The 144,179-nt window shown below is 42.1% G+C and overlaps 1 protein-coding gene across 1 annotated transcript; it reads left to right on the top strand.

Moving 5' to 3' along the window:
• The first annotated feature begins 46,654 nt into the window (after positions 1-46,654).
• Positions 46,655-111,911, top strand: LOC126088453 (odorant receptor 4-like). The gene is made up of 6 exons (XM_049906595.1): positions 46,655-46,993; positions 86,658-86,932; positions 93,795-93,801; positions 94,593-94,697; positions 100,037-100,192; positions 111,855-111,911. The coding sequence occupies exons 1-6, from the start codon at positions 46,655-46,657 to the stop codon at positions 111,909-111,911; spliced, it is 939 nt and encodes a 312-aa protein (XP_049762552.1).
• Positions 111,912-144,179: the final 32,268 nt, after the last annotated feature.

Genomic DNA, 144,179 nt, shown 5'->3' on the forward strand with positions numbered 1-144,179 from the left:
CAGAGGACAAGCCATGCGCGGCCCGCACATGGAAGGTCCTATCGGCAAGATAGGAATGGATGAGACGGACGTGCGACGTCGGGACCCCAAGTTCAAAAAGTTTGAATAAGAGGCGGCGGTGCCACACACTGTCGAAAGCACGCGACACATCCAGGAACACCGCGCCGAAGAACTCGCGCTGCTCGAGGGCGACGAACGCATCTTCCACTAGCCGAAGGAGTTGGTGAACGGCCGAGTGGCCCCTGCGAAATCCGAACTGCTCTTCGGGCAGGAGGCGTTCATCGTCAACGTGGCGCTGCAGCCGCCTGATGTACACCTCTCTCGTGCAACGTTCTTATATATAAAGCCGCGGTGCGGACGGCTAAGGGAACGCCTGATCAAATCGGCTCTCCCGACTAGCCGCTGGGCTAGTAATGCACCACTGTAAGTTATTGAATAAATCATCGCTTCCTTTGCTGATGGCAGATGAAGCTCTCAATTTAAATGCGCAATCTGCACACACGTAAGTAATCATAATAAAAGGCTGATGTGGCTTAGTCAATTATTTTAGGCGAGAGAATTAATTTAATTACACTACACGCAGTAGACGAGCTCTGAACTTGCCCTTTGGACATACGCTATCGATATAGTTTTATAGTTATTCAATTGAAACTTCTCACATCTTTATGATTATAGCGGATCTCCATTCTACTTAAATTTAAACATCCTAGCCTTATTTATTCGCCTACTTAATCTATCTTGCTTCCTTAATTTGTAAGACAAAAATCAGAAAATATTGAATTTCAACGAAAATCTTAATTTGTGAGATCCAAAGTACTGTCTCTATTAAATTATTATGAAAAGGAATCTAAATATAATTTTTTAAGTCTTTAGCTCTTTTCTGTTGCGCCAATGATTTTTACAGGAAAACGTCAAAATTTTGAAAATAGTTAAAGTTATTGAACTGACATTTGAAACGTCCCCTTAGAACAATTATACAAGACTGTGCTTAAACTGACATACAATATTTTTAGCGCAACGCAGTCTAACTTTCAGAAATCCCTACAAAGGAATGGCCCTGACTAACATTAGCCTGTACCTTTCACAAATCACTTACCTCACCAAAAATCTTCGTTACTCGAACTACTGCAATACAGCGAGCGCCACTACTGCCAGCTAAATAAAAGATTCAAACTACGGAAGGCACTAACTACTGATAGGCATAGTTAGTAAATGAAAGATTTTAATAGAGAACAGACAATGTATTTACCTTAATAGTGTTGAAAAAGCATAATATACATAGCAGTTCATAATATCCATTCTGTACTCAAAAATCCGCCATCTCATTTCCCACATCCACCACTGCTGGCGGCTCACCTCCAACTGCGCAACGCTACGCGCTGTTCACATCCAGCTGCCGCTGCCCAACACTACAATGGCAGACAACAATGCAAACCAGCCACAGACTGCACACAGCACAGCCAGTGATTTTCATATAGAGCGCTACGTAACGATGCCAATAAGGAAACCTAAACAGCCTACTTACACGTTCAACACACATTGATTTAGTACTACTCCTGACATGCTAGAAACGTTTCAGGTTATTTACTTGATTTTTAAAGTATTGCGCAACATTTATGACGTCAGAGCTAGGCTGGCACACAATGGAAAGACTGATGAGAATTTTATACGGCGTGAGTAGGCTGCTTCCCTACAATGGATGTTCACGCTTTATCTACTAGCTCATTTACGTATATTGTGTGGAGTATTTCTGCCATAACACTCCCCTGGGGTATTCCCAAAATCATTTTTAAACGTGAAGGCTTCTCTCCATTCACATGACACGCTGTGCTCTGTTTCTTAGACACTCTTCAGTCAACCCACTCAGATCATCTGATATTCCATACGCTCCTATTTTGTTCATTAGGTGGCAGTGTAGAGCTGCGTAAAATGCTTTTCGGAAGTCAGGGATCACGGTAACTACTTGGGCGCCTCAATTCTGTGTCTCGTGAACGGACAAAGCGAGCTAGATGTACAGTATCCATTTCAATTAACGGTTGTACTCCACCAGTTAGTTTTCGGAGAATATTACCGAATGCGAGAAAGAAATTCCTTTACGAACGTGATTCCGGCGAGGCGTCCTCTTTTGCCGCACCAGGGGACCGCTTTGGTGGGCACTCTGCAGGCAAGCGCTTCGCAACCTCACACTCGCACGAACTCCTGCCGGAGTCCACTTCGCGTACCGCCTTTGATCTTGCGCAATACGTGCCGCAGCACGCATACCACTACGCACAGAAAGAATGTCTTGCTTTGGCATGCGGAGACGACTATCGCGAGAATTTTTTACGGTGTGAACGGGCTGCCAGACTGCATTTGGTATCACGCTTGACAGAGTCTGGGATACGAAGGGAAAGAGGTCAACACAAATCCACTTTGAAAATTAAGTAGATACCTTGCAAACAATAGAAGACATTAGCTTTTTTTCTTGCGTTTATTTAATGTCTATGTGGTTTTATTATGCTGGTAAAAGGGTTGATTGTCCTCACTTGTCATTTCTTATGATGCTATTAGTGACTATGAAATCATTTGCTTCAGTTGAAAACGTAAGTTCTACCTATGTTGTCACACTCTTTTAAAGAATACATTTCTCTTTTTAACTCTGATATTACCACGTAACAGCCTTTTGGATGAAGGAATGCGCTATCAATATAAAATACTCCTATTTGAATTAAATATTTCTGAATGTACCTTTGTGAGATTGATGACTGATGTATTGCACCAGGAATTATAGGTAAGGTGACTGTTTATGTAGACAATATACCACTGGCAACTCCCACATGGGAAGAACTTACCGCTCTATTGGACAGGGTGCTATAGGAAAAGGAGGTATGAAATTAAAGTTAGAGAGGCCTGAGTGTGGTAGAGACAAAATAAAATTCTTAGCAGGGAAAGTATATTACCTGATCCTTCAAAATTATCAGTCATGGAAAAGTTTGAAGCACCCAGGAATAAAAAGCAGCTCAGGCCAATGAACGATTTATTGGGTTTTTAACGCCATTTTGTAAAGATCACTTGTTTAATACATCTTGTTAAAGACGAACTTTCCCCCTGAGTTCGGACTGAAGAGTGCCTGTCAGATTTTGAAGAATTAAAAAACTGGTTGATGAGTAGTCCGCTATTACATATTTCAAATTTTTCAAAACACTGTTTCATATCAGTTGACGCAAATGGTTACGGGTTTGCAGTAGAAGTGTTTCAGACTGAAACAAAAGGCGACCAAGAGGAACATAAAACAACTGCGTCTACGAATCGTTCACTCAAAATTACGCAATTTCTGTACCAGAGGCACTGACTATTGTGCTTAGTATACCGAAGCATTATTTGTTAGGTCACAATGTGATAATATATTGTGATCACAGGGTATCACATTCTTATTCATGATAGATTAAGTATCATTTGTACCTGGGAACTTCTAATAATAGAACTCAATTACATTCATGAAATAACACAGCTGTATCAAGTTTATAAATTGTATTGTAAAAAATAACGGTTACAAGGAATCTTAAAGAGGCACTTCAGTGGTCAAGTTCTACTGTTAGTCAAATTCTAAGATTTCTGGCCGAAAAAGTGTAAATGCAGTCGAGCTCAATTCTTTTGGCAACTGAACTCTATCTATGTAAAACTGAGAAGATTGTAAATTGATAAACAACAGGGCCATTAATTTTTACATGTCCGAAAAAGGAGCCATTTAAATACCTGTGCCTAGAGCGGTTGACGGCAGACGTTGTTTGGCGGTCCACTGCGCCCCTATGTAAATACAGCCAGAGAGACAGTGGTGGGACACACCTTGCGCTGGGATACCAAGCTACCCGCATCCGACAAACGCCCGCATGCGTTGTACCTTGGCTGACATCAGAGCTCGGCAGACAGGAATGCGTTTTCGTTAAAAGTAGAAGGTAAGCTCGCGAGAACTGTACACCGTCCTGGATCCCTTAGATTTCACGGAAGTAAGTGTTTGTGTGCCACTCGTAATGGTGGCAGGACCGAGTGGTCAGTGACTACATTATTAACGTTTGTTAATTAAAAATCATTTTACTTGGAAATTACCGTAGAAGTCGCCTCTGAACTTTTAATAGTGCTGTTTCTTGCTGGGATGTTAGTTACAATCCTTGGACCTACATCTTTAGTGTGTAAACTCTTGCAGTTTATGGCAATGAGTTAAAACCAAAACTTTTATTTACAGTCGTAGTTACGGACCTGCTGAGTAAGCAGCAAGTGGAAAGATTTTCCATAAGTGATCACAAAGAATAATGTGGACTTTTAGACTGGAAATTATGGTCAGTTTGCTATCTGGCTCTTGTAGGGTATAGAGGTTGGTGGAAAGGACGTACTGTCTTTTCATAATGGCGTAATGAAATAACGACCATATGATTATTACTCGCCATTCCACAATTTGGTCTGGCATTGCCTCCCCCTTATTATTTTTCTATTACCTACCCCTAACGATGGATTTGGCTGTTGAAATTCAACAGACCTCTGTCAGGGGCTGTTCAATCAAATAACAGGCGAACGAGTGGTTGAGCATAAGGAGCCATACCTGATAATACTAATGAGAGGATTTTCAGTTTCGATCTTTTTCTTGCAACGAATGAGCAGAGCATCTTCACTCTGGTACAGTGAGCGCTGTACTCATATCTGAGTCGACTGCAGAGAATATGAATGATGGCGACTGCTCCCCCTTCGCTGTGGATTATGCAACTTCGGGAGCTATCCATACATCATGTTGGCAATCTTCCATCCTTGGCAGCATATTAATGCCCATTCAGGGCCAGTTTTCATCAAACTGAGTGTCTCAGGCTTAATAGACGCCCACCAACACCTTGTAGTTTAATCTCCGAAATACAAAGCTCATATCAGTTATTTCTTTCAGGATCGTTTAGTGTCTGTACCAGTTTCTATAGGGAAGACATTATCACTAGCCCTTAAATATTTTGCGGTCAATGGTTCGTCAAAACATGCTAGGTATAAGCATTTCTTTGGGGCCTCGCACGTGATATGAGTCTACACTCGAAATTTCTAATGTCAACGTACATCATGAGTGATATCAGTCGACAGTTGTGGTAAAAAACTTACTTGTAAACATTTTGTGAAGAGGTAGACGAATGTGGGCAATGATCACGAAGATTGTCACTGAACGCATTACAGTTAATTTCTTATCTTTAGTCTTTTTATCTTGTGCCTTCTACTTTGTGATTCTTTATTGACATTCCAGCTGTCTCGCATCTGATGTGAATTACACTTAAGACCCAAAGAAATTGGTAAACCTGCCTAATGTCGTGTAGGGCGCTCGCGAGCACGCAGAAGTTCCACAACACGACGTGGCATGGACTCGACTAATGTCTGGAGTAGTGCTGGAGGGAACGGACACCATTAATCCTGCAGGGCTGTCCACAAATCCGTAAGAGTCTGAGAGGGTGGAGATCTCTTCTGAACAGCACGTTGAAAGGCATCCCTGACATGCTCAATAATGTTCGTGTCTGGGGAGTGTGGTGGCCAGCGTAAGTGTTTAAACTCGGAAGAGTGTTTCTGGAACCACTCTATAGCAATTCTGGATGTGTGGGGTGACGCAATGTCCTGCTAGAAATGCCCAAGTCCGTCGGAATGCACAGTAGGTATGAATGGCTGGAGGCGATCATTCAGGATGCTTACGTACGTCTCACCTGTAAGAGTCGTATCTAGACGTACCATGGGTCCCCTACCACTCCAACAGCACAGGCACCACTCCATTACAGAGCCTCCACCAGCTTGAACAGTCCCCTGCTGACATGCAGGGTTTATGGATTCATGAGGTGTCTCCGTATCCGTACACGTCCATCCGCTAAATACAATCTGAAATGAGAGTCGTCCGAACAGGCATGTTTCCAGTCATCAAGAGTCTAATGTCGGTCTTCACGGGCACAGGCGAGGCATAAGGCTTTGTGTCGTGCAGTCATAAAGGGAACAAGAGCGGGCCTTCGGCTCCGAAAGCCCATATCGATTATGTTTCTTTGAATGGTTCTCACGCTGACACTTGCTGATGGCCCAACATTGAAATCAGCAACAATTTGCGGAAGGAATGCACTTCTGTTATATTGAACGATTCCCTTCAGCCGTCGTTGGTCCCGTTCTTGCAGGATCTTTTTCCGACCACGGCGACGCCGGAGATTTTATGTTTCACCGGATTCCCATATTCACGGTACACCGGTGAAATGGTCGTACGGGAAAATCCCAACTTCATCGCTACCCCGGAGGAGATGCTGTGTCCCATAGCTCGTGCGCCAACAGTAATACCAAGTTCAAACTGACTTAAATCTTGATAACATGCCGTTGTAGCAGAAGTAACCGGTCTAACAACTGTTGCCTCATATACAGCAATGCCGTATTCCGGATGTTTACATATTTCTGTATTTGAATACACATGCCTATACGATTTTATTTGGTGTTTCAGTGTCGAAGTGAGATGGTCGTTACAGTAATTCCGTTGGTATTTGTTCGGCACGGTTTTGTACATACATTTGCTGTTATCATTGAACAAGTCATATAGAATCGCTTTCCTACACTCCGTTACCAACCCTACAGGTGAGGAAACAGCCATAGTTCTACGAAGGTAACATCTAGGTCACACGAGCATTAGAATACACGGAACCGCACGAAAATGTCAAAGAAAAAGTACAGTTTTTTACCACATGCTCTTTATTTTGAAGATAACACTCATAGAAAGAATGTAACGTTGCCATAAAATTATGCTACACATACCAGTACTTTGAGAGGATATGCACTTACATAATCTTTGCTTGTCTATTTTGCAAGAGGCCGAACTCTATTGTGAGCTGTTTATTGCCTTCTACAAAGCAGTGTTTTACTCGGTTTTGCTACGGACAGGAATCTGTTCTACCGTTTGTTACATTAAGCTGTTATGCCATTTCGTTAAATCTAACTACAAAATAACGCCGAGTGTCGTTAGTTCGAATATTCACGCTAATCGTCAAACAAAACGGGGAAAAGATTCGTAATTGCGGTGTACGATGGCTTGTCGGTAACAACAGCCTATCGTATTCTGGTTTTGTTTCACTGCCGTGGACTCGATAATAATGCTGCTTCAGTTATGATGGGCGTGTAGTGGTTGAGGAGCCATTCCTTGCCGACGTTACACGATAATCACGTACTGCTGGCAGCGCGGAAGACAGGCTGTAATTACACGTTTCTGCGGAATGTCAGCACGGAGAATACTTCTGAATATTCGCAGAGAGATGTGAGGCTACGCGTGCTGTAATTGGCATGTTATATCTAACACAGAACTCCGTGCCGTATTCCACTGACGGTAATTACCACGGATATGTTCGGCGCGGTTTCTAGGGCATATTTGCTGCCGTCATCGAACTGGCAGCATAGTAGCGCTGTATCGTAAGCTCCGTTAGCAACCTCCAAGGTAAGGAAGCAGCCATCTTTCTACCCATTTATGTGTCTGAACTATTCTGGAATCGTGGAGTAAATAGTTGATTGGAATGTAAATTCTTATCTAAAGCGTTTTCAGCCATTTCAATAGGAGCAATCTAGATATCATAAAACATAAAAATGGACGTAACAGACTGCTGATTTCGTCACTGGTGTAGCATTAAATCTGCTGTCCAAGTTTCACCATGCAGAGCATCAGTTTCTGGCCTCAATGAATTCAAACAAATGACAGAACGGCCAAGAATAATGTAAAACTCAACATCTACAGTTGTCTTGGCGTTAGTTTCGTCCGTAATGACGATGGGACGTTGAAAGAAATACCCACCCTTCTGGATACAGGGCGCTGACTACAAATTCAGGTTGACAGAGGGAAGTAGGTCTGTTATTGTGTTTGAAATGAAAAGTTTGTCGCACAGCAAATCTGAGACACTAACGAAAATATGTAGTCGAATGTTTCTTGCATTATAGAAAGGACAATTGACTACAATGTTTGCGTATTATGATACGTAATACAAAAGAGCTGGACATTGAAATTTTTTGTTTACTTAGAAAATTCAAATAGGTCAACCACCTACTACACATACTAAGTGATCAAAAGCATCCGGACACGTGGCAGAAAATGACTTACAAGTTCGTGGCGCCCTCCATTGGTAATGCTTTAATTCAGTGTGGTGTTGGCCCACCCTTAGCGGTGATGACAGTTCCACTCTCGCAGGCATACGTTCAGTCAGGTGCTCGAAGATTTCTTGCGGAATGGCAGCCCATTCTTCACGGAGTGCTGCACTGAGAAGAGGTATCGATGTCGGTCGGTGAGGCCAGGCACGAAGTCAGCATTCCAAAACATCCCAGAGGTGTTCTGTAGGATACTGGTCAGGACTCTGTGCAGGCCAGTCCGTTACATGGATGTTATTGCCGTGTAACCACTCCGCCATAGACTGTGCGTTATGAAGAGGTGCTCGATAGTGTTGAAAGATGCAATCGCAATATCCGCTTTGCTCTTCAACAGTGGTAAGCGAGAAGGGGCTTAAAACATCAATGTTTTCCTGTGCTGTGATAGTTTCACGCAAGAAAACAAGGGGGCGAGCCCCCTCCATGAAAAACACGACCACTCCATAACACCACCGCCTCCGAATTTTACTGTTGGCACAAAATACGCTGGCAGATGACGTTCACCAGGCATTCGCCATACCCACACCTTGTCATCGGATCGCCACATTGTGTACCGTGACTCGTCACTTCACCCAAAGTTTTTGCACTGTTCAATCGTCAAATGTTTACGCTCCTTACACCAAGCGAGTCGTCTTTTGGCATTTAGCAGCGTGATGGGTGGCTTATGAGCAGTCGATTGTCCATGAAATACAAGTTTTCTCACCTCTAGCCAAACTGTCATAGTATTGGCAGTGGATCCTGATGCAGCTTGGAATTCCTGTGTGATGATATTTCACATTTTCAAATAATATAATTTACACAATCATTCAATTACTAGTGAGTCTATGGGAAGGATCAAGTGTCTACGTAACCCCCTCCGATGGGCCATTCACCATCATGACGTGTCAGCCCTGCTTTTATGTACAGTGCAGTACGTACCTCTCGGATTTGCGATCGGAAAACTGCTTGGCGCGCAATATTTGAAGCGGCGCCAGTATAGTTGAGGAGACCCATCTTTTATTCAGAAATGCCTGGCTTACAATATGTGAAGCAGCGCCAGTATCCTTGAGCAGACCCATCTTGTATTCTTCAACTGCGTGAGCCGTTGAGGCTGCCAACCTCTGGGTGGCACCTGCATAAAAGCAATATGTTTATGTATTCGAGCTCAACCCTACAAACACCACCATCTGTAAACATTGACCTCATCTTTCATGAGACTGATAACGTTCTTGTTTTGTGGTGCAAATCCACAAGGATTACCGGACACATATCGGGTTGTGTGGAATTTTTCGTGATTGTACTTAATTACTCTGTAAACGTACAAATTAACCTGAGATCGGTGAACTTTCCTTTGCAGACTTCTACTTGAATATATACATATTGAGTGTGGAGAGGTTTGGAACATGTATACCAATACAGACAGGCTTCCTGAACTGTACTGAAATCTTGGCCGTCTCTACAGAGATCAGTCCTTCAATGAAGACGGTGGCCTTTTGTGAAATTTGGCCTTAACATGTAATCTTTTCCACGAACACCCCCAACCCCCCCCCCCCCCCAGTAAAGTAAAATAATTTTGTTACATTCTATAATCTCTTCCACGTTTTCTTCTGAATATTGAATTGTTCATTATATAGGAGAAATCTTTTTGATAGCCACATGTCGCAGGAGCTCTCTGTTTCGTGTTTATATTAATGTACTCCTTCAAACACTGACGCTGCTTGAAGAAGAAGCTGCTGGTAATTCTAACACGTTTCATCCGCGAACTCAGACACTACTGAAGATTTCTGTAATGCAGAATATATCGCAGCTTTTTTCCCGCTATTGTCATCAGCTTTGGATCAGAACCATTCCACAGGACTAGGCGCTACGAAAGCACTGAGACGTCACTGTGCGGGTCATGCAAATGGGCAGGCTATGCCAGCTCTCTCTCCAGAATTCATCACCAAACTCAGCAGCCACAGCATGGATCTTTCCCTTCAGTCCAATGATTTCCTTTTCGGACAACCATCGGAATACTCTCTAAATGACAGACTTCGCTCCATGGCATAGACATCCACATGGTGTTTACATCCAAGTGAAAGATATAACACAAATCGTCAGATGGCCTTTACTACTTCTCAGTTATTCACCTCAGCTTACCTGTGCACACACTGCCAAAGTCCTCCATGAACCCCTCATCAAAGAAAAGCAGAATGTCAACATTGGCTGAAACCTCCATATTCTTCTTAACACTGCGTCCCACCAAAGCCCTCTCATGCCGTAATATAAGGCATGATCTAGAGCATAAGTGCCAAGGCAAACATTGCAGAATTTCTCGAAACCGGCTGTGAGCAATCCCACATCGGTTATCATGGATAATCTTGCATATTCCGCAATATCAAGGATGTGTTACTTCAGCGAAACATTCACAACATGCTCAAACTGCACCTCAGTTACAGCAGTGCCTGCTAGATTAGAGGAGTATGTGGCTATGTCAAGTAATGTGGTTTCATGGAGTCACTCGATTGAATTCTAGTATTCATGTGGAAAGACACCTTTCTTTGTTACAAACATATTTTTCGAAAGTGGCGTGTGCAAGAAGCACAGTGAATCCCGGAATCAGATTGTTATGTTTGGCATGATTCACTTAGAAAATGAAATGTATATTCAAATAGTGTCAGGAATAAAACTGATCTTATCGTGTTTCAAGCCAAAATCTCTCAAAAGCTCTACGAGGACGTGGGCATCATACCTTCTCAAATTATGGAAGCTGATGGGTATGTGTTATAGTAGTTTGTACGAATATTGTAGTTGTGTGCATTGCGGACTGCACCACAGAACATGCCCATTAAATGAGAGTGGTCTATGCAAGGTGTTTCTGCTTTTCTGTTCGATGGCAGTACTCAAGTAAGACAATATACTACCTGTTCATGTAAGGCATCATTCTCCCACCACTCAGTTATGGCAGTATCGTTGCGATAAATGAAGTCACCTTCTCATACAAGTTTCTTGAATGCAGAGAACAGTCATTTCGCAGAAATATCGTTGATGAATGACTCGAATTTGTTGTGACTGGAGTCATACAAGCACACAAGTGGATGCCCTGCTGCACGCAGTACGTGCCTTTCCATAACAATGGTATGAGAGGCATTGTTGTTGCCTTCAAAACGCACCACAGGAATTATGAGGCACTCGAAATCAACATATATAACTAAGGGGCATCGTTTTCAAATGGCGGTGGAATTTAATTCAACACAGTTCAGCCAGTTTTCATGAATGATATGTAAGTTACGTACAAGAACCTTTCTCGTGAATGACTCTATTAATTAAAATCACATCAAAATACTTACATTACTTCTTGAGTTTACACTGAACGTGCAGACACAAACGAGAATGGAAGTTCAATTTATATATTGAGAGATGAGTCGAAAGTTTGCAGTTCCCTCTGCCAGCTGTTGGAATTTTCTGGTTAGAGTATGTTCTAGTTCTATAGCAATTGTTCGCCATTACCTACCTTACTGACCTGCATACATTGGTATGGGTACTCAGTTATGCTTCACATAGGTATCTCTTGATGTGTGTAGTTTATTTGTGTCTTCGAAATTCCTTCTCTCTCTCTCTCTCTCTCTCTCACACACACACTGTGTGTGTGTGTGTGTGTGTGTGTGTGTGTGTGTGTGTGTGTGGGTGTGTGTTCACTAGCACCTCACTTTAAGGATCACTATCACTGTTACTGCTGCCACTGCCACCACAGTAACCACTGCTACCACTGTCAGTGACATCAACCATCCATTGCCCATTAACTGCTCTCTCATCACTTCTGGCCCTCCGCCACAGTCTTCTCACCATCACAGTCTTTGTCACTATCGCTGTCATTTGTTTGCGATCAACACCACATCCGCTGTCTTCTCTGTTATCAGAGACATTTTGTTTCTGGCTTCCAACATCATCATCCAGGACTTCACCACAGCTTGTCACTGTCATTCTGAACGCCACTTTGGCACCCATCCATATACGTCAATTCCACCAGTTACAATCCACCATTATAGATCGGCCCAAAACATCTGTAATCTATACCTCCCCATCTCCTGCTATCACTGTCACAACATGGAGCACATGATCTTACCAACACCCCTACATCTATCTTCCTCTGCCTATAATATCCTCTCCCACCACAACAATAATATTTGAAACTCTCTCCCTATTTTACACCCCTACCTTTTTTCTTTCATCTACACTTCACGTGTCACCACATCTACCACTGCTGCCTATGTCATAACCCAGGAAGCAACAATAACAATACATGATGTGTCAGTCAACCTTTCCATCAGTCTCACTGCACCAACCGATGTAAGCTGTGCTGAAGGACGTGCATAACTCCCTGGTAACCTGCAACAGTGGCATATCACCTCACCCTCATCCAAAAACCAGCCTTCCCTCCAACAGCCATTAAGAAAACAACCATTAAGAAAACAACAAAATGATAATGTCATCTCCCCCACCCCCACACATAAGACATTGCAAACTATGCCAGATGACATTCAGCATATGGACACCAGACCACGCCTTCCTACATTTTCCCCTGCCATTCTTATCTTCATCCTCTCCAGGCCAGATATAACATTCCTCAAGCCAAAAGTCACTGTTCTCAAAATAAAGAAATGCCTTCCCTACCTCCATGACCAACAAATTACCCCAAAAGAAGATTCCATATTACTGAAGTTGCTGAAGTGTAATTTTTACCGTGACTAGTTCTCCAAAATTCCTAGTGTCTCTGAGCTTTCATAGTACCTCTCACCACCACACCCTGGGCCAAACAACCTCAGCCTCCCCTTTGCCCTCCCATCCTAACTGCATTGATAGGCAAGATCGACCTCAAGATCACAGATGAGGAAGTGGCATCTGAAATGGAAAACCACCTAGATATAGAAGTCCGGAAAGCCTCTCAGATCAATATCGACCTATGCCACATTTGCCTAATTCGTTTTTTCCCCTGGATGTGTCTCCATTATGGATTTTCTCCTTAAAGAGGGAATCCTTGTATGCCACCACTGCAATAAGATCAGGCATTCTAAATCCCATCTTGAGTCCTACCGCTGCCAGAAACGATTCCATTCAAATCGTTTTCCTTAACAAAGCCTTACCTTTGCTTCCCCCCTTACGTGCAGCATCTGTGAAAAATCCCACCCAAACTATTCTGTGAAACGCAAAATCAAGTCACAAACTACAAAACCAGATAAAGCCACTCACCCCATAAACTCCCTCCACCTACTTCCCACTTATAAAGATATCATAAAATTCATGAAAGTCACCCTCCAAAACATCCATCCAGTTTAACCTCCATACACATTCAAACAGGTATCCCTTCATGCCTGTTTCATCGTTCACCTCAACACACAAGCCACATACTGCAAGTATGAGGACCACTTCGTCTTCACCAGCCTCATCATCCTCGTCTAAGCCTTTAAACCCTCTGGAGTTTTCACCCACACATTCTTATGCCTTATAATGCAGATACAGCACTATAAATTCCAGTACCACAATGTCTGCTCCTTACCAACCTATAGACGTCTTTAAATGCATACCCCGTTCCAGCACAATTTCCATGATTTCATTCTTAATGAAACATTTCTCCAAAGCTGTGACGCCAATAGAAATTCTCCCTATATCCTAACTGGCAAAACTTGGGGACTACATACATTCACCATCCACCTCGTTATATTACCTTGATATTACCCATCATCTCCCATGCAAATGTTGCATAGATATCTGCACGAACTAAGGTTTATAAGTTCCTCCAAACCATGCATTCCATCTCGCTTTCCCCATCTGTCTATTCCCCCCCTCCCCCCTCCCCCCTCCCCCCCTCCACAAGGATTCTCCATCACTTCTTCAAATTCCCATCTCTCCCACACCAAGTCTCTTTCTATCTCCCGCATTATCCACAAACCAGATATGTGTGATGTCATTGTTTCACCTATCATCACCAACCCTTATATAGTGCCACACCTTTATTAACAAATCCCACCATTCCTACACATTCACACACTGCATAACCTATCCCAACAGAAATTTAATCGACTCCCTCTTGCATTCAGTTAATTTCAGTCCATTATTTATCTGTCCTACCAGCCATATCTTTCTCCACCTATTTCCACTTCACATGAGGCTCTCCCTTCTATCATCTCCTCTCCTGATATCTCGACCTGTCAACCGTTTAAACTCATCCTTCCTTTCCCTCTTTGCCAGTATCGTCTCTCATTCCAAAAGCGTTAAAAGTTTAAACCCTAAACTAACCTAACGTTCAATTACCCCACATCGTATTTACTCAGCGCAGCTCCTTCAGCTTTTTAGTGAAAGGGCAGCGCTTCTTTCTAATGAAGTTCGCCATTCTGTTAGTTTTTGAATGCCTGTTTTATCTTTTTTTCTTTACCTGCCACATGTTTTATTTCCTTTTTAAGTTTGAAATGAAGAAAACAGCATTGTATATTTGTAATCGCATCTACACTATATCTCAAACCCTATCGAATTTTGCTTGCATAAATATCACTTGTAATGTCTTCACCTACTTCCTGTAAATAGTCTAATTTTGAAGAGCGGGATGTTGTACTGCTGACAACCCAATCAAGGGCAAGACAGTCCATCATACAGACCATAGGTCCCACAGGTACCGATAAGACTACTGCCCGTAATCAGAAACCACAGGTATCCGTCCGTAGCGGTTGCACCAATGGTATCGCCCTCTGTGTTGTAAAGGTACATAAGCCACCCTACCTCGATAAGCTCCACAAATCAAGGGGGAATACCTATGTTACACGTCTAACTTATTTTGTTTCATCTGGTTCATGAGTAAATGTTTATGGTACACAAAGAAACGTATGGTCTCAGTTGGAGTAACTGTAAATTATCTGGTACCTCTTTTGTGTTCTTTCATGTGATAACAAGATTTTCCTCTCTTGGGGACTGCTAGCTGATTGTTGATGGCTATGTAAATAAATAAAGAGTCATATCAACCAAGATATTATAGACGTAAGAGTTACATTGAACAATAATTCTGTTGAAGGCTGTGGCACTCTACATATACAGGTTTCTGGAACGTAGAGCACTTAGCGTCATTTGGTAGTATTCAGCACCACCAGTTCGGCTATGTAAGAACATGAAATTTAATAGATCATGAGGATTTCCAGAAAAATGCAGAAAGCAGAAACCAATTATTTTTATCTGCTCACGAGTAATCTATTTACTGTAGCCGTAATCAGTGTCGAACGTCCATAAGTCAAACCCCTTTGGTAACTGAAGTGCCTATTGCAGGTATTGCATACTGACACGTACTTACAGAGTGTCTTGATGGTTAAAGATATCTGCCTCCCAGTTTGCAGTTAGTGCAGAGAGGAGAGGCACTAATCCTCACTTTCTGACTTATAAACGTATCACCACAGCATCCAGCGTTAGTACACCTCTCTGCGGTGTCTCATGGAGTAGGAGGATATGACAGTTTTGATTGTGGTAAGTTAGTCAAACAGGGACGTGAAGCTCGGGAATTTTGATGTTGTCAGAGAGAAGTAGGTGGTCTCTCCTCGTCATCAACAATTTAAACATGACTCTACCGGTTAAGCACCATAGGTATAAGTTCACAGTCATTAATAGTGGACAGAAACATTTGAGACACAACATTCCTTCTATGCAAAAGAAGGAGAAGAGGAGATGAAGGACGGGGAGACGAGGGGACTCGAGTCAAGGGGAGGGGAAGGGAATGATTAGAAGAGCAGGGAGAGGAGAGGAGAGAGAGAGAGAGGAGCTTGCAGAAAGTAGGTGGAAGAGGGCTTGGGAGGGAGCAGTGGGAGTAGACATGGGGGTGGGTGCAAGGGGAGTGTTGTGCAGGAGCTTGGGTGTATGGGAGGGGAGGCATAAATGAGCCAGCTGGATGGAGAAGGTAATGAGAGGGGGAATGGAGAAAACATGGGGAGGGGGAGGGATAGGGAGCAAGGAGGATGGGACATGGGGAGGTTCCAGGGGAGCAAGAAATGATGTGTAGTGGGGATGGTGAGGGTAAGATCTGTTGTGGAGCTGGAGGGATAGCTAGAGAGGAAGGTGGTGGGAAAGGTGTGAGGTAGAATGGAGGGGAAGGGGAGAGAGAATGGGGATAGGAGAGGAAATAGGGTATGAGAGAATAAAAGAAGACGGGAGAAAGCTTTTCCGAAGTAGGGTACATCCAGCCAACAATGCAATACACCTTTATCATCCTCTACAAATGTCAATTATTTCGAAGTTATTCTGATACTCGTTTTGTTTTTTATGAACATTATGTATTATGGAACTTTCGTAGACTCTGTTTGCGAAAATTAAATGCATGGTATCGTATTGCTCCAATTCCATTTGCTTGAAGATCACCCCAAACTTGTGTTCTTCCAGCATAGGTGAGCCATCATGAAGAGTGAACTAGAAGACAACAGGAATGTGGCGATGGACTTCTTGGTCACCCTGATGCACGCATGGGCCCTCGTATCACGATCGACCTCTGGGCCATGGCTGCTTGTTCATCACTTCTATAAGGCCATAGTATTCCTCTGTATGGGGTCGCTGCTCGTCTCTGAGCTCATCGCCATAGGAATCGGCGGCGACGACATGCTCACCCTGTCTCTGAACACCTGCGTCATGCTTTCTAACGCAGTCGCTATATACAAGGTAATATCACAGTAAAATGGTGAAATTAATCTTTTATTAGAGATACAATGGTGTGCAGCAAAAAAAACTGAGTCGTTTTCCGACCAGCCCATTTTGCTTTACATTTTAAATTTGTCCTACTATTATGCCATGTGGAACCACAAAAAATGGTATGCTTAGGATACATCTTTCTATGTCAAAACGAGAACGGTGACCAATGTATCACTGACAGCTGATATGTGCCTTACTCACTTTCCTACTTACATAAGTAGTCAATCGCTTTGTAACGAGGACAGATATGAAAATGAGTTTCTTTTAATCTGAAACGAGTAATATTCAAGTAGACGTTGCTTCAGCACACTGCTGAATAATAACAAACCAGCTGTATTAAGTACATATACGGGTCAGAATTTACGTTTAAGTGAAACTTACAACAGTACAAAGTACATCCTAAACAGAGAAAGAAAACCAGATAATTATAATTAAACTGGAGTGAAATTCAAACAGGGATATACTCTGTTAAGCCAAAACGTTATGGCTAGCGCCCGCTGCGAAAATGAATGTGGCCAAGTACTGTTGAGGGCATATGTTGCGATAAGGACAGTATATAACGGAGCAGAGGCGGGTGAGGAAACATCATGGCGACATTACGAGTTGCAGATTGGGGAAATGTATGGCGTCCGCGATTAAGACAAAGGGCAGACTGTTATGGCACAGCACATTGGAAATGAGCATTTTAGAAACGGCAGAGGTGGTCGGCTGTTCGCGTGCTGTGTAAGGTGGCTGAAGGACGGTAAAAATCTCGAGACTGTGACAAGTTGTTCGAGGTCCACGCCGCAGCAAAGAAGAGGAGATAGAAGAAATGCCCTCTCTTCAAAGAAGGCGATCAGTGGCATATCTGAAGACGGAGTATACTGGTGGTGCCGGCACATACGTTTCGCAGCACTCGGTTCAACGGACACTGCTGAACAAGGGTCTCCACAGGGAACAAAATCTACATGTTTCAATGTTAAGCCAACGGTATTTCATTAGATACGGCATCATCGAGATTGAAGGGAAGGTCAATGGAATCGTGTTTCCCGGGTGGGTGAATCACTTACCTCCTTACACTTGGTGGACTTTCGTGTCTGGTTCCGCCATAATACAGACCAACGGCTGCTCGAAACACATTCTGGACGCAACTCGGTGATGGCGGTAGAGGGCTGTGTAGGACATTTACCTGGGCTTCCGTGAGAGCTTGTGGCGGTACGCCACATAGCATGATAAAAATGATATTGAATAACCTCGCAAATATATCAAAACTGACGTCGTAACTCAGAAAAATAACAAATCAATCATTATGATCTGCAAACGTAAATACAATCTGTTTTCTTTTTTTTTTGTAAAAATATCGCTTGCCCTTCTTTTTTGTTTCTTCATAGTGTAAGAAGCAATTTTGTGAGTCACGAAAAAGTTAGTCTCATGTAATATGTAGCCTACATATAATCAAATATTACTTAAAATTGTTGCTAATGTTTATTTGCACCAGCTCCTATTACATAAAATGGTAAATTTAAATTCTTTATGCAAATTTTATAGGGTAACTTTGGTGCAGAGGGAGGGTCATTGATCTAAATAACGGCCCAAAGTCGTTATAAACATCTTAGTATTCGCTAATTTTGAAAGTAAAATCAAATGTGAATTTCTCTTGATAATCGGTTCTTCCTTCGAAACAATAACAGCGTTCGACATTTCTAAATTTGTAAAATATCCTCGGTCCCCACTTTCAGCCTTGCATTTCCGCAACAGTAAATATAATTAACAAAAATCAACTTTAACAACAATTACAGTAGTATGAGTGGAATTCAGATGGTTATTTCTTTTTTTTTTTTTTTTAGTCCGAGGTGATAGGTTACATTACAGCATCACCGGTCTGTTGCGGTCTAACTGTGTTGGTGGGCCAGTAAATTTCCACTGTGCAGTGACTTTGTCACTGCAATTCACTTTGGAGGTGTGGCGGTGGGACTTGTAGTCCCGTACCCCCCTCTTACGGTGATAGTACTACATGAGTCAGGCAGAATTTATTGCCTAACATGGGCAGGTGCAGGTGTTGGCGTGTGAGATGGACTTGTAGTCCGGGGTGATATGTTACAATACAGCATCACCGGTCAAATGCGGTCTAACTGTGTTGGTGAGGCGGTAAATGTCCACAGGGCAGTGATTGCGTCACTGCAATTCACTTTGGAGGTGTGGCGGTGGGACTTGTAGTCCCGTACCACCCTCTGACGGTGATAGTGTTACATGAGTCAGGCAGAAATTTTGCCTAACATGGGCAGGTGAAGGTGTGACGGTAGAACTAGGAGTCCCGTACCGTGAGAGATTTGTGACGTCTTAATATAAAAACACCGTATTGGGCAAACTAACTGCGAGACGTACCACAACTGAGTCACTTATGAAAATAATTTTCTACTTGTGAACTAGGCCCAATGACATTAACTCCAACTTTTCATAATATATAAATACCAATATATATGGTACCACCATAATCTGTGGCAATAGTCTGGCCCGCATGAGACTTGTGGACTACGTAAAATATTACTGCACTCCAACTGCGCTCCCGCAACCGGCGGAAACGTATTAAGGCAAGGACTTGTAGAATCCCTGGCAGGGAGAATCACTGATGTGTGGAATTCCGAAGATGGAGCAAATTGGTATTAAGAAAGGTCCAAATGTTCTTGCTTCACTTCTTCCTTGACGACGGTGGAATCTTTCAGTAGGATAACTCTTTGTGTTTCAGTGATGAAATCGTGGTGCATTGATTTAACGAACATGATAGTGAACGCAAGATGTGTGGGCGATACGGCCCACCCGCCGGAGGTTCGAGTGCTTCCTTGGGCATAGGTGTGTGTGATGTTCTTAGCATAGATTAGTTTAAGTTAATTTAAGTAATGTGTAAGTCTATGGACCGATGACCTAAGCAGTTTAATCCCTTAGCAATTCACACATATTTTTAACATATTTTTGTTGGCGACAAAATTCATGTGTCGCTTGATGTCAACCGTATAAAGCTAATCTGTCATACAGTCGGATCCCTTCTCTGAGCTTACAAATCACCGGACCACAACTACCTGTATGTGAACTGTTCTTCACACCGGCGGAAACGTATTAAGGCAACAGACTTGTAAAATCCCTGGCAGGGAGAAACACTGATGTGTGGAATTCCGAAGATGGAACAAATTGCTATTAAAAATGTCCCAATATTCTTGCTATTAGTGTATTTGCGTAACAACAAGAATTATGATGTGAGAGTTTCGTTATTTACGTTGACAATTTTCATGGTCGTCTAATAAAATATCGTGTATACAAGTTTTGGGCTAGCGTCTCGTATTTTGCATATTTTCAAAAAAATGGCTCTGAGCACTATGGGACTTAATGAGGTCATTAGTTCCCTAGAACTTAAAACTACTTAAACCTAACTAACCTAAGGAATTCACACACATCCATGCTCGAGGCAGGATTCGAACCTGCGGCCGTAGCGGTCGCGCGGTTGCAGAGTGAAGCGCCTAGAACCGCTCGGCTACAGCGGCCGGTCGCATATTTTCAAGAAAATAATGAAGTCAGTCCAGAATAACCGCAAGCAGGCCTTTCTAGGAAGCTGAAATGCATAGTATGAAAAACAGAAAAAAAACAATTATATTGGAATTCAAATACAAAATAGAGAAAAGATTAATTATATTTCGTAGTCATGTTTAAATACTGACATAATGAACAGATTCTTATTTAACAAATATGTCACTAATTCCCTCGGATAGTAACACAATTAAGAACAAAATTTTAGAGAAGTTGTACCGAACGACGCTGAGCAATCCTGAAACATTCGGCGTAGAATGACAGACACTACATCTAAAATACTATAAAAAATTGTCAAGTGTAACACAATGTAACATTCGCCACCACGTGAACTACTTAAACTGCAACCTAAAATTCATCGAGCAATGACTGCTGAAGTGCGTAGAGCTGTAGCCAGCCCGCGCCCCATCTTATTACTTAAATGTGTTTAAGAAGGGTAGTAGGAGTAATCCATCGAACTACAGACCTATATCTTTGACGTCGGTTTGCAGTAGGGTTTAGAAGCATATACTGTATTCAAACATTATGAATCACCTCGAAGGGAACGATCTACTGCTACGTAATCAGCATAGTTTCAGAAAACATCATTCTTGTGCAACGCAGCTAGCTCTTTATTCGCACGAAGTAATGGCCGCTATCGACAGGGGATCTCAAGTTGATTCCGTATTTCTAGATTTCCGGAAAGCTTTTGACACCGTTCCTCTCAAGCGACTTCTAATCAAGCTGCTGGCCTATGGGGTATCGTCTCAGTTGTGCGACTGGATTCGTAATTTCCTGTCAGGAAGGTCGCAGTTCGTAGTAATGGACGGCAAATCATGGAGTAAAACTGAAGAGATATCAGGTGTTCCGCAGGGAAGCGTCCTGGGACCTCTGCTGTTCCTGATCTATATAAATGACCTGGGTGACAATCTGAGCAGTTCTCTTAGGTTGTTCGCAGATGATGCTGTAATTTACCGCCTAGTAAGGTCATCCGAAGACCAGTATCAGTTGTAAAGCGATTTAGAAAAGATTGCTGTATGGCGTGGCAGGTGGCAGTTGACGCTAAATAACGAAAAGTGTGAGGTGATACACACGAGTTACAAAAGAAATCCGTTGGAATTCGATTTCTCAATAAATAGTACAATTCTCAAGGCTGTCAATTCAACTAAGTACTTGGGTGTTAAAATTACGAACAACTTCAGTTGGAAAGACCACAGATAATATTGTGGGGAAGGTGAGCCAAAGGTCGTGTTTCATTGGCAGGACACTTAAAAAGAAAATGCAACAAGTCCACTAAAGAGACAGCTTACACTACACTCGTTCGTCCTCTGTTAGAATATTGCTGCGCGGTGTGGGATCCTTACCAGGTGGGATTGACGGAGGACATCGAAAGGGTGCAAAAAAGGGCAGCTCGTTTTGTATTATCACGTAATAGGGAGAGAGTGTGGCAGATATGATACGCGAGTTGGGATTAAAGTCGTTAAAGCAAAGACGTTTTTCGTTGCGGCGAGATCTATTTACGAAATTTCAGTGACCAACTTTCTCATCCGAATGCGAAAATATTTTGTTGAGCCCAACCTACATAGGTAGAAATGATCATCAAAATAAAATAAGAGAAATCAGAGCTCAAACAGAAAGGTTTAGGTGTTCGTTTTTCCCGCGCGCTGTTCGGGAGTGGAACGGTAGAGAGTTAGTATGATTGTGGTTCGATGAACCCTGCCAAGCAGTTAAATGTGAATTGCAGAGTAGTCTTGTAGATGTAGAAAAGTAATATGATAGGCAGTTTTTGATTTCTAGAAAGTAATGTATACGTAATATAGGGCTAAATCTCAAAGTCATGTCCAGGCGAGGGCCAGGGATCGTTCAGCCATAGTCCTTTAGGCGAATTGTCCGTTTCTCTGTTAAAGAGGATTAGCGCTTCTTCGAACTGACGGCCCAGGGCCAGTGTGGTCTGTCAGCCATGCTCCGCACATTGGTGAGACAATTATGTTTTCAATAGAGTGTCTCAAATCTGCTATTGACCACCCGATTATTGGGCAGGGCCAACTAGTCGGCAGGCGGCGAATGTGTACGACTCGGTGCACCTTGGGAAGATAAGATCGCTCCGTAGCGTGAGAGAGGAAACTCCACCATTTCGACGAACTTTTCGTCTTGCCGACGTCTCGCGTGGGGGCACTGTTAGTAACAAAGTCCACGTTGAGTAGTGAAGGGAAAGGAAGTGAGTGGTGATTGATCGGCATTTGCAAACTATGGGAACGGTGGCTTACCATTCGTTGGCAATCGAAGATTACCGAAGATGATCGGACTGCTTGGCATAATGATCACAGCAATTTTTACACGAGAATTTACATAGCCAGCGTCTGAGTCGTTCGATTAGGTTGATATACCACGAACTTTGATTAATTTAGGAGGGTACGGGCAGAGAGAACTAGTTTATAGAGGGAATAGAGTGAGATTTTTTTGCACACAGTGGCTGAAGGGACACAAACTTGGCAGAGAATCATTCCCTGCCATTGCATTTCACCTCTGCACTCCTTAACTTGTTTACAGTTTACAAAGCAATGTGGTGAGCGAGCGACAATCTTCAGGGATTAAGCGCGCTCTGATATCACTTGATATTAATCGGTCACGCGTTTTGGCCATGACTTTGTTGTTGGGCTTCCTCGCATTCTTATCCTCTACTGTCACCAGATTGTGTCCGCCTGCTTAGCTGGGTGGTAACGTGCTCTCCTCCAATGCTAGCGGACCTGGGACCGATTCCCGGCCGCGTTGGAGATTTTCTCCGTTCGGGGACTGGTGTTGTCCTCATTATCCTTTCATCCTCATCACCGGAGCGCAAGTCGCCCAATGTGGCGTCGACCGAAGTAAATCTTGCTCTTGGCGGCCGAACATCCCCGTCTGGGGCCTCCAGGCCAACGATGTCGTACGCTCAATCATTTTTTCTTTTTTTTTTTACTAAATTGTGGCAATTACCACGATCAGTGCGACCCTGCAAATAAACCCGATTACACTCTGTGTGCAGCTGAGTTACCTGAGAAATTTCCCTTCCTTTATGACCTACACTGCTCACTCTAACAGATTATCGTACATATTGCCATCAACTCGGGTCTTACACTCGTTTCCCTTAAGAAAGAGAAAATGTTTACTTGTTTATGTCTGGTGATAATCTCCATTCAACTCAGTTCTGAATAAGTCATAAGATTTGTAAACTCCTACTTCATTACAGTAGACATTTATCCCCAATGCTGCTCTCATACTTATCATTTTCTTGTGAGACTCACCGCTATGGTTCATATGTCAGCATCATCTTTTTCTTCCGCTTCCTTGCTTTTACGACATTACCTTACATTTGCATCGTAGTGGGACGATTTGCATATCGAGTGGGGGTACTCGGTGCATATCAAAGGATCGTTTAGTACAACATAGCCCTAGCCACAGAGGCGGCTTTTACTGTCACCTGAAGAGTATTTCCTGCAAGTCAAAACGAAGTTGCGGCTCAGCATGTTATAGTCTTAGGTGGAGATTTCAATTTACCAGATATAGACTGAGACACTTGGATGTTTACGACGGGAGGTAGGGACAGAGCATCGAGTGACATTATACTGAGTGCACTATCCGAAAATTACCTCGAGCAATTAAACAGAGAACCGACTCGTCGAGATAACATCTCGGACCAACTGATAACAAACAGACCCGAACTTTTCGACTCGGTAAGCGCAGAACAGGGAATCAGTGATCATAAGGCCGTTGCAGCATCCCTGAATATGGAAGTAAAAAGGAATATTAAAAAAAGGAAGGAACGTTCATCTGTTTAGCAAGAGTAATAGAAGGCAGATTTCAGACTACCTAACAGATCAAAACGAAAATTTCTGTTCCGACACTGACAATGTTGAGTGCTTATGGAAAAAGTTCAAGGCAATCGTAAAATGCGTTTTAGACAGGTACTAGCCGAGTAAAACTGTAAGGGAGGGGAAAAACCCACCTTGGTTCAACAACAGATTTAGGAAACTACTGCGAAAGCAAAGAGAGCTTCAGTGCAAGTTTAAACGCAGCCAAAACCTCTCAGACAAACAGAAGCTAAACGATGTCAAAGTTAGCGTATGGAGGGCTATGCGTGAAGCGGTCAGTGAATTCGAAAGTAGAATTCTATGTACCGACTTCACAGAAAATCCTAGGAAGTTCTGGTCTTACGTTAAATCAGTAAGTGGCTCGAATCAGCATATACAGACACTCCACGATGATGATCGCACTGAAACAGAGGATGACACGCGTAAAGCTGAAATACTAAACACTTTTTCCAAAGCTGCTTCACAGAGGAAGAGCGCACTGCAGTTCCGTCTCTAAATCCTCGCACAAACGGAAAAATGGCTGACATCGAAATAATTGTCCAAGGAATAGAAAACCAACTGGAATCACTCAACAGAGGAAAGTCCACTCGACCTGACGGGATACCAATTCGATTCTACACAGAGTACGCGAAAGAACTTGCCCCCCTTCTAACAGCCGTGTACCGCAAGTCTCTAGAGGAACGGAAGGTTCCAAATGATTGGAAAAGAGAACAGGTAGTCCCAGTCTTCAAGAGGGATCGTTGAGCAGATGCGCAAAACTATAGACCTATATCTCTGACGTCGATTTGTTGTAGAATTTTAGAACATGTTTTTTGCTCGCGTATCATGTCGTTTCTGGAAACCCAGAATCTACTCTGTAGGAATCAACATGGATTCCGGCAACAGCGATCGTGTGAGACCCAACTCCCTTTATTTGTTCAAGAGACGCAGAAAATATTAGATACAGGCTCCCAGATGGATGCCATTTTCCTTGACTTCCGGAAGGCGTTCGAGACAGTTCCGCACGGTCGCCTGATAAACAAACTAAGAGCCTACGGAATATCCGACCAGCTGTGTGGCTGGATTGAAGAGTTTTTAGCAAACAGAACACAGCATCTTGTTCTCAATAGACGTCTTAGACGTTAAAGTAACCTCTGACGTGCCACAGGAGAGTATTATGGGAACATTGCTTTTCACAATATATATAAATGACCTAGTAGATAGTGTCGGAAGTTCCATGCGGCTTTTCGCGGATGATGCTGTAGTATACAGAGAGGTTACAGCATTAGAAAATAGCACCGAAATGCAGTAAGATCTGCAGCGGGATAGGCACTTGGTGCTGGGAGTGGCAACTGCCCCTTAACATAGACAAATGTAATGTATTGCAAATACGTAGAAAGAAGGATCCCTTATTGTGTGATTATATGATAGCGGAACAAACACTTGTAGCTGTTACTTCTGTAAAATATCTGGGAGTGTGCATGCGGAACGATTTGAAGTGGAATGATCATATAAAATTAATTGTTGGTAAGGCGGGTACCAGGTTGAGATTCATTGGGAGAGTCCTTAGGAAATGTAGTCCATCAACAAAGGAGGTGGCTTACAAAACACTCGTTCGACCTAAACTAGAGTATTGCGCATCAGTGTGGGATCCGTACCAGGCCGGGTTGACGGAGGAGGTAGAGAAGATCCAAAGAAGAGCGGCGCGTTTCGTCACAGGTAAGCATAATAGCGTTACGGAAATGTTTAGCAAACTCAAGTGGCAGACTCTGCAAGAGAGACGCTCTGCACCGTGGTGTAGCTTGCTGTCCAGGTTTCGAGGGGGTGCGTTTCTGGATGAGATATCGAATATAATGCTTACCCTTACTTATACCTCCCGTGGAGATAACGAATGTAAAATTAGAGAGATTCGAGCGCGCACGGAGGCTTTCCGGCAGTCGTTCCTCCCGCGAACCATACGCGACTGGAAGAGGAAAGGGAGGTAATCACAGTGGCACGTAAAGTGCCCTCCGCCACACACCGTTGGGTGGCTTGCGGACTATAAATGTAGATGATGATGTAGATGTATCGATCTTCATCTCGGTGAGTACTGTGTGAGGTTTAGTTTTATAACACCTGCAAGTTCAAAACAAATTTATTTTGACTAGAAGAACCGTGTTCTAGGTAGCCAGTTGACTCTGACATCTCAGTGATCCATTTTCGCATCTATTCCGCCCCTGGTAACCGCGTCAAGATACACATTGTTAGGATGTCTTTCAACCATCTTTTTTACCTTATTAATATGCATCCGCGCATAGTTTCAGAATAGTACAAATAATTTGTATTGACTTTCTTTGTATAAAATAAGACTTGATAATCTCATTTACACAGCTGGCCTTTAAAATTGCTACACCATGAAGATGACGTGCTACAGACGCGAAATTTAACCTACAGGAGGAAGATGCTGTGATATACAAATGATTAGCTTTTCAGAGCATTCACACAAGGTTGGCGCCGGTGGCGACACCTACAACGTGCTGACATGAGGAAAGTTTCCAACCGATTTCTCATACAGAAACAGCAGTTGACGGGCGTTGCCTGGTGAAACGTTGTTGTTATGCCTCGTGTAAGGAGGAGAAATGCGTACCATCACGTTTCCGACTTTCATAAATGTCGTATTGTAGCCTATCGCGATTGCGGTTTATCGTATCGCGAAATTGCTGCACGCGTTGGTCGAGATCCAAAGACTGCTAGCAGAATATGGAATCGGTGGGTTCAGGAGGGTAATACGGAACTCTGTGCTGGAACCCAACGGCGTCGTATCACTAGCAATCGAGATGACAGACATTTTATCTGCATGGCTGTAACGGTTCGTGCAGCCACGTCCCGATCCCTGAGTGAACAGATGGGGACGTTTGCAAGACAAAAACCATCTGCACGAACAGTTCGACGACGTTTGCAGCAGCATAAATTATCAACTAGGGGACCGTGGCTGCGGTTACCCAAGACGCTGCATCACAGACAGGAGTGCCTGCGATGGTGTACTCAACGACGAACCTGGGTGCACAAATGGTTAAACGTAATTTTTTCGGATGAATCCAGGTTCTGTTTACAGCATCATGATGGTCGCATCCGTGTTTGGCGACATCGCGGTGAACTCACATTGGAAGCGTGTATTCATCATCACCATACTGGCGTATCACCCGGCTGTGATGGTATGGGGTGCCATAGGTTACACGTCTCGGTCACCTCTTGTTCGCATCGACGGCAATTTGAACAGTGAACGTTACATTCCAGATGTGCTACGACCGGTGGCTCTACCCTTCATTCGATCCCTTCGAAACCCTACATTTCAGCAGGACAATGCACGACCGCATGTTGCAGGTCCTGTGTGGGCCTTTCTGGATACAGAAACTGTTCGACTGCTGCCCTGGCGGGCACATTCTCCAGATTCTCACCAGTTGAAAACATCTGGTCAACAGTGGCCGAGCAACTGGCTCATCACAATACGCCAGTCACTACTCTTGATAAACTGTGGTGTCGCGTTGAAGCTGCATGGGCAGCTGTACCTGTACACCCCCATCCAAGCTTTATTTGACTCAGGTCCCAGGCTTATCAAGGCCTTTATTACGGTCAAAGGTGGTTGTTTTGGGTACTGATTCCTCGGGATCTATGCACCCAAATTGCATGAAAATGTAATCACATGTCAGTTCCAGTATAATATATTTGTCCAATGAATACCCATTTATCTTCTGCATTTCTTCTTGGTGTATCAATGTTATTGGCCATTAGTGTAGTAACATAGTAATAGTAAAACAGTTTATGTAACAACATTAAAAATTTCAGGTTGAATTTGCCTCTTGTGATTTACGCCAATGACAGTCTTCTTCTCTGCTTCTCTGATATTAGTAAGGCTCGCCCCCCCCCCCCCCCCCATCATCTTTCCTTGCTGCCTAAGTATCGAAGCAGTCCACTGTCGCACCCTACAAGAGTACTACGGCATATGTGATAGCACTGAAGTGAAAGTATTTTTTAAGAATGTAGCTGAACCATTACAACAAGTATAAAGTTCGGATAACAAACAGTGAAATCTAACATGCATGCTATCACATCAGCCAAACATTTGGCGATATTGTGTCAGCTATCGATGTGTCGGTACCAAAGTATAATGTGTACACTGTTCATTATGTCTTTCAGATCAATGTCGTGTATCACTGAATCGAACTGGTACTGTATTTGTACTCTGGGCATCAATAATTGTTGGTGGAAAAAGTGTAACGAGCCTTAAAGGAAAATTAGAGCTTTACGTACCATCAACAAGACGGTTCACCATTGAATCTTAAATTGTTTGCCAATGATGCTGTCGATTACCATCTTATAAAGTCAACAGATGATCAATACAAATTGCAAACTATATGGTGCGATACACGGTAAATCACACAGAAATCTAAAGGCTGTAAATTCAACTACATACTTATGGATTACAATTACGAATAACTTAAGTTGGAACGATCACTTAGCTAATGTTATGGGTAAAGTAAACGAAGAACTACCAGCACTGAGAAAATCATGCAAGGGACGGCCTACATTTCGACTGTACGTCCCCTCCGATAGTACTGCTACGCGGTGTGTTTCAAATGGCTCTGAGCACTGTGGTTCTCAACTTCTGAGGTCATCAGTCCCCTAGAACTTAGAACTACGTAAACCTAGCTAACCTAAGCACATCACACACATCCATGCCCGAGGCAGGATTCGAACCTGCGACCATAGCGGTCGCGCGGATTCAGACTGTAGCGCCTAGAATCGCTCGGCCACTCCGGCCGGCGAGAGGTGTGGTGTGGGAACAGCATCGGATAGAATCGACAGAGGACATCGAAAAAGTTCAAAGAAGGGCACCTCGTTTTCTACTATCGGGATATAGGGGAGTGAACACGACCGGTATGAAACGAGAACTGGGGTGGCAATCTTTAAAACAAAGACGTTTCTCGTTGCGGCAGGCTGTGTCATGGAACTTCGTTCAGCAGCTTTCTCCTCACAGTGTGAATATATTTTGTTGGCGTCCACCTACGTAGGGAGGAATGACCATCATAATCAAATAAAAGAACTCAGAGCTCACATTAAGAGTTCGTTTTCCCCACCTATGTTCGACAGTGGGACGATAGAGAACCGATTTGAAGGTGGTCCGTCGATAGCTTCGCCAGGCACTTGATTTTGAATTGCAGAGTAATAATGTAGATGTAGAACGGTCACATCTATTACATGTTTGATAAGGTCGATATCAAATGAACGTACAGGCCAGGAAAACAGTGGTGTCAAAATTTCTATGACGAAGACTTTGACGTACTTCAACAAATGTGATTACTCTTTGTACGACATCAGTACCGCTAGAGGAACGGCGGTACCGTCGACTAAAGAACGTGGGTGAAAATGCATTATTGTCTGGATGAATTGTGATTCCGATTCGCTTATTTGTAAATTGATATCTCTTTTCTGGAGCAGAAATATTTCTGATGATCGTCTATTGCTCTTGCTTCACAGACAACGTTATTCATGAATTTGTTAGATAGTATGATTTTTCAATCATTTAGAGTCTCGTAATTTTAAAGAACTGCATTGAAGCCACACTGACTGTTAAACGATCATTAGTTTCGAAATGTGAAAAAGTTTCTCAGACCCCGTTACGATTCCCAAATTTGTTAATTACCTAAATTATTTAATTTTTCCACAAGTTTCGAAGTGTAAACTTCAGTCTGAGTGCACAAAGGCATTACAACAATATTTAACATAGGCACAGACAGATGTTACATTTATTCTCTACAGTCTTTTCATATGTAGTGGTCAACAATGTTCATATGAAATGGCTGTCTTCTTTTGGCGTGTTCAGTTGCCATCATTGCTATGAAGATAAGTGAACACCCCAAAAATAGGTGCCATTTCGTGTGAACAAGGGTGACCACAACACATGAAGCACAGCATAGAATAATTCAGTATCTACATGTACTTCTGTTAGAAGTTTTTATCTTGCTGTTGTAACCTTAAGATGAGGTTTATATGTCCAAACATGTTGCATCATTAGATAATTTATGTTGTTAAAAAAGTTCGCGACTTTGGATGACACCGAAAAACCTATTTACACTCCTGCGAATCCTGATTGGCTACAAGCGTACACTTAAGAAAAAATAAGAAATTCCTTGACCGTCTAAAATTCAGACGAAATTTATTTTTTTGTACAAATGTAAATGTCGTGTGACTAGGGCCTCCCGTCGGGTAGACCATTCGCCGTGTAGAAGTCTTTCGAGTTGACGCCACTTCGGCGACTTGGGCGTCCAGGGAGATGAAATGATAATGATTAGGGCAATGATGATGATTAGGGCAACACAACACCCAGTCCCTTAGCCGGGAATCGAACCCATGCCCTTATGGTTGACATTATGTCGCGCTGCCCACTCAGCTTTATTGCATATATCATGTGGTATAAAGTTCTTCCACCATTGTACTCGCATATAAAACTAAAAATCGTTGATTTCACTGTTTAAACTTTTGCAGTGCCACCAAGATTTTCCAGTGCTATCAAGATCCATTGTTGCATCATTAAAAAAAAGTCATGTGTTTTAGCAAGCAGCATATCAGTGGAGACAATATGATCTGAACGTCGATATTAAACTATTTGATATCCATTAAGCGAACGATTTGGAACTAGATTCCCACCATCATCTTAACTATATTGTGATGTGTTACCGATTTCTCCAATTATGAGAAGTAAAAAAACTTTTTTATAACACCGCATAGTGAAACAGCTGCTATTGGTTTTTAATTTTGTTTCCACGCTTCCTTTAGGCACTAATATGCTCTCTTCAGTTGGCGTCGTTTCATTCGTGTAAAAGTATGGTATAGGTTTTAATAATTTAAGACTGAATTTGAAATATCGTTCATCGTGTATGACTTGTATGTAACAAGATAACACTATGCACATTGTATGGCAGACGGCATGTCATGTGTAAAGTAAGGAGAAATAATCACTTTATTTAATCTAGCTCTGTGATTTATGCCAATGTTATATTCTACAGTGACATTGTAAGTTCATCTCCATTACTACATAGTGCTTCCTCGTAGTGTCGGTTGAGATGTTCCCACCATACGTTCGCAGCTAACTTGTTTCTTCTGTCTGTGAAACATACGGAATGGAAAAAATAGTCAAAGAGAGGTGTTATGCGACTGCTGCTCTTCACCTTCACATCATATTGCTCATGCCTTGTGTGAAATCAATTTGAATGTTAGTTTATGTGGGCATAGTAGGGAAAAGCAATAGTGATTTCCGATTTTGTTTGTTTGTGCACGCATGCATGTGTGTGTGTATGTGTGTGTGTGTGTGTGTGTGTGTGTGTGAGGGAGGGACGGAGGGGGTGGGGAGAGAAACAGTGAGAGAGAGAGAGAGAGAGACGGGGGGGGGGGGGGGCTTGTTTGTGTTGTTTGCGGAAGTGTCTTCCCGTAAATAGTTACGTATGGGAAATAAATATACAAACTGGTTTATATTCGCATACAAGTTTCCTCTGTTGATAGTTGTGGGTACACACTATTACTTTCTGTAAAGCCGTTCGTACCAGCCTCATTATTATTTGAACAGTCTTCTTCCTCCGCGAGAGGATCGCCAAAAGTAGAGTGGAATGTATTACGTTTTAATGCTCTGTACTGCACAATACAACTTTAAAATTTATAATCGTTTGACCTACTACGCAAGACAGACTCTCCGAAATGGCAGGTTAGCTAAGAGTTGTAACTTTCGTGGAATTAACCTCGAAAGATTTTGAATGTTGTGTTGTGTATTGTTCGTGGACGCGTTAAGTACTATATCTATATTGTCGCATCAGAGGCCGAGTAACATCGTGATGAAGTGGTTATGCTACTAAACTATTGAACAGACGGTCGGGAGTTCAAAACTTTTATTCCAGTATTCGGTTCGAGTACATTCTACGAGTGTCCTCAAATGTCGAGAATCGTTGTACTGGAATGTTCTGTATCTTTATATATACTGCATGTGCTCTAGCCGGACGCAGTTCGCTCCGCGCTCTTGTATGTACAAATGCTGAATAAACCTTCACTAAGAGAAGTCAGTGTTCGTCATTCATCAAATTACACCTTCTTCTACGTGACATTATTCTGGTGGAGGCGCCGAGTATTGGAACTTGTGATAGCGCACATTATCGACGACACAGTAGCTCCCATCAGGCCACTACAGAGCCGGCGTTTACGTGGCGAGAAACCCGAGTTCCAGCCATGTTCAACAGATCGCAACCTATCGGAGACAGAAGAAGAAGAGGACGTTGCGATGGTAGCTGCTGTGAGCCACTATATGAGACATCCTTCGAGGTACTCTGGTGACGATGGCCAAGATCCAAACAAGTGATTGAAGATATATGAGCCTACAGCCAAACATAACAAATGGGATGACACTGTGTGTTTGGCTAACGCATTTTTCTACTTGGAGTGCTGTGCCAAGCAATGGTATAAGAACAATGATTAGACGTTCACAAGCTGGGAAGTATTCCAGGCGCAACAGCGCAAGTATTTCGGCGACACACATCGACAGAAGTGCAAGGCTGAGGATAAACTAAAGTGCAGGGCACAGTGTCCAGGAGAAACTACAGCATCCTACATTCAAGACGTCTAGGAGCTGTGTAAAATAGTGGATCCTAGAACGAAGGAGGAAGATAAGGTTGCTCAGCCGTGCACGGCTCGTATTCGTGCCATTTATTGTTTCTTATTCCATTTACTGGCGTCATTACCTTCGTGCCTTACTTGCCCGTGAGCGGCAGCAGCAGCGCGTATCGATAAGTGCAGTGTGGTACCATCTCTGGAGCGACAGATAGTATTTCCCGGTCGTCGTGTGTCTGGCAGTCAGTTGGAGGCGGACTAGCGGTGCAGTCGGGACACAGCAGCATGAAGTCGGGGACGGAGCGCCGGTGAGGCGCGGACAGCCAGTGTTCGCCGACTGCTGGCGACACACATGAACTGTCCGACTGAGGGAGTTTGGAGCGGGATGACCGTTGGTTGGTCGTTCGGTTGGTCGTCTCATCGGCCGACGTATATTTGGTCCTTTCACTGTTTCCGGGCCTGGGCAGTCGGTCGGTTGGCGTGGAGCAGCAAGGAAGTCTCCATCGCTCTTACTTTGGCCGGGGCCGCTGGCGGTGTGCACGCGCGGTTGCAGTGTGGGGTGCTGCTTGCGAGTGCTACGAAGTTCGTCGCCCACCGATCTTGGGCATGAAAGTTGAGTCCTCACTTAACCTACTATCAAGCCTCAACTGTTCACATTTCTTCGTCTGATCCTCGTTGTCGCATTTTGGGACATTGCCGCGACCAGCGACGTGTGTGTATTCAAGTCGGCTAAGATTCCAGCCGTCATCCTGAGGAGTTTAACTTAATTTATTTCCCGTTATTGAAGTTGACCTGCGGTATACTCTGCCTTGTGGCCGTTGACGCTCCGGTTACCTGCGTGGGCGCTGACATAATTTTCGGCAGTGTATTTTCTTCGTAATGTTGTTGCTTTCTAGCGCGGCGTGTAGTTCGACAGCTGAGGTGTTGTTGGTCGTTGTGGGCGCCAATATTCTGTGTGTCGTTGTATTGAAATCCTGTGGTCGTTTTGCTGGTTGTGTGGAGCGGAACTGATCTTGTTGATTGGTCGGTCGGCTGTCTGTCGGTTGGGTTGTCTTCAGATTAAGAAGTCGTTGGACAGGCTGCCTGTCTCACCTAAACGGGCGTTAGTGTTACAACCCCAGGCCGACGCTTGGGAATTTCTGAGCACCGCTCCTTGTGTGTAACATAGTAATTTCCCACTTCGAGATTTAGCTATTTGGTTGATGTGTGGCCTTCAGCCGAGTATCAAGAACTCTTAAATTAATGTTCTTGTCTTGCCCTTAAGGCATGAGATGGTTATTCTTTGTAGAGGACTTCAGCCGAAATTTATATGAAATGTTTTAAGATACGGCCTTCTGCCTTTTAAATTAAAACTCTTCTTTCTAGGGCTTAAACCGTTAAATTATTTGCTGATGTATGGCCTTCAGCCGAGTTTTAATATCTCTTAAATTAATGTTCTTGTCTTGCTCTTAAGGCATAAGATTGTTATGCTTCTGTATGGGCCTTCAGCCGAATTTTGCGTGAAATATTTTAAGATATGGTCTTCTGCCTTTTGATTGAATAACTTATTACTGCTTAATAGGCGGCCTCCAGCCAAGTTCCATTAAAATTAAGTTGCTAAGGCCTTCAGCCTGATTAGATTGAATATTTTCAAAATATTTTTGGGTGAACCCTCCAGAACAACCTTGAATTTCAATTTCTTGCTTAGGCCTTGCGTTTTGAATTTTGAGTGTGGTTTTCCGCCGATCTAAAGTTAATCAAAGGAGGTCGATTAAAGTTTGGGGATTTTGCATCCTTATTGTAATATTGTGTGTTGATAAATAAAGTTTGTATGTTGAGTGCAACTGACAGAAAGTTATTTTGGCTCCTTTTCACAACCTAATCCGCTCTGTCCTGGCAGCCCAGGCATTTTAGTTACGACTTGTATCACGCCCTACTCCTGAAGGAGGTTTCGACAGCAGACGACTTCATAAAATGGTATATCGTGACAATGCATCAAAAAAGAATTACACGCAAAAAGTTTGAACGGATTCCAAACGTAGTATCGATGTCTGTGATGGAGGAAGCAACTGATTTCGCAAGTGGTATTCGTCAGATAGTGATAGATGAAGTTCAGAAGGCACTTGGATTGCACGGCGAGCAATAAACCGAGACGTTTGAAGAGGTCATAAGGGAAGAAGTGGAAAAGACATTGAACCCAATCTCTCGTCCTTCATTTCCCTTTAAAAAGGTGACGAAGTCGAGACCCAGGCGAAGTTAAGTCGCTGCTAGCCGCATGAGGAACCTGTTTGGCACCAAGGAAAAATAACGTCTGGAGGACCCAGGATTACCAACCAATATGTTTCCACTGCGGACGACCGGTGCGCTATTGTCGGGAAAGGCGGCGAATATTTGATGACGCCCGCGCCAGAAGACAGCAGACTGAACTTAGCCGACGCCAACTCCGGGACGACGAAGATGAACAAGAAGATGAGGGTGCAGGACGACGTAGGTCACCATCCCCGCATGCTAGCCGCTGGAGAGGACGCTCCCCAACACGCCCATCGAAGTGTCCATCGCTGTTTAAAAGCTCCAGCGATGACCTAGCCGCCAAAACCTGGAAAAATAAAGGGTGCGACCTTCCTTGGTGGCGAGGCCGCCAAAGAGAAAACTCCTCTGCCGTCGATCACTACTAAAATAATTGGAAACTACGTCGATATTCTCATGGGTAGCCGACCAGCCAAAGCTCTTGTGAACTCTGGAGTATCATATTCAGCCATTTCGGAGAAATACCGTCGCCAGTTGCAGAAAACCGTATTCGTCGACAGCAAAACATCTCTGCTTAAGGTGGCTAATGAGAAATAGGTAAAACTTACAGGAAGATGTACCATTCGTGTGGGTATAAGTGGCCATACACAGTTCTAAGAATTAATCATCTTACAAGAGTGCAGTCACGACGCCATTCTCCGATTGGACTTTTTGAAAGCTTCTCAGTCAATTATAGATTGTGGTGACTCGAAGATTATGCTAGACGAGATGAGGTACTGTGGACAGGATGATTCGCATCGGAGTGTGTGGAGATTATGTGTGCTGGATGAAGTGATCATTACTGTAGTCAGCCCAAGAGAGGTAGCTGTCACGTGTCATGTCATGCATCAATCCATGGATCTTGTAGTGGAATGAAAGAGGAGCATACCACTGGAGAATAACTTGGTCATCCCAGACTCTGTCGTCTCGTTTAAGAACGGATTCGGCGAATTGTGGATAGTTAACTGTCGCCGAGAACGACAGATCCTTCCAAGACGCATGTGAGTAGCAAACGCTGAGCCGTTAATTGCCGAACAGCTGAGCATCATAGAAACCTCCCATGCCGAGTCTGTGGGTGACATTAGCGCTACTACAACGAGATAAGATCTTCTAGGTCGACTATCACCAGATCTCACTAAGGAACAACAGAAGAAACTATTTTCCATTCTTCAAGAGTTATTTGAATGCTTCAATCCACAGATGAAGAGCAAATCAGACAAACCGACGGTGAAGCACCGGATTAGCAATGGAGACCATCAACCAATATACCAGAGAGCATACCGTGTGTCAGAAACGGAACGTCGAATAATGCGTGACGAGGTAGAGAAGATGATTTAGAATGACATCATTCAGCCTTCGCAGAGCCCATGGTCATCAAGAAGGATGGCAGTTGGTGCTTCTGTGTTGATTACCGGAAGCTTAATAAGATAACTAAAAAGGACATTTACCGTCTTCTACGAATTCACGATACACTAGATTGTCTGAAGTTGGCTAAGTGTTTCTCAACCATGGACATGTACTATGGATACTGGCAAATCGAAGTAGATGAGGCAGATCGTGTGAAGACTGCATTCATCACCTATGAGGGCCTGTATGAGTTTCGCGTAATGCCATTTGGTTTGTGTAATGCACCAGCAATTTTCGAGCGGATGATGGATAGTCTTCTAAGGTACCTGAAGTGGACGATGTGTCTTTGTTATTCAGATTACATTATACTGTTCTCAGAGACATTTGAAGAACATATAAAAAGAATGACGGCCGTTCTAAAGTGTCTCCAGCAAGGCGGACTGAAACTTAGTCCAAGAAAGTGTCTCTTTGGAGCAAATGAAATCAAAATACTTGGACACCTTGTGTCAAACGAACGTGTGCGGCCAGACCCAGAAAAGGTGAGATCTATAACGGAATTTCCTGTTCCAAAAAGTATTAGACATGTGAGAAACTTCCTCGGATTTGTTATTATTACCGTCGTTTTATCGAAGACTTTTGTTTCAAATACAGGCCACTGCAAGAGTGCAAGAGTTGATAAAAGCTGACGCTGAATTTACCTCAGGTGGTGCGCAACAAGATTCTTTCGAAGTGCTGCGAAAAGCCCAGTGCTTGGTCTGTGTGATGAGAGAGCACCTGCAGAACTACACACAGATGCCAGCGGGTGTCCAAATTTTGGACGGAAAAGATCAGATTATAGCCTATGCTTCTAGGGCACTTACAAAAGCCGAGAGAAAGTACTGAACTACAGAAAGAGAATGTCTTGCTGTGGTCTGGGCCATGTGCAAATTTCGATAGTGTCTCTGTGGAAGGCCATTCACGGTTGTCACAGACCATCATTCACTTTGTTGTTTGACAGGTCTTAAGGATCCAACAGGATGACTCGCCAGGTGGGCACTATGTCAAGAGTATGACATTAGTAGTGGACAAAAGTGGAAGAAAACACCAAGTTGCCCATTGTCTGTGCAATACCATCAAGACTTCGATGAACGTAGTGACTCTCTCGCTGCACTACAGGATCTCTCTGCTGAGCAGAAGAAGGACGCCAACATTCTCAAATTATGCTTACCTTTAATCTGTCAGAGGATGTGAAAGGACAATTTAAGGTAGTTAATGGATTACTTTGCAAGAAAAACTTTGATCCGTTTGGAAAGAGGTGGATACCAGTGATTCCTAAACACATGCGCTTAGATGTTCCACAGAAATTCCATGACACATCTGAGGCCCGATATTTAGGATTTATTAAGACGTATGATAGAATCCACAAGAGATTTTTCTGGCCGGGTTGATTTAGGAGAGTCCGTCACTATGCGACACAGTCGAGAGTGCCAGAGGAGAAAGGCAGTTCCTCAGAAACCACCTGGCCGAGTTACACCAATTCCACCGGCCGAAACGCCTTTCCAGCGTGTTGGGATTGACCTCCTCGGACGATTTTCAACGTCTGTTAGTGGCAATAGATGGATTACTGTTTGCACTGGTTAACTGACACGCTATGCCATTACAAAAGCCGTGAAAACAGTGAAAGCATCCGAGGTAGCCAAATTAATCGTGGAAGACATTGTATTAAAACGCGGTGCCCCAAGGTCATTAATTCCGGATCGAGCGAAAGTTTTTCAATCGAATCTTGTGACAGAGATAAATCGTCGGTGCAACAATACTCATCACATGACGACTGCCTACCATCCGCAAATTAACTGGATTACTGAACGCCTTAATAAGACCTTGGCCGACGTGCTGTCAATGTTCGTCAATGCTCAGCAGAGCAACTGGGATGAGGTGCTACCTTTCGCGACGTTTGCCTACAACACCGCCAAACAAGACACCGCAGGATTTACGCCATTTTTCCTGGTGCATGGGCGTGAGGCGACTGCGACGATGGGCACTGTGTTTCCGTTACATCCTGATGACGTGGACGACGACTATATCGTCCAGGTGTTAACCAGAGCTGAGGAAGCTAGGCAGTTAGCTCGACGCCGCACGCTGCAGGCTCAAGAAAACGATTGCAGAAGGTATGACGCGAACCACCGCCCTGTGGTCTACCAGCCTGGTGACCTCGTCGTGATTTTCAATCCTGTTCAGAAGGTTGGTCTCTCTGAGAAACTCCTCAGGCGCTACTTTAGATCTTATAAGGTTGTAAGACAGTTGTCTGATGTTACTTATGAAGTTGAAGATTGCAACCCTGACACAAGACGACGAAAGATCAGGGATACGGTCCACGTTCTACGAATGAATTCCTATAAGGATCCTGCAACCCTGGGTAAATTCGAAGCTCTAGTGACAGGCAACAAGCGGAAAGGTGACGAAGAGCGTAGCGGCAAAAGAAGTTTCTATGAAGATAACCGCCAGGGTGAGAGTCACTCATCGGGAGTCGGAGTATGCAAGGCCGATGACTCGTTCCCGGAGAAGGACGATGTAACACCGACATGCTGTTCTCTTAAGCAGGGAGCAATGTTGCAGGAGGAAATGAGCAGTACCGTGGTGCAGTGGTTATGATACCAACTGTGTAATGGAGGGTCGTGAGTTCAAGACTCACATGAACTACAAAATTTTAATTTATATATTCGTTTCGAGTACATTCTACAAGTATCAAGTATCCGCAACTGTAAAGATTCATTGTACTCGAACGTTGTGCTCGGAGGCAGTTCGCTCTTGTATGTGCAGGTGCATATATATATATATATATATATATATATATATATATATATATATATATATATATATATATATATATATACTCCTGGAAATTGAAATAAGAACACCGTGAATTCATTGTCCCACGAAGGGGAAACTTTATTGACACATTCCTGGGGTCAGATAGATCACATGATCACACTGACAGAACCACAGGCACATAGACACAGGCAACAGAGCATGCACAATGTCGGCACTAGTACAGTGTACATCCACCTTTCGCAGCAGGCTGCTATTCTCCCATGGAGACGATCGTAGAGATGCTGGATGTAGTCCTGTGGAACGGCTTGCCATGCCATTTCCACCTGGCGCCTCAGTTGGACCAGCGTTCGTGCTGGACGTGCAGACCACGTGAGACGACGCTTCATCCAGTCCCAAACATGCTCAATGGGGGACAGATCCGGAGATCTTGCTGGCCAGGGTAGTTGACTTACACCTTCTAGAGCACGTTGGGTGGCACGGGATACATGCGGACGTGCATTGTCCTGTTGGAACAGCAAGTTCCCTTGCCGGTCTAGAAATGGTAGAACGATGGGTTCGATGACGGTTTGGATGTACCGTGCACTATTCAGTGTCCCCTCGACGATCACCAGTGGGGTACGGCCAGTGTAGGAGATCGCTCCCCACACCATGATGCCGGGTGTTGGCCCTGTGTGCCTCGGTCGTATGCAGTCCTGATTGTGGCGCTCACCTGCACGGCGCCAAACACGCATACGACCATCATTGGCACCAAGGCAGAAGCGACTCTCATCGCTGAAGACGACACGTCTCCATTCGTCCCTCCATTCACGCCTGTCGCGACACCACTGGAGGCGGGCTGCACGATGTTGGGGCGTGAGCGGAAGACGGCCTAACGGTGTGCGGGACCGTAGCCCAGCTTCATGGAGACGGTTGCGAATGGTCCTCGCCGATACCCCAGGAGCAACAGTGTCCCTAATTTGCTGGGAAGTGGCGGTGCGGTCCCCTACGGCACTGCGTAGGATCCTACGGTCTTGGCATGCATCCGTGCGTCGCTGCGGTCCGGTCCCAGGTCGACGGGCACGTGCACCTTCCGCCGACCACTGGCGACAACATCGATGTTCTGTGGAGACCTCACGCCCCACGTGTTGAGCAATTCGGCGGTACGTCCACCCGGCCTCCCGCATGCCCACTATACGCCCTCGCTCAAAGTCCGTCAACTGCACATACGGTTCACGTCCACGCTGTCGCGGCATGCTACCAGTGTTAAAGACTACGATGGAGCTCCGTATGCCACGGCAAACTGGCTGACACTGACGGCGGCGGTGCACAAATGCTGCGCAGCTAGCGCCATTCGACGGCCAACACCGCGGTTCCTGGTGTGTCCGCTGTGCCGTGCGTGTGATCATTGCTTGTACAGCCCTCTCGCAGTGTCCGGAGCAAGTATGGTGGGTCTGACACACCGGTGTCAATGTGTTCTTTTTTCCATTTCCAGGAGTGTATATATATATATATATATATATATATATATGTATATATATGTTAGCGAAGGTTTATTCCGCATTTGCACATACAAGAGCTCGGAGCGACCTGCCTCCGGCCAGAACACACACACACACACACACACACACACACACACACACACACATATATATATATATATATATATATATATATATATATACAATATGTTCAGGCCGGAGGTAGTTCGCTCCGAGCTCTTGTATGTGCAAGTGCTGAATAAACCTTCGTTAAGTGAAGTTAGTGTTTGTCATTCATCTAATTACACCTACTTCTACGTGCCAAAATTATCTCTTCTGTGCGCCGCATCCTGTGGAAATTTTTGTAACTACAGTATAGTATTATCCCTGAGTTGCTTCTGTGTTTATCACAACGTCATTTCTATTTTTGTTAAGACTGATGTACGTGTAATGTAATGTTTCAAAATGGTTCAAATGGCTCTGAGCACTATGGGACTCAACTTCTGAGGTCATTAGTTCCCTAGAACTTAGAACTAGTTAAACCTAACTAACCTAAGGACATCACAAACATCCATGCCCGAGGCAGGATTCGAACCTGCGACCGTAGCGGTCTTGCGGTTCCAGACTGCAGCGCCTTTAACCGCACGGCCACTTCGGCCGGCAAAGTAATGTTTCCTCAGTGACTTATGTACTTCTTTTATCAAGCCGTTTTTTTGTTTGATGTGTTATGACCATTTTCCCTTGGTGTTTACGGTGTCACTTTTAGTTCTTGCATGTGTTTGATTTAGTACAGGGAGTTGTGGTAAGACTGTATGGCATGTACGTGAATTTTGAAACTCTAGGAAATGAAATACGCGAGGCAGTAGCAAATTAAGAAATCTTACTTATTCTGCGTCTGCAATATAACAGGAAAAATACATACTTATGTTAGTATGTATGTATAGGGTATATAATCTAGTACACAGAGTTACCGCATCTTTCAGCAACACTTGCTCCAATCTGGAGGAGGAGGAGATTAGCTTTTAACGTCCCGTCGACAACGAAATCATTAGAGATGGAGCACCAACTCAGATTATGGAATGATGGGGAAGGAAATCGGCAGTGCCCTTTCTCAGGAACCATCCCGGCATTTGCCTGAAGCGATTTAGGGAAATCACGGAAAACTTAATCTGGATGGCCGTACGTGTGTGTGAACCGTCGTCCTCCAGAACGCGAGTCCAGTGTGTTAACCACTGCGCCACTTCGCTCGGTGTTCCAATCTGGTTGGCCAACAAGTCAAACTGTGCTAGGATGACAGAAACGATCTAGGTCATGTTGGGCCCAATAGACGAGGTATTTAATGATTAATGATAATCACCGCATCTTGTAGCAACTCTTACCTGGGTGGGCAACGAGTCGAACTGAGCTTGGATGAAAGAAAAGATCTCGGTCAGGTGGAGCACTACAGCCGATGTATTTTAACCGACAGTAGTAACCATCTCAGCCGTATAATTGTTCCACTGAGGTGGTTTTCATTAATCATTAAAATGACAGAAGTGCTTATATCATTCGACGTTTCCACAACTCCATGTCAGAGTTCGTCACTTGCACCGGCTGGAAAGTGGTGGTGAGAAAGTCTCTCTACAGCTCAAGAGTAGACGTTTCCAAGTGGAGATATAGGATATCCGGAAGACGTGCTGCCGATGCTAACAGTCGAACACCTCTGTATCGAGACAGGGCAGTTAATCTTGGACAACATACGGTCTACCGTTATCTTGTGGAAAGACAATGTCGCGGAGAAACCTCAACCATAAATGCGGCGACTGTTGTCTACGTTAACCAGACGTGAAAGTGATGTGTAGTCAGCGGCATCCCATATTCTTTCATGGGGTCCTGCTTCCAAATGAGGATGAAGCATGCGATCTTACAACGTCCACTCTCCTTGGAACTTCCACAGACAGTTACATCTATTGCGACGCTGTATCGGAACAGATTCTCGTCTGTAAGAACGATATTCTGCCTCTCCTGTATCCATTGTCTTTGTTGCTCCCATCATAGTAGGTGCGCTTCGCGAGACGAAAAGCCACAGCAATTGTCCCCCTCCTGATAAACTATAGAACACCAAAAACCGCCACGCTGCCAGTGATCATATCGTCTTTGTGTAAACGACGCCATTTCGTGACTCAGGGTACAGGTGGTGGACAAAAGTATGAAAACATGGGAAGAAACGGATGCTTGAACATGGATGCAGATGGTGGCAAGAACAACGGGCTGCGCTGATGCATTTGATTGCGAGCGGCACACGTATAATGTCGCCTATATGTTGTGAGCGTCAGTAGTGGCCAGTGTTCTGTGTAGTTGTGAGTGACGTTGGAGCTAAGTGAATTCCAATGCCGACAAATTGTTGCCGCTCATTCCGTGGGTGCTTCCATAAGCAAAGTAGACGATGTGTTTGGTGTTTGAAGAGGCGCTCTGTGTAAGATATACGCCGTATACAAGGAAGGAGGAGAAAAATCATTCAGTAAGTCACAACGGGGGAGAAAGTGTGTGTTCACTGTATTAAACATGGTTCAAAATGGTTGAAATGGCTCTGAGCACCATGGGGGTGAACGTCTGAGGTCATCAGTCCCCTAGACTTAGAATTACGTAAACCTAACTAACCTAAGGACTTCACACACACCCATGCCCGAGGCAGGATTGGAACCTGCGACCGTAGCAGTAGCTCCGGACTGAAGTGCCTAGAACCGCTCGGCCACAACGGCCGGCATTAAACATGGGCTGTGGAGCAATGGAAGAAAGTAATTTTGTCGGATGAATCTTGTTTCACACTGTATACAACTTCTTGCAGATTTTACTTTGGAAGAGTGAAACACGGAGAGGGTTTAGTGATTATTTCAACAGCCATATCGTGGTGTTCCATTGTTACTCTTGGAGGTCGGAGTACTGTCAAGACTTATGTGAGCCTTTCGACTGATCAGATCCACTCCATGGTATAGTGGTTGTTACGCAATGGTAATGCTGTGTTCCAAGAAGCCAGGGCCCCTGTTCACATAGCTCGCATCGCCCAGGGAGGGTTTTTCGAACACAAGAATGAGTTTTCAGATTTTATCTGCCCACCACAGCCACCAGATCTCCGTATCATTGAGTCTTTGTTGTCTAGTCTGGAGTGAACGAGAAGTGATGGCTATCTACGTAGATTATCGTTACCTGTACTTTCCAATAACTTGCGGGAAGAATGGTATAAAAATAAGATTCCCTTGAAAACCATACAGGACGTGTATTGCCAAATGGTTCAAATGGCTCTAAGCACTATGCGACTTAACTACTGAGGTCATCAGTCCCTAGAACATAGAACTACTTAAACCTAACTAACCTAAGGACATCACACACATCCATGCCCGAGGCAGGATTCGAACCTGCGACCGTAGCAGTATCGCGGTTCCGGACTGAAGCCCCTAGAAACGCTCGCCACAGCGGCCGGTCGTGTAGTACCTATTCTGAAACGACTGAAAGCTGTTTTGAATGCCAGCGGTTATCCCAGACCGTATTAGGCATGGTAATTCGTTGTGTTTCTGGTGTTTCCATAATTCGGCCCCCTCCTTCCCACTGTACGTGAAGCGTCTGTAAGACCCCGCACGGTTAAGGAAATCTGGAGCCCGTCGCACGGTGCCGTTGGAGGTCTGCAAGTCCTTGAGTTTGGCTATCCTGAACAAATCTATTCCATATTCATCAGCGTCATGGGACGCTACTAATGTGAGCAACGATATCGTGAAGCGATTACTTGTATTTTCCACAGCACACCACCTTGCCATGTCCGAAGTAAAATGGCAGAGAGTGCCTGGCCTTTGATGAGGCGGAACACGATCTTCTCACAGACAAGCAACATTCAAAGACGATTTCAGAATGAGGAACACGGATTGTAATAATTCGGCATATACGTATTGTTTATGGCTTTACTCATACGTACGTTATGCTTATGTGTTGTAATGCTAATTACTTACTGATACTAAGGCATGCTGAAAAGTAATATCTCCAAATCTTTAGTTCTGTTGTCTATATCGCTTGAGCTATCACATCTCATGAAGACAGATCGGTCGGCTTTCTCGCGTCACTGATGCAAGCTGTAACCATCTACCACTAGAGTCAGTGCTTGAGAAACATGTTGTAGCCAAGTTTCCAAATCAAAGAGTTCGTCCTCTCATCGAAAACTCTCTCTTTCAGCATGACAGTACCAGACCACACACAACTGCCGGATCTGACGCCTTTGAGTCACCCTAATCTGTCACCCTCCATACAGCCCCCACGTGGCCCAGTCCAATTTTCGGATGAGTACAAAGCTTAGTGATGAAACGACGCAAGCAAAGGTGAGACTGTGGCTCCATCAACAAAGTCATACATTCTACAAAACAGAATCAACAAATTGGTCTCTCGCTGGTAGCAGTGTGATCGTCGCCACAGTGACTATGTTGGGAAATAAGTATGTACACTTATGCTCATAAATTAAGGACAATTGCAGGATGTGCCACACGACGTGACACTACATAAAACTGGCGCTAATAGCATAGGCACATAGGGAACAAACACGAAGCAGATCTGTATGTCCACGGTATTGGTGATAAGTTGAGAAAACCGACACGAAACACATGTGCTACAAAACCCCACTGTTTCGTGCGTATGTACCCCTATATCAATATGGGATTTGATCACCATGCATACGTACACAGGCCACATAACGGGTTGGCATACTCTGCATCAGGTGTTCGAGCAGGTGGGGTATAGCCCCCCATTCTTGCACCAGTGCCTATCGGAGCTCCTGAAGTGTCCTCTCTACCGAGAGAATCTCAGACGTGCTCGATGGGGTTTAGGTCTGGAGAACAGGCAGGCGACTCCATTCGCCTGATAGCTTCTGTTTCAAGGTACTCCACAATCGCAGCTCGGTGGGGCCGTGCGTTGTCATCCATCAGAAGGAAGGTAGGACCCACTGCACCCCTGAAAAGGCGTACATACTGGTGCAAAATGACGTCCCGATACACCTGACCTGTTGCAGTTCCTCTGTCAAAGACAAGCAGGGGTGTACGTGCACCGATCATAATCCCGCCTCACACCATCGAACCACAACCTCCATACACGTCCCTTTCAAGGACATTAAGTGGTTGGTATCTGGTTCCTGGTTCACGTCAGATGAAATCCCGGCGATAATCACTGTTCAGACTATACCTGGACTCGTCCGTGAGCACTGTCCCAGTGACCATGTACTGTGTTCTTGACACCAGGCTTTACGGGCTCTCCCGTCACCAAGAGACAGTGGAATGTACCTTGCAGGTTTCCGGGTGAATAAACCACGTCTGTTCAGACGTCTGTAGACTGTGTGTCTGGACAGAACTGTTCCAGTGGCTGCGGTAAGGTCACGAGCAAGGCTAGCTACAGTACTCCGTGGCCGTCTGCGGGCACTGATGGTGAGATATCGGTCTTCTTGTGGTAGTGTACACTGTGGACGTTCCGTGCAGTAGCGCCTGGACACGTTTCCTGTCAGCTGGAATCGTTGCCATTATTTGACCACCTCCAGTCGCCCTAGTATTCTACCCCACATAACGTCATCAATATGTGTTCTTTGAGCCATATTCAACACACAGTCCCCACTAGGACGTCTGGAAACGTCTGCATACTTACTAGCTGCACCGTAGACTGACATGCACCTCTGCGTTTGTGGACTGCTGCCAGCGTCACCGTGCGACGACCGAAGGTCAAATGCAGCGCGTGGTCATACCCCAAGGTGATTTCAACCTGCAAACCACACATAAGAGTGTTTTTTCGCCATGTATCAGCATTATACTTAGTTTATGAGCACTAGTGTAGACATGAAGAATAAGGATGATGGATGTTAATAAAATTAGATTTATTTATAAAACTTTAGGAGTTTCACTTAAGAAATTCTGAGGAATTAACTACCAGCATGCCCTCATAGGCACAGGTTGCGTTTGTGGCATGCCGCGTTCAGGAATCTGCTGTTGGACTTCACGGCTTCTCTTCTCGCTCTCCGCGCAGCTGGTGCTGTCGACAGTGTGGCCGGGGCGCTACCGCAGTCTGGTGGCGCACGTGGTGCGCGACCTGCCCGACCACCTGAGCCACGATGGAGAGGGGCGCCGCCGCCTGGGGGCAGACTCCCGCACCGCCTACACGTTCACCATGGGCTTCGTCGTCTGCGGGCACGTCACGGTCGCCTCCTGGTCCCTGCTGCCGCTACTGCTCAAGCCCGTGGAGAAGCTTCGCCTGCCTCTCGTCGCCTGGACGCCGTTCGATTCCAGCTGCGGCCTAGGATTTCTGGTCAGTAATGTACACTCTGCAGTCAACATCTATACCTACATCCATACTTCGCAAGCCACCTGACGGTCTGTGGGGGAGGGTACCTTGAGTACCTCTATCGGTTCTCCCTTCCTCGTATTGTTCGTGGAAAGAAAGATTGTCGGTATGCCTCTGTGTGGGCTCTAATCTCTATGATTTTATCCTCATGGTCTCTTCGCGAGATATAAGTAGGAGGGAGCAACATACTACTTAACTCCTCGGTGATGGTATGTTCTCGACACTTCAACAAAAGCCCGTACCGAGCTACCGAGCGTCTCTCTTGCAGAGTCTTCCACTCGAGTTTATCTATCATCTCCGTAACGCTTTTGCGATTACTAAATGATCCTGTAACAAAGCGCGCTGCTCTCCGTTGGATCTTCTCTATCTCTTCTATCAACCCTATCTGGTACGGATCCCATACTGCTGAGCAGTATTCAAGCAGTGGCCGAACAAGCATACTGTAACCTACTTCCTTTATTTTCGGATTGCATTTCCTTAGGATTCTTCCAATGAATCACAGTCTGGCATCTGCTTTACCGACGATCAACTTTATACGATCATTCTATTTTAAATCACTCCTAATGCGTATTGCGAGAGAATTATGGGAATAAACTGCTTCCAGTTGCGGACCTCCTATATTGCAGCTAAATGATAAAGGATGTTTCTGTGTATTCGCAGCACATTACACTTGTCTACATTCAGATTCATTTGCCATTCCATGCACCATGCGTCAATTCATTGCAGATCCTCCTGCATTTCAGTACAATTTTCCACTGTTACAACCTTTCAATATACCACAGCATCATCCACAAAAAGCCTCAGTGAACTTCCGATGTCATTCACAACGTCATTTATGTATATTGTGAAAAGCAACGGTCCTACGACACTCCCCTGCGGCATACCTGAATTCACTCTTACTTCGGAAGACTTCTCTCCATTGAGAATGACATGCTGCGTTCCGTTATCTAGAAACTCTTCAATCCAACCACACAATTGGTCTGAAAGTCCATATGCTCTTACTTTGTTCATTAAACGACTGTGTGGAACTGTATCAAACGCCTTGCGGAAGTCAAGAAATACGGCATCCACCTGGGACCCGTGTCTATGGCCCTCTGAGTGTCGTGGACGAATAGCGCGAGCTGGGTTACACACGATCGTCTTTTTCGAAACCCATGCTGATTTCTACAGAGTAGATTTCTAGTCTCCAGAAAAGTCATTGTACTCGAACATAATACGTGTCCCAAAATTCTACAACTGATCGCCGTTAGAGATATAGGTCTATAGTTCTGCACATCTGTTTGACGCCCCTTCTTGAAAACGGGGATGATCTGTACCCTTTTCGAATCTTTTGGAACGCTACGCTCTTCTAGAGACCTACGGTACACCGCTCCAAGAATGGGGGCAAGTTCCTTCACGTACTCTGTGTAAAATCGAACTGGTATCCCATCAGGTCCAGCGGCCTTTCCTCTTTTGAGCGATTTTAATTGTTTTTCTATCCCTCTGCCATCTATTTCGATATCTACGTCTGCGTTAGGTTCGCTTCAAACTTGTCCAGAAGTCGACTAAACGCTTAGCTTCCCAGGTCGTTTTATGGTCACGCACTGTCCCCAGTGCGGTCTGATTTACTGCTAACATGTAAGTAGCCATAAAATTTTATTTGGCAATTTCAGTGCAACAGTTCTAGCCTTATGTAAAAGGTTACACTAACGCCACACAAAATATATATTCAAATAATTTTAAAGTTTACCTTTACGAAAAAAGGCATTTAAACTGAAAACAAAACAAAATGAACATAATATTATGTGCTAATGTTGTTGCTATGGAAACTCAAAACCCTGCACTCCAGATTTTACTTTCTGCTATACTTTTATTGTTCATAACACATGTAATAATAAAAACATAGAAGGCTTGGACGAGCAGCCATATTTTTTTTTTCGACTTTCCGGTAGAACCTCTTTCTAAAGATTCAGTCTCCGCACATCTGTCTTTATCAATTTTGTCACTTGTTCCATTCTAGGAATTCACAGTTGGTAAAGTAAATTCGTCTTGACTTTCTCGCTGTTTATATACTGTATTACGTTCGTTTTCAATTTCGTTGTCACTATATGACCCAACTTCGCTTCCTCAATTGCTATCAGACCATTTTAAAACAGTATCCTCAAAGTCAGGGTCCATTAAACATGAACAGTAGACGAAGATCTGGCTACTGAATCCATAACGCAAAGTCAAGTTGCGGTCTTAGAGACTGCTAGCATCAAATGAGCAGTAATACTCTAGGTCCAAGCGGCTACTGGCTAACGAAACCACGGCACTTTTGGGAAAGAACAACTAGACAAACGCTGTAATCTCCTACTCCAACGTTACGTGTTAGCAACAGAGTAACAATAAACTCTGGCGGTCTGTGACACCGCACCTGGCACGTTATGGTTTAAACGGCGCTGGGTGTACGGTTGCCGGCTAACCACTTTCTCTATCAACACGGCTGCCGTGTAAACGGTGCGGTAGCTTGTGGCGAGAGAACACAGCAGTCTCTTACGACGGTAGAACACTTCTTACACCTATTCCTCAAGTCTGGCGGAGAATTAAGCAAATGGAGCAGACTAAATTACTAGTTTTTCTGGTGTTTTATATTGATCCCAGAAGACAAGAAAAAGAAATAGGGCGTAATTGGTTCAAGACTTGTACCAGGCGACAGGTCTATCCAAGTAGAGGCCCTAGCCACATGACATTTCATTTTCATCCGCTAAACATGAGAAGAGACGATGATGAGACATTTTTCACACTTAAAAAATGGTGATAAATTTTTCAGCTATCATCTGAAGCCAAAAAGACGACGCATCACGAAGAAATTATCCGAATGGGATGAAAATCGGTAAATGAGATATACGTGTATAGACAAGCTGTTGATTACAGTTTTTGAAGATAATGGATGATATTCAAGAGGAAGCGTTTCACAAATTGCAGAAGTCAATGCGTTGGTCCAGCTCTGGCTCTTACGCAAGCAGTTCCTCGGCTTGGCATTGATGGACAGAGTTGCTGGATGTTCTCCTCAGGGATATCATGCCAAATTCGATACACTGAAAGGTGGCTACACTGAGCCACAGCGCCAAAAATCGCGCCAGAGAGTATTGTTCCGCCGCCTCCACTGGCGGTGATTATTGAGACGTAGCGGCAAGCAGTTCTTGCCGAGAAGTTGTGGTGGACACTGCTTGTCGCTGAAGTTGGAGTGAGATGGGGTAGTAGTGAGTGTTTGTTCCATGTTTTATGCAGCTATTTGATGGGAGAGATAGCAGATGTTATTCTAATGGAGACATTGTAATGATTAGAGTGCATTTCCTTAATATAAATTAAGGTAACAAACTACTTTTATTTTTCTCTCTCATTATTTCAGTGACCTAAATAATGCATCATTACAGGTTCAGTCAACAAAGTATCTGGCGTGTGTTCTTGTATTAGAGTGTAATTTTGATTTTCTTGCGCAATTATAGTATTTCTAATTTTCTTTTATCACGTCAGTATAATTGGTATTTAAAAATTCTTGTCTTGTTGAAGATGAACCGTGCCAGATGTGCGTTGAGTCATACTACCACATACAGAACAGCTACACTTGTGTTTGTTGTTTCGTAGGTTTTATAGTTGCTGGGGACTTAATTAATTAATTGTGCTAACAGAAATTTTCTTACATTCTTTGTTGTCATTCTAAGCAGTCAGATTGCGTACTAAAACTAGTCAGGGCCAGCCGTTTACGAGACTTGCGTAATCGGACTTACAGCTACCAAAAATATTTGCATTCTTATTATATATATAAAAATAAAGCCCCCATGCACGTGGCGACCGCTGCTTAGGATCGTCCCTTGGAATTCTTCTGATTGTAAAAATAGTAGACAGTAGTATTGTTGTAGTAATTTGTAGTTTAGTAATTGTAGTCTATTTTGCATGTGTAGATTTGGTAATTGACATTCTTCTAATGGTATTTTTCAAAATTTAAATTTTATTGTCTTGTATATGCGTTTGACGATTTAGTGCAATTATTTCAATTGTTCGTCAATCGTGTTTGAGGGAAACATTTCGAGTGAATGGTATTGTTGGACATAAGGAGACATTGTGTGTAATTTTCGTACAGTGACGAGTTTTGTATGTTTTGTAAATGATTACGCGATCAATGAAAAAGGCAAAAATGATGAATAGTGAGAATGACGATATTGTTGACATGGCGAACTCGCCAACACAGGAGAACAGTGTAATAAATAATGAGAGAGAAAAATAAAAGTAGTTTGTTACCTTAATTTATATTGACGAAATGCACTCTGATCATTACAATGTCTCCATTAGAATAACATCTGCTATCTCTCCCATCAAATAGCTGCATAAAACATGGAACAAACACTCAATACTACCCCATCTCACTCCAACTTCAGCGACAAGCAGTGTCCACCACAACTTCTCGGCAAGAACTGCTTGCCGCTACGTCTCAATAAGCACTGCCAGTGGAGGCGGCGGAACAATACTCTCTGGCGCGATCTTTGCCGCTGTGGCTCAGTGTAGCCACCTTTCATATCACCACCAATGCTGGCAAAAATACCATCAAATTCTAGCCCGTGGAGGAAGGGCATATGAAAGGTGGCTACACTGAGCCACAACGCCAAAGATCGCGCCAGAGAGTATTGTTCTGCCGCCTCCACTGGCAGTGCTTATTGAGACGTAGCGGCAAGCAGTTCTTGCCGAGAAGTTGTGGTGGACACTGCTTGTCGCTGAAGTTGGAGTGAGATGGGGTAGTAGTGAGTGTTTGTTCCATGTTTTATGCAGCTATTTGATGGGAGAGATAGCAGATGTTATTCTAATGGAGACATTGTAATGATCAGAGTGCATTTCGTCAGTATAAATTAAGGTAACAAACTACTTTTATTTTTCTCTCTCATTATTTCAGTGACCTAAATAATACATCATTACAGGTTCAGTCAACAAAGTATCTGTCGTGTGTTCTTGTATCAGAGTGTAATTTTGATTATCTTGCGCAATTATAGTATTTCTAATTTTCTTTTATCACGTCAGTATAATTGGTATTTAAAAATTCTTGTCTTGTTGAAGAAGAACCGTGCCAGATGTGCGTTGAGTCATACTACCACATACAGAACAGCTACACAGGAGTTTGTTGTTTCGTAGGTTTTATAGTTGCTGGGGACTTAATTAATTGTGCTAACAGAAATTTTCTTACATTCTTTGTTGTCATTCTAAGCAGTCAGATTGCGTACTAAAACTAGTCAGGGCCAGCCGTTTACGAGACTTGCGTAATCGGACTTACAGCTACCAAAAATATTTGCATTCTTATTATATATATAAAAATAAAGCCCCCATGCAACACCTCGCGCCTTAGATAGTCAGAATACCGAGATGACAGGAGGGCCCTGCCCATAATGCTCCAAATGTTCTCTATTGGGGAGAGATACAGCGAGCTCGTTGGCCAAACCAGGATATGGCAAGCATGAAGACAAGCGGTAGTAACTCTCATGGCGCGAGGATGGGCATTATGGTGCTTAAATGCGAGCCCAGGGTGGCTTTACATGATGGGCAGCAAAACGGAGCGTATAACATCGTCGACGTACTGCTGTGCCGCGGCTTACAACCAAAGGGGTCCTACTATGAAAAAAAGAAATTGCACCCCAGACCATAATTCCTGGTTATCGGGCCATACAATCAGGCGAAAATCAGGTTGGTATCCCACCAATGGACCTGGGCGCCTCCTGTCAAGCTGTCACTTGTCATCGGGTTCATTTCGAAGTGGGACTTATTGCTGAAGGCAATTACACTCCAGGCCAAACATGTGAAACAGTTTTTAAAATCTATTTTAGTATGAATATTCAAACTTTTGAAGATCTATTTATAAGCATAAAGCCTTCAACCCAACGTCGCAACAAATACTTCAGGCAATGAACCCTATCAGTACACATGTTGATACCCAAGCCACGTGACTGAAAGAAAATTAAAGGTCTCAAATATGACTGTAACTTTTATTCCTTTTCCAAAGGGTTGCAACAAAATTGTTAAGGCTTTCGTGGTCACTTGCTGACTTACAAACCAAAGGTGTGGTATAGATACGTCGATGATACTTTCGTTGTGTGGAGCCATGGTGAAGAACAGCTCGGTGACTTCCTAAGACACTTGAACAGCCTCCATGCCAACATAAAATTTACCGTGGAAGTAGAAAAGGACAAAAAACTGCCATTTCTAAATGTGCTGATCACAAGGGATGACGAAAACCTGGGACACAGCGTGTATCGAAAACCGACACACACGGACCGATACCTGCACAAACTATCAAACCACTACCCGAGCCAGAAAAGAGCCATGATTAATACGCTCGTAACGCGAGCAGGACGAATATGTGAGCCGCAGCACCTCAGACGCGAACTGCAACACCTGGAAAGTGTTCTGAGGAGCAATGGGTACTCCACAAATGATATTAGAACTGTAACAGAGTCAAACACTCGGCGAAGTAAGGAACCAGAAAAAATACATTCCCAGAGTGACAGATAGAAGCGGCCGTATACTACGCAAACATGGCGTAAAGACGATTTTCAAACCGACAAGATCAATGAGTGTCTTAGATCGGCAAAGGAGAAAAGGGACCCACTTGCAATGTCGGGAATATGCCGTATACCATGCAAATGCGGTTTATGTCGGAATGACTGGACGATCAATCAGCACCAGGATCAAAATACATAAGCGATATTGCAGGTTGGGGCAGGTGGAGAAATCTGCCGTGGCAGAGCACGTACTGAGTGAGACCGACCACGTATTAAAATTCGCCGACACGGAAGTTCTGGCTGTAGAGAAACACTATCACACGCGCTTGTTCAGAGAAGCTGTAGAAATACCAAAAAAAAGCAAACAGCTTCAACAAGAAAGAGGAAAGCCTTAAGGTAAACGGATCCTGACTTCCCGTACTGCAACAAACGGCCGTCGCAGGTACCAAGAGGAGAACCGCACCGGAAATGACCGCGGAGAAGCCCTCGGACGTTGGCGCGCCAGGTATACAGGGTGTTACAAAAAGGTACGGCCAAACTTTCTGGAAACATTCCTCACACACAAATAAAGAAAACATGTTATGTGGACATGTGTCCGTAAACGCTTAATTTCCATGTTAGAGCTCATTTTAGTTTCGTCAGTATGTACTGTACTTCCTCGATTCACCGCCAGTTGGTCCAATTGAAGGAAGGTAATGTTAACTTTAGTGCTTGTGTTGACATTCGACTCATTGCTCTACAGTACTAGCATCAAGCACATCAGTACGTAACATCAACAGGTTAGTGTTCATCACGAACGTGGTTTTGCAGTCAGTGCAATGTTTACAAATGCGGAGTTGGCAGATGCCCATTTGATGTATGGATTAGCACGCGGCAGTAGCAGTGGCGCGGTACGTTTGTCTCGAGACAGATTTCCAGAACGAAGGTGTCCCGACAGGAAGACGTTCGAAGCAATTGATCGGTGTCTTAGGGAGCACGGAACATTCCAGCCTATGACTCGCGACTGGGGAAGACCTAGAACGACGAGGACACCTGCAATGGACGAGGCAATTCTTCGTGCATTTGACGATAACCCTAATGTCAGCGTCAGAGAAGTTGCTGTTGTACAAGGTAACGTTGACCACGTCACTGTATGGAGAGTGCTACAGGAGAACCAGTTGTTTCCGTACCATGTAAAGCGTGTGCAGGCACTGTCAGCAGCTGATTGGCCTCCACGGGTACACTTCTGCGAATGGTTCATCCAACAATGTGTCAATCCTCATTTCAGTGCAAATGTTCTCTTTACGGATGAGGCTTCATTCCAACGTGATAAAATTGTAAATTTTCACAATCAACATGTGTGGGCTGACGAGAATCCGCACGCAATTGTGCAATCACGTCATCGACACAGATTTTCTCTTATCGTTTGGGCAGGCATTGTTGGTGATGTCTTGATTGGGCCCCATGTTCTTCCACCTACGCTCAATGGAGCACGTGATCATGATTTCATACGGTATACTCTACCTGTGCTGCTAGAACATATGCCTTTACAAGTACGAAACAACATGTGGTTCATGCACGATGGAGCTCCTGCACATTTCAGTCGAAGTGTTCGTACGCTTCTTAAGAACAGATTCGGTGACCGATGGATTGGTAGAGGCGGACCAATTCCATGGCCTCCACGCTCTCCTGACCCCAACCCTCTTGACTTTCATTTATGGGGGCATTTGAAAGCTCTTGTCTATGGAAACCCGGTACCAAATGTAGAGACTCTTCGTGCTCGTATTGCGGACGGCTGTGAAACAATACGCAATTCTCCGGCTGCATCAGCGCATCAGGGATTCCATGCGACGGAGGATGGATGCATGTATCCTCGCTAGCGGAGGAAATTTTGAACATTTCCTGTAACAAAGTGTTTGAAGTCACGCTGGTACGTTCTGTTGCTGTGTGTTTCCATTCCATGATTAATGTGATTTTAGAGAAGTAATAAAATGAGCTCTAACATGGAAAGTAAGCGTTTCCCGACCCATGTCCACATTACATATTTTCTTTCTTTTTGTGTGAGGAATGTTTCCTGAAAATTTGGCAGTACCTTTTTGTAACACCCTGTATATAGTCTGCGGCCGCGAGCTCAGCTCCAGTTCACCACCAGCAATGGAGGGTGAAGTTTTGACAATGCCAGCCACTCGTGCTGGCGAAACGTCAGTAAAATCATTAGATGAACGTCGGCCCAAGAACCCGAGACAGGTTCCAATAACATCATTTACCTGAAAGATATTTAACAAAAAAATGGTTCAAATGGCTCTGAACACTATGGGACTTAACTGCTGAGGTCATCAGTCCCCTAGAACGTAGAACTACTTAAACCTAACTAACCTAAGGACATCACACACATCCATGCCTGAGGCAGGATTGGAACCTGCGACCGTAACGGTCGCGAGGTTCCAGACTGTAGCGCCTAGAACCGCTCGGCCGGCAATATTTAACAGACCTATATATTAAAAGAAAATGTTATAATAGACAAAAATCACAAATGCAAAACGATGTTTAAGGAAAAATCAATTTACTTAATTCAGAAATTGAATGAATCAAGTTAATAGGTTTCGGAGTGGTATAAGACAGCTGCGATGTGCAAAATATCTCCGCGGAGTCTTGGTGATGCCTGTCTTGTGATGAAATGAAATGGTCTTATCGTATTGATGGCTGGGATTCCCCACATGGGGATGTTCGGCCGACGAGTTGCAAGTCTTTTTCTCGACACCGCATTGGACGCCTTGCATGTCGATGGTGATGAAATGGTGATGACAACACAACACCCAATCCCCGAGCACTGATAATCTCCAACCCGGCCTTGTGATGTAAGCTACCCATACGATATGTTAGGATCAGCACTCATACTTGGATTTACAGATGCTTTTTTGCGCTTTTCTTAATTGCACAAATGAACCACAACATTCTCAGTTGGAATTCCATTATTTCATCGTCGCTACAACTATCTAAGGAAGTAATTATACAAGTAAAATGAGAGAAAAACGTGAGATCAAATATAATTTCGCCGGCCGGTGTGGCCGAGCGGTTCTAGGCACTTCAGTCTGGAACCGCGCTGCTGCTGCGGTCGCAGGTTCGAATCCAGCCTCGGGCATGGACGTGTGTGATGTCCTTAGGTTAGGTTTAAGTAGTTCTAAGGTCTAGGGGACTGATTACCTCCGATTTTAAATCCCATAGTGCTTAGAGGCATTTGAACCAAATATAATTTCACGCCAAAGGACACACAAGGATTTAAAAATAAAACTGGAGTCAAATACCGCCAGATGTGAATGCCAACCGTAGCCCCTATTCCATTGGGCGCCCCTATACCACATAGTCCACTGCTTTTGAATAGCAGCAATGGGCCACCGTGCTCAACATAAACATCCGATGGACACATCACTATCACAAGTATTACGTTCCTTAGCTTCATGAAACGCTGCGGGCAGGTTTGGAATTAAATCATGGATAAAGACGCAAATACCGATGGTCAGGAAATTTTCGCCATCATCCGTCTTCTCCTCCTGCTACAACCCGACAGTGTAAATATTTGTCCACCAGTATCGTAAGTGGCTTACCTACTAGTTGAGCACCAACAATCAACCGTGCGTTACCGTGTGTGTTTGTATTCCTAAGTAAGGAAATTGCTGATGTCATCGGTCTCTAGACTTACACACTACTTAAACTAACTTATGCTAAGAAAAACATACACACCCATGCCCGAGGGAGGACTCGAACATCCGGCAGGACTCTCTCTCTTACTCTCTCCGTCCGAAAAGGTGTTGGAGGCCCCTACGGTACCGACCGGTCGCCGTGTCATCCTCAGCAACAGGCTTCACTGGAGCGGCCGCGTAATCCGTGACATGGCGTCTCAAACCGCTCGGTCACTCCGCTCTGCGTTCGTTAGCGACTTCGGCTTTCGAGGCGTGGCCAGTTTCGAATACAAAACCTAACGCAAAATGACGGAATAGAGCTTTTAGCCACGTTCCTTTGAGCTAAAAATGCTGTACTTTAACCAGTAACTCTTCTCACTATCTTTATTAATTTTAATATATTATGTTGGCGATGATGAACAGATTTTTGTAAGGTTAAATACTGCATTATAAAATGCACTGCTGTACAGTTAATTTTTTATTGAACAGAATAGATTTCGGCGCGAGTTGCAAGCACCACCTGTGAAATTCTGAGATCTCGAGTAGTCGATTGTTGGACCGAAATCGATTTTCTTCTAAAAAAATAGTAGTACAGCTATTATTTTTGTAATGAAATTCATTGATTGTTACAGAATTTATATAACAGCTGTGCTAAACGTGCATACGCACTGAACAGCACGCCATTCAGAAACTGTTGCTGTGTATCTGCACTGCAAACACTTACCATTTTTTTTTCTTTGTTACGTTAACCTCTAAGTTGCATAACACTTAAAAGTACGTTCAGATTCGTCTGTTCCCTAGTTCAACATGTTATTTCTGTACGAAATGAAAATCTAAAAGCACATCAAATAACACCGTATTTGGTATTATTCAGTGCTACAAATAATAATGGTGGCATTATATCGCTCCTAGTCTTTGTTGTTATACCTCTAAAGCTTGTCAGTAAAGGTTTCCTCTAATCCATTACCATGCAGCTGTCTCTAAATTTGTCATTCTGATTCTACAGTTGTCATACTTCCTTGTCTTGTAAATCAGTTTAACTGTTTACTTTAATAAAAATGCAAATTTCATCAGTGAAAAATACTGCCTCTTCAGTTGACAAGCGGTACAAATCATTTATATATCTCAAGCATTACAGAGGGCCTAACACAGAGATTAGAAGCACCTCATCAATAACTTTCCTGTATCATGTAAAGCAACTATTGTTTTGATGATATGTTTCTCCCCTCTGTTATTCAGTTACTTGCAGAATGTTGCAGGCAACTCTGCGTCTCTATTTCAGTTGACAATAGTACATGTTAATGTGGTACACACTGACAGAAAAAATCGATATAATTAATGTCACGTAGTGAAATTTCGGGAATACATTTGTTTGTGTAGCATATTTAAGTGATTTACATCGCAAGATGACAGGGTAATGTAAGCGCGAGGAAAGCCATTACCAATGTGAAATGCTGGCGCATTAATATCCAGCATAACTATCAGAGTGTTGAATGCAAACATGCAAATGTGCGTACTTTGTGCTCTATAGACTCCGGACGTCAGTTTGTAGGCTGGAGTTCCGTGCCTGTTGCACTTGATCGTTCAATACAGGTACGGTTAATGTTGCTTGCAGATGACGCTGGAATTTTCGTCCGATGATGTTCCATATGTGCTCGACTGGAGACAGATCCGCTGATAGAGCTTGTCCAGACCACACCTCGACACTCTGTGGTTCATACTGGGTTACAACAACAGTCTGAAGGCGAGTCTTAACCTGTTGCAAAACTGTCCCTGGAGTGCTGTTCATGAATGGCAGCACAATAGGTAGAATCACCATACTTACATACAAATATGCAATCAGGATGCGTGAGGCAACCACGAGAATGTTCCTTTCGTCCTATAAAATCTCACCTCAGACCATAACTCCATCTGTAGGTCCATTGAGTCTAGCAGACAGATTGGCTGGATGCAGGTCCTCATTTGGCCTCCTTCTAACCAACACTAGGCCATCACTGACACTGGGGCAGAACCATCTTCCATCAGACAACACAGCAGACCTCCAAGACTCTCTGCAGTATCACAGAAGCAGCATCCAGCTTCTCGTGCCGCTAGTACACGGCATCGTTTAAACTCAGTGATGCGCTGACAGCGGAGTCTTAGTCGCCTTAAAGGCTTTTCTGAAGAACATCAACTCACCTCATGCAATCTCTAACGTAACTACCGCTCACGACCGTTACGGCGTGTATGTAAGACAAACCTGATTTGCACTCTCATTGTGACGCTACTAATGCCGCTCCCTTACGACTGGCGCGAACTTTCAATACGCATCACATTCCACATCTGGAAACACACCTACCAACATTCGTTTATGCCGCCAAGCTCCATGTTGGACCGAGCGAGGTGGCGCAGTGGTTAGACACTGGACTTGCATTCGGGAGGACGACGGTTCAATCCCGCGTCCGGCCATCCTGATTTAGGTTTTCCGTGATTTCCCTAAATCACACCAGGCAAATGCCGGGATGGTTCCTCTGAAAGGGCACGGCCGACTTCCTTCCCTAATCCGATGAGACCGATGACCACGCTGTCTGGTCTCCTTCCCCAAACAACCAACCAACCAACCTCCATGTTGGAGTTGCGATTTTTTTCTCCGTCAGTGTGTATTTCTGGTCTTGTGTTTCCTGTTTGTAACATTATTAAAGCCTGTGCGTAATGGAAAAATTTTGTGGGATGATGTTACCACCTTTCATCTACGTGAGTTCTTTTTCCATCCCTGAATTTGTCATCCTCCTGTGGCGTTCGCTGTGTTATTCAGTGGTTTGGTATTTAACTAATTTGTCAATAAATATGATGACGTTATTTCATTACAGTGAGTAATTAAAAAATAATTTATTTCCCGGCTAAAGGTTTGGTAAAGTTGCTAAAGAAATCCAAGTGTTGTCTGTAAGTTGTGTAAGTGTCACTAAATCACAGTTCATACAACAGATTCCATACTACTATCTATTATTTAAACTAGTTGTCACTGGACAGGCAACGGGCTGCAGGGCTCCCGCCACCAATAAACCAATGGCAGCCGGCGCTGTCGGCTGCCACTACGTTGCCACTTCGCTCTGCTGAGCTGACTAAGGCATTGTGCCAGCCAGTCCTCAGCGAGCCGTTGTAGACGGGCGGGTGAGAGATTTGTAGCTTAGCGTGTTTACAATGTCTGATGAAAGCAGTCGCAAGAGTGGGAGGCCGAGAGGCTGCACACTTCCCCGAAACCTCCAAAAAGTGGCGGACATTGCGTCGTTATACGCAGTCAGGTGCGTTAATATGTGTGTTCCTTAAGGGAGTATTTTGAGAGAGAGAGGGATGCAGGAGGGCCTCTCGTTCCTTTGGATAAGGTGGTGGAGCGAACTGCAGCTACTCTGCAAGTTAGCGAACGATCAGTAATAAGAATCTGCAAGGAGAAATTCACGAAAGATGGCTCAAGTGAATCATCTAAATCGGAGACACCTGGGAAAAAGAGGCGACTAGAGAAGAGGGTCATAAAGCTTGACTCCTTTCAGGAAGATGCCATTCGTCCTCAAATATACGCATTTTATTCGGGGAAGGAGTATCCAACACTCAAAAAACTACATGCTACCTTCACAGCGGCTGACCTGTTTCAGGGTAGTAAATCATCTTTGTTACGAGTCGTGAAAACGTTAGGATTCCATCTCTGGCAGAAAGTTACTAATAGAACGCCAAGATATTGCAGCCTGGCGATGCCGGTTTCTTAGAGAATTGGTGGAGACAAATTTTGATGATATCGTTTGGCTTGATGAAACGTGGGTGAATGCAGGACACAGTTAAAATAAAGGCTGGACAGACGGTACCATCAGCAGTAGTATGGTAGCTCCGATCGGCAGAGGAAAAAGGATAATTGTAGCACATGCCGGAAATTCAAAAGGTTTCATTCTAAATTGTCTGCTGCTATTCTGTTGAAATAAGACGTCCGACTACCACGAAGAGATGAACCACAATACTTTTGTGAAATGGTTTGAAGACTGTGTGCTCCAAAACTTAACAATAAACTCTGTCATTATTATGGATAACGCTCCTTATCACTCAGCAATACAAGATAAAGCACCCACAAAGGCAACGAGGAAAAACGACATTGTTAGCTGGTTACAGAAACATAAGGTACAGTTCGACAGTAATTTGACAAGGGCAGAATTATTAGAAGTTGTATCGCAACACACTCCAAAGAACCCGATTTACATTGTGGATGAAGTAGCAAAAAAATAGGAACATAAAGTGCTCCGATTGCCTCCTTACCATTGCCTTTTCAACGCTATAGAGCTGATTTGGGCTCACGTTAAACGGCATATTGCTGCAGAAAATAAGAAATTCACATTAATCGAAGTGGAACGCCTTTTGGAAGAGGCAGTTAAAATTGTGACATCGGAAGACTGGCAGAAGGTAGTGCATCACGTGAAAGGAGTGATACAGGATGCATCGAACAATGAAGGTATCTTACAACAAAGTGTCGAAGACGTGATTAAATCTGTCAATACGAGCAGCGACACGGATAATTCCACTGACTCTGGCTCTAAATTAAGCGGTGTTTTCGCATTGTCTGACTAGTGTGTAGTGTACTTACTTCCATTAAATATTGTGTTTGTGAATTTATTTCGATTACTTCTCATTCTTGTTGTCAGACTAAGAAATACTGGTCGGCCGTTGTGGCCGTGCGGTTCTAGGCGCTACAGTCTGGAGCCGAGCGACCGCTACGGTCGCAGGTTCGAATCCTGCCTCGGGCATGGATGTGTGTGATGTCCTTAGGTTAGTTAGGTTTAATTAGTTCTAAGTTCTAGGCGACTGATGACCTCAGAAGTGAATTCGCATAGTGCTCAGAGCCATTTGAACCATTTTTTTAAAGAAATACTGTTTGTCCAGTCTCGTCATCTCCTTACGGTAAGTTAGACTGAATTTTAATTCTATTTCATTTTGTATGCACACCAAGATGTTATTCAATGTGTGTAATAGTTTTCGCAATTTGCAATCTAAAGAAGAAAGACGCAAAAATTTCTCACACTTCAGCAGTTAATGTAACAACGGCCCTAATTAAAATTAAGAAAAGATATTTGATATGCCTATAGATACCACTGAGAACGATACTGTACGTAAATGTCAAAATATTTACATAATATTTATAGGAGATAGAGATTTTAAACGTCATACTTGTTTCCAGTTCAGTATTGTAGGGTTGCTTAAAAACGCTGTTTTCAGAAATTTATATACAGGAAACGTAATGAACTACGAAAACTTTTAAGGATTCTTTGCCGAGTGCATTATTGTGGTAATGATTGGAGAAAAATACGTGGCTGTGACACCAATAGTTTTTCAGTAATGACGTGGTAAGTTAGAAGCTGTTTGCGAAATCGAGAATTTAAATGGTTTCAGAACAAATTAACGTCACTCTAGTCCTAATTGAAATTAAGAATAAATATTTGTCAGATTGAGAGACATTGTAGGGATATACATCATATGTGGGTTTGAAATTTTTTACTTACTTTTTGTAGAAGATACAGGCTTTAAAACTATTTTCAATCGCCGGGGGTAGCGATACGCTGAGGCGGCTGCCTCCAGCTAGTGTTTGACGTGAAAACGCCGCTACCTCGCAGCGCAAACGTGACAACTTCTTTAAATCAGACTGTTCAGATTGATTATGATGGAAACAGTTATCTTCAGCAAAATGATCATTAAAACCACCGAATATCAGCCACGCACAACACTGACGTATGTTACCTGAAACAACATTCTTCGCAACTCGTGCGTAATTAATTTCGGCTCCATACATCAGCAAGAAAAACGTTTGTTATATGGATCGTGCTATGAGCACTGTTTTTAAAGAACCAATCTGATTCGAATTATTTTAATTAAATGAGTTAGGGACCACCGGTGCACATTTATTTTTACACATTATTGTTACCTTCGGCATTTATGTCAGCAGGGTTGCGTAATTTGAATTTGCCGCTGAGATAATTGTTAAGATGACGGCAGACAATTGACAGAGACTTTCTATTGTTAGAGCAAATTTCCTTTTAACAGCATAATCATCTGAACTAATGCTGATCAGACTTTACTTTTATACTGTGCACTATTTAGACTACTTTTCATCAAGCGAACCTTTGATACTTTCGTAAGAAACACAGATAAAAATGCGATCCAAATCACTATCATCAATGGCTTCGCTCCTTGCCGCGTAAAGAAATAATTTACACAGATAATGCTTATTGGGAGAGGAATTAAAGTTAGAAATAATTATTCACTCATATTTATTATAATAATGAACTCTATTCTCCAGTAATAATTAACAAATAATTACAATTTCTTAACAGACCTCAGTTTGATATGCGTATTGCGTCCACAACCTACAAAAGCCAACCAAGAGAAGGATACACATCGACGTGTCCAATTACATCAAAAAATACTATATAAATAGTTAATATTTATCATCGTTTTGTTTTATTTCACTGTTTTTCTATATGTGGGATAGATAATGTTTATAACTGTTAGTGGCATATTTTCCTCTCGTCGCGCTGTAGCTAAAATTTATCTCGTGGATGTTTCACTCCACATTTCCAAATCTGTATGCTCTCATTACTACCAAATTTTGCGACTAGGCTCTCCGCTTCTTCCGCTGCCGCTGTCCACGTTTTATTGTTTTCATATTTTCATTACCGTTTCACTGGAAATTATATTTGTTGGTACATCTCCTGTTTCCGAGGACGGTTTCCTATGTATTGTCATTGCCCTTCCACTACTTGGAGCCGGCTGTGAGATTTCTGTGCCCCTCTTTCGTAAATCTCTTTTTGGCCGTCTCTGCGATTTGTTGCCCTATCAGAATCCATCTCTGTTCCTTTTCACATTTATTCCTTCGATTTCTTGAACGACAGTTTTTATTATTCCATGGACGAAAATTCACTTGCTGCTAGGCGAAACGACTTTCCGGTGCCGGCAGTTGTGCCCGAGCGGTTCTAGGCGCTTCAGTCCGGAACCGCGCAGCTGCTACGGTCGCAAGTTCGAAGCGTGCCTCGGGCATGAATGTGTGTGCTGTCCTTACCTTAGTTACGTTTAAGTAGTTCTAAGTCTAGGGGACTGATAACCTCACATGTTGAGTCCCATAGTGCTCAGAGCCATTTGAATTTTTTTGACTTTCCGGTGTAAACAATTCACTTTTATTATTGCAATTCGTGACCCTCTAACAACTATCAACTAATTCTTGTAGAGTCAGTATGAACTAGGACCGTTAGTAGTTTGCTGGAGACGATTGCAAGATAATTAATGAATTTTAATAAGGGTGATTACTGGAGTAGGCAAATTCTCCGTTGCCTGCATGCGGTGAGATCTGTACTCCATTTACCCGTCGGCTGCTGTCCCGACCTTGGCTGGCATCGAACTTGTTTTCTTCTAGGACAGGTTCATTTGACAGTTACTTGAACTAATGAACATCCCAACAGGCGAACCCAGATTAGAAAAGATGCATCTGTTGTGGTAAAATCATAGTATATTGCACTTCCAGTAGCACACAACAGGAAGATAAGGTAGCCAGAGTTACAAGTACGACGGTAAATTTATGAAAAAAGAATTTCCTGACTCTTCTTGCTGCAGGTCAACAATACTACAAAGAAAACATTTAATCCATAGTAAAACACTGAATTAGCTTGGTCCAGCCCCTGAACTATGCAAGAGTGTGAGGAGAGAAAGCACGGAGACCGTTGATTATCGTCAAGAAAGGTAATGGAAGTCCGGGCAGGGCACTTCGTACAATTACTCATTAATTATTTTAAATACCGCCCAGTCTATGGCTTGCCAAACGATAATCAGGATAACAGCCAACGCCGCTGAATGTAGATAACGATAGAACTTAGTTACTGTCATCTCGGCAGTGGCACGACCACGACGGGGAACGGTGTACTAAATTTGATCGCCGATGCCAAGATGGCAGTTGGCGCCGGAAAAAACGACCGTTGTAGTTGTTCTTATCCATTTCACTCAGTCCACTAGTAAAAACTGCCTCTTCGTGGCATCTCTCACGAGGTAGCCCTCAGCACAACACGATTGCCTTGACTAGATGATGGGCGTACAGCCATCCTAACCAGCATGGCTGCTACCTTCAGCACCCCTGCGTAGTTGTCAGAGAACCCAACTCAAAGGTTTGTTCTCATACTTTGGCGGAAATTCACCTGAAACGGTGGGCCCTCTTCTTTCCTTCCGTGGCGAGTAGCCATGGACTGAGTTTGAAGCTAATGGTTGACGAGCGTGCGCCGATATTCGCCTTCTTGCAGTATCACAGAATTAACTAAATTTCGAGCCTAATAATTTATTCACTCCACGAGCCCTATTCCAAGGTTAGTGAAGCCAACGGTTGTCTAGAAATGGTTTGGTGATATTAGTATGAAATAGCATGATTTAATTTAATCTTTGCAATCCCCCTTTGTCACTGAGCCGGACCATGCTTCAGTGTAGGCTGGTCATAGGCTTTGTGACCAGTCCACGAAAAGTCTTCAATCTACAAACTGAAATGTGGTAGGAATCTGGTGTTGAGTTTAAAGGTTCTCAGCCACAATGAATTTAATAACGTTTCTAAAAACACTAATGAATTTATTTTTTAAATGCAAACATCCAAGAACACCGTTAACTGAACAGACTAAATTTCAATAACCAACTGATGGCAAACTCCTCAAAAGGGCAACAGTATAAAATCCCTTCCTTTTTGTAAAGAATATTAAATGAAATAAAAGAAAAATACATACACATTACCAACAGCAAAACATATGATCAAATGGTTATATCACAAATATCGACCATCGGCTTTTGCCCGTAATATAACAAAACCCATTGCCATTTGAGCAGCCAGAATGACTGACAAAGGTGGTTTAAATTTATCATTGTAGAGGCTGTGGCAGATGCGACGCCAGTAGTCTTCAGTTCTGAGACTGGTTTGATGCAGCTCTCCATGCTACAACATCCTGTCCAAGCTTCTTCATCTCCCAGTACTTACTGCAACCTACATCCATCTGAATCTGCTTAGTGTATTCATCTCTTGGTCTCCCTCTACGATTTTTATCCTCCACTCTGCCCTCCAATGCTAAAATTTGTGATACCCTGATGCCTCAGAACATGTCCTACCAACCGAACCCTTCTTCTTGTCAACTTGTGCCACAAACTCCACTTCTCCCCAATTCTATTCAATACCTCCTCATTAGTTATGTGATCTAACCATCTAATCTTCAGCATTCTTCTGTAGCACCACGTTTCGAAAGCTTCTATTCTCTTCTTGTCCAAACTAATTATCGTCCATGTTTCACATCCATACATGGCTGCACTCCATACAAATACTTTAAGACACGACTTCCTGACGCTTAAATCTATACTCGATGTTAACAAATTTCTCTTCTTCAGAAACGCTTTCCTGGCCACTGCCAGTCTACATTTTATATCCTCCGTACTTCGACCATCATCAGTTATTTTGCTCCCCAAATAGCAACACTCCTTTACTACTTTAAGTGTCTTATTTCATAATCTAATTCCATCAGCATCACCCGACTTACTTCGACTACATTCCATTATCTTCGTTTTGCTTTTGTTGCTGTTCATCTTATATCCTCCTTTCAAGACACTGACCATTCCGTTCAACTGCTCTTCCAAGTCCTATGCTGTCTCAGACAGAATTACAATGTCATCGGCGAACCTCAAAGTTTTTATTTCTTCTCAATGGATTTTAATACCTACTCCGAATTTTTCTTTTGTTTCCTTTACTGCTTGCTCAATACACAGATTGAATGACATCGGTGAGAGGCTACAACCCTGTCTCACTCCCATCCCAACCACTGCTTCCCTTTCGTACCCCTCTACTCTTATAACTGCCATCTTGTTTCTGTACAAATTGTAAATAGCCTTTCGCTCCCTGTATTTTACCCCTGTCACCTCTAGAATTTGAAAGAGAGTATTCCAGTCAACGTTGTCAAAAGCTTTCTCTAAGTCTACAAATGCTAGAAACCTTGGCTTGCCTTTCCTTACTCTTTCTTCTAAGATAAGTCGTAAGGTCAGTATTGCCTCACGTGTTCCTACATTTCTACGGAATCCAAACTGATGTTCCCCGAGGTCGGCTTCTACCAGTTTTTCCATTCGTCTATAAAGAATTCGCGTTAGCATTTTGCAGCTGTGACTTACTAAAATTGTAGTTCGGTAATTTTCACATCTATCAACACCTGCTGTCTTTGGGATTGGAATCATTATATTCTTCTTGAAGTCTGTGGGTATTTCGCCTGTCTAATACATCTTGCTCACCAGATGGTAGAGTTTTGTCAGGACTGGCTCTTCCAATGCCGTCAGTAGTTCTAATGGAATGTTGTCTACTCCCGGGGCCTTGTTTCGACTCAGGTCTTTCAGTGCTCTGTCAAACTCTTCACACAGTATCGTATCTCCCATTTCATCTCCATCTGCATCCTCTTCCATTTCCATAATACTGTCCTCAAGTACATCGCCCTTGTATAGACCCTCTATACAGTCCTTCCACCTTTCTGCTTTCCCTTCTTTGCTTAGAACTGGGTTTCCATCTGAGCTCTTGATATTCATACAAGTGGCTCTCTTTTCTCCAAAGGTCTCTTTAATTTTCCTGTAGGCAGTATCTATCTTGCCCCTAGTGAGATAAGCCTGTACACCCTTACACGTGTCCTCTAGTCATCCTTGCTTGGCCATTTTGCACTTCCTGTCAATCTCATTTTTGAGACGTTTGTATTCCCTTTTGCCTACTTCATTTACTGCATTTTTATATTTTCTCCATGCATCAATTAAATTCAATATTTCTTCTGTTACCCAAAGATTTCTACTAGCCCTTGTCTTTTACCTACTTGATCCTCTGTTGCCTTCACTACTTCATCCCTCAGAGCTACCCATTCTTCCTCTACTGCATTTCTTTCCCCCATTCCTGTCAGTTGTCCCCATATGCTCACGTTTATCCAGGCCCCATCTCCTTAAATTCCCACCTTCTTGCAGTTTCTTCAGTTTTAATCTACAATTCATAACAAATAGATTGTGGTCAGAGTCCACGTCTGCCCCTGGAAATGTCTTACAATTTAAAACCTAGTTCCTAAATCTCTGTCTTACCATCATATAATCTGTCTGATACCTTCTAGTATATCCAGTATTCTTCCATATATACAACCTTCTTTTATGGTTCTTGAACCAAGTGTTAGCTATGATTAAGTTATGCTGTGTGCAAAATTCTACCAGACGGCTTCCTCTTTCATTTCTTACCCCCAATCCATATTCACTTACTATGTTTCCTTCTCTCCCTTTTCCTACTCTCGAATTCCAGTCACCCATGACTATTAAATTTTCGTCTCCCTTCACTAAATGAATAATTTCTTTTATTTCATCATACAGTTCTTCAATATCTTCGTCATCTGCAGAGCTAGTTGGCATATAAACTTGTACTACTGTAGTAGGTGTGGGCTTTGTATCTATCTTGGCCACAATAATGCGTTCACTATGCTGTTTGTAGTAGCTTACCCGCATTCCTATTTTCCTATTCATTATTAAATTTACTCCTGCATTACACCTATTTGATTTTGTGTTTATAACCCTGTATTCACCTGACCAGAAGTCTTGTTCCTCCTGCCACCGAACTTCACTAATTCCCACTATATCTAACTTTAACCTATCCATTTCCCTTTTTAAATTTTCTAACCAACCTGCCCGATTAAGGGATCTGACATTCTACGCTCCGATCCGTAGAACGCCAGTTTTCTTTCTCCTGATAACGACATCCTCTTGAGTAGTCCCCGCCCGGAGATCCGACTCGGGGACTATTTTACCTCCGGAATATTTTACCCAAGAGACGCCATCATCATTTAATCATACAGTAAAGCTGCATGCCCTCGGGAAAAATTACGGCCGTGGTTTCGCCTTGCTTTCAGCCGTTCGCAGTACCAGCACAGCAAGGCCGTTTTGGTTATTGTTACAAGGCCAGATCAGTCAATCAACCAGACTGTTGCCCTTGCAACTACTGAAAAGGCTTATGCCCCTCTTCAGGAACCACACGTTTGTCTGGCCTCTCAAGAGATACTCCTGCGTTGTGGTTGCACCTACGGTACGGCCATCTGTACCGCTGAGGCACGCAAGCCTCCCCACCAACGGCAAGGACCATGGTTTATTGGGAGGGGGGGGGGGGGGCAGTAGGAATGATTATTCCAGTAGGAATAATCCCTCCTTTTCTACTAAAGTATGACGGCGGTTGCCGCTACCACAGTACTAGAAACATTTATTAAAAATTTCAGTCATGATACTCAGGCATCTTTAAAAAGATCATGGTTAACAAGAGATACAATCACCGATCCTGTAACACAGAGAGAACTGGTCAGGGAATGCTGTACAACAATTCAAGCAAATAACATGAGTAGCTTTATTCCTATAAAGCAGATTGACAATTCTTAACTTTGGAGTTACATCGGTGTCGCAAGTGACATGCAAACAGTAATAATCTTCGCTGTATACAAATCCCAGTAAGCACTTGATACGGATCGGTACAATCTGTTCTGCGAGTGCCGGTCTACAACAGTCGACTAATGTCAGGCCGAGGTTGGCAGGAGCGGCGCTTATATTCACTTCTTGCAGAGGCCGTTCCAGGCGCGGCACGGTCGTTGTCATCGGGACATTGACTGACGTTTTCTAACCGCCATCTCTGGTCCTGCGTTATTCCTCTTCGTTCCGTCGCTTGTGGTTACGCCAGAACAGAAATTACACTCCTTTCTACATCATCCGTGATCACATCGTCACCTCCACTATTCATTTTATGTCTTTTCTGATTGTCCTTCGTATTTACGCCAGCCACGATTTTGGTATCAACATGTGCGAAGTGCAATTCTCGAAGTTTTCTCCTCAAAATTTATCTTGACGCTCGGTTAATTATTTTAAGTTTTCCTTCTCATCCATCACCACCTTCTGTAACATATTTTTTTTCTATTTCTCTTTACGTATCTCTCAATCTTTTACTCTGCTGTCATTTTGCGTCTTGCAAAGTTCCACTATGACTTTTAACTTCGTAATATATCCCTCATCGCTGTTAAATCTTTTATTCTGTTCCTATTGCTTGCCTGTTATTTCCTCAAAAGTTTTTTCAGTATTATTCATCACTGAGTTTTTGCTCTCTAGCAAATTATTCGCTTTTTCTCCTTACGTACTCCCTCTGGTACCCGCCCATTTTTATTATTATTTGTTTTTGGTCTTCACCCTGTTTGATACTCGTCGTTATTTGGAACAGTAAATGTAAATGGTCTGGCTGTACTCGGGTATTCGTCGTGCAGCTCCTGTGCGTGTCTCCAGCTGGCTCTGTAGGTCAGAGCATCGTAAAAATAAGGACTGGAGGCCGTCTTCTGCGTGTTCACCGCGGCCGGTCTCATGTTGGGTTAACTGCGTGTGCGCCCGCTCCGCCACCTGCGTACCTCGCATCGTATCACCTCCTTCAGTACTCTCTCTCTCTCTCTCTCTCTCTCTCTCTCTCTCTTTCTCTTTTCCGCTTCTGCGACCTATCCACTTGTACCGTCGCCTGTGTTTCGTGTGTAACGCCTCCTGCTAGCATTTCGCGTGAGTCATCACTCCCCCGCAATATCGAAAGGCCACAGTCCTCCGCTTCCGCTTTCGTTGTACTTCTCCGCCCCGTCCTTGCCACTGTCTCTGGCATTCGTTCTGGCGGCTACATTTGTTTTTTCTCTCCATTTTCTGTTGCGCCTAATGGGTGATTTTTTGTGCGCGCCCGAGCCGAGGCCGTCGCTCGATTCGAATATACGCTGCCCTGTTGATATGTTACACGAAACTTGTGCTGTCCTTTCATCCTGTCCGCGTGTTCCTCCACGTGTCGTGTTCTGTGTGCCGCGATGGCTTTGCCACGTCACGCTTACCTGTTTCGTCGAATTCCGGTCCTACATTTCTCGAGAACTACAGTAGCTTTTTCTTAATATTCCGTTCTTCTAAACGTACCTCATCATCGTCATTCTTTTTCCTGTCATTTAATTTACTGTCTCGTTCTCATAACTGTTAATTTGAATGTCCCGCAAACAAACGAAAGTATCTCCACATAATTAGTCCCATAAACATTCTTTAAATATTACACTATATAATTACGCACACTTCTAAATGCAGTTCATTCCAGTTCAACCCTGTTCAGCGCCGTTTACGTGACCAGAACGCGTATCTCATTTATGATCTCATCACACAAAACTCATTGTTTATATTTTCAAACCGTACTGGAACAGTTAGTATCCTCGTATCCTTGATACTGTACTAAATGCCTGCATGTGTAATTTCTCGGTGTACCTCACTGTTCAAATCAAGGAAATTTAATAAGAAGTTTTACTGTTCTGCTTCCTGTCGATTTATTCAGAATTTTCCACCTTTCTGACTCATAGCATGGTTACCAAGTATAAATACCGACACCTGTTTGGCTCTGAGCACTATGGAACTTAACATCTGAGGTCATCAGTCCCATAGAACTTTGAACTACTTAAACCTAACTAACCTACGGACATCACACACCTCCATGCCCGAGGCAGGATTCGAAGCTGCGACCGTAGCGGTCGCGCGGTTCCAGACTGAAGCGCTTAGAACCGCTCGGCCATCCCGGCCGGCGACACCTGTTTCTTCATTCTTAAGATACTAGTAGTTCTAACGTCGCTGTATGATAAGTTGTTAAGAGCTGTTTTATTGGCTGGTCTGACAGTGATTTTGATGACATCTGACAACTGTTCTGAACTGCATTTACTTGCCCCTGAAGGTTGATTATCGTCACGGCGTCACGATAAAAATTTATGTATATTAGTTATACAAAACGACACCCTCTTCGTCTTGGGCAATGTGTTGTATAGTAAGAAGTTTCCATTTGCTGACACGGTGTGCCCGTGAGCTGCGTTATTCCTATCCACACTGAAATAACTATCATAGGATTCGATTAAAAAATATAAGATCTATTGGCGGTCACTTCATTTCTCTTTCTAATTTCACTTTAGTTACTACATCAACTGTTCTTGAGGTAATTATTACCACATTTCATAGGCTTTACTTCCCTTATTCAAAAATATACTTGTTCACGACACTAGAATCGCACATTATTCCACTCCTGTTGTCTCTATATTATTCTTCCGTGTTAATCATTCTTAATCTGCCTCCTCTATCATATCTGTTTACCTGGTAAGTCTGTGGCTTCCTCCCCTATACGTTGTCATCCGCTCTCTGTTTCTTTTTCGCCGTCTACCTCAAGCTTACGTTGCCCATCGACATACAGGATGGTCAGAAACGGTCTAAAAAGCTTTCAAACGTGCTGAAGGGTAGGTTGTACTGGGAAATAGCTGCTAAGAAAAAAAAATTGGTATGTTGCGCCTTTTCAGAGTTGATTACCATTGACGTTAGCCAATCAGGACGTTTAGCACCAGAGATCAACAGATCCATCAGATGCAATTAGATTCAGTAGTTCTTACAGCATAGATGATGCCGCAGGAGACTTTTCAGCCTTTGGATCAAGTTCAGTGCTTACTACTGTCCCATGTCCACTTTTTTGGTCGCTGCCTTGTTCGGTTTTAGGAATCAAGATGGAGAACACGTTTGGCGACGCAACGGCCTTATTGGCTAACTTCAATGCTCGGAAACGGCGCAATGTACCGAAATTTTTTCTTAACGATTATTTCTCATCACAATCTACCCTGCAACACTCTTACAAGGCTTTTCAGACTATTGATAACCATCTCACTTAATTGGTGTCTGAAAAGATACGGTGTAACTTTAATGTTATGTAGCTTCCAGACTTGGCCTATTTGAGACAGTGTATCACATAGGTTTTATGCCATTCAGTCAATTTCTACATGTGCGTCTTTGGTGACTCGCTTATAATCAAGTCTGTATTCGAGCTCTACCCACCCTCGACGTTACATGTTCGCATTAACCGTGGCAACGGCAACAACGATTCGGTTCTTTAAATCATTGATTTTGCTGACAGACGTCTGACAAGTTCTGTCCTTGAAACACTTCCATAAAAAGCAGTCCACGCGAGCAAAGTCAGGCGACCTAGGGAATTAGACCACAACTGCCGATCCAGCTATCTGGAAACATCTGGTCTAGAACGTCGCCCAAATTCTGAGGTCAATGTAGCGGTGCACCAAATTGCTGGAAAACGACTGTGTATTCCCAGCCAGCCAGTTGTGGTACCGGAAATACCTCACATCAACGTAGATGTTACAATTAACCTCTTTTCCGCGACAGTACGCGGTTTGGTCGTGCCCCAGATGCGAACATAGTCTTTGGTTACCTTGCAAGGGCGCCTATAACTGTGGGCAAGGGGAGCCGAATACCCCCTCTCACCTCTCCCCCCCCCCCCCCACCCGAGCCCGTCCCTAACTCTCAGGGAAAGGAGAAAAAATAGCGTATTCAGATGTTTCTATTTCAAGACAATGATTTAAAAGCCAGTATTACACAGGTTTTCGACATGAGCAGATCTGAAATTTTTATGACAATTTAAAAGTCGGCGTTGGTCTTCCAAAATATTAAAAATGTACCAATTCCCAGGTCTGGAGCCACCCCCCTCCCTCTTCTACAAATTACTGTAGCGATGCCCTTAATACCTTACCACACACGTGAAATTTTGCTTCGTCAGTAAATGCTAGGTTGTTAAGGTAATATGCATTCTTCTCAAAACGGTGAGGATGTCCACAGCGCATTGCATACATTGTGGGTTGTCTTCTGATATCAATGTGTGCAACAGTTGACATCGACGTGGATACGTCTGCAAATGTTTCGGAGGGACCCAGTACCAGATATGCAAAGGGTATTGGAGAGCCATCCCTATCCGTTCTGCGTCGGCTACATCGTTAAAAGTCGCCCAGAATGATATTTCATAACAACGCTTCCTGTCTACATGAAATTCCTGTACCACAGGCGTATCGATGTCCGTGACGACAGATACTTCCCCATCGTGTTTCGAAGTAGCTTTGTACTCGCGTGTCCAATCTGGTCTGAATAAACCGTTCCACACAGCGAGCTTTTCTTGAACAGTTGCCGTTATACTCCCCTCACACGATAACCAGAAACGCATACAAACAAAATGTTGTAAATTTTCTGTCAGATAAGCTGATTTGGTGTGAAAATCTTAAATAGTTTTTGTGCTATAAGACACACAAGCAGTAGCGTACTTTTGAACACACGCGGTACATTTTCAAAGGACTCTCCGGTGGCATCGTACCACTGACCCCACCACTTGCTACGTCATTCACAACGCGTACCCACATCGCGCAACGGTGCCTTCAACATTTGAAGGGCTTATTTCAATAGTGGTACAAGTCCATCACCGCTACGTTTCTGCCTATAATGCTTCTGAAATTAATGATCCAAACAAACAAAGAGAAAGGTTCATCTCTAGCAAGAAGCCATATGCTTGAATATTTCTGGCATCTCAATTGAGATTATTCAGCGTTCATTTAACTTTAGGTCACTGTATCTCAAAATAAACAAAAATTGACTTGTGCCACTAGCCCTTCATTTGATGTCTACACTAAGGAACTGTCTGTAATAAAGAAAAATTAAGATACGTTCATAGGATTTTCCGACCTGGAAAAAGCGTTCGATAATGTAAAATGGTGAAAGATGTTCGAAATTCTCAGAAAAATAGGAGTAAGCTATAGAGGCAGACAGGTAATATACAATAAGTACAAGACTGAACTACCAAGAACGAAGTGCTCGGATTAAAAATGGTGTAATAGAGGGATGTAGTCTTCCGCCCCAACTGTTTAGTCTGTATATCAAAGAAGCAATGATGACAATAAAAGGAGAGTTCAGGAGTGTGAAACGCCGGAAATGCATATCCTCCTATTTCCATCTATTGTACTATAATTGTTTTTCCTTGCTTTGTTACCTAAAGATATGACATTTCTGTCTCTTTATATATTGTAATTGTTTTACTGGTTGTATATATATATTTGTGCATTTATGTTTGTTTGTTTTGTGAATATTATTTGTATTTATACTGGGTCTGGCCTAGGGAAAACTATGCTGTCGAACGGATACATCGATAGGTCGTGTGGAGAACCAAAGTGTTGAGGATCTTCGGTAGTGTTAACTCTGTCGCGTGGAGCGCGGGCAGAGAGGGAGTCCGGCTGGAAGAGCGAGTGGGGCAGGTGTGTTGTGTGAAGCTCCCGCGAGTTGCCGCGCTTTCGGGGTTTGGCAGCATCTAATTGCGATCGGATTGCTATGATAGTTTCTGACACGGTGTCGCGGACGGGAAGCATTAGCTGGTGCACATCAAGAGCCCGTTTCGCCTGGTGACCGTGTCGAGAAGAAGGCGCGCCAACTTCCAGCTTCTGCAACAGCGACGGCCGACAATGAGTGACTGTCGCCACCTCCTCGATCGACTGCTTCAAACCTTCAATCAACCAACAAGGAAGACTGGAAGCACGTAAAGTTTTAGAACTGTATGGCAGACCTCAGCTTTTCAAACTGTTCAATTTTCATAACAAAATTACAGCAACGTAGCATGAACTTTTGTTGCTCATTGTCTCAATTGCATTACCAAGCAGGGTCCCTTCCTTTTCCGGAATGAACCCGAGTGTCGTTGAAATTCAAACGCCAGCATCATTCGATTTCACTGCTTTAATTTCAAAGTTCAGTTAAAGTATTCATAGCTGGCTACCATATTTAGATTACACAAGCACAAATTAAGTGTGGCCACGTCATGGAGTGCCCATCTGAACCAAAAAAATAAAAAAAAGATGGAACACCTATGCACCTAATTACAAGTGTACTTACAACATTAAAGCATGGTACATAATAAGGAGTAGAATACAGACGGGGCAACCACTTAGTTAAAACCATAATGTCCATAGGGCTGGCAGAATCTTTCCCTCACCTAGCTGGTTATTAATTGTCTGTGCTACAGACATAGTTTCATCTGAGAGAATCGGCGCTTCGATATTCTGCACCATGTTGTTCACCGTGTTTTAATGTTTGTAACCTCATTATTGTTTTTGTCTATTCTTATAATTAGGTGCTTATTACTCTGGTACTATGCTGATGTGAGCACACGACTGCCCATTAACCTCCTCAACTTGACGCAATTTCTGTTGAATTTACTCAATCCAAAACCAACATTTTTTTTGTATAAATAAGAAGAAGCACAAGACTTACGACGTCTCTATAGTCCATTTTATCTATTTCAACGAAAAAAGACGCGTTTAGCTTTACCTTAAGAAAGAACACAACTCCACTGATTTAGCTGGTACTCGATTTACGTTACTGTTCTACATGGAAACACACAATGTCTCTGACATGCAAAGAACATATAATATTGGCCTCGTAATACTACATGGCTACTACTCTGTTTAACTTCCCGTAAATGAACAGGAAAAAACGTAGTCCGTCTGTCCGCCAGTGTGTCCAATATTTTCTCAGGAAGAGGCAAACATATAAAGCTGATATATATGTCACACACTGAGGTGTACTTACCCTTAGTGGTGTACGGATTTGAAGCTTCTAAGGCAATCCTGTCAAAAGATACGACTTTTTATGTCACGTACACTAAGTGATCCAAAGTATCGGGTCATCCCCAAAAGTATACGTGCTGCCACCTACTGCTAGGTACTCTACATCAGCGACCTCAGTAGTCATTAGACATCTTGAGAGAGCAGAATGGTGCGCTCCGCGGAACTCACGGACTTCGAACGTATTCAGGTCATTGGGTGCCACTTGTGTCATACGTCTGTACGCGAGATTTCCACACTCCTAAACCTCCCTAGGTCCACTGTTTCCGACGCGATAGTGAAGCAGAAACGTGAAGGGACACGTACTGCACAAAAGCGTATAGGCCGACCTCGTCTGTGGACTGACAGAGACCGCCGACAGTTGAAGAGGGTCGTAATATGTAGCAGGCAGACACCTATCCAGACCATCACACAGGAAATCCAGACTTCATCAGGATCCACTGCGAGTACTACGACAGTTAGGCGGGAGGTGAGATAATTTGGTTTTCACGGTCGAGCGGCTGATCATAAGCTACACATCACGCCGGTAAATGCCAAATGACGTCTCGTTTGGTGTAAGGAGCGTAAACATTTTACGATTGAACAGTGGAAAACGTTGTGTGAAGTGACGAATCACGGTACACAATGTGGCGATCCGATGGCAGGTTGCGGGTAACGCGAATGTCCGGTGAACGTCATCTGTCACCGTGTGTAGTGCCAACAGTAAAATTCAGAGGCGGTGGTGTTATAGTGTGGTCGTGTTTTTCATGGAGAGGGCCTGCACCCCTTGTTGTTTAGCGTGGCACTATCACAGCACAGGCGGTTGCATCTTTCCACACGATAGAACACCTGTTCATAATGCACGGCCTGTTGTGGAGTGGTTACACGCCAATTACATCCCTGTAATAGACTGGCGTGAACAGAGTCCTGACCTGAATCCTATAGAACACCTATGGGATGTTTTGGAACGCCGATTCGTGCCAGGCCTCACCTATCGACAGCGATTCCTCTCCTCAGTGCAGCACTCCGTGAAGAATGGGCTGATATTCTCCAAGAAACATTCCAGCACTCGATTGAACGTATGACTGCTAGAGAGGAAGCTGCCGTCAAGGGTTCCACCATTACCAATGGAGGGCGCCAGGAACATACACTACTGCCCATTAAAATTGCTACAACAAGAAGATATGCAGATGATAAACGGGTATTCAATGGACAAATATGTTATACTAGAACTGACATGTGATTACATTTTCACGCAATGTGGATGCATAGATGATGAGAAATCAGTACCCACAACAACCACCTCTGGCCGTAATAACGGCCTTGATACGTCTGGGCATGGAGTCAAACAGAACTTGGATGGCGTGTACAGGTACAGCTGCCCATGCAGCTTCAACACGATATCACAGTTCATCAGAGCAGTGACTGGCATATTGTGACGATACAGTTGCTCGGCCATCATTGACCAAAAGTTTTCAATTTTTGAGAGATCTGGAGAATGTGCTGGCCAGGGCAGTAGTCAAACATTTTCAGTATCTAGAAAGGCCCGTACTGGACCTGCAACATGCGGTCGTGCATTATCCTGCTGAAATGTAGGGTTTCGCAGGGATCGAATGAAGGGTAGAGCCACGGGTCGTAACATATCCGAAATGTAACGTCCGCTATTGAAAGCGCCGTCAATGCGAACAAGAGGTGACCGAGACATGTAACCAATGGAACCCCATACCATCACGCCGGGTAATACGCCAGTATGGCGATGACGAATACACGCTTCCAATGTGCGTTCACAGCGATGTCGCCAAACACGGATGCGACCATCATGATACTGTAAACGGAACCTGGATTCATCCGAAAAATGACGTTTTGACATATCCAGGTTCGTCGTTGAGTACACCATCGCAGGCGCTCCTGTCTGTGATGCAGCGTCAAGGGTAACCGCAGCCATGGACTCCGGGCTGCTGCAAATGTCGTCTTACTGTTCGTGCAGATGGTTGTTGTCTTGCAAACGTCCCCTTCTGTTGACTCAGGGATCGAGACGTGGCTGAACGATCCGTTACAGCCATGCAGATAAGTTGCCTGTCATCTCGACTGCTAGTGATACGAGGCCGTTGGGATCCAGCACGGCGTTCCGTATTACCCTCCTGAACCCACCGATTCCATATTCTGCTAACAGTCATTGGTTGTTACCCAACGCGAGCAGCAATATCGCGATACGATAAACGGGCAATCGTGATAGGCTACAATCCGACCTTCATCAAAGTCGGAAACGTGATGGTACGCATGTGTGTATGAGAAATCAGTTGGATACTTTCCTCTTGTCAGCACGTTGTAGGTGTCGCCACAGGCGCCAACCTTGTGTGAATGCTCTGAAAAGCTAACAATTTTCATATCACAGCATCTTCTTCCTGTCGGTTAAATTTCGCGTCTGTAGGACGTCATCTTCATGGTGTAGCAATTTTAATGGCCCGTAGTGTAAAAGTCATTTTCAGCTAGGTGTCCGGATATCTTTGATCACATAGTGTATTATTTTGACAAGCGCCAATTCAGTCATTCAAACCTGTCGGCTGCTGCCCGTCTACCTAGAATCATGAAATATGGCAAGAAGCAAGGTTTCACAGGAAAATCAAAGGAAAGAAACCGAAAATTGTGAATTTGTAATTGTATAACACGAAAAAACGTTTTGTTCTTTGTTATCGCAATGTCTGTCTCTCTGTCCGTCTGCTACAGTGCCTCCTTTTTCAATAACGGATACATGTATCAAGTTGAAATCTATGTCAGATACTAAGGTCTATGGCCCTTTAGCGGTATAATAAACGTTAGCTTCTGAGATAGTGCCGTCAAAAGATACGGCCATTTAGGTTACAAATTTTGATGATAACAAACACAGTCGTTAACATCTATAGCATGACCGACCATGGGGTTCCGGACTTCATGCTGCAGTGTGTGCGGGTCGCAAGTACGCCATTCCCGACATATCTCTTGGTTTCGCTCGGTGCTTCTCGAAATTACCTGGAACAAAGCGACCTATCATTCAACATACAGTCGCGGCATTTTCGTTCGGCACAACTCGCTGAGTTAGTCGGAATGGGGCTGTTAACGATCTGTACAGGTGTGAAGAACATTCACAGATCCAGTGGCTTTTTGCACAAAAGGAGGCAGACTAGCAATCTATCGCCGCAGTCCTTTAAATCGAGCGGGAATGACGGAAGGGAGGGATGATACATCTCAGTTCGCATAAGCGACAGGTACTGCGTATCTGCTATAAAACGACATTACAGTACCATGCAGGAATAATTTAAACATTTAGTTGATAAAGAAAGAGCAAAAAAAATTACGACGACGAGTGACGGGAATCAATGTTCCGTAAATCAAGCATTAATTTGTGCTAAATTAGCACGCCTCGGGCATGGGAAGAAATTCTTAGCACGATTAGTAAGATTTCTGAGGTCTCGCGCACTATTACTTTGTCAGTTGCAACAGTTTTCAGTGAAACTGATAGAAGAGTAAGAGAGTTCATACGTTACTGCAAAGTACGTTGTTCAAGGGGCACGCCTGGAACGATTTCTTATATTTAAATCTCGCTCTGTTGAATTTATTAAGGAAAAAGGAGTGCAGGAACGAATATTAGAGCATTCAGAATATAAAGCGGACTCCGAATTTTAAATGTGTCTGACTGCACGATGCCCACAGCAAAATTTTTCCAGGTAGCTTCTTTCTTGATATGGATGCGATTAAAATGAAAATAGCGTTTCAGAATGGACGCTTTCTGATAAAAGCAGTCCAGTTCCTTAAGCTAAATGGCGTTCAAGGAAACGCGAGGATTTAAAAATTCTTTGCGTCCTTGAAAGAATTAAAATGGTATTATATAAAGATTTTGTGGCCACTATCAAACTAATATCTGTTCCTGGGGTGTTTTCAAGACAGTTTGTCTCTTCAGTTGAAAGCTCCCCAGTGTATGTGCGGTTGTACCTGATTGACCTGCCAAATAATTCCAGTTTGAATGGCAAATCTTTTTTTACGTTAAAACTGCCCAGGATATCTACACTGCTTTTTTGAGGTTCGTCTCCATAATGAGGTGTCAAAAGCACTACAATATTTCGATCGATATGTTTGTGTGAAATAATTTCTTTTCGATTATGAAACTAAATGAGCGACGATTACATGGATAACTTCAATGCGAAACTATGTGATCATATGCTGTCCGTATGCCGCCAGCTAATACCAGGTGAAGATCATATTATGTCTTCTGAGAACATAAAATAATTTAACACTACTCGGACATTTTTTGATTGTGACCTGTAGTAATGATAAATGTGAACTATAAAACTACATTGTATGTACTGCGAGTGCACTGTCATTTAAATGCTGCGCGTTCGCAGTTTTCCCCTCTTCTCCGTCCTTGCACTCAGAGTGGCGTGGTGGTGAGGGAAGTGTAAAGCGAGGGTGAGCGCTTTGGCACTGGTGCCCTGGCGCGGCTCGCGACCCAAAAATTGGCCACCCCTGACCTATAGCATACTTCCTTTTGAAGAATAGTGAAATCTGCAAAAAGCAAGGTTTCACAGTACAAGTAAGGGAAAAAGAGCAAAAAATTGTTAATTTGTAACTGTGTCATACGAAAACATATACATATTCATCATGTGTGTGACCATAGTGCTCGTAGTTGCTTCACAATTTTTGAAGGTATTTCTGTTCTCTCATCGCAACTACAAAATATGCGTGATTTATTCACCATACGCGTTTCGCTTTATTGAGGTAATGAACCATCAGTGGTCTGTAATTAAATTACTTAGCTTTTCAATTGCCTTTAAATCGAAAAACAGTTTGTTAAGAATACGTTGATTTGTACTTACGGTGACTTTCTCCTGATTTCTCGCTTACATCGGGAAATGGTGTCTACTACCACGTCGTTGCTTTTCTGCGTTAGACACTGATAATTTTGGTCTAAAAATTAGTTGTTCAGCAGCACTATGCATTTCTTATGTTTTTCACAACACAGTTTTGTGCACATCACTGTAGTCTGCTTGCTTTAGTACATCCAAGTATGTGTTGCAGTTTGTGTTTTGTAATGTCGCCAACATAATCTAACCACTTCTTTGTCTTTCACCTCCAGCCTTTTTTATTTATTTATTGATGTATGTGTGTAATTTTATATAATTGTCTTTCTTTGTATTTAAATACTGTGTAAGAGTAGGGAAGGAGTAGTGATGCAGGAATTTTTTTTCAGTATAGGGGAGGGCGAAACCACGAACCCAGGATGAATGGACATAAGAGTATAGCAGTGTGAGCTACGGGGAAAGGTGTGGGCAAGACGTAAAATGGAATTCTGAGGGGAGTGGGGGGGGAGGACGGGTGTTGGAGAGTGGGATGGGATGAAGGATGGAAGAGGCTCTTTTTTTTCTCATGTAATTTCAACAATTATTTTATACAGAGTCTGGTTTTCAATATTTATTTGGTCATTGATCCACTGTATATTTTGTGTTAATGCTTTTTGTATGTGAGAATTTTCTTAGAAATGGAGGAGATGTCTATCTTTACTGATTTTTATGATATTCATATCTGTCTCAATATTGCTTGGTATATGGTGTTCTTTTTTCAGATGATCTGCAAATGTTGAATGGTTTGTATTGTATTTAAATGCTCTGATGTTTTCTTTATGTCTTTTGCCGAATGTCAAGCCTGTCATTCCAGTGTACAGCTTTCCACGATCTCTGCAACTGACCTGATGGATACCAGATCGTTGGTATCTGTCTGGTTTTGATTTCGGTTTCGGAATGTGCTTCTGCCTTGAGTTGTTGGTTTTGTAAGCAATGTTTACGTCTTGTTGTCTGAATGTGCTACCTATTTTATGTGTGAATTTGTTGTGGCAGGTCGTTTTAAGCAATTTTTTGTTTTAGTGCAAGTTGTATGACTTGGTCTGCATTTCTTGTTTTTTTTCATTTTTCTCTTTATTATTTTGTTTTGTTTGTCTACCATTGTTTCTTTGTGTCAATTTCTTAATGCTATTTGTTTTAGAGTTTCTGTTCAGCGTGTATAACATGTACCTGATTTCTGATTGTTTGTGGCTCTACAGGTGATTTGAGATTGCATTTAAGATAATGTCACCTGTTTTGTGTTTTCTGTATATGTTGAACGTGTTTTTATTATTCTCTTCCCTTATGGATATGTCCAGAAAGTAGAGTGAGTTATCTTCTTGTACTGTGAACTTCATGCTTTTGTTTATAGTATTTCTGACTTTGTGTAGTTGTTGCATCCCGTGTTTAGGTTCATCTACCATGCTTATTATGTTATCCGTGTATCTGTACCGGTAGATGACGTTGTAGTTTTTCTTTGTTATTATGACTTCAAATATTAATTTTTCAATATGACTCATGATAATGTTGGCTAATGTTCCTGAAATAGGTGAACCCATGGTAAACCTTTTTCTTGTATGTAATATTCTTGATTGAATTAAAAGTAACTTTGTTGCATTAATAACTACAGTAATTTTATAGCCTCATCTGTGTGTTCACGAGTTTGCTGTTTATGTGTGTTATCAGGTTTTCTTCAATTATTTTGTAGTCTCAGTAGCGGGGATGCAACTGTACTTATTTCTACATCAAAGAAGAGCAGTGCTGCTGCGATAGAGATTTTAGTGTCTATTATATTTTCTACCAGTTAAGAGGTTTTTCTGACTATTCTATCATTTTTTAGTTTATAATACTGGGTGAGCTGTGACTGCATTTGTCTGCTAGTAGGTATGGAGGAGCTGCTCTGAAATTTATTATTAGACAGACTGTATAATATCCTGTATGGAGCTTTGGTTGACATCTCATGTTGGGGCTTGAGTGTTTTTTTGTTCAAGTCTCTGTTTCTCTCTCTCTGCAAATGTATACTCTGCGTTTCTGAGTGTGTTTTTAACATGTATTTGAAATCTGTAAGTTGGGTTTGATTCTAACTCTTTATGTAGTTTTTGCTGACGAATTCTTCTCTTGTTCTTCTATATATTCCTTTGCTTTCATGAAGACAACACTATTACCTTTGTCAGATTTTGTTATAATGATTTTTTCTGCTTGCAATTTCTTCGTTAGAATTGTAAGCTTTGTTTCATCCCAATTATATTTGAATTGATTAGTTTCATTTTTAATCTGTGGTTTTTATGTTTTCAATTTCTTCTCTTATTAACTCCATAGTGTGTTTACACTTTTGTTTTCATTTTTTCTTCTGTAATGAGGATATGTTCACATTCTATAATAAGATCTTCTATCCGCTGTTCATTTGCTGGTGAGTCAACATCGTGTTTCAGACCATTCTCTAAGAACTTTTTTCCGCTTTTATCTAGTGTTATATCTTTAATATTGACCACCCTGGGCTAGAAATGATATATGTGAATGTGTCTCTTGATATACGATTTGTGTGGTGCAAATTGATATTTTCAATTTTCTTGTTATGCTTTAGTCGCGCTTTGTTTATGACTCTGCATGTGCAGCTTTCTACTTTTTCCACAATGGAAGCAGAAATTGCTGGATTATTCAATTTTTGTGGTAGCTGAAAATGAAATTCGAGTAATTCTTGGTATAATGTTTGCTTCTTTATATACAGAGCTTTACTTTCGTGTTTCAGCCAGTCATTATAGCGGCCTGTTTAGAAACTTTTGCTGCTTTCGAACTGTCTTTGATCGTTACACTTATATATTTTGGTTCAAAATGGTTCAAATGGCTCTAACCACTAAGGGAATTGACATCTGAGGTGATCAGTCCCATAGACGTAGAACAACTTAAACCCAACTAACCTAAGAACATCACACACATCCGTGCATGGGGCAGGATTCGAAACTGCAACTGTAGCAGCAGCATGGTCCAGGAATATATTTTGGTATAAGATAATTATGTATACAATAGTTCTTGATTCTGATGGTTTGAACTGTCTTACACAGATTAAAATGAAATTTCTTACACCAGTATTACAGGCAAACCTGAAATGCTTAGGAAGGCGACATTAAATTATTCATTTGTGTGGCCATAATTTGTATTCCATCAACAATATTACATATAAAAAGAAGGTTCTCCCATTGAAACATTAGGCAACATTTTCATGAGGCATGGACAAAAACTGATTTTTGAAGACATAATAACAAAGGGAAGCTACAACATCATCTACTGGTACAGTTACATGGGTGACATAATAGGCATGGTAGATGAACCTAAAAACCGAATACAGCACCTACAGGAAGACTACTACTGTACACAAAAACATAAAGTTCGCAATAGAAGAAGAACAAGAAAACTCGCTCAACTTTTTGGACATATCCATAAGGAAAGACAATAATAAACAAACGTTTACATATATAGAAAACCCTAAACAATTGACATAATCTTAAATGCAATCTGAAAGCACCTGCAGAGCTACAAACAAGCAGCAGTCAGGTACATGTTAAACAGGCTGAACATAATCCCCCTGTACACTTCTGATCACCAGAAAGCGCTAGCTATTGTAAAACAAATAGAATTAAAAATGGACACAAAGAAACAGTGGTAGACAAATTAAAAAACAAAATAAATAAAAAAGTAGAAAAAACAACAAAACCACACCAATACATACTACTTGCACTAAAACAAAACATTGCATAAAACTACCTACCACGGCAAATTGAAGCATAAAATAGGTAATACATTCAAAAAACAAGGCATAAACATTGCTTACAGAAAAAACAACTTAATACAGAAGCACATCCCAAAACGGAAATCAAAACCAGACAGATAGTAACAATCAGGTATCTATCAGCTCAGTTCTAAAGATTGTGGCAAGCTGTACACTCTAATGACAGGCTGGACATTCGGCGCAAGATATAAAGAACACATCAGAACATTTAAATACGGTAAAAAACATTCAATATTTGCAGATCAGCTGTAAAAATAACACCATAGGCCAAGCAATATTGAAACAGACATGAGTATCATAAAAATCAGTAAAGATTGACATCTCCAACATTTCCAAGAAAATTCTCACATACAATAAGCATTAACACAAAATATACAGTGGATTAATGACCAAATAAATATTGAAAACCAGACTCTATATAAAATAATTGATGAAATTAAATGAGAAAGAAAGAGCCTCTTCCATCCTTCACCCCATCCCACTCGCCAAGCCCCCCCCCCCCCCCTCCAAGAATATTTCATTTTACGTCTTGCCCACACCTTTTCCCGTAGCTCACACTGCTATACTCTTATGTCCATTCATCCTGGTTTCGTAGTTTCTCCCTCCCCTATATCAACAAAAAATTCCTGCATCACTACTCCTTCGCTACTCTTACACAGCATTTAAATACACAGAAATATAATTAAATAGAGTTACACACATACATAACAAATAAATAAAAAAACGTTCGAGGTGAATGGCAAGAAGTGGAAAGATTATGTTGGCAACACAACAAAACGCACAACCGTAGCACATACTTGGAAGTATGAAAACAAACAGAATACTGTGGTGTGAATAAAACTGTGTTGTGAATATCACCGTAAGTACATATGAACATATTCTTAAAGAAATGTTTTTCGATCTAAAAAGAAATCGAATTGTAAATAATTTAATTATGGACCACTGATGATGCTTTACGTCACTAATGTGAAACGCGTCTTGTGAAAAAAATTACACATTTTTTGTAGTTGTGATGACAGAACAAAAATACCCTCAAAAATATATATATATTTTCCCTTTTTGTTATCTAGCATCAAACTTGAAATTAAAACATTCTTGTAAGTCTTGGAATCCCTGAGACCGATGTGTTGCCTGTATCATCGTCGACAACAGGCAAAACCCTTCAAGATTCTCGTTTGCTGGATCGTATGAACTGTCTTTACACATAATTAGATTTGTACGGAAACCTCCGTTGTGTGACTTCTAACTGTACTTAGTCATTTTCTTTTGAATAGTTTTCTACTGCTGTAACTGAATCTCGTCTAGGGATTTGCTGTTGCAGGTGACGTACGTGTACCAGTTTACGTGCACCCTGTTCATGGCGTGGACGTCTGGAGCGACAGATCTCATCTGCGTGAACGTCGTCATGCAGCTGTGCAGCCACCTGGAGATCCTGTGCGGTCACCTGCAGCGCGTCGGCGCCCAGTGCTGCGGCGACGCGGGCAGCAGCTGCGGCCACGGGTACCCCGGTAAGAGCGCCGAGAAGCCCACTCCAGATAAAGACGACCTCCGCGATCAGCTGCGACGCTGCATTCGGTACCACCAGGAGATCATTAGGTATAATCACTAATGTCTGTAAATGGAGATACTTTTAAAATATTCGTTTTGCTTTTATTGTGTGATCTGATATACTCCCATACTGGGAGCGGAATCACAAGTATTCGTACATACTTTGTAATGATATAAATGCAAATTTTACTTAGTGGACAGAGGTCCACCTGTTATGAAAAGCACTGTCTTTTTTCCTTACGACACAAACATATTTCAGCACTTACGCCCCATCATCAGTTTGTTCTCTTTATTCAAACATGTAAAATGTGAATGTGTGTAAAGTCATAATTGACCTACGAAAACTAGACGTAATAACAGTTTTTGTTGGTCGCTGTCATTAACTTAGTTTTACATTATAGGTTTATTCAGGACCCTCTCTACATCATCTGATACTGGTACTTGTCACCTGTAGCTTGATGCATTTAATGTGAATTTCGTTGCCGGTTTAATACATCGCATTATATCCAAAAGAAATTTGGTTGTAGGGAGGGACTTAGCGACTAAATTTACGATTACTTAAATTTAGCTTTACCAATCCCTTTTTCATCTGCACTTCTGTGAGGTGCAGAGAAGCACACACAAACGCTATACATATGAGGCAGAAATTCGTTTATAAAGAAACACTTACTTGTGCTGCCAAAACACAGTGCAAATATTGATAGCATGTGCCCAGTTCCAATTGGCGTTCACTTGATCTCACGTGAGTTTGGATCGGAATTTGATATTTGATAACTTTCATTCACACCATCCCTTCCTCTTTCCCTCTCTTCCTCTCTTTCTGTGTGTCCGTGTGTATACGTGTTTTTTTATTTGCTATTTATGTTGACAGCGTTTCTTTAACGCGTCAAATATTGTGCCATTGCCCACTGTAGTGTAATAGATTTAATCTGTTTTCCCTCTGCTAGTGCCTTCTGTATGTGCAAGTTTTCTTCTATTATAAGATTCTCTTTCAGATGAGTACTGGTTTTGGGTGTTCATAAAGTATGCATTGGGAGCTGATACTTTTTAATGCTCTTACGTGTCTCGAATATCTTCTTTTAAGGACGATATGAGTTTGATCTATGTATACTTACTGACAAGTGTTGCTTGTAAGTTTATATATGTGTGAGCTGATGAATGTAACTCTGGGCGTTTGCTGTATTCCGTAAATATTGTTTGACTATGATCATTATCGACTTAAAATGTAATTCTGTGTGTGTATACCGTAATAACATGAATGAGAAAATTAACTACCAGACAGTCACATCTTTTAGACCCAAGCTAAGTAAATGTACGCAAATGGAATACTTGGTGCAGTTAAACGTAAGGCCCTATCTGTGAAGAGATCGGCCTAATACCAAAAATGGAAACAATTAAGGTGCTAACACAAAAAAGATTTGAATGGCCACATAAATTCATTCGAACAAGGCGCATATACAGAAATGCATATGATTATCTGACAAAGTTAAGTACGAAAAAGTGAACCATGAGTTTCAAATGAAGTGAATCTTCAGGTTGCTGAAGTTACTTCGACAGACTGAAAGGAGCACATATAACCCCACCTCACGCTCCGAAATAACGTATGATTTTCCTATTACTTGATTAAAGGGAGGAATGTTAACCTATAAGTAACATGCGACCAAAGCACAGATGAACATGAACAATTTACTTCCAATGCTCAGATTTGAGACAAGGGATAGTCCCAGTGTGCCGTGCTGCTAATACTATTCTCCCTGATTTATCTGAATAACGTTAGGAGAGTGCTCCCTCCATCTATAGCTCTCTGATGTGTAATGGTAGGACTCCACTGTTGCAGACTCGAATTTACGTCTTCAGGTCGGTTGCTATAGGCGAGACCGAACCCAGACGAAATGAGCTCAGCACCACAACCTGCGCTGAAGTTCCCACTTGTCTGTCTGTCTCCAGCAGCCTGCTCTTTCCTTCCCTCAAAGAAAACATCATTTTACAAGTACTCTCTGTCCACCAATTGCATAACTGTTTGTTCAGCAGTACACCTTACCAAGGACGTTTACTGTTTCATTTGATTAAACCACCTATGCCTGGGTTTCAGGCAGGATCTGTTTCATTTGATACTCAGGTGCTAATGTAATAGAGTTGCAGAGGCTCTGCAATGCTATTAGAGTTTAGGGGGGACCAAATGGACTGGTTCCGGAACAGGGATTTGGATTGAGGAGGGAGGTGTGCTAGGGTAGTCCATACAGTTGTGCAAAGCCACACAGCTAGTGAGGCTTAGTGGTTTGTGTATCATGTCACACTCGAAGAAAAACTCAGGTCTTATGGAATTGAAGGCTATACACACAGCTGGTTTGAATCATACTTAATGGACAGAAAGCAAAAAGTTGTGCTGAGTAACACAAATAATATTGGGAGGGGGTACATTCTAGTGAATGGGGAGATATCACAAAGGGAGTCCCACAGGGTTCAATTTTAGGTCCTCTTCTGTTCCTTATTCATGTGAATGACCTCTCACTGAACGTTTAGCAAGCAGAACTATTACTTTTTGCAGATGACACGAGTTTTATGATATATTCCATTCCAGAAAAAGCAGCTGAAGATATTTTAAGGATGTCTTTCAAAGAATTATTAAGTGGTTCTCAGAAAATGGACTGTCCCTTAATTTTGAAGAAAGTCACTATATCCATTTCTGTACATAGTCAGACCGACAATTGGTGTAGCTTATGAACAGGGTTTAGGTAACTGGGTAGATTTCTCAAAGTTTTTGTGTCTTCACATTGACGACAACTTGATCTGGATGAAGCATATTACTGAGCTTCTCAAGCAATAAAGTTCAGCTTCTTTCGCTCTTCGTGTAATCGCTGGGCTTGGTAAAACAGATCAGCCTCCTAATGTACTTTGCATATTTCCACTCAATAATGGGTTGTGGAATACTTTTCTGGGGTAACTCACCACTTACACATAATGTATTGATTGCACAACAGAGAGCAGTGAGAGTAATTAGTGGTGTTCACCCAAGGACGTCATGTAGCCACCTATTCAAGGAGCTGCAGCATCTGAATACATTATTCGCTAATGAAATTCGTTACAAATAATCCATCTCACTTCTCGAAGAACAGTGATGTTCATGTGTACAACACTAGAGGGAAAAATGACGTTTCCTATCCGTTATTGAAGCTGTCAGTTGCTCAAAAAGGAGTACATTATCCAGGAACAAAAATCTTTGATCATTTTCCCAACAACATAAAGTGTCTGGGATGTAGCAGATCAAGTTTTTAATCTAGCTTAAAATCATTTCTATTGTGCAACTGATTCTATTACATGGACGAGTTTCTGTTTCGGAAATAGTAAAAAAATAATTCTACCTCTAAATACAATTGCATGTGAATAACTAAAAATTTCAGTAATATTAATATAAGCACTATATACAGCTGTCTTGTCATGTGACTTGTTCCACGTCATATCGATAAAATAATCGTAAAAATGATCTACGGAACGTGATATAACTAAACTAAACCACCTAGTGATCAGGAGACGCAGACTGGAATCTTGGCATTGGTACAAATTTTCGTTCGTCGCTTCGGGATATATATATGTTTTATAAATTGAAGTTGGTATATAGAACAGTACCGAAAGTGGTGCCTGACCGCAGATGCGGTGTTCTTACAAGGAGAACAAAAATATGGTAATCAGCAGAGTCCGTTTTAGCACAGTACTGCGTTGAGGTACAGGCTGTCTACAGTGTAAACCTTTCATAAGTAAGGAATGTGTGTCTGCATCGATGTAATGCAGGGAGGGGGTCCTTTATGTGATAACTGCTGTAGGCAAAAATGATCATTGCATGTGGCATAGCACGAATACGACCAATAATGAGGACACTGGCACTAACATCCACTGTAGAAATCAACAGTTCTGTTGTCCCTGCTTCTAGTACGATCTCGATTTGAGTGGAAGCCATACTTTTTTGTCCTTCCCCTCTCTTCCCCTGGGAGACCCCAGTTGGATCTCTTCCTATCAAGTGGTCCTTAATTAATTCCCCTGTCAACAGTGAAAGCGATTTGCCCACTGTAACTCGATGATCTTGGCCATTTACAACTCCAGTGGTGTGCCCACCCACAGCTCGTCCTCCTCGTCTCCCATCACAGCCCGTTCCCTCTCCTCGTTCGAGAACCTCCACAGTCCTTGACAACACATTCAGAACAAAATCGTATCCTACTACAATATTAAACATTACGCAAATACCGTAATAGCTTCTTCAGTAAAATGTTAAAACAGTCCAATGATTTCTCGATCCACCACTCTTTTCCTAGAAAATTTACCTGTATGTTATCTGATCTCAAGATGTCACACGAATTTTATCATTTTGCAGTTTCACCATAGCTAGCCTCACTTCTCAGGTCTCGGGGCAGTTAAACATGTGTGCCGAAGAATAGACACTAATTCCGTAGCATCTTCATGTTCTTTGGACAACTGAAGGCACTATTCTTAGTAAAGGCAGTGCTCCACCCTCACGCTGACACGTTCTTTCTTCCTAAATACAGCTGTCGGCTAGGCTGGACAGACTGGAAACATCCCATAAAATGAAACAATAGATGCGGGTTGCCAGAGAGGCGCCTGGGTACGGAACTTGTAGCCTGACGATGCTTCGCTCTACACCTATGATATGGCTGGCACTGGTTCCACGAGTGCCTGTGTTCTAGTTGCATAAAAGGGCCCACATTTTTCTGCCGCGCCCTAAATCACCTTTGATGAGACCATTATGTATGCAATTCTCAAGCTCTCTCAGAAAAGCTACTAATATACCTACCATCAGGTTACATGTAATAATTCTACTTAAGATAATAAGTCAGTACATGCAGTCTATTCCAGTCACATATTTACTTTCTGAAGCTTGTATTGCTAGATCCTGCCTCCTTTTAGTTGAATTAATTATCATGTAGGATGAATAGAGACAAGCCGAATCGCTTGCTGCTGTTCAGCAGAAAAAATATAATGAGAAATAACGGAGATCCTTTTGATAAAACTTAACACAGTTTACCAAAATGTTTCTGATGTTCCTGAAAAGGAAAGTCTGCAGCGTGTGTGGAGCTATGTCACTGAGACATAAGCTATTGTTAAAAAAGTCTTTTAAAACCTAATGGTGCCCCGGAGAGCAAAGGAAAATTCATACTACGAATTGCAAGGAAAAACTGGAAAAGAAAGGAATTTAATGAGCTACATGTTCGAGAGTAATGCGTAATAATTACTGTAATTAGCGTTAAATATATATACGACTGGCATTTTTAAGGAAGTGACTTCAAGGTCTGCACGCGACGAGGAAAGACACAATGACCTAACGGAAGATGCACAGGTTGCATCTTAATGCACGCAGCGTCACAATGTAAGCCTTTCACCAAAGATGGTAACGCAAAGGCGTAGGAACGACATTTACCCAGCTGTAGAGACCATGTGCCTGACACAGACAGTTATGCTGTTTGTTAAGGTGCTTACTGAACGAGTTTGCATCGTTTTCCATGGTTCAAATACGAGGATGAGTCAAATGAAAACCTTAAATTTGTAATAACAAATCGAAATTTCCTGTAAGTTGGTAAGCGTGCTACAAACAGCGTGCCGAATGGCCTGTAGGTGGCAGCATAGTGCAGATGCACAGATACCGTCGCAATATCAGTATAAAGATGGCCGCCCCAGTTGCAACTTGCACCAGGGAAGAACAGAGTTCTGTTATTCGGTTTTTCCGTAGTTAAGGTGTGAAACCTATTGAAATTCATCGACGTATGATGGTTCATTACTGTGGTGCATGTTTGACACAGCAGCAAGTCTATGAATGGAACAGGAAGTTCGCAAATGGTATGACTTCAGTGGAAGATGCTCCTCGTCCAGGCATGGCACAACAAGTTCTGACTCCACAGAAAATTGCAGCAGTTGAAGCCACAGTGAAGGAAAACCGCCGAGTGACACTCAATGGCATTGCAGCATGTTTACAGATTTGTCATGGGTCATACACCACATAGTGCATGAGGTGCTCCAGTTACACAAAGTTTCTGCAAGATGGGTGCCACGGCAGCTGACTCCTGAAATGAGAGAACGACTTATTGATGCTTGTGAAGATCTTCCTTGGCGTTTTGAACGAGAAGGTGATGTCTTCCTTGCTACAATCGTTACTGGGGACGAAACCTGGGTTCACTTCTACCAACCGGAAACGAAGAGAGCGAGCAACCCAGACCTTGCCCCCAAGTGATTTCCATATGTTTGGACCACTCAAAGACGCAGTGGGAGGAAAGAAGTTCCGTTCTGATGAAGAGGTACGCCACGCGGTGCATGAGTGGTTGCGCAGACTACCAAAAGAATTTTTTTCTAAAGTAATTTAAGCACTTTGTAAGCGCTGGAGGACTTGCATTGAGCGTGGGGGAGGTTATGTTGAAAAGTGATACAGCTTTGTACCACTTCTGCACAATAAATAATATTTTAAAAAATATTTAAAGTTTTCATTTGAATCACCCTCGTAACTTTAAGCTTCGTGTAATAAGGAGACCTAAGTAACAAATACATCAATGCAGTTCTGTAATTCATATGGTGGATGGACGGTTGCATGAAGTGAATCTGTCTGGCATATAATGCAGGCAGAGCCATAAAAAGATGCGCTTCCAATTCTGTTTTATTTATGATTCATAAATTTTAGAACATAAGAGTGCTTTTTTTTTATTCAAGATAAGTAGTGTTGGTACAATTTGCTTTCTAGGTTCAGAAAACGTCCGCAACGTGGTATTAATGAGCACAGTTCCTCTCAGATGACATGTGTTAAAACGTTATTAAGACTTAGTCATACTTCTGCCGTTACAATCTGTAGACGGGAATAGTTTTACAGTAAACTATATTACTTTGATCGATTCAATATTTTTTAATTTTCCAATAGTGTATCGGTAAGATGTTTTTTTGTTTGCTCATGGCTCAGTGTGGCTCGTGAAATGGACAGCCTGCTGTGGTCGATTGTGTTGAGCCAATGCCTTTGCGGAATGTCAGTCTTGTGTCTGCTGTTATTTCAGATGGCTATGGTGAGTACCACTCAATTAAAATACCGAACAATAAGAACAACATTCTTCTGATTTCTTACTTGATAACAGGAAACTCCCTTTAGTGTTATATACCCATCATTCATTTGCAATAAGTTCGAAGTTGGACAAACTATAAAAAACATGAGTCGACCTGCATGTCATCCAAAGAATCAATTGTCAGTATCTGATTTTATTTATCGGTTTTGCCATTATGAATAAATATTCACAGTCGCCACCATGGTGTTAACTTGCTATATAATTTGTTTAAAAAAACTTAATTTGTGGGATGAACAGCGTGAATGGTTGAGCTCGAGTCCCGTCAAGTCGTATATGGGGTACAGTCCACATGACACACGTAAACAGGTGTGAGCTCGTTGAAAGAACCATCCTGGCATTTAGTTTAACCCACTTTAAGGAAATATCAAAATGTTAGTGTGTAAGATTGAGATAATATCAAGAAAGGAAACCTCCTAAAAATTTGCAATTGTGACGTAGGTAGTAAATTAAAGAACAAAGAACTAAATAAGAACTCTGTTTAAGAATTAAAAGCAAAACATGTATATTCATGCTGCATGTATGATGTAAACACACAATGGCACTCCTGTAAAGAATATCGTTCAAACCTTATGTGATTTTTTATATTATGTTTGTTTGGACAGTATACGTTGACTATCGAGACAATTGCCAAGTACCTGAGCTACATGGCGTCGATACTTCTTCAGATCTTCTGCTACTGCTGGTTCGGAGACAATCTAAGTTCAAAGGTAAGTAATAATAATATCCTCTTTTATATCCAAGCCACTTGATAATCACGTATTTTCCCTATTCTTTATTTATGCAGCTCATCCATTACAGAGAAGAGTAGTCAAATATATCAAGAAATCCTATCTACACGTGTTATAGGTGTGAGAATTGTGCACAAATTGCAATGTAAATACTTCAGATATACCTTACATGATGTATTAAACTCAAATCTTGTTTATAGGAAATATTTTTAGTTTCCCTGTAAGAGCAAGACTGATTTGTACGTGAATCTACTCTGCATCAAGTAATACAAAATAGGTTGTGAGGGATGTACGGTTCTCTGCCCCAGTAACATTGCTTAACAGATTGCTGTGTGAGCTATTGGTCACAATGCGGAAGTCCTACAGGAAATTTCAATACTGTAAAGAATGACGGATGCCGTCTTTATGTCTTTCTTTTGAATTAAAGCTTCTGGCAGCATCTAGACACGTGTTGTTGTAACACTTCACAGTTTTAGCGATACAAGGTACATACAGATTAAAATAATGTGAAACCACATTTTAAACAAAATAGGTCGTGGTAGCAACTTAGTTCAATATGAGAAGCTGGCTTCTTTCAGAAAAGTGGATCTATTTGGTACGTTTATACCTTCCAACTGAACAACTATATCTGTGAGTTAAATGTCTATTTGGGATATACGTCTACTTAATCGGTTTATCAGTGCTCTGTGCTACTTTCAAGGTATCTAATACTTCGTTTCGTTTTAGCTCCTAGTAGTACACGTCAGAAAAACAGAAACATTCTCAACATAGATATCCATTGCTTCTATCTGACTCTGCGACAGGCTACCACACACTCAGCGTTACTGTAACATTTTGTTGCATACAAGAAAAATGTGAAGCACTTCCTCAGATCCCGGCGGTATCTTTACCGTAAAAATTAACATATATGACAATTTACCACTGTAAAACAATGAAGCGGAGCAAATTCCTGCTTCTATTAATCTTCCTATCTTTTCGTAGCCGTAATATAATATTTTCTTATTAAGTAGTGCTACAATATAATACATTTGCGCTATTTGTGACGTTGCTTGCTCAGAACGGCCACGAGACCCGGAAGACAGCAGACACAACCGACCAAGTTGATACTGTGTTCTTTGTTATATGGAAGGGGATCGATATCGTTTAGACGTGTTACCTAGTGAATATTAGTGATTAAAGGTGTTGTAAACCACCTACTTCGTTGATGAAATACATTTCTCCTAGCCCAGAATATATGACCAGTTCAGATGATAGAGTTCCCAGCAAGCAAAGCACAACATATGGCTCTTATCAGTGCAGAGCCTTCAGATTTAAACGTAAGTTAAAGTGTATGCCAGTGGGGTGAGTTAACCATGCATATATTAGCAAATAAACTAACGGATAATATCGGAATCTCGAGGATACTGTTCCCAATTAACACAGTAGTTACAAAGCCAGAAAACTGAAGCGAAATTTAGGAAGACCTGCACGAGTCCGTTGCTTGCAGGTATTCTCAATGTAACCAAATGTAATTGACTGTACGTAATTGGACAGTATAGTTGCCGAATAATCACTGGAAACAACTGCATCCATAAAATATCTAGGAGACCAGAAACAAACCGAAATAACCACATAAAATCAGTCACGGGAGAAGCAAATACCAGACTCAATTTCATTGGAAGAATGCTCAGGTAATGTATCCCAGACATGAAAAGTGTCGATTACAAAACTAGCGTTCACCGGATATTTAAAAACTGTCACTCAATCTGGGGAGCTGTTACACATTATTTTGTTATTCATGCAGCCACCTCATTTTTACACAATTATTAAAGCTGTTTAACGCATATATTGACAAAAGTTTCACATTGTGAGAGCACTCTTTCCCACAAAGCCACTTACAAATTTTGTCACATCCGAACACTTAATGTAGCATTTCTTACATTAATGATATTACGTTCTTTTGCAATGCTTCATTGTCATATATCCACACCTTTAGCAGTAACCAAGCTTTGTAACAGTTTGAAGGTTCTTCTGTCGATGGTGGAGAGAAACGGTTGTGCTGCAACGATGTACCATGCATCCCACGTTCAGTAATTTAAGAAGTAGGATATTCCATCACCAAAGGTATTAATGTCTTTTTGCTTTCCTACACACAGTTGGACGAGTTCATCTTCCCAATTTGATATGGATGTTGCTTAATGCGTCCATGTTTGAATTATAAGTGTACCAGTGTTAAGTATTCTCTCCATATCTGGGTTCGTTACTTATACCAGGGGAATGCAGCTGTACATATACGTACTTCATTGTAGCGGCGTCATCTAGCAGTACGAGGTATTTCCCATTCCAGACCCCTTTCTACTGACGCTTCCTTGAAATGGATTACGAAATCTGAATAAAGTGTACTATCGTACTCCTGCCTGACTGTAGAATTTGTTTCTTTCACTAGCATGCCAGCCAATTCATCCTCGAAAGCTACAGTCAGCTTAGTAACTTCTGTTCCTCTCCTGTTAGTATCAGACCTGCCGGATTATCATGTGGTATTATTTATGATAGTTTAATACTTCTAGTATTGCTAAAAGGTTTGCAATAGGTTTGTTTATAAATAAATAAATCTTCTGCTACCAAACACGATTTTTCTATTTTTACTTTTCGCACGACGCGTTCCGAGAAATAATTCCCATTTTCAAGTGAGTTTTTTGTGGTATTAAGCCATTTCTTTTGATGTTGTCAGTGTGTGTGAGTCTGCTACATTTCGTTGACTTTTACGGCAATACATGAGAAACACGCTAATTTTTAGTTGGGTATCAATTCTTTTTGTGAAGTTAGTGGCGAAATTTAGAAGAATTTGTACTTACAGTTTTCTAATGGTCAATCTGTACAGAGTCTCACACGCACTTAACATCACACACATCGTAAATATCTTCTATAAACAAAACAGTTACAAAGATAGTCTTAGAGGTAGTCCACAGAGATAACATTATAGGTCTTCCACAGATTATGATATGCTTTAGTACAGAGGTCATTTATCTTAAGAATTCAGCACATTGAAAAGGACCCAACCAAACAATTTCAAAATTAAATTAAGGAACAATTAAAGAACACACATTTCCTGTTGACAGAAACTGAAAAGTAATACCTGACATGTATGAATCCAAAAGCACCACACCTAAGAGCACAGCCAAAAATTCACAAAAATGGAAACCCGATTTATCCCGTGGTCAACTCTATGAATAGCCTAGCGTACAACCTGTCACAAAAACTCAATAACATACAGATGAAAAAGTATACATATGAGCAACTTATCCCATAAGAAACAGCATCATTCTAGCTAAAGATCTAGGAACCAGAAAGCCCCCCAAGATGCACAGTTTATATCACCTGACATCACCAACCTATACTGAAACATACCCATACAAGAAGCTCTAACAGTAATAGAAAAGAACCTTATTCAGCACAAGGAACTTTCATACACAGAGATTGTCGAATTTAAGGAACTCCTCCAGTTAACCCTAAGTTACAACTATTGTACCTTTAGTAACAACATTTATAAACAACCAGATGGCCTAGCAATGGGATCATGTATATACGGTACCATAGCTGACATATACATAAATCACTTAGAACAAAAGTTATTTGACAGCCAAGAACCTTGCCTAAAGATGATAGAATTTTATAGGAGATATGTAGATGACACACTACTGTTAGTGAAAGGGGATACCAAACACATCACAGACATTCTAAATCATTTTAATAATCGAAATGAGAAAATCAAATTTACAGTGGAAAATGAGGAAAATAAAAGTATCAACATTTTAGACCTAAATATTACAAGACAAAACAACACATGCATTTTCAAAATTTATAGGAAAAACACAATGACTGACCCCCACAATCCCTGCAGCCTCATATCCATAAACAGACAAAATAAAATTATTTAAAATAGATCAAAGCAAAAAGGTTTGCAAATCAGTTAATAGGATGTGTACTTCAGGCCAGCCAAAACTACTGACAATCCTGCTGTCATAATTCTATTTTCTGGAAGAAATTTAGATCACCCATACCCTATTTGGAGGATATGATGAGCAATAAAAAGAAGAACGGTCTTTTGATTCGTCTGTATACAGGATGAAGAGAAATTCGCGCACTCGCAGCCCAATTATTCACAAACTAGCAATACAAAGACACCTGTCACAAAATTTCGGCTTGCCCATGTTTCCGGCAGTAAGTGGACGTTAAAGATAGGCAATATGGCAACGTTGTAATCACATTTACGGTAACTGTCTCTGCCACATATAGCAGTAGTGCAGTGCTGCTGGTGCAGTGGATAGCTTTTGGATTAGTATCGAGGAGCTTGAGGATTCGATTCTGGGTCGAGGTGTATTCGCTTTCATTTGCCAATTTCAGTTTTCCATATAGTACTACAGTATACACCGTTTCTTAAGCTACATGCTTCCGACTTTTACTTAGTATACTTTTATAAATTATGTGTAAGGCACGTTGCTAGCCCTGCTGGCGATTTAAGGTCACTAGGAAATGTAATGGACCTGTGCGTGTCTAGACTAATAATAATCGGTACCAATCGATCGAACTAGTCGGGGACGCTACACAGAAAACGGGTTTGGAATTTAGCATATGCATGGTGTGGAACAATTTGCGTCCACAATGAGCAATGGGCTTGTTTAAAAGTTGACCAGTGAAAACGATTGTACTTTCATTTCAGTGTACATAATATGTAAGCGTAAATGTTTTGTAGAAGATCCGCCGTAATCATTGTATGACGATTAAGATACAAAACACGGTACCACGTAGACTACATGTAGCAAATAAAAGCAAATATGTCTCGACGGAGAATCGAACCCTCGACCTCCTGCATGCTAACCCAAAACGCTATCCACCTCGCCAACAGCACAGTTGTACGCCGCTACTTACCGTACATGTGATTACAGTATCGTCAGACGGCCAATCTTTAAAGTTCATTTACTACCGGAATTATGCACAGGATGAAATTTTGTGATAGACATTTTTGTATTGCTGGTAAGTGGGGAATTTCACTGCGAAGTCTGAGTGCGCGAATTTTCTTCACACTGTACATAAATGTTCCTACACCTCGGTGACTCTCAGCCAACAATACCCCGCTTTCCTTTCCTTTAGCGAAGTACTCGGGAATAGTGCAGTTAAGTTATACTTCGAAAGAGTATATGCGGAAGAAAGTAAGATCTGATACAATACTGTCAGAATGCAGGTAGTTCCTGGAGCACCTGGTTGGACCCCCGCACTACTAAGGCGTTACGGCTGCACAGATGCCTGTGATTGTTGTGTGCTGTCTACTGTGCGGGCAGAGCAATGAGGTGGCGCGGGTCGCCTACAGCTGCGCCTGGACCAGGGGCTCAGCAGGGTTCGGGCGGTCGCTGTGCATCCTGATGGCGCGCGCCCAGAGGCCGCTCATCGTGTCCGGCGGCAGCTTCTACGTCCTCTCCAGGGAAACCTTCATCAGGGTCAGTTCCCTCGCTGGCGCATCTTATTGTAACTGATTGTTTACGAGATTTTCTGCCATCTCCAGGTGACTGCTGACAAATGATGGACTGTTCGGCACCTAAATTCGCTCCACCCCAGTAGATACGAGGTGCACTCATGTTCTAAGGCCTCCTATTTTTTTTCTGCGGACTGGAAAGAGATAGACACATGTGCATTGTTTTAAAATGAGGCTGCGTTCATTGTCAATACGTGCCATACGGCAGATGGAATTTTACCGCCAGCGGCGAGAATGAGAACTATTTAAATACTTAAAATGGCGACGTTTTCCTTATTTGAACAGCGTGCAATCATTCATTTTCTGAATTTGCGTGGTGTGAAACCAATTGAAATTCATCGACAGTTGAAGGAGACATGTGGTGATGGAGTTATGGATGTGTCGAAAGTGCGTTCGTGGGTGCGACAATTTAATGAAGGCAGAACATCGTGTGACAACAAACCGAAACAGCCTCGGGCTCGCACAAGCCAGTCTGACGACATGATCGAGAAAGTGGAGAGAATTGTTTTGGGGGATCGCCGAATGACTGTTGAACAGACCGCCTCCAGAGTTGGCATTTCTGTGGGTTCTGTGCACACAATCCTGCATGACGACCTGAAAATGCGAAAAGTGTCATCCAGGTGGGTGCCACGAATGCTGACAGACGACCACATGGCTGCCCGTGTGGCATGTTGCCAAGCAATGTTGGTGCGCAACGACAGCATGAATGGGACTTTCTTTTCGTCGGTTGTGACAATGGATGAGACGTGGATGCCATTTTTCAATCCACAAACAAAGCGCCAGTCAGCTCAATGGAAGCACACAGATTCACCGCCACCAAAAAAATTTCGGGTAACCGCCAGTGCTGAAAAAATGATGGTGTCCATGTTCTGGGACAGCGAGGGCGTAATCCTTACCCATTGCGTTCCAAAGGGCACTAAGGTAACAGGTGCATCCTACGAAAATGTTTTGAAGAACAAATTCCTTCCTGCACTGCAATAAAAACGTCCGGGAAGGGCTGCGCGTGTGCTGTTTCACCAAGACAACGCACTCGCACATCGAGCTAACGTTACGCAACAATTTCTTCGTGATAACAACTTTGAAGTGATTCCTCATGCTCCCTACTCACCTGACCTGGCTCCTAGTGACTTTTGGCTTTTTCCAACAATGAAAGACACTCTCCGTGGCCGCACATTCACCAGCTGTGCTGCTATTGCCTCAGCGATTTTCCAGTTGTCAAAACAGACTCCTAAAGAAGCCTTCCCCACTGCCATGGAATCATGGCATCAGCGTTGTGAAAAATGTGTATTTCTACAGGGCGATTACGTCGAGAAGTAACGCCAGTTTCATCGATTTCGGGTGAGTAGTTAATTAGAAAAAAAATCGGAAGCCTTAGAACTTGAATGCACCTCGTATTTCAACTACAGATGGACCTAGAGGTAGCCCTTCTATTTCCGGTGATAGGTAAATGTGACGTAGGCTACAAAACATTGCCTGCAGGAATCGTACACAAGCTGAGTCACATTTACCTGCCTTCATTTGCCTCCACAACATGTTACTTCTGTCCGTTCAACATTATAACCGGTCCCAAGACAATGTTGTGCAATAGCTCATTTGCAGTTATGTCACATCATGTGTTGGTCAGACTATCGGGACGTTGGAGGAGGGTGTATTGAGTATAAACGTCGCACAAGGTTACTACAGACGAGCAAATCAACTGTTGCAGAACACTGTCCTGGCACTGGTCATCCTATGGAATATAAGGGAGATTCTGGCATGCACTTACATCTGTTAGGATAGTCTTATTAAGCAAGCAGTTGAAATTAAATATTACCACATAACCTGATAAATAGAGGTGCAAGTTTTTCTTTAAATTCTGCGTGGAATCCTGCTCTCTTTCTTGTCAAATAACCCATTGACAGAATTAACGTTACGCCACCCATTGCTTAGTAATTTCCACTATCGATAACTTATGATCTTTGCTTGTATGGTGGCGCTAGTGTTAACAGTATGTGTGCATGTCCGTGTATGTATGTGTGTGTGTGCGTGTGTCTGTGTGTGTGCGTGCGTGTGTTTGTGTGAGTGTGTGTGTGTGTGTGTGTGTGTGTGTGTGTGTGTATAGAGAGAGAATTACCTTTTGGGAACTGCTCTGCAAATCGAAGTTTTAAATTTCCTTGCACAGCCCTTACATTCTGCAGTTCTGCCTTGAAAATGATGGGATGCTCACCTGTCTAAATATAGTCGAATGTCGACGACGTCACCCGCCTGCCTTCCAGTGAAATATTTGGTAATTAACGGTTACTATGCAGTTCGTTATGGTCGTTTTAAGCCATGGTACGGAGCTGATAAATCAGAAAAAGAACAGAGAGTCGCAACGGTATTTCTTGGTTCGGCTTCCTGTTTTCACATCAGGCAGCATTGTTTCAAAAAAGCAAAAGCGCGGGGGTGTGACACGATTGTTTAAAGGTCGTTAGATACGATGTCATAGCTTCAGGTTCCTCAAGAAGCAAAGTTAATGATAGTGGAGAACCACTAACAATAGCCGACCAAGCCAAGAAATGGCATAGTCAGGAAGTCTAGTAGCTGTTGCAAATTTTGTAGATGTAATTAAAGGCAATTTCTTGTTATATAAGTTGCAGGTGGTGCTGATATAGCAACTGTTCCTGGAGTGCTGAAATAGCGCTTGTTATAGGGAAATTGACTAGATTATTGTGCAGAAGAGGTCAATGTTGTCACTGGATAAACCTTTTAGAGAAAGAGGAATTAATAAAGAATGAAAACAGTAACAGGTTATAAGATTTCAGACGGGTTCCCCAGACACGATGTCTTGAGAACATGGCCAAAGTTAGGTTACTATGATCTCCTAATAGTGTAAGTAAGCTTCTCCAAGTTGCTAAAATATTAGAATATGGAGCAAAAGGACAGTGCGGAAATGGCCAAGTTCACACAAGCCAGTGTCATCAAATAATAGTACAGTGCACGTACCATTCTGTTTGCATAGGTATTTCTATTCCCTATAGATTAAGGCAGGATTTGGCCCAGAGTAAAGTATTAGTGTAGACTTGTAGATGATGATATGTGGAGGAGTAGATACGAGGAAGTCAGACCGTAGTGCTAAAAGTCATTCTGATAATCCTACCGCAAAATGAAGCGAAAAGGGGCACACCAATGAGTAACAGTCAGAGCAAAGGACACCGTTAACCATGAACAATACTCCGTGTCCTGTGCGTTTGGTGTCCTGCAGCTTGTAGAAATTTAAAAGCATCGTAAATTGTTCAACAAAAGCTGCTTTTTGGTAATATTTTATTTCGTCGGACTGTTGTCGGGCGTTGCCTATGATCAGAGGTATATGTGTCACACAAAAGACAGATATTACATGTGATGTAAGTTACTTACAGTGTATATTGTACTGTTTCATTCATATGAGATTTTTCTATTGATTACTTGAGCTGATCATTGAACGGCGTGCTCAGCAGACGCGAATGTCTTTGTATTGTCACAACACGCATTAAATGATAAATTGTGTATGCATAAAACGGTTCAGTTTAAAATGTACATGACTTGTTAGAGGGAGTATGTGTCTTCTGTGTAATGCAGATACTGGAGATGATGGACAACTTCCGAAATTAGTCCGGTGGAATGAAATACTACCGCAAATCAAGTTTTCCTGAACAGCTAATTAACAATATGATATATTTACAAACACACACTACATAAAGCCAAGTGTTAGCAAGGTAGAGAAAAGTGTAAGTTGTGAAAAAGAATCACACGTCACTACGAGGAAAGTTAAAATTGTAAAGTGTAAAGACTAGTAAACGAATTAGTGGCCATGCTACAGCAAAACTTTCAGTTGAATCCGAGGACGGATATCTTATTAGGAAGGAGGAACCGAAAGGGACTGAAAATAAAACAAAACTTGGAGCATGAGACGGAGCCAGATCAGTAATCACCCCACAGCCAGAATCTGCTGGTGCTGACCACTGAACTGCGTGATCGGCAGAGGCGATGGTCCTTGCGTCATCACACCGCATGTACCGACGCAGGGACAGCACCCACGAAATGCTTCGGCCACGGTCCGGTACCAGTTAAAACAATCGCTCTTTAACTCATTTCCAGGTCTTTCAGCACGGCGTACACAAACAGCAGCTACTGTGACGTCAGCAGGGAGCTGCATCATTTAAACCAGAGTGACGCAGCCCATCATCACAGAGCTGTTGGGGCAGTTACGTGACGCCCAGTCTGTGATGGCGAGTGCCGTGCAGAAGAAGCAGCCGTATTTTGCTCAACTCCGGACTTTGCCGCTTCTTGAGAGTGTCGCAAAGGTTCCGCCGAGGCTTAAAAGCAGGATTTCTACCAGCACGGGTACGAAATTACCGCAGCAGAACCGCCCACACTTTCACAGCGGAGTATGAGCTTTTTGCAACGCAGCCGCAGGGCAGCGGAGCGTACGATAAGGAACCAGAGACGCTGTGTCGGTGCATTCCCGTCGCCCGCCGTCTTCTCTTGCACTTCCTAAATGCCATAAGTGCCATGATAGTAATTAAACAAAAGTAAAAACGTTTTTGTACTTTCAACATTGCAGCCCAGTCAGCAATCGTGATAATCAAATATATGAGAAACTACCAGCCTTGATTGCGGTAACGAAGCCAACGTTTACCTAGATGTCAGCTCAAATAATTGAGCCTTCTTCAGAAGATATACCTGGATCTACACTCCTGGAAATTGAAATAAGAACACCGTGAATTCATTGTCCCAGGAAGGGGAAACTTTATTGACACATTCCTGTGGTCAGATACATCACATGATCACATTGACAGAACCACAGGCACATAGACACAGGCAACAGAGCATGCACAATGTCGGCACTAGTACAGTGTATATCCACCTTTAGCAGCAATGCAGGCTGCTATTCTCCCATGGAGACGATCGTAGAGATGCTGGATGTAGTCCTGTGGAACGGCTTGCCATGCCATTTCCACCTGGCGCCTCAGTTGGACTAGCGTTCGTGCTGGACGTGCAGACCGCGTGAGACGACGCTTCATCCAGTCCCAAACATGCTCAATGGGGGACAGATCCGGAGATCTTGCTGAGCACGTTGGGTGGCATGGGATACATGCGGACGTGCATTGTCCTGTTGGAACAGCAAGTTCCCTTGCCGGGCTAGGAATGGTAGAACGATGGGTTCGATGACGGTTTGGATGTACCGTGCACTATTCAGTGTCCCCTCGACGATCACCAGTGGTGTACGGCCAGTGTAGGAGATCGCTCCCCACACCATGATGCCGGGTGTTGGCCCTGTGTGCCTTGTTCGTATGCAGTCCTGATTGTGGCGCTCACCTGCACGGCGCCAAACACGCATACGACCATCATTGGCACCAAGGCAGAAGCGACTCTCATCGCTGAAGACGACACGTCTCCAATCGTCCCTCCATTCACGCCTGTCGCGTCACCACTGGAGGCGGGCTGCACGATGTTGGGGCGTGAGCGGAAGACGGCCTAACGGTGTGCGGGACCGTAGCCCAGCTTCATGGAGACGGTTGCGAATGGTCCTCGCCGATACCCCAGGAGCAACAGTGTCCCTAATTTGCTGGGAAGTGGCGGTGCGGTCCCCTACGGCACTGCGTAGGATCCTACGGTCTTGGCGTGCATCCGTGCGTCGCTGCGGTCCGGTTCCAGGTCGACGGGCACGTGCACCTTCCGGCGACCACTGGCGACAACATCGATGTACTGTGGAGACCTCACGCCCCACGTGTTGAGCAATTCGGCGGTACGTCCATCCGGCCTCCCGCATGCCCACTATACGCCCTCGCTCAAAGTCCGTCAACTGCACATACGGTTCACGTCCACGCTGTCGCGGCATGCTACCAGTGTTAAAGACTGCGATGGAGCTCCGTATGCCACCGCAAACTGGCTGACACTGACGGCGGCGGTGCACAAATGCTGCGCAGCTAGCGCCATTCGACGGCCAACACCGCGGTTCCTGGTGTATCCGCTGTGCCGTGCGTGTGATCATTGCTTGTACAGCCCTCTCGCAGTGTCCGGAGCAAGTATGGTGGGTCTGACACACCGGTGTCAATGTGTTCTTTTTTCCATTTCCAGGAGTGTATGTCTAAGAGGACATGGTCTAGAAACAAAACTAAAACAGCGTGAATAAGAGTAGTCACATTTTAAAAAATGCGATACATAAGTACTAAGTCAACACCAAGACTTAAGCTCTGGCGTGCGCCGGGTTTCCATGGACGCCGTGCGGTGGCCCTCCGGAGCTCACGTGAAACTAAGTAGGACTAGATAACGTGCAGAAAATCAGCATGGCAGGGAAATGGATCCTCAGGTGACAAGATGAAATTTAGCTGGTCCGTCTCGACCTTTTTGGGATTTAATTCCATTTATATTTATTTGTAGTTGCAATCCAGAGACGACTTCATCCTTTTCCATTTATGACATGCACATGGGCAATTAGTAGCTATCTTTTATTTCTTTTTAATTATTCCCTGTGAAGAACATGCCGTTTTCCCATGTCAAGTGCCCATAAAATTTTCCTATGTGTCTTTTCCGGGTTAAGCACGTTTTATCATATCACATCTATTTAACAATAGCCTTTAATATAAGAGGCAATAATTCTCTTTTGTAGCGCGTAGTGAAATCGACCTTTGTCGGTCGATAGACTGTAAGGGCAATGAAAGGGCGTTGCACGTCCGTTCACGCAGTTACCATATCTTTTACACGTAAAACATAATTTGACCTTTGTAGGTCATTTGCTATTACATGGCGATGAAGCGTTGTTCGTTCACTCACCCGTTATTTTTAGTAACAAGATAAAAAAATAATCTTGTTATATTCTTCATTCAGTGCGTGTCAGCATTATGAAGTATATCTACATCAACTGATAAAAGCACCTACTCGACCATCTGTGTACTAGTCAACCGAGATTATTGCATTATGACGTTTACATACTACAGTTTCGCTGCTTTATGTCCTGTGTCATCTTTCATTAATAACAATGGGTGCGTTATGCAGCATTCGTTGTGAAAGGGCCGATATATTCTAATATGTAAGTCGCGGTAGAGTGTTCGAACTTACATAAATCCATACATTTTAGTCATAACCTGGTGCAGAGGCTTTATGTTTAAGATTTTCAGCCTTTCTATAAGTTATTTGTTTTAAGACATAACGGCGTTGGTCTTTTATCTTTGACAGTCATGGTCTCAGTAAGACATGCGCAATGTTCCCCGCCGTGTTGATTGGCAGCGTGTTATATAGCCCTGCTTAGTTTCACGGGGAAATGGATCCTCAGGTGGCAAGATAAAGTTTAGCTGGTCCGTCTCGACCTTTTTGGAATTTAATTCCCTTTACATTTATTTGTAGTTGCAATCCAGAGGCGACTTCATCCTTTTCCATTGATGACATGCACATGGGCAATTAGTAGCTATCTTTTATTTCTTTTTAATTATTCCCTGTGAAGAACATGCCGTTTTCCCATGTCAAGTGCCCATAAAATTTTCCTATGTGTCTTTTCCGGGTTAAGCACGTTTTATCATATCACATCTATTTAACAATAGCCTTTAATATAAGAGGCAATAATTCTCTTTTGTAGCGCGTAGTGAAATCGACCTTTGTCGGTCGATAGACTGTAAGGGCAATGAAAGGGCGTTGCACGTCCGTTCACGCAATTACCATATCTTTTACACGTAAAACATAATTTGACCTTTGTAGGTCATTTGCTATTACATGGCGATGAAGCGTTGTTCGTTCACTCACCCGTTATTTTTAGTAACAAGATAAAAAATTAATCTTGTTATATTCTTCATTCAGTGCGTGTCAGCATTATGAAGTATATCTACATCAACTGATAAAAGCACCTACTCGACCATCTGTGTACTAGTCAACCGAGATTATTGCATTATGACGTTTACATACTACAGTTTCGCTGCTTTATGTCCTGTGTCATCTTTCATTAATAACAATGGGTGCGTTATGCAGCATTCGTTGTGAAAGGGCCGATATATTCTAATATGTAAGTCGCGGTAGAGTGTTCGAACTTACATAAATCCATACATTTTAGTCATAACCTGGTGCAGAGGCTTTATGTTTAAGATTTTCAGCCTTTCTATAAGTTATTTGTTTTAAGACATAACGGCGTTGGTCTTTTATCTTTGACAGTCATGGTCTCAGTAAGACATGCGCAATGTTCCCCGCCGTGTTGATTGGCAGCGTGTTATATAGCCCTGCTTAGTTTCACGGGGAAATGGATCCTCAGGTGACAAGATGAAGTTTAGCTGGTCCGTCTCGACCTTTTTGGAATTTAATTCCCTTTACATTTATTTGTAGTTGCAATCCAGAGGCGACTTCATCCTTTTCCATTGATGACATGCACATGGGCAATTAGTAGCTATCTTTTATTTCTTTTTAATTACTCCCTGTGAAGAACATGCCGTTTTCCCATGTCAAGTGCCCAGAAAATTTTCCTCTGTGTCTTTTCCGGGTTAAGCACCGCACAGCGTCCGTGGAGGCGAGGCGCACGCCAGGGCTTAAGTTAAGGGGCTCCGGAACGCCCTATACTTGCAATGTTAAAATAACGCTTATAAATTACATCTTTCCTCACAAAGTATTTGAGGTAGGAAGTTGAACTTTTTACAGATTATTTATTGGAATATGGGCTACAACGTAAAAGAGGGATTTTACAAAATTTTAGTTCAGTTATTAAAGATGATTTTTTTCAATTGTAATGAAAATTCACAACATTTTTTTGCAATTTTTTATTTATATATTCAAAAATATACAGTTTTTTGGAAAAAGGCTGAGTTAAATTATGCAGAAGGTACTGTGTAACATTTACTGAAAGTTTGAAACAAATATATTTGGAAGATCCTTAGAAAACATGTAATTAGTATGGAAAATAAAAGTTTTGGGAATCGAGCGACAAAGATTGGATTAACGTTTTAGTGCATTCCAGGTCCATAGGATGGATTATCTCCATCCTCAGCAAACTCCTCCTCCGGCTTCCTCTTGTTCCTCCTCCTGTTTACTCTTGCTTGTATTTCTAGACTCTTTACAGCCCTGTCTGCAGCCCGAAGGCGTTCCTTGTCTAAAGCAAGCATCGCTCGTACCATGTTAGAACCTATCTTCATTCCCATATTTCTAAATACCTTGCACCTTACAATGTTGCCATCATTGAAAGTCGCAACAGCAACTTTACTTTTCCTCATTATTATACTTCAACAAAACAGAGACTCAAGAAACAGAATTAATTACGAATGTTTTCGAGATAACGACAAGTAAATAAACATGAAACAATCGACAATCACACCAGCGATATATATTGAACCATCACAGGTTAGCCACAACACATACTTTATCTCACATCACTAAAATGTACCTGATGAACACGGACGTTAATAATAACACCATTTGACAGCAGTTTAACAGCGCCACAGTGGGTCACGCCCATGTAGAACACATTTGAAAAAAAAAAATTTGAAAATAGTTGTAGTCTTCGGAATTGAATAAATTATATATCTATTAAAAGGTAATAGTCTGCAGATTCAGAAAACGCAAAAAAGTAAAAATTGAACTTTTCATGATTTTGAGCCTTTCCGGAGCCCCTAAGTATTGGTATTCACTTAGTACTTACGTACTGCATTTCTGAAATGTGACTACGCTTATTCAGTATGTTTTAGTTTTATTTCTAGACCATGCCATGTTAGACAAATTATAGATTCAGGTACATCTTCTGAAGAAGGCTCAATTATTTGGGTTGAAACCGAGGTAAAGATTGGTTTCATTACCGCAATCGAGGCTGATAGTTTCTTATATAATAAAAACGTTATTTTCTCGCTGCACCTTCTTCCATTTTTGGATGAGAACCGCCGCCCACACCCAGCCATGCCGTCGTTCCTTTATGCATGCCATGCCACGGACTATAAAATAACTGAGATATTCTATCCGTTCTTTCCTATCTGGGTTTCTACTCTGAAATATGCCGTAGAAATTTGACTTGGGCTGAATGTGACAAAGCGAATTCTATCTTAGCAATGTCTAATACCTTGTTTTTGATGCTCTGAGACAACAGCGTGAAGGTGAATGTGATCCTAGAGCCGGAATGCTTTTTCTTCACTGCTAAGAGTCGCAGTGGAATGGAGCAAGTAGATCGAAGACAACTATTTTAATGTCGGGTGCTGTGTGACGTTGAAAGCGGCGAGAGGGAGAGACCGATAGAAAACGGCGGGCTTGGATATGAGGAAAACTGCCCTTTCTAAATCTGCGGAAGACTGCTATCTAGCAGAAATTCCAGCTCCCTGCTTGCGCCATGAAATCTGACGACATCCTGTAGTGCCCACGAAAATTTCGGGCCTTTGATGGCATCTGTTGGAATTTATTACGATTGCAAAATATGAGTAAAAAATGCTAAAGTAGTGTGGAGTGAGGTTCGAGCTTGTGATTGGTATGCAGAAGCAGATATAAGAGCCTGTCTAGAGAGAAGGGTTATCGGAATGTGACATTTGTTCTTGGATCTCCATCAGCAACTGACGTGCCAGACTTTGTGATCCATAGATTTTATTATAGTGACGCCTTACAATATTGGCGAGAAGATGTATGCGTTATTTTGCTGTGTTGGTGCTGTCTCCTTCTCAATGTTCAGTTCAATGCGCAGATTTTCAACGTAAATCATCTGTATAGGAATTAACTTGTGCTTCATAAAAACAATTAAACACAGTGCTGCAGATAGGGAATGCGTGTAGTAATAACATTTAATCTTACCTTACCTTTGGTTTATTCATTCCAGGTTGGAATCTGGTACCTCCTCGATGGTCTAATAATTCCTGCCCATGTTGTACACCAGTTATATGCTCCGTGTAGAAAGATGTATTGTGTGAATTCCAAAGAGATAAAGGTATAAAACTGGCAACAGTTGTGACACAGCAATACAATGCGGATCTCGGTCCACTGGGTTCTGATGGTGGCGGAATCTTTACACACCAGCCATCTCAATAATGGCATTACCCATACCCAGTAGAGCTAATCACAACTTATGCCATTGCAGGTTACAGACAATAGCTTAACAGGTCACCACAGAGGACCATTACATCATTCCCCAGCATTCACATGAAGATGTTAGCAAGTATCGCTGCGTAAGATTTATATAAAAATGAAAGAACGATTGGCCCAGCAAAACACTCGAAGTGTACTTCAAAAATGGGCTTAAGAGCCGTTATATTAGCTCCTGATATTGTTTGTTAACTTATCTCAAATCATATTGATTTGTTTCATAGTTTTAACAGATAATCCTATATCATAAGAATTACACATAAATTTAACAGATCTGTTAGTAAGATATCCGATAATGTGAAACATTTCCCATTGGCAGCTCAAAATCAAATCGCAGAGACGGCTAGGATACACAGTCCCGTACGTTACATCCAACCATCGAACACTAAAAAGAACACATGTAGACATCTCAAATTAATATATACCTAACACATGATGTTTTCTCAGGAACACCTTCCTATGCATATCTGCTACTCTAATTCTTATCAAGATCGTTGCTAGTAAAAATTACATTGAAGTAAGATCAAATCGTGCTTACGTATAGCCTATAGTTTCTCTAATGCGTTTAAAAGAGAACTGATAAGATCTGTTTTGCTTTTCAGATACTGAATGCTTCGTACAGCTACTTTGCTGTCCTGTACAGCATGAGCGATGAATGAAGGTAGACATCTGGGAATAGCAGATGATTTCTCACGTCTGTGCATAATACCCTACACACAAATAGATCCACATATAGACACACATAGTAAATTACACGCATAAGCAAGCACACACACACACACACACACACACACACACACACACACACACACACAAACACACAGGTATGCATATCAAAATAGTTGAAAACATTCTCCATTTCCAAATGAATTTCAAAATAAAACTCTCCTTGTGGACGCAGTGTCTGTATACGTATATGATCCACAAAATCATATAAAACTCAGAGGATACAAATGACTTCTAATAAGACCGTGGGTACAATTCCGAGCTGTTCGAAAACTTTGGGGCCTGAAGTTACGTAAGAATTGTGAGAAGTATAGCTGTTCCTCTGCTCAGATAGTTCATCAACAGTACTCTCCTTACCTTGAAACTCCAGGCATGTACGAACGTTGGTTTGAATACAAAGGCGTCTCTGTGTATATATTGAAAAAACCAGGTTAACATGACGTCAACGATTTTCAGGAAACGTTGTGCTTCATATAATTCGTTTTATGCTTAATAGCAAGTAATACAGTTGGTAGAAACTGTTACGACACAGTTGAACTCACGTGTTCGTTTTGAGCTGATAATGTGACTATATTGAAGAGAATTCAAACTGACAAACACAACTTAGTTAAGCCAGATTTTCACTTAGAATCATATCAAATTTTGGGGAGAGAGAAACCATAAAATTGACATATTTTGATTATATTCATTCAGTAATGTCATATGGAATAATGTTCTTGGGTATCTCATCCTCAAGAAAGAATGTTTTCCTTGGCAAAAACCGTGCTGTAAGAATAATATGTAGTGCTCAGCCGCGATCATCTTGTAGACACCTATTTAATGTGTTGGGCATTTTGACTACTGCTTCGTAGTATACTTGTACCCTCATGAAGTTTGTTGCAAATACTCCGCTATAGTTCAAAAGGAATAATGAGGTACAAAATTACAAAACTGAAACATAAAATGACATTCATTACTCAACATTAAGGTTGTCTTTAGCACAGAAAGCGGAGCACAACGCTGCAACAAAAACTTTTAACCAATTACCCAGTGATATAAAATGTCTAACAGACAGCAAGGTAAAATTAGAAAATAAATTGAGTAAGTTTCTCCTTCACAATTCCTTTTCCGTAAAAGAATTTGTGTGTTTGAATGTGTAAAAGGTGGTGGGTAGGAATTGCTAACTCAATCTCTATATCTTGTGTTCATTTCAAGAAAAAAATAATTATATGGTGATGTTGAGAGTACAAATAGATATACAAATTAATTTGCAATGTGAATGTAAAATGACTTTTTCCCCGTCGTGACGATTTATCGTGCAAATTGATCCATGGAACATGAACGAAACGAACTAACTGTTTTAAGAACTGTCACTGTATTATAGATTTTGGTAAGAAGATCGCGCCATTCACTTCCTACTGCTATAATTTGCTCGTTATATTAAATTAAATTTTATTGGCAAAATTTAATGTAAATAAATAATGATTTTGAAATTGAACTAGACAGATACAACTTTCGGAGTTTTGTTGTGACATAGAACCATCATAACACAACAAGAATGATTTTACAGAATAATTATTTCTACTAAATAAGTTTCCCTGCACACTTAATTAGCAGAACCGTTTTCCATTTTATGCCAAAACAAATATTTTTGAATGATGTACAGTGTACTAAAACTTGCGATTCAAGAAACGCATTATGTATTTTTAAATTCTGGAAAACAGTTTTAATATAAGCGTTGTTTAGTAAGAATGCTGACATTGCGTCTGAAGCAGGAGCCAAGCGAATGGAAAAAGGTCATAAGGGTCCCCATTTCTTAGTACTTTTACTACACAAAGATTCACAATGTATGCAATATGCCATGTTTCGGACTTAATACTAATCGTTTCGATTGACTCTTAATAGGATTTTGTGTGTACTGGTCAGCATCCGCTGCATATTTCTTAAAGGATGTCATTTCTCTGCGTAGGCTGTTTTTCATTTTGATATACCCTATGTCATCATTTAGCTTTCAGTTAATTTCATCCCTTCGTGCATTATAAAGCTACTGCAGTGTCTGAGTCTAAAATTACGTAAATTACTATGTTTTATGAACGAATAATCAATGTCTCTGTTCAAGTTACGTATATCTGCTGCGACAAAGACGTGGCGTGCTTAATTACATCTCTGCAATACGTTTACTCGCTGCCGTGATCTGACGAAATAATGCTTAGTTAATCATCAGTAGTCCATCATACTATGATCCTGTAATACGCTGTTAGTTGTTACGGGCAAATAATGCGCCATTCTGTAGACTGAAGTTAAGGAAATTAAATGTCAGTACGACTTGCTGAGCATTACAAAATAAATACTGATATTATATTTCATTTTATGCAAGACACTAGGTTCAGGTGGAGTAGAAACAACGTCGGTGTAATTTGCTACTGTTTTGTAAACAGTCTGTAATAGCTGCCTTGAGAATTACAACAACAAAATTTCATCTCCGTGAGCGTAATCATCTCTTTTGCCTTTTTTCATTTTGACAAAGATGTGATTTCGTGAACCTATTTATTATGCATTCATATAATGTGATGTAATGGGAAGAGGCAGAAGTATTGGAAATGGTGATCAGTAAATACAAGTTTCAGTATTTCGTTAATTCTTCATCTATTAAGCAATGAAAAATGTTATAAAATGTGAAAATTAAAAATATTTTTAATTAGAAATATCGTTTTCTTTTTAATTAATGGGGAAAGATTTTGCATGATGGAGAATAAGAATAATGTCATGAAACTATTCTCTGACATAAAACAGAAACAGGGTAGACAAATAAATTTATAAATTTCTAAGACGGGCTCATCGGTGGTGGAGCGAGCCAAACGAAGTTCGAAATGAAAAATTAGCCATGCACCGTACTCTGCTTGTATCTGAATGTTCTCTAGTACTATCACTATAGAAAATTCAGCTAGTCAAATTAATACCTCAATCAGCATCGAAAATTTAGCTACTGGAATTGATAGCTCTCAGTGTAGTTACACTTATTACTTAAAGCATTTTAAAGGGACATAATGGACTGTAAATGTTCGGAAATACAGAACGCTAACAGACTCTTGCGCTACATTAGGCGAAAAAACCTGTATATATATTTAAGATAAAATTATAGAAATTAATTTAAGAAAAATAAAAACAAGATTTTGGTTCTACCTATTGTTAATGAGTGTGGCAAGTATTGACAAATAGCAAAATGCGGTTGCATACGAATCAAGTAATACTGATTATAACACAGATATGGACGAATTATCGGTTCAGATAATTGAACTCGTCGATCAGATTCCAGAAACGTATCACGCAGACGCAACTTCATCGACGCAAATTACGATGACAGATGAGGTTGCTGAAGTTACCATAGCACCGAGAGGGGTGGCCAAAACAGTCTAGAGATTAAATAAACAGTATTTATTTTGACGAGGGCAGCAATACTATTCACATAGGTGTCATCTGGCCTAGGAGATTTCTAAACTGACTTCTGAGAAAGACAAACAAACTGATGAAATAATTACCACAAAATATATTGAATGGGGAGGAAAAGCTAACGAACAACTTAAATTGTATCAAATAGAAAAACTAAAAATAAATTAAAATAAACATTGAATATCGTCTTGACTGACGTTTAGGTTTAATAATAAGCCAGTGTATGGAGAGTCCAGACAGAACCTAAAGCATTAACGGATCAATGCTATTTCGGAAAACATAAAACAAGTTAAAGAGGAAATTGATTATGAGTGAGAAAAAGTGTGGGATATGGAGTCATTCGCACTTGACACTGACGGAATGTGTCGGTCTGTCGCGAGCTACAATACAACAAAACAGTTTCGTTAGAAGCCCGCACCTTAGGTTCGATTCGAACAAACATATAGAAAAGGTGCTGCAAAATTCTAACGTCTTAACCGCTAAAAAAATTCTAATACGTATTATTACCTCATAAGCGATTCATAGATCCAGTAGTTTCGAAATGTACTGCTACATTCATGGCGAGGATCAGATTCGTCAGAGGACACACATAAGTAGCCTACTGACGCAGAAGAATCTTGTGAGATTAATGAATATTTCGAGCCTTTTCTACTTGCAATATATTGGTCCTAGGATTTTCGGGACAGACTTTGAAGGGAAGTATTCAGTCTGTCCTGATACAGCACAAACGAAGGAAATCGAGATGTCCAGCAATAGAGCCAAATATTGGGAAGAGGCAATTTGAAACAGAGGTGTGTTACGTAGACCTAAGGCCAATTAGCATACTGAATTAAGGGAAAGTCTTATCATTATATCAGAAACCAGTCTGGGTGAATTGATCTTAATACTGGATTCTATTGACGTTTTACAAGATGAGAGGAAAGTGTGAATCAGTAATGTGCATCATCATAGCAACGACCCTGCATATTCAACAAACTTTCGTAGACCGACACGGGTCATAACACAGTCATTTTGAATCTTACTACCACACGGGTGGTGATGTATGATTTCAGGTCAGGTGTCTTTGGCACGCGAGAAGCTATATGCAGGTTTATCATGGCGATGATGGTCAAGCAGGTGCTTTTTAGGCCTATGGTGGGAATAAACTGACCTAGATGTCGAGCTAAGGATGCAAATATGGTGTTAGTACACGCTTCAGGTGTTTACATGAACGTTCTCAAGAGCAATGACTCTGGTTTATAACTTGAGTAGTGGGATCCACTTAATGTAAGTGTAAACCACAGACGAGGCTGGTAACCTCAAGCTATTACTAGTTATTCCAGTCAATTACCAGAATGAATGACCACACCAGCTTATCACTCTATTTGGGTGCTATTCAAACCATGGATCGCTGGCCGCTGAGGCCGAGCGGTTCTAGGCGCTTCAGTTAGGAACCGCACCGCTGCTACGGTTGCACGTTCGTATCCTGCCTCGGGCATGGATGTGTGTGATATCCTTCGGTTAGTTAGGTTTAAGTAGTTCTAAGTCTAGGGGTCTGATGACCTCAGATGTTAAGTCCTTTAGTGCTTAGAGCCATTTGAACCATCCAACCATGGATCTTGAAAGGAGCCAGTTAGTATCGCCTTTATTGAATCCCTTGGTTCATTCACACCTTATAATGACAACCGTGCACAGGTACACATGGGCATACGTATGAAGGACACCTGAAGTCCCCTTCTAGAGGTACATTCAGCCACGTTTTACTAGCTGTTTTTTCATGTAATAGATTAATTCAGTCTTCTCACTCACATAATTTCTGCTGTCAGCTGGAAATCATCCTAGGTGCTGCTTTCGAAGTACGTCAGGGTGAACTTTGCTTTTGGGTCAAACTTTGCTCCGGTTCTCGATTGACGATCTCTATATACTGCATTTTGGCCTGTTTTTAGTCTTCCTAGATCGTCCCACCTTGCCGGAAGAAAGCGGCAGCTATGGAAAGGTAACCAGTACAATGCCAATTATCAATATGCAACCGAATGGCAAATCGTAAAGAAGAGTAGCAAAATAATTCAGTATGTGACCGTCGTGCTGTGTAGGTGAGGGTTAATGGCCCTACCATAATCTCCAGATAGGAAAATTACAGGTACCATATTAAGCTTTAGAATGCTTGTTGCTTGCACAGTTGGGAGGAGTAATAATGATGTGAACATGCTCCATTATAGTAAAGGAATTGTTACACTTGATGAATTAAGTTACACAACCCAGTATCTTGTCATCGACGGCGAATGTTCATCAGAGACGAGGGTACCGTCAAGAGTCCCTAAGGGGTGACCGCTGTTGCTCTATATATACAACCATGATATGACGAACAGAGTGTTGTTGGCCGTTGTCTGCTGATGATGCTGTGGTGAACGGTAAGGTGTTGCAGTAGAGTGAATGTACATACAAGATGACTTAGACAAAATTTGTAGCAGGTGCGGCCGGCCGGGATGGCCAAGCGGTTAAAGGCGCTACAGTCTGGAACCGCGCGACCGCTACGGTCACAGGTTCGAATCCTGCCTCGAGCATGGATGTGTGTGATGTCCTTAGGTTAGTTAGGTTTAAGTAGTTCTAAGTTCTAGGGGACTGATGACCTTAGAAGTTAAGTCCCGTAGTGCTCAGAGCCATTTGAACCATTTTTGTAGCTGGTGCGATGATTGGCAGCTATCTCTAAATGTGTAAAAATGTAAGTTAATACGGATGAGTAAGAAAAACAAGTCCGTTATGTTGGGATGCATTCTGCTTGACATCTCGTTTAAATATCTGGGAGTAGCGTTGCAAAACGATGTGAAACGGAACCAGTGTGTGAGGACAGTGGTAGAGTAGACGAGTGGTCGGCTTTGGTTTGTTGGGGAAATGTAAGGAAGTGTGGTTCATCTGTGACCCGACCGCAAATAGAACGCTAGTGCGACCTATTCTTGGGTACAGCTAGAGTGTTTGGGATCCGTACCAGGTCAGATTAAAGGAAGACATCGAACCAATTTATGGATTTGTTACGGTAGGTTCGAACAACACGCAAGGGTTGCGGAGATGTTTCGGGATCTCAAATGGGAGTCCCTCGAAGGAAGTAGACGGTCTTTTCGAGGAACAATTTTAAGAACCGGTATCTGAAGCTGGCTGGAGAACGACAATACTGTCGCCAACATACATTGCGTGTAACGAACACGGAGATAAGAGACGAGAAATTTAGGCTCCTACGGAGGTGTGTAGGCAGTCGTTTGTCCGTTGCTGTATTTTGGAGTGAAGCAGGAAAGGAAATGACAAGTAACACAGCAAAAATATATGAAAGGTATCTGACAAATGTCTCTCAATATGAAAAGGTAAAGCGATAACTAGAAATAAATACTACAATTAAGGTGAAGAAGTGACTGCAATCATAGAATATGAAAGTGTAGTCACTTGTATAGCCTAATGAAGCACTTTTGAACTGTGTCTTAATTGTAAAGGTTAATAAACATTTCTCTTGAACTATGGATAGTAGAAAATTCTTGAAATAATATCTACTCCTATAGTCACTTTTTAGTTATATTTAATTAGCACGATGCTTTTAGCCAGCATGCTTGCATCATCAGGTGCATTATAGTTACACGCACATTTCACTTGTATGAACTGTGAAGAGGTTAATGTAACGTACACTCTTTGACATAATACCTGGCCGGCAGCTAGCAGACGCATAATCCAAATCCTCACAGACTATGACTGAAACAAATAACACTGCCACGCTGACGATACTCTGTGTCCGCCTGCCTGCAAAAACTGGCAACGTTGTAAGCTGCAGCAGTTCCTGGAACTGGCCTTGTTTTCTGTTCGAGGTGTTATGCCTATGCTCGTGGTCTTCCAGTGAGCCACGCGATTTTGGAATGCAATCGAAGCCTCTCGTTGCCTAAGTTTTACAACGCCTTACATGTGAATGCCTAATTGATGAGTTTAACAGTAGCACAACTAAAACGATTTTCACTTTGTGACATAAGGGTAATAACACTTCTTTCCAGGAATGTATTTTTCGAAAGATTTCTTGGCAGACTGACTTTAAGCCCCGATTGCACCACGGCTCTCCAAGACAAGTTTCCTGGATACCGCCAATCTCTCTTGGCGTTGCTGTGCTTCCCCACCCTTTGTCGGAAGTGTCAGTTACGGATCATCGCTCTGGATAGTCCAGAGTTAATTAATGTTATTGAATGATGCTCTACAAAAAATGTCTATGATTTAGGTATCACGCTCGACAGCAATGAAGGCAGAGGACCCGTTTTAAAATGATGAATATTGTATTATACTAATATGTAACACATGATGTGACTCTACTGGAGACTTAGATTGCAAATGAGTAGAAAGTCTTCAATTTGCACGAAATGTTATATGTATCTGGAATAATTTGCTTGGTTTCTTATTTTCCGCGATCGAGTCAGCATTGATTGTCTAATGTGCACCAATATTGTTCGCATTAGCAATTCAGACTACGTAAAATTAAATAGCAAGCGCGTCCTGCATAATTATTAGGAGTTCGCAGTGATTTCAGTGAGGCAGCCGTAATGGAAACTACACAGACATAGCCCAAGCCAGTGATTCGTCCTCATACATTCGGACTCATCCGCATTCCACGGCAAAATTTTTCAATAGCATATCAAGGGTATTAGTGGTATAAAACAAAAGAATATGAAAATGTTTGAATAAAGTTGGCAATTACTCTCACTCAAACAACATTATATTGCTACAAGCGTCATAACAGATCGTGTATTGGAGGAAAAACGGTGAAGAGGGAAACTGCAAGTGAAACATGTAAGACAACACTGATATTGCCCTGTAAACATAACTTGCTTACTAAACTAATTACTCCACACTTTGCATACTATGACAGTATGTTCCATATAAACGAGTTTCTTTTTCACCTCAAATAACACATTTATAGGCAGAATACTACGCTTGTTGCAAGAAAAATAGGTTCATTGAAAGAAAGGAAAAAAGAGGAAATTACTAATAATTGTTATAATGAGTATGAATCAAATTTAATTTCATAGCTTTATCAAATGAAAAAGCCTCATCACTTTGTTTAGTGTTACGATTAATGATTTATATTTCGTTTCTTTTCCTTTTAGAAGCCACCGTTCATGCAATATTTTCGTTCGGAAACCATAAGTCTATCGTTGTTTGATTTCTTATAAATTATGCAAATGTCTTGCAGTGCATCCTCTGTATCACTATATGGACACTGTACATTTTGAGGTCAATGTATGGATTTAGGCAGAACTCAATGCTGATTCAAAGTCATATTTAAGATATTTAATAGATTTAAACAAAGAAAACAAAAAAGTAACGATTTCCCTGACAGATGGGTGCTATGTGACGAACAAATCTGAACTCCGTACCTTTTGCTGCGGTGAGTCTAAGCTCCTCAGGGCTCTCCGTGTAGTGAAAAATCTTGGTATTCGCTAAGGAGATATCTGTGACCATTAACACAGCTTACTGTGAGTCGACCTTGTTAGGAGACTTACTGCGTAAAGGGGTTCTTCAGGTTTAGTTATATGTTTCCTCTAGCAGTTTGCAGCTCCATTGAAAACGGAAAATGAAAAGGTAGAGTACCCTTATCTGCTCTGCGATAAGAACTAACACACGCCGCCATTGCATCGCACGACACGTGCGGATATTTGGAATTAACGAGACGCTGTTGGGAGCAGGTCTCTCTTATCGCATTATTGAAGTTGTGCCTCACAACGCAACGTTAAAGATAAGAACAGTTCTTCTTATTTGAAGTACGGCTTTCCTGTAGCTCAAAATTAAATTTTCTGTCTCATATTACATGAGGATTAAGTAGCGTAAGTCATCGAAGTGAAAAGGGTTTGCCAAGAGAATTAATCGGAGCAATTGATGATCACTTGCGGAACTAAATGCACTATCGCAGCTTTGTTAAATATTCATGGTGTTGTTGTCAGTTCTTAGCTGTGCTAGGGGCAGCTATGCAGTGAAAAGTTTGTCATGCTCGTCTTATATCTCTCAGAGGAAAGGTGTGACCACGTTTGGTCTTTATGCATCGTTATCAAGAACCTTTCTAGCGTCACCTTTCATGCTATCTACATTTAAGGAATTCAACTAGATTTTATCTACAATTCCCCAGTTTTGAAGTTTTATGGCATGTAAGGGGACTGTCAACGCGGCTGTTATATAATTCCATGCTCAGGAATAGCAAATCTGTTGATATTAGTTTTCAGTCCTGCATCGTATGGCTTGTGGAATTTGGAGGTATCTAATTTTCAAACGTGATTACGAATTGGCAAAATATATAAGAATAATAAACCTACATTAATAATTTGCAACGAAAACTTATTTAAGTTGAATAAAAATTTATTGGACGATTCAGAAGGAAAGAAACTGAGCACTGTGTTAATTAACACGAGTTTCTTAAACGTACAAAATTTGCTATTCAGCTTGCGACCGAACCGCTGAATCTTTCCATCAGTAAATGGGGTATGTTCACCACTGACTCGGTTGTTTTAACCCCCTCCACTGACGGAATGACCCACTTCCCAATTCCGTATGTATGAAACCAATACGGACTTGTAGCTGTCACGCCTTTACGCTTACTGCTACGTATTTTAACTGTAAATAGCTCAGTCCCAATGGTAAGAGGCAGTAGTGAATTCACGTAGTTAATATTTGAATCCAGCACAGCTGCCACAAGCTCAGCTCACTTTTACTCCACTCCTACCCTCGCCATTGCACCACATTAACTAGGTGCTACGTGGACCTTGCTAAATTCACTTGCGTATACATTTTTGACCGTTACTCGCCAGTATTTACCTAATGAATAGTAAACTCCTAACCGGACTATTTCCCTAAGAGCTGTGATGATTGAACGGGTTCGATCCACGGCCTACAGTGCCCTACAGTTCACTCGGTAACACTGCCTACCTGACCCACTTAACTTGGTAGTGAGCTTATGTATCCAATCACCACTGCTAGCAGCAGTGGATAATCCTATCAGCACGACGAGAGCAGCAGACTTACCGTCGAATCCTCCTGAAAATACTTATAACTACGGTCGCCAGCTCTGAAGGAGCAAAAGAATAAATCAATTTTTGGGCTCGTTTCAAAGTGAAATGGCTTGAGTTGAATTTAAACTTAATTCTGAATATTACTATTTTTGATCATTCTAGATGATTCTACAAAGCAAATACTCTCTCAATTTCTGTGAGTTGGCTTGGTAATTACTACCAAGACAGGTTATGCAACTTCGGTTAACAAAATTCTATCCTCCAACTTATTTAATGATTTTGGATATTACTCTTTGGACCATTGATACAGAATTAGTTAGGTGACTTTACTTGAAAGGTTGCTCAGAAAAATTTAAGTAACTGTAAATAGGCGACTCATTCTGGTGTGACCATTGCTCTTTTCAACATTCTTATATGCTAAAGTATTCTACAACCAAAAGAATTGTAAATGAAAGAGGCGATGGTGGCCTCAGTCTGATTTCACTATACTATGTTTGAGGTTACTACACTTTACAATGAACAACATGCGTCTTAATTTTACTCATTACTATATTCTGTCCTCTGCACCTGCATAAAAGAAAACTGGTATTCTCCTTTTACATGTATACAAAGTTCGACTTAACAATTGCAAGCAGTCTTGCCTTGGGTAGACGTGTCGGTGCTGGTGGTGAGATGCATGTGGCTAACGCAGCTCTTCACGCCTCATGCCCTTAATGGCGGCTGGAACTATGAGCTGTAGCACTCGTATAAGCTACTGCACGTCCGCCATAAAATCTGGGCACAGGAACTCTTACAATCAGCCCCAGTGGCATAGAGGCGGCTTCAACAACCATTCGTCGCGTTTTACTCCAAAAAGGCGACGATATTCGCCTCTTCGCTGTTACACAATCACTTTTGCGTGAGCACAGTTACGCACGTCCGATCACGTCAACACTCCCCAGGCCATTCCATTGTTCAGTCCCTGTGTCTCCAGCTACCCCTAGCTACGCTCGTATCACCAAGAGTGGGGACGTTCCCCTACCACCTTTTTACCGAAATCATTTAGTATTTAAGAATATTTATATTTACTACCCTGGAGTCCATACCAGTCATAATAATTTACTACTAGCGTTTTACAACATTAAATTATACAGTAATAACTTATAATTACCAAGAAAAAGAATACATTTGACTCTGAGAGCTTAGTGCATTGTCTGACAGCGCTAATTCCCAGTTTCGCCAATAGATGGCATCAGGGTGCACTCCCTGGCAGTCTCACACAAGCGCGCCCGTTTCAGACGCGCGGGCTCCAAATTACTGTCAGCCCACCATCATTTCAGTTCCGTTACAAGCTCTTTCATAGGCCTTTCATCTTGATAAACATTCATATAATGGATGCCTTTTAATTGCTTTCATAACTTTCACAAAATGTTTGGTCCCAAAATGATGGAAATAATCGAAATCCAAGTCAGTGATTGTTCCTTTGAATCTTTCCAGTGACTTATTTTATGTGTTACTGCTTGGTATTCGTTTATCAGACCACAATGCTTGCTCCCCCTAGGTACTGTATGAGGTAGCCAGATGGTCTACGAATTGTATCCGAAATGGAATGATGCAAGGGATACTTACTGTTGGCTACCAGGAATTTCCATATCACTTCACATAGATGTGTCAAAAACGGACGATGAAACGCTTATTTATGTATTGGCGTAACTTATTTGGACAGAAGCAGAGAAAAATTACCCAACATGCCCGTCTATTTAGAACTTTATAACAGCAGCTGAGCCAGTGGTAAAGCATGGTGGTGGTCACATATTTGTAGCCATCTGTTGTAGTGGCTGTGTCCATTCTACCTATTAGTTCTATAATCAATACACAATAACAAGCATTCCTCTGTGGTCACAGTGTTACATCAAAGGAAATTGTTGCAGATTTCTGCCTGCATCATCAGTCTCTTATAGTAGTCTTTTTGTATTCGGCTTTCCCTACTGCCCTGGAAACGACATACCGACGTAATGTGCTAATTGATCATAGGCAAACATCCAACATTCAATTCTTCCACATTTACGGGTCATTTGCATGCGTACCAAACAGGAATCAGAAAAGAGCCTGCGAGTGAATGAATAACAATAAAAATAGTATCAGTTAAGAAAATAATGAACGAAGATTTTTGCATTACAGAAGATGGTTGCTGATTAAGAACAGAAAAAAATAAGACCAGGCTGATCATTCAGCTGACGCAATGCAAAATTTTGTTAGTACTTTCTTACCGAATTGTGTTCTAGCTATTTGCAACGAAAAAAACTTAATTGATGCACATCGGTAGACCAACGAGATCTGAAACAGCAATTACCCTTGCCTTACATCACGAGACGAACGTCGCTTCAACGATCTAACACACCACGGCTTTGTTTAGCTCTCTGCCAATGCTCTGGTGGTTGTTAATGCAGACACTTTACAACATCAAAAGCAAAACCAGTTGAAATATAAGCCTGGAATAAGCTTCCTAGGATCCAAGCTTACGTTTATGATCTCAGTGACGTATCAAAATGATGACTCTTCAGACTGCTTCATCAGTTCGAATAGTCAATATCAGAGTTTAGAAGAATCACTCAATAGCGACCTTGAAAGTGAGTGAAGGATCCGGGGCCGCCAAACATCTTGAGCAATGTTTCCAAGTCTCAAGTGCCCTAAAATATGAAGAAATTCATGAAAATCTCAAAGTATCCTCCGTGCTGCCCGCCCGGTTGGCCGTGCGGTCTAACGCACGGCTTTCCGGGCGGGAAGGAGCGCCTGGTAACCGGCACGAATGCGCCCGGCGGCTTTGTGTCGAGGTCCGGTGAACCGGCCAGTCTGTGGATGGTTTTTAGGCGGTTTTCCATCTGCCTCGGCAAATGCGGGCTCGTTCCCCTTATTCCGCCTCAGTTACACTATGCTGGCGATTGCTGCGCAAACAAGTTCTCCACGTACACGTACACCACCATTACTCTACCACGCTAACATGGGGGTTAAACTCGTCTGGTGTAAGACGTTCCCTGGGAGGTTCACCGGGGGCAGCACCGCACAATAACCCTGGGTTCGGTGTGGGGCAGCGGAGGCGTGAAGTGGACTGCGGTAGTTGTCGTGGGGTTGTGGACCACTGCGGCAGCGACGGGGACAGAACCTCTTCGCCGTTTCTAGGTCCCCGGTTAACATACGATACAATACAATAGAATCCTCAGTGCTAAGCACAGCCTGTTCCAGATAGCCCTCAGTAGAACTGCGCTGCGAGGCGCAGGTCTAAGGGATGGCATCAAACAATATTGTTTTGCTTGTGGCGAAGGCTTATTTTAACAAAATAAAAAAAGGGAGTGTGGAAAGTGGCGTTGTTCAAAATATCAACTTATAGTAAGTTTCTGTGTACTGTTGACCTAAAATGCACAGTATTTGCCTACAGTCCTATGTCACACACAGCTAGAATATCAGAAACAACCACAAAAATATGAAAACAATACAGATATAAAACTAATACATCAGTGAAACGAAGTAATGAACGAAATTGTGGATTCACCGTAGAAACTGAATGTATGACTGTCGAAGCAGAATGAAAACAGAAGAAATAGACAAATGTGCAGTTGTGCACTTACGCACTTGTTTCACCTCCCAATCTGCCATTGTTGATGCGTAATAACAAACTTGTTCACGCTTCTGTAGCTTCTCCATCTTGTTTGATACCGAGGTGATAAAGAAAATCCAGATTTGTGTCATTGTCAGTTGCATATAATCTGTTCTAGAGACCTTCCCTTGTTTTGTTGGTGCTGTACCTTGGTATTAGGAAGCAGATGATTCTGGCTATTCCTCTGTTGTTGCCAGGATGTTAAGGTTTGTCACTTATTTACGACAATTAGCAGCATTATTAAAGTGGTTGTAAAAGGAAGTAATTAGATACATGTTTTGCAGCAACACTGGAACTGAATTCGAAACAGCCACCGCTTTAGAAAGTGAGCACTAGTCAATTTTACAGACAAGGAATAGCACTCTTTCATAACCAACTACTGTAATGTTGGAAATTCTTGACTATGCTAGTGGGACGAAGGATCCGTTTTAGTAGATGAGATCCTTCCGAATCTACTACTCGATTGCACCTAAAGGCTTTATTGGTACAAAAATATCGGCATATTCTAATGGGAATTATTATCGAGGTGTAATCGTTAAAATACCTTGGTACATCAGGTGCATTCAATTTCTAGATAAAATTAATTTCAATACTTCTCTTCATGATATACAGAATTGATTCCGAGCTTCTCTCACTTTCTTTGCCTCATTGACCTCGTAAAGCGTTAGTCGCCTGGCAATCATATGGTAAAGCAGACTTGCAGAAATCTCTTTAATTTTGTATAGCATCGGATCGTTTCAGCTTGCAAGAGGCTCCTTAGAGAAATTCGAACATAAAAAAAAGTCTGAAATTTGGAGAGCACAGTGGCTCGACCTAGACTAGATGTCCAGATCTGATCACGCACGATTCCAGCTACGAAAAGGCATTCTTCTTGCCATTAACGTAATCGAGTATTTGCAGTGTCGCACACATTGGTTGATAGCTCTGTTGCCTGTGTTTTGCAGCTGTGAGATTGATTTATCTTCCTAAAGTCTGTTAACTTCAACTTGTCATTTCGGTGAAATATCCCAAATAATCCCCACTTAAGGTATCAGTATAGTTTTAAAAACTTCGGAAATTATTATTTATCCTGTTAACCTATAATAACTAGTACCTGCGTGGTTCAGTTATTACTTATCTTAATTAAGATTCAAATGCAGCAGAGAAAAAGTGCTTTATGAGAAACACCGTCTCAAATTGTATTATCTCCACCAATGGATTACATTGTGTTTGACCCATTTTTGAATGCTGTGAGGTCAGAATATAACAAAACCTATTCACTGACAACGTCAATAGTTTCTAAAGCATAGCTATTGCTTCAAATCGTATTCATTCCCCTGCAGTGCGTCTTTCAACTCATATTGTGACCAAAGTTAAATCTATCTAAAATAGTCTTGTCAGTTTACTGAGTTGGCCATACTGACAACTGAGCCACATTTCTCGACAGTGCTACACGTTGATTAATGACTGTTATTTTGTGAATTTTGTGCAATGGTGCAGCTTCTTCGATTATAGAGAAGAGAACTGCCGTTGGTGATAATTCAAGAGGAAGCCAAAGGAGACGAAAAAAAAAAAAAAACATGCTCATGAACTTAAATCTGAGGACAGGTACATAAAAATAAAGTGTAGAAATGAACACTGAGACTGTATACCTCCCTACAAATGTAAACGCGATCTTATAAAAACACTAATGAAAATTTAAACCCTGTAATTTAATGCAGTGCTGACTTAACATTCAGGTTTATGACTCTCTTCAAGGTTTTTCTTTTTTTGGTTGGAACTCCGATAAAAATCCTAATATGACCGTGTTCACACAAAAATGCCACCTCAGAATAAGTTGTTTCCATTGTTGTAATATACCAGCTCATTTCCCACTAAATGGCAGAAATTAAGTATTTGGAGTTATAGGCGAAGTGTCATTCGCTTTTTTCACCAAAGAGAAACCACCTAACAACTTACAATAATGATCGTTAAGCATCTCACTGCAATAAATTGAGTTTTCGGACCAGTGTATGCTAAAGTTTTTGCTAGACTGTTTGGACTCGTGGCGAATCGACTACATATAATTTATATATCAGTTATGGATGGTGGAGAATGTAAAGAACTCATAGTATGTCGTCACAAGAAAGAGAAATTTAGGGCAAAGATAGATAATTCCTTTAAAGTCAGTACCACCATTACACTGAATTTTTTTTTAATTTGCGATGTTGCATTTACACGATCATGATTTCGGCTTTAAGATGCTATTATCAAGTGTTTTAATGTTATACAGTGCCTAGGATGGCATACTGTCATATTTAAAATACACTATTAGACACATTGTCCAAGGGTCAATATTTCTGGTAAAAGCCTTGCTTTGTTCTATCACTGAGTATACCATCTTGACTTATTACGACTGTGGCCCCACATTATGAAAAAACTATTAAAGATAGATAAGGTTATTAGTTTCATTTTGCACCTAAGGACTAGGGAGAGCCATCGTTCTAGGAAGAAGTGCCAATGATTGTACACTTCTTCACAGCTAAGCATCAGTAAGCTGTCCACAATTTATAATTCAAGTGTATCAAGTCAATAGCAAGTAAAAAAGTGGTTCTTTTAAAAATATTCAGCTCAAAATGTTACTTAGGTTTCCAAACAACTGCCTCACATACCTGCAGCTTTTGCCTTAACATATAGACTGGCTTTCGCTGCCCAAAGTGGAGAACCACATAGTGTGACCAATTTGAGTGCTTGTAGATAAGGGTAAAGCTTTCCTTCAAATTATGAGAGAGACGCCCCATAATTAAGCAATCATATGTTTGGATATGCGGTAATTACAAGTACTTCCGAAACCATCACTCAGTGAGGCATAACTATTCACGTCAAACAAACTATCGAACTCTATGTAACAGATGTGGATAATAAAAATCGACACTTCTGTGTTTGAAGAGAAAATGAAGTAGAGAAGTTCTGTCGATATTGCTTCAGGTGTCTGTCATTACCTGGAAAGATTGAGTTGCCTCCTGAGAATGGCAGTTTGACGATTTTTGTAGCTGACTTTGGAGGGGAAAATGAAGTACCTATGTAGTACATGCTTTGTGTTTTTGTACTTAAGAAAGCTCCTGAGAAGCTTAGGAATATAACACTGTTTTTTTTTCAGTAACTGCTGACAAAGTTTTAGGAGTTTTAGAAATCTAAGATACTGACACAAAGAGTACATAGCGTTTATAAATCTGTAGGTCCAGTTCACGTTTTAGTTAAAAGAAATGCAAACTTATCGTCGTAACGATGCATTCAAGAGGTTCAACCCAATGCTAAATAAAGGGAAACCTATGTACTGTGTTGTTGGACCATCTGTAACTTCACCACACATTAGAATGAGTGACGCAAGGAAGACTGACCTGAATAATTTCCTGCACAAACCTTCTGGTGTTGATTGGAAGGAGATTTAGATTTTTATACTAACATCGTCGATGCCACTGCTACAGGACCTGGCAGTGAGGAAGAAGTTAGTATGTAAGCTTGTGAAAGGATTGTAAAATTTTGTAAGAAGATTCTACAAATCAAAATTTTTACCAGGAGATTTATAATATTGGGTAACATTGTTGTTTAATAATGAGACAAACAAGCTTTTATGTAACACAGTATACTGTTAAAGATGTAATGCAGAAAGACATTGTGAACTCCATGTAAAAGGATTAATATGAATATTTTTACTATGTAATAAAATGGTTTTCAAAGTCGATTGGGAGCAAAAAGGTCGTTATGAACACTCTTTACATCAAAATTTCTTACGATAATTTTAATTTTGTGTTAACACATAGTGGTATTCTGTAAAAATAACAAAAATAAATGCTTGGTTATGTATTTACTTTATTAATCGCATATTATTTGTATAATTTACAAATTATTGAATCAAAGCATATTGAGTCCAGCACATTTTCCTTACGTCTGAAGAACACAATTGCAAGTTGATTTCGCTTTTTCGTGTTCCTAGATGTATACCTGAAATACCTCTTCACATTTTAAGATTTGTGAAAAATTTACTTGGTTAAATATATTTAGCTTTTCGCCTTTTCTGTAAAATGGGAGTTTTGGACATAAAACAATTTGAAACGATGCTCTTCTTCTAGTATGTTACATTACGAATGAAACACACAAAACAGTGGAGCACCATTCCACAATATTTAATATTTGTTTCAAAAACCGGCTTCGGCACTTACGCCATCATTGGGTACAATGATATATTGTGTAACTTATGTTCAAAGCCAGGGAATTCACTAACTCTTATCATTCGGAACTGTAATATTATCAGCGTTATTGGAAAAGGAAGAAGTGATCGAAAATAACTGAAACACAGAAATTGGCGTATTACTATTTCTTGTAACGCTTACACTGCTAGATGAAAAAATGAAGTATCTTAAAGGTCAAGGTCATTATTTGAGAAGTGAAGCCCGCATCTCGTGGTCGTGCGGTAGCGTTCTCGCTTCCCACGCCCGGGTTCCCGGGTTCGATTCCCGGCGGGGTCAGGGATTTTCTCTGCCTCGTGATGGCTGGGTGTTGTGAGCTGTCCTTAGGTTAGTTAGGTTTAAGTAGTTCTAAGTTCTAGGGGACTGATGACCATAGATGTTAAGTCCCATAGTGCTCAGAGCCATTTGAACCATTTTTGAGAAGTGAAGCGGTAGATAATTCATCATTGTTGGAGTATATGATAACGAATTCAGATCAGATGAAGCACATGTATCACAGCTAAGGTTGCTTAATTGGTCGCATCAATACACCATGCACCCCGCTCTGGCGGTGACGAAGACATGTATTTTCGCAAGCAAACGATCACAAAGGTGCCGAATGGCTTCCTGCGACAGGCTGTCCCAAGCATTTAGAACCGTTTGTTACAGTTCAGCAATGGTTCTCGCAAGTCTTGGAGAAAGAGTATTTCTCGTTTAATCATATCCTAGACATATTCAATCGGTGTTATCCGATGATCCTGCTAGCCAGTGTAATTGCTATTCACCTTGAAGAGCACGTTGCGTTACTGCAGTCGTATGTGGATGTGCACTGCCCGGCTGAACAAGCACATCACCTTCTTGTCAAACAAATTGCAGTAGTGTAGTGTCGCGGAATAGTAAAGACTTGGAAACGTGGAATATTGTCAAAGTTTCGTTACCTATGCCGAGAGCCAGAGGCAGTAGGTTAGCCAAGAGCTAAGAGGATTGCACATATACCGTAATGTGTCGTCACGCAGGGGCAATGGCCTGGTTACACACAACAGGCGAGAGAGAATTCCTTAGCACGCGGGTTTGTGTTAGACAGAGAATTTCGTAGAGTGCAAGACAGAAGTATAGCGTCAGCTGTACTGCGTTTCACAACTTCACGTAAGTCTGCCACAACAACACGTAACTCTGTCGCAAGAACACCTGAGGGGGAGTACGACAGATGAATCAGCAGTATAAGTGGAACGAATGCGGTCATTACAAACGAGCATGACGTCAGGACGTCGCTGGTGCTTCCTTTAAATACGCCAGCTTTGACAGCAATAAGGACTCGCACTCGCAGTTAGACTTGCAGTGAGATGTGTACTGGGTCACTGCGTAGTGCTCAGCTCGCTGATCGACATGTTAACCTTTATTAAGGAGATGTTGCAGTAAGGGCGGCCCATCCAGCAGCAGACTTGAGGGGACAGTACCAGCTCTGGTCGTCTCTGATGCAGCTGTCAATCATCGACCCAGGATTAGCACACATCGCGGCAGACTCGCTCGCCGCCAATGCTGGCCACATCAGTGAGCCGTCGTCGAGATCGTGTGGGGCCTAGGCCCTGTGCATCCGCCGTCACAACCGGGTGAGCCGACGACGCTGGGGGACGGCAGCCCGTCCACCGCGGACGAGCCACGAGGAGGAGCAGGGAAGAAGACGGGGTGGGATAGAGTGCACTCTGCACTACGAGAACGCCTCTCGTGCCGACAGCGTCGGGACTCCAACCCGGAGCCTCCACGCACAGCAGCTTGCTGTCCGCAGCCGAGCCGCCGCCCAGCTGGGCGCCGTCAGCCACGCGCAGCCGAAGTAAGGGCATTCTTCCGCGGCGCTGAGCTAGAAAGACTGCGCGGCCCGGATCTAGTGTCATCGCTACGAGTCAGCGAGGACTCGGGGAAGGTCGTTGATATCACCAAGTCACATTGTACTCGGCAGGAATAAAGGTGTTATGAATTAATAATGTTTCTTTGGCATTTCTGACGCTTCTACAGCCATTTCCTAGCATCCCGAAAACTGGAGAGGTCACCGCTCGGCAATCCAGTCCACCGTAGGCGACCAGGACCACTGGGGCCCCTACAGTAGCACGGAGATAACAGTGTAGCGGGCATTGGTTACTTTACCCTGCAGAAACACAAAATGAAACAGTTAGATGTAACTGATGCCACTCCACAGAACGACACCTGGGATGGGACCTGTGTATTGCGGACAAATGCACCCTGGAAAAAGGGCAGTTTCCCAGGTCTATGCTGTACATATATATGTCTATATCTCGCATACGCACAGAACGTACCCTCATCGTTAGAGATAACTTTGCACCCTTTCATGTGTGCTCTCTGTAATACCCTGATTTTACTACATTGTTGTTGTGGTCTTCAGTCCTGAGACTGGTTTGATGCAGCTCTCCATGCTACTCTATCCTGTGCAAGCTCCTTCATCCCCCAGTACCTACTGCAGGCTACATCCTTCTGAATCTGCTTAGTGACTTCATCTCTTGGTCTCCCTCTACGATTTTTACCCTACACGCTACCTTCCAGTACTAAATTGGTGATCCCTTGATGCCTCAGAACATGTCCTACCAACCGATCCCTTCTTCTAGTCAAGTTGTGCCACAAACTCCTCTTCTCCCCGATTCTATTCAATACCTCCTCATTAGTTACATGATCTACCCATCACATTTCAAAAGCTTCTATTCTCTTCTTGTCTAAACTATTTATCGTCCATGTTTCACTTCCATACATGGCTACACTCCTTTAACTACATTAAACTACATTAAAATGACAAAAATAGTAATTGACACTATAGAAGTACTTGAAAAATATAAAATATAGATTCATTTTTAGAGACTAAGCACTACAAGCTCATGTTAGGCTGAAACATGAACGTTTTGCTTAAATTATTCAGTAGACGAAGTGGAATGAGCGCAAGGAGGAGCAGAAGCGCTTTTGTAAGACGTTATATGCTTTGAGTAGTATTACCCTTATGAGATATAGGGTAACGTGTAACCCAGCAGTTAGCTAACGAAAGGAACTTTCTCTGACGAATAAAGTACTCTCTTAGATGTGGAAGAGAATGGGAGACTTAAAAGCTTATTAACTAAAACACTGACAAAGAGATGATTGTGATGTACCCAAGTCTACTGTATAAAGACAGTAAATTGCAGTCTGAAATTACGATTTCCATTTAGTCAAAATTAATCATTAACATACATTATATGCAATACAGAAGGTATAATGAGGTAATTATCCAGTAAATGAGGTAATTATCAAGAGAGTAATATAACAAAGCAACGAAAACTGCCAGTTAGGCGCCGTAATTAAAAAGAATAGATCACAAACCTAAAATATTCTGTGAATAATAAAGTAATTGCTGGAGAAATTGACCAGAACTAAACAGTAACACGAATTTGACTAACATACAGGAAAACCATCCACAGGACACCGAAAATTTTTGTTCTTCTGTTGTTCCCGCACTAGATATTAAATACAAAGTGGTACTGAAAAGTAATGCCTCCGAATTTCTTATGTGAAATCCTTAAAAGATTTTTAAATAAACAAATATTACTGACATTCAACACGTTTGATCTTCATGGCTACGTATGTTCAATCCCCTGCAGCTAATGGGCTGCGAACTGTAGCGGGTAACATGGCGGTCGTTAACGTAACTACGTCGGTGCGTGAGAAATAGCGTTCTGCAATCGACTCTCGAATCTGTTGAGTTCATCCGTACTTGGAGCATCCTCTCCTTCACCATAAAAATGTCATATCACACACGAGCGCAGCGGCATCTGCCACAATCCGACGCCTTGCGGTCATTGGAATCGATGTTCCTCTGTCCAGTACCAAATAGGCCCCCAAGGACTTTCATTCGTCTCCAAAAATTAAAGAACACCATCGAGGATATCACTTCGAAAGTGATGAAACGGTATAAACAGAGGTGAACTTATGGCTCCGTCAACGAAGTGAAACATTCTACAGCGATGATATCAGGAAACTGGTGTCTCGATGGGAGAAATGTGTTCGTCGCCATGGTGGCTGTGTTCAGAAATAAATATGTTGGCATGAAGGGTAAGGATTTAAATGTTAATAACGTTTGTCGTACTTTAAAAGGTGTAAGAGTTTTCACATATAAAAATTGGAGACATTAATCTCCAGCAATCCTTCATATATCTTCCAAGGCGCTAGTATGTACGACGTGGAAACGACCAGAATGTGGGGTAATACTTTGGATTAAAAGTTGTTGTTCATCGAATTGATTGTATGTCTCTCCGGCGAACTAAAATGTTTTCAGTAGCGCATGAAAGGTCGATATAACTGGATGCTTCATTCCTTATTTCAACTTATTTATTTTACGGAGAATCTAATGGTCTTCTCATTGTACTCAAATGAAACACCGTTAAGAAATTCTTCTCGTTTCCGAGAGGTGTGTTGTGAGGTCGCAGCTGTCTTCCGATCTTCAATGCGTCAATACCTCCGTATGCTAATTAGTGTTGTTCTTGTTCTTCTTCAGCTGAAGCCTGTTTCTTCTTGAGTGAAGCCATTTGTTTCGCGGTGTTCAGCATTTGTCTTTCCTTTATTTGTTTCTGAGGCATCAGTCTTCTGACTGGTTTCATGCGGCCCGCCACGAATTCCTCTCCAGTGCAATCCTCTTAATTTCAGAGTAGCACTTGCAACTTACGTCCTCTATTATGTGCTGGATATATTCCAGTCTCTGCCCTCATCTACAATTTTCCCCTTCTACAGTTCCCTCTAGTACCGTGGAAGTCATTCCCTCATGTCTTAACAGCTGTCCTATCATCCTGTCCCTTCTCCTTATCAGTGTTTTCCACGTCTTCCTTCCCTCTCCATTTCTGCACAGAACCTCCTCGTTCCATACCTACTCATAACTTGAACATTCGTCTGTAGCACCACATCTCAGATGCTTCAATTCTTTTCTGTTCCGGTTTTCCCACAGTCAATGATTCACTACCGTAGAATGCTGTACTCCAGACGCCCGTTCTCACAAATTTCTTCCTCAAATTAAGGCCGATATTTGTTATCAGTAGACTTCTCTTGGCCAGGAATGCCCTTATTGCCATTGATAGTAAGATTGTGATGTCCTCCTAGCTCCGACCGTCACTCGTTGTTTACTGTAGCAGAATTTCTTAACTTCGTCTACTTCGTGACCATCGATCCGTATATTAAGTTTCTTGCTGGTCTCATTTCTACCACTTCTAATTACCCTCGTCTTGCTTCGATTTATTCTCAGTCCATACACTGTACTCGTTAGACTGTTCATTCCATTAAGCAGATCATGTAATTATTCTTCTCTTTGACTCAGAATAGCAATGTCATCAGCGAATCGCATCATTGATATCCTTTCACCTTGAATTTCAATTTCACATCTGAACCTTTCTTTTATTTCCATCATTGCTTTCTCGATGTACAGATTGAACAGTAGGGGCGAAAGACTACATCCTTGTTTTACACCCTATCTAATACGAGCACTTCGTTCTTGGCCGTCCACTCTAAATATTCCCTCTTGGCTGTTGCACGTATTGTATACGACCCGTCTCTTCCTATAGCTTACCCCTATTTTTCTCAGAATTTTGAACGTCTTGCATCGTTTTACATTGTCGAACGCTTTTTCGAAGTCGACAAATCCTATGAACGTGCCTTGATTTTTCTTTAGTCTTGCTTCCATTATTAACCGCAACGTCAGAATTGCCTCTCTCGTGCCTTTACCTTTCCTAAAGAAAAAATGATCGTAATCAGCGCATCCTCAATTTTCATTTCGATTTTTCTGTATATTATTCTTGAAAGCAACTTGGATGCTCTAGCTGTTAAGCTGATTGTGCGATAATCCTCGCACTTGTCAGCTTTTGCAGTCTTCGGAATTGTGTGGATGATGTTTTTTCTGAAAGTCAGATACATTTCGCCAGACTCAAACATTCTACACACCAAAGTGCAAAGTCGTTTTGTTGCCACTTGCCCCAACGATTTTAGAAATTCTGACGGAATTTAATCTACCCCTTCTGCCTTATTTCATCTTAATTCCTCCAAAGCTCTTTTAAATTCTGATTCTATTACCGGGTGCCCTACTTCTTCTAAATCGACTCCTGCTTCTTCTTCTATCACATCAGCAAATTCTTCCCCTTCGTAGAGGTTTTCAGTGTTTTGTTTCCACCTATCAGCTCTCTCGCCTGCATTTAGCAGTGGAATTCCCGTTGCATTCTTAACGTTAACACCCTTGTTTTTAATGTCATTGAAGGTTGTTTTGATTTTCCTGTATGCTGAGTCAGTCCTACCGCAATCATTTCTTTTTCGATTTCTTCACATTTTTCATGCCGCCATTTCGTCACAGCTTCCCTGAACTTCCTTTTCATTTGATTCCACAGCGGCTTGTATTTCTGTACACCAGAGTCTCCCGGAACGTAATTCCTCCTTTCACCGATTAATTGCAGTATTTCTTCTGGTACCCATGGTTTATTCATAGTTACCTTCTTTGTACCTACGTTTTCCTTCCCAACTTCTGTTATCGCCCTTTTTAGGGATGTCCAATTCTCTTCAACTACACTGCCTACCGAGATAGTACTTACTGCTGTATCTATATAATTAGATAACTTCAAGCTTATCTCGTCATTCATTAGTACTTCCGTACCCCACTTCTTTGCGTATTGATTCCTCCTGACTAATGTCTTAAACTTCAGTCTACTCTTCATCACTACTTTGTTGTGATTTGAGTTTATAACTGCTCCTGGGTACGCCTTAAATTCGGTATCTGAGTTCGGAATCTCTATCTGACAATGATGTAATTTAACTGAAATTTTTCCGTATCACCCGGCCTTTCCTATGTATACCTCCTCCTCTTGTGATTCCAAGCTGAAGTTTATTATAGAACTCAATTAACCTTTCTGCTGAGTCATTCATTGTCCCAAGCCCATATTCACCTGTAACCTTCGCTTCTACTCGTTCCCCTACAACTGCATTCCAGTCCCCCATGACTATTACATTTCATATCCCTTCACATACTGTATTATCCTTTCAATATCCTCAAACACTTTCTCTATCTCTTCATCTTCAGCTTGCGACGTCGGAATGTGTACCTGAACTGTCGTTGTCGGTGTTGGTTTGCTGTCGATCCCGATAAGAATAACACTATCAGTGAACTTTTCACAGTAACACAATCTCTGCCCTATCATCCTAGTCCAGTTATACCATTTTCTGCTGCTGTTGATGTTACCCTATACTCATCTGACCAGAAATCCTTGTATTCTTTCCATTTCACTTCTCTGACCTCTAATATATCTAGATTGAGCTTTTTCATTTCCCTTTTCAGATTTTCTAGTTCCCCTACCACGTTCAAGTTTCTGACATTCCACGAGCCGACTCGTAGAACGTTATTATTCACTCTGTCTCTAATGGTAACCTCCCTCTTGGCAGTCTCCTCCCAGAGATCCGATTGGGGGACTATTCCGGAATCTGTTGCTAAAGGAGAGATCACCAAGTCGCTTCTTCAATTACAGGCCGTATCTTCTGTGGATACACGCTACGTGTCTTTAATGCAGTGGCTTTCATTGCCTTCTGCATCCTCATGTCGTTGATCTTTGTGGATTCTTCCTCCTTTTGGGGCAATTGCCCACCCAAGGGACAATAGAGTGCCCTGAACCAACGCACACTCCTCCGCATTCTTTGACAATGTCATAGGCAGAATGAGGGTGATTTCTTAAGCCGGAAGTGTTCGGCCACTAATGCTGATTTTTATAAAAATTTGAGTGGGGGCGGGATTCGAACCCGGGACCGAAAACGATTTGATTATGAATGAAAGACGCTACGCCAAGACCACGGGTAACAACTGGCGTTTCCTGTAGCTCTATAATTGATTACTTGCTTAAGTAATCTGTCTCCCCCCAGTCTGGATGTGTCGTTTCCATTTTATGCATCCTTGCTTCATTTTTCCTTTCATGTTTACAGTCATATGAAATTCTCCTCATAGAATATTGCTTTGTATTAGATCTTAAAAAAGTTAACTTTCCATTATGGGTCGACTTCAGCCGATTGTATCCCCTTTTCCTCTCTTACCGTGAATGTCCTACATGTTCCACCATATATCAGAATAGAGGTACCGATTACTTTCTAAAAAGTCTTGTATCCTCCTGCGTGTTGTTACACAGTGTTCTTTGTATTGTGACACATGACATTTGAAACTTATTTACTTTATTGGTGACGTGTTCATATTTATAAGTAACGTCGCTGCCTAATACCTGAAATTGTGAAACCTGTTCTGTTGATTGTTCACCTAGTATTAATTTGGAACGTACTATGTATTTCACCCTCAAGGCCATTACGTTACCTTGTTTTACTAAAAATTGTTGATGATAATACGTACAGAAGTGAGATGAGAAATTTCTTGTAACTGGATTTTTCTTTCGGCTTCTGATGTCTATTATTTAGTACTGCAGTCTACCATCGGGGAATGTATTAGTGCTGAGTAAAGTATATTTTAAAATGAATAGTGTTAGAATTAAAAACCCAGAACAACTAGCAAATTGTCTAAATTTTACACAACCGTGACTAAAATCCCATTAAATCTGCGGCGTAGCATTAGCAGCTGATTCAGTATAATTTGACTGCAAAATCAGATACTGCCAGCTTGTAGATTTTCCTCTAGGAACCAAAGAAGAAACGAAGATGAGTTAGAAAGATGCACATCACATTTCCCGAAGGTGTATTAGCTGCTCCAGCATTCTAGTCTCTTCCGTGGTCTCGAAAAGTACGTTACGTGTCCTGTGAGGCTAGGGAGAAGCCTGCCCTAGGCATCTGTCAGGTGACATGCCCGTTTGCTGTGAAACAGCGAAATTTCACTTTCATTTCAGCGGAATATCAAGCTACCCACTTATTTGCCGAGAACGATGGAACATCAGTGACATGTGAACAGCGTCAGCACGTGTACGAAGGTCAACGCTGCTCGTTATTATATAGCACGTTGATGAATACTCCACAGTATAGCTTGTGATAGGTCCCATTCTAGACAGCACAGGACAAGGATAATCGCTCTAAAGCATAGATTACTCTGTAACATTGACCGTCTGTGTGTTTGTCAGTGTGGTTAAATCTGAGTTTATTGTAAATTAGTGCCACATATTTCCCGCAGCTGGTGCCAAATAATTGTCCACTGTGCATGGCGTTGCTGAGCACCCATTGCATTCGCCGCTACTTCCCGCGATAAATGTTCATCTAACTGAAGATTGTATGTTTGTTGGACAGCTGGGGATCCACTTTAGTCACAGTCTATTTGATTATATGTTATTCCTTATTTTTTGAGTTACAGTCTTCTGACTGGTTTGATGCGGGCCGCCTCGAATTCCTCTACTGTGCCAGCCTCTTCATCTCACAGTAGCACTTGCAACCTACGTCCTCAGTTACTTACTCTAGGTATCCCAATTTCTGTCTTCGTATAAAGATTCTATCCTGTACAACCCCCTCTAGTACGAAGATAGTTATTCCGAGATATCTTAGCGAATGTCCGATCGGCCTGTCCCTTCTTCTTGTCGTGTTTTCCATATATTCGTTGCCTCTCAGATTCTCCGGAGACCCTCATTTCTTAAGTAATCAGATCACCTAATTTTCAACACCACATCTCAAATGCCTCTATCCTCTTCTGTTCTGGGTTTGCCACAGTCGATGTCTCACTGTCATACAGTGCTGTGCTCCAAAAGTACATTCTCAGAAATCTCTTACTCAAATTAAGACCTATGTCTGAAAATAATAGCCTTCTTCTGGCCAGGAATGCTCTTTCTGCCAGTGGTAATCCGCTTTTTAAGTCCTCGTCGCGTTGTCCGTCATTGTTTATTTTGCTGCCTATGTATCAGATATCCTTATCTTGTCCTACTTCGTGATCACCAAACCTGACCTTAAGTTTCTTCCTGTTCCCAATTTTGTCACTTCTTATTACCCTCGCCTTTGGTTGATTTATTCTCAGTCCATAGTCTGTTCTTATTAACTTGTCCATTCCATTCCACAGGTCCTCTAATTTCTCATATCTTTCATATGGTTCATATGGCTCTGCGCACTATGCGAGTTAACTTCTGAGGTCACAGTCGCCTAGAACTTAGAACTAATTAAACCTAACTAACCTAAGGACATGACACACATCCATGCCCGAGGCAGGATTCGATCCTGCAACCGTAGCGGTCGCTCGGCTCCAGACTGTAGCGCCCAGAACCGCACGGCCACTCCGGCCGGCTCATATCTTTCACTAAGGATAGCTATGTCATCAGCGAAAGGGTTACATTGATATCCTTTCACCTTGAATTTTAATTCCATTATTGAACCTATCTTTCATTTCCGTCATTGCTTCTTCGACATACAAATTTAACAGCAGGGGCGAAAGACCACATCCCTGTCTTACACAATTTTTAATCCCTTGTGACGTCGCGAGTTAATGCGCGATAACGATTATTGAAACTTCCTGGCAGATTAAAACTGTGTGCCCGCCCGAGACTCGAACTCGGGACCTTTGCCTTTCGCGGGCAAGTGCTCTACCATCTGAGCTACCGAAGCACGACGAAACAATTATTGAAGTAAGCTACATTGCAGTAAAGCCCGCAGTATTGGAGCCAGAGGCTGTGAAGGAGACCGCAAGTTGTGTCCTACCTGTGAGTCATATACACCCGCTGCTACTGCAGCGTGAGAATAGCTCCAGTCTCACTTCAAGCGAATGAATATTCATGCCACCTATGAACCTAAATAAATGATATTAAATGTTATTCAGTCATTTTCAAAATCGGTACACTACCTTTTGTTATTCAGGAGAAGACTGTAGAAACATTTCAACATTGTAACTATTATAGTATCGGAGATAAAAAAATTGCTAAAATTGTCAGAAACCGAAGCTTAGGGAACTAAATTCAGTTAGGAAATATAGTAGTTTATCTTTTGGTGTAGTTGGAAAACGTAAACAGAACTCTCAGTCTGCATAATTAATTAATTGAGATTTTTATACTCCTTCATTATTTTTCATTTTCGTAATATGAAAATCAGACAAAATTATTATTTATGTCTAATATTGTTGTGGAAGTAAATGTGAGTAAATTAGAGTGTATACGTGGGACATTCGTCAGATTTAAATATTGAATTATATACCCTCTTAAGTAACCTGCAAGAGTTGCAGAAGCCTGTCATTGAAAAATTATCTTAGGGAATTTACCCACTTTGCTGATGACGTATGTCTAGAGGTGATTGCTATTGTAACAGAGCAGCCAGAAAGTCAGCTGGAGTAAAATCTGTATCTAAAGAATATTTCGAGAATTATTGTCTTTTCGTTTTCGTTTATTAAACATTACTTCGATATTTGCATGTTAGATTGACGCAAATGCGTCTGTGTATAAGGATTGGTGCAGGCCAGGTTTGGTGCGAGTATGATCATGAGCGAGCATTCTGATTGGCAGTCAGTATGGTCACCAATCAGAATTGAGACAGTTCCCTCTACTTACCTGATAGTTATACTGGGAGTGAGGCTGCAAGAAGGTAATCGCTCACTAGCATTGAACACGGACGGTGATGTTACTAGTGCCAGTCAAAATAATGTGTAAAATTAAGAAATTGGCTTCTCACGGCCAGATACTGTGGCTGTAATAGCACTTGCATTTAAGGACAGTTTTTTGAAGTTTCGAAGTTTTGGAAGTATTTTGCTGGATTAATATTCACGTGTGAAAATTTGGCCTTCATCGTATCCATGTGGCATGTTTCAGTATTCAACCACTTTTGGCGAGCAATTTCTTTTTTAAAAATCACAAGAAGGACCGAATGTAATAACTCAAGTTAGTGTTCAGACTAATGACTGTGAAAATGTTGTTTACTTCGGGTCGGGTCTGGACAGATTTCTGGCTGCTGTGCGTATGAAATGCGTGTATTGATGGTGAACCTGAAGAAAATAGCCAATAGTTTAAATGTGGACTGAATAGTACCGTTTCTTTGGCTATAAGGACCAAATAAAAATTTTTGTTTGGAAATTTCGGACATTATATTCCACAAGCTAATCCTTTTCCTTACTGCCTGATGAAATGAAATGACAATTTTCCTACTGATCTTTTCCTACTGATCTTCCCTTCATTACTAGAGTGGCGCGGCCTCAGTAATTGTAGATATTAGATGGTGTTTTTTATCAACGCTGCATTTACATCATGTTGTAAATATCTACATTGCAGAGTGAAGGGACATCGAGCCGACGCCATTCTAAGGTAGGTGAATTTTAATGTGCAGCCTGCACAGAGGACAAAACCCCACCTCGCTACACCATGCACTTCTTTCTTGGTCTTCAACTTTTACTGTTCCCTCTTGGTTGTGGCAGATATTGCATACTACCAGCTTCTACCTTTAGCTTTTCTCAAGATTTTTGACACCTATGAATATGTTATACTGGCATCCGCTTTTTCCAGCTCACCAGAACCTATGAATGTGTCTCGAATTTTCTTCAGTCTTGCTTCCATTATCAAGCATTACATCAGAACTGCTTCCCTGATGCCTTTACCTTTCCTAAAGCCAAACTGACCGTCATCTAACACATCCTCATGTTTTTCCATTCTTGTCAGCAACTTGGATGCGTGGGCTGTTAATCTAATCGTGTACTTGCTGCCTCTTGCAATCTTGGGAGTTGTTAAGGTGATGATTTTCCGAAAGTCTGATGGTATATCGCCAGTCTCATACATTCTACAACCCACTTATCACAGTACCTATAATAATTACAGATAACGTACCACACGCCTGCAAGTGTGAGGTATACAGGGTTCGGGCTAAAGTATGGAAACACTGCATGGTTGAACATACATGCAGATGCTACCCAAACCTGCCGATGGGTGTTGTATTTGGCCACAGACGGCACCTGTGAAACGTCGTCAATACGTTGCAAGTGTCATTCGCCGTTAGAAGAGTGTTCTTTGAAGTTGTGAGTGCATTATGGCGGAGCTAAGTGAATACCAAAGTGATCAAATTGTTGTTGATCGCTGTATAGTGGGCGCTTCCATATCCAAGGGAAGCTTTACGTTAAAGATTTATACAGCTTGCATCCAAAGCGGAGAAATATCATCCACTACGTCACAACTCAGACGCAAGTGTGTGTTACGTGATCGTGACTGAAGAGGACTGTCAGGAAAAATAAGAGGACGACAGCTGCGAAGGCCACAACGGAACTGAATATCTCCCTAACGAACCCTGTCAACACGAGAACGACATTAAAGGAGCTCCAGAAGCAGGGAGTTTCAGGGCGTGCTGGAATTCTGAAACTACTCATCAGTAGTACAAATGCCTGTAATAGTAAAACGTGGGGCTGATGCCATAAAACGTGGAATTTGAAGCAATGGAAAAAAAGTCGTTTGATAGGATGAATCTTGTTTCACACAGTTTCCAACTTTTACACCAGTTTGCGTCGTGAGAGTAAAATAGGTCGGTGGTACGACGATGACTTGGGCAGCTGTATCGTAGTGTTCCATGGTCCCCAAGGCTGTTCTGCAAAGTCACGTTACTGTCATGAGTTATGTGACCTTTTCGGCTGATCAGGTTCATCCAGTGGAGCTACGTTTGTTCCAAGACGATAGAACTCCTGTTCACACAGGTTCCATAACCCAGAACTGATTGTATGGCTGCTTAGCAGCCATTATGGCCATCTCACTGCTACAACTAGCAATTGTGCTAAATACTTAGAGCGTGCTTGTCATTTAACTCATGATGTCCGGGGAATAAAATTGGCACGCTTGAGCTATTCAAATCCTGTACATTCGGGAAAATAAGAAGACAAGCCATTTATTCCTAAGAAGTAAATGTGAAATTCATATTGTAGTAAATACCGCCAAAGATAACATTCATATGAAATGCTGGGATGTCCTTTAAGAGTAGTGCAATTTTGAGTAAATGTTTTAGATGTTTAGTGATCTGTTCCCGTTTTAAACAAGAACA

Source organism: Schistocerca cancellata, chromosome 6 (genome assembly GCF_023864275.1).
Source record: "Schistocerca cancellata isolate TAMUIC-IGC-003103 chromosome 6, iqSchCanc2.1, whole genome shotgun sequence".
NCBI classification, from domain to species: domain Eukaryota; kingdom Metazoa; phylum Arthropoda; class Insecta; order Orthoptera; family Acrididae; genus Schistocerca; species Schistocerca cancellata.

What these genes read in the sequence shown, in the direction of transcription:
- LOC126088453 (XM_049906595.1), top strand. Translation starts at nt 46,655, where the DNA reads ATGCCGCGTTCAGGAATCTGCTGTTGGACTTCACGGCTTCTCTTCTCG. An exon ending in GCTGCGGCCTAGGATTTCTG is followed by an intron (nt 46,994 to 86,657) that starts GTCAGTAATGTA and finishes TTGCTGTTGCAG; the next exon opens with GTGACGTACGTGTACCAGTT. An exon ending in GAGACAATCTAAGTTCAAAG is followed by an intron (nt 94,698 to 100,036) that starts GTAAGTAATAAT and finishes CTGTGCGGGCAG; the next exon opens with AGCAATGAGGTGGCGCGGGT.